The 144179-nt window shown below is 36.7% G+C and overlaps 7 protein-coding genes and 2 long non-coding RNA genes across 11 annotated transcripts; 4 read left to right on the forward strand and 5 right to left on the reverse strand.

Moving 5' to 3' along the window:
• Positions 1–29054: 29054 nt before the first annotated feature.
• On the forward strand, positions 29055–34345 carry LOC103431059 (pyruvate kinase 1, cytosolic). Its single transcript, XM_029092558.2, has 16 exons — positions 29055–29335; positions 29446–29542; positions 29627–29724; positions 30276–30431; positions 31037–31114; positions 31313–31444; positions 31577–31657; positions 31782–31853; positions 31949–32038; positions 32123–32267; positions 32472–32560; positions 32759–32854; positions 32970–33037; positions 33187–33286; positions 33807–33866; positions 33965–34345. Exons 1-16 carry the CDS (start codon positions 29267–29269, stop codon positions 34115–34117), a joined length of 1584 nt encoding a protein of 527 aa, XP_028948391.1. The 5' UTR covers positions 29055–29266; the 3' UTR covers positions 34118–34345.
• A 313-nt stretch (positions 34346–34658) lies between these two features.
• Positions 34659–36956, reverse strand: LOC103431060 (trihelix transcription factor DF1-like). The gene has a single exon (XM_070812426.1). It carries the CDS (start codon positions 36257–36259, stop codon positions 34832–34834), a length of 1428 nt encoding a protein of 475 aa, XP_070668527.1. The 5' UTR covers positions 36260–36956; the 3' UTR covers positions 34659–34831.
• Positions 36957–43835: 6879 nt separating this feature from the next.
• On the forward strand, positions 43836–45685 carry LOC139191495 (uncharacterized). The gene is made up of 3 exons (XR_011575574.1): positions 43836–44051; positions 44160–44276; positions 45458–45685. It is a non-coding gene; the product is annotated as an uncharacterized lncRNA (long non-coding RNA).
• An 8075-nt stretch (positions 45686–53760) lies between these two features.
• On the reverse strand, positions 53761–67787 carry LOC139191543 (uncharacterized). Of its 3 annotated transcripts, XR_011575594.1 has the most exons (4): positions 67296–67773; positions 66574–66631; positions 59703–60078; positions 53761–54579 (listed from the first exon to the last, which is right to left on the reverse strand). It is a non-coding gene; the product is annotated as an uncharacterized lncRNA (long non-coding RNA). The 3 variants fall into 3 exon arrangements; XR_011575595.1 differs by lacking the exons at positions 53761–54579; positions 59703–60078 and adding an exon at positions 61133–62293 and having other exon boundaries at positions 67296–67755; XR_011575593.1 differs by lacking the exons at positions 53761–54579; positions 59703–60078 and having other exon boundaries at positions 64913–66631; positions 67296–67787.
• Positions 67788–77714: 9927 nt separating this feature from the next.
• Positions 77715–81775, forward strand: LOC103427554 (F-box protein PP2-A15-like). Its single transcript, XM_029092600.2, has 3 exons — positions 77715–78429; positions 78558–78676; positions 81000–81775. Exons 1-3 carry the CDS (start codon positions 78118–78120, stop codon positions 81460–81462), a joined length of 894 nt encoding a protein of 297 aa, XP_028948433.1. The 5' UTR covers positions 77715–78117; the 3' UTR covers positions 81463–81775.
• A 1913-nt stretch (positions 81776–83688) lies between these two features.
• LOC103454718 (protein MIZU-KUSSEI 1) lies at positions 83689–84760 on the reverse strand. The gene has a single exon (XM_008394318.4). It carries the CDS (start codon positions 84598–84600, stop codon positions 83845–83847), a length of 756 nt encoding a protein of 251 aa, XP_008392540.3. The 5' UTR covers positions 84601–84760; the 3' UTR covers positions 83689–83844.
• Positions 84761–105313: 20553 nt separating this feature from the next.
• LOC139191171 (uncharacterized) lies at positions 105314–105706 on the reverse strand. Its single transcript, XM_070811737.1, has 2 exons — positions 105511–105706; positions 105314–105447 (listed from the first exon to the last, which is right to left on the reverse strand). The coding sequence occupies exons 1-2, from the start codon at positions 105704–105706 to the stop codon at positions 105314–105316; spliced, it is 330 nt and encodes a 109-aa protein (XP_070667838.1).
• A 29599-nt stretch (positions 105707–135305) lies between these two features.
• Positions 135306–137066, forward strand: LOC103415088 (homeobox-leucine zipper protein ATHB-22-like). Its single transcript, XM_008353443.4, has 3 exons — positions 135306–135723; positions 136074–136435; positions 136636–137066. Exons 1-3 carry the CDS (start codon positions 135627–135629, stop codon positions 136873–136875), a joined length of 699 nt encoding a protein of 232 aa, XP_008351665.2. The 5' UTR covers positions 135306–135626; the 3' UTR covers positions 136876–137066.
• Positions 137067–140685: 3619 nt separating this feature from the next.
• LOC139191172 (secreted RxLR effector protein 161-like) lies at positions 140686–141381 on the reverse strand. Its single transcript, XM_070811738.1, has one exon. The coding sequence runs from the start codon at positions 141379–141381 to the stop codon at positions 140686–140688; it is 696 nt and encodes a 231-aa protein (XP_070667839.1).
• Positions 141382–144179: the final 2798 nt, after the last annotated feature.

Raw genomic sequence — 144179 nt, forward strand, 5'->3', positions numbered from 1 at the left:
TTCCCCCCACTGCCAAGGCTGCAAGGTCTTGTTTATTCTTTTCTCTCCCGAGGCTAATGCCTCACCCACCACACTAATGCTGCAAGTGCAGTTTTTTTATTCCTTCTGTGCCTTTCACCTACCACACTCTGCAAAGCTTTTTATTATTTTTCTCTTTTCTGATCCCCAAGTGCTCATTTTCTTCCTCACACCTCCAGCTCGAAAAGCACCTGCATGCATATTTACTATATCAAAAGTAGAGAACAACGTGTGTGTGTCTATTTATATGTGTGTGTATGCATAACAAAATATAAAACTTGGATCAATTACTTATTTTAAACTAAAGGTGGAAGGGATAAGAATTAATACTTAAACTAAAACAAATCTTACTTTTTGACAAATTTATTATTTAAAACTCATTTGTGCCATTTTTATTTTCTTTGCATAACAAATCCTATAAACACAAAAATAACGTAAATAGTTCAAAAATATAAGGAATTAACTAAGAAAAGACGAGTGAATTTGAAGTAAAAATATATATAAATATGATCCGATCACCTTTGTACTTTGAGACGGGTGTGATGCTTGTAAAACTGACAAAAAATGCAATTTTATTTCTATTTGAAAATTGAATGCAATTTGAATTTATAGTATACTTCCGTATGAAAATAAGAGAAGACTTACGATATTTATAAAAGTTGTTTTGGTCACTATTAATCTTTTTCCTGCACCCATAATTTTTTTTTTTTATAATTTGTAATTTTTTTTAATTTTATAATATGAGATAATTAATCTGTAGAATGATATAGAGAATGCTATTAAAAATAAATAAGTAATAAATGGTGTTGTACCTAATTTGTTGGACTTTATTTCAAATACGTATGATGTGAGTAGTTGTTGAAGATTTTAATTCTTCTGCAACATTTTTCATGCGCTATATCTATATATTGAAGGTATATATAATATTATAATTTATTGTAACAAATTTAATGAAGAATTTAGAATACATAATGCTCATGCTTCTTCTTTTTCCACTCTTTGAGAATCAGTTGGCTTAGATCAGTAGTTTTTATTATGACAGATATCTCCTAACCAGGTGTAAAAATAGAGACACGTTTATTTGGGATCTTATCAATAGGTAGTTCATTCTTCATTTTTTGTGGGTATTCTTGTAAATATCCTGAGAATGAAAACAATTATTTTTTTTTAAATTAACATAGCACACGCATAGCACATTAAGATAATCAAAATTGAAACTCATAATCTGACCAAAATTTAAAAAACGCACAACAAAGATTTCAAAGGAAGAAGTAAAAAAAAACTAAAATTGAGAAGCACTAAAAATTGGTTTCAATTTGATGTCCTTCCTTTAGCTTTTGGTTTGTAAAAACACAGGGTATTTCTAAAAAATTAGGCCAAAGTAGGTTCTTGAAGCCAAGTACAAATGCTAAATTTGTGCCAATTTAAGTGGCGTGCAAATTTTGGCTTTTAATTTAATACAAATTCATTTTAGGTCAAGCCATGAAAACAACATGATTTTTTTCAATTAATGGTTGTTTACAAATTGTCACTTTAGGTGGAAAGAAAAAAAAGTTGTGTGTTTTTGTACACCTAACGCTAGAGTGCAATGAAACACAAAATAGGCGAGGAAATCATTCATCATATAAGAAAGAACTTCGTACAGAAGTAGGACCATCCAAATAAGATTTCAGGCAAAGAGAATGGTGATACATGAAATACATAGTTATTTTGATTGTATGTAGGAATGATGGATATGTATTCATCCATAAAAAAAATGAAAAAAATGAGAAAAGTACCAACTAACAGAACCGAAGGGAGCTAATGTATTTACCCTCTATTCTTTATTTGTCTCTCTTCTTTCTGTTGCATTTATGTTGGCGTCTTCAATCACATCATACAATCTCAGTTTCCTATTGAGAAAAAACGGAGGCATATATATCATCTTATCCTTAAAATACTACAAAATACAGTTCACTACATATTTGATTCTCTTTGAAAACTTTATTTTGCCAAAATCTGCTAAAGATGAGTTGATTAAAGGGAGTTTTAACGAAAAACTCGGTACTGTTCACTTTAACGAAAAACCACATTTTTACACTAAAAAGTCAAACCTGGTATTATTCACTTTACTCTTTATATTGTCCTTATCATTAAAACTCAAAGTTTTCAAGCCCTTTTCATTAGTTTTCCTTTGATTAAAACTATAATTTGTTCTATTTTTGTAGACATGTATGTTGAGTTGGTTTGATTGGGGATTCTAGTTATTGGCTGGAATTTGATTGTAGAATTGTTGGATAAGATCTAAGTCTTAATGATAAATGTATCACACATCTGTTTTTAACGATAATAAGGATCATGAGGCTCTCTTAATGTAGTGTTATGAGGAAAACGGTAAAGATAACTAAGTTTATGAGGATAGATATAGAATAAATATTCATAGAAAAGATACCTTAATGATGTTCACGTTCTTATGTCAAAAAACAAAATCCATTGAAATAAAAATTAAAAAAAAAAAATTTACAAAAGGGATGGCAAAAAAATTATTGATGAGGGACTGAATGTAGATGAGACCTCACCTTTAACTCTTGAAGATCAATGTTATCAACGTGGGTGTCAAGAAGAGGAAGATAGTAGTTTCATTTACTATAAAAACGAAGAAACAGAGCATTAACAAACAAACGCATGAATCTCAAAGGAAATTGGTAAGAAATAATCCCAATTGAGAAATTAATCATAAACCATAGATGAAAGTTCAAAAACTCAACAATGATTTTGAACAGAACCTTGAGTACCTACATTGTTTTATAACGAATTCAACCGAATCTTGAAACAAAAGAAAGAAAGTAGAGAACCCAGTTGAGGAAAAACCTTAGAGAATCATGTGGTAACCTTGAGCCTCTTACTGTAATATTAAGATGATAAACATGCTATAATTTGTCTGAACCAAAATTCCTTTTCAATCCTTCTTTTATTGAGAGGATTTAAAAATCCCCATGTTCTAAAATTTCATAATCTCTAATCACTGAAGAATTACACTATTAGTGAATAAATTTGAAGTTAAGCTTTAAATTTGTATATATAAAACTTTAAGAAGAACAATCGCAACTCACATGGCCGTGGGGATTTCCAGATTGCTCCCAATAGATTGTGTGGATATTTGAAACCTTAAGAAATTGGGAACTGTACCGCTCAATATTCGGGTACGGGCTCAAGTTCAACTGTGGAAATTCCTTATTCGATCTAATTTGTCTGAATCAAAATTCCATTTGAAATCAATGCAACAAACAAAATTAATACATAATTCAAAAAGTGGTGTACCTGATTTTGAAAAGCCCCTTGCATGCAAAGCACAAAACCTAGAACGGCAAAAACAAAGAAGGAGATCTGTGACCCTTTTTTTCAATCCTTGTTGTTTGGAACAAATGGAAACCACACACTAATCAACTGAAAACGAAAATTGATTTCCTTCCGATTATTCATCTCTAAATATTAATGGGGTGTGGGTAGTTATTGTTGAACCTCCCACTAAACTCAGTCCAGATCGTGGGGATCTTGTAGAGAAAAGAAAACTGTCAATTGGTTCGTGTGTATTCTTCATACATCTTTTTCAGCATGTATTTACCTTTTATTTTGATTTTTTTTTCTTGAAATACAGTTTTTTTTATTCAATTATTTTTTTTACCATTTTTTCGTTTTTTTATATTTCAATTGTGAAGAAAACAAAGGGGCTTTCTTGGCATTTCCGAATGCTTCACCAATTTAGTCCATGAATTATCATCTCAGTGAAAATTTGATCCCTGAATTATTTTTTGGGTAAAATATGTCCCTAAATTCATTAAAAATTGCTAATTTCACTCATACTATTATATTTAAAGTTATTTTTCCAATTTTTTGTCAACTTAAGTCACTTGAAACACTTTAGAGTGTAATGTCGTTATTTTCTCGCCTATAAGCCCTTAACATTTCATATAGGTTGCGAATTTAACATCAAATTTACCCTCCACAGTTAACTCCATACACTATTTCTTTATGAAAAATTACCAATTTACCATCTAATGTGTATCACATACAACGTGAGTTAAATTGACGGAAAAAGTAGCTTCGAATCTAATATTAAAGATGTAATTGGCAAATTTTTATAATTTAATGACTGATTTTTCTAAAAAAAAAAAAACAGTTTAGAGACTTAATTTTTAATCAATGACTAAATTGGCAGTTCATCCTAATGTAAATAACAAAATAAATATTATTTTGTATCTTGCACTTATATTATGACATGTGAAGTATCGACTTAAAACTTAAATACCAGTCGTGTGTTTACTTGGTTTGGTAGAAATAAGATGATTTTTGATCGGACCAATATTTCAATTAGTTGAAACAATTAAAATGGTGAATTTTGTAAGTTATTATGTCATCGAGTGATCAAAGGTTCAATAATTGCAAGGGTATCAAATTAGGTGTGGCACAATTTGGTCTGACCCATTCATTCGTAAAATCGTGAGCCGAACTCAGTAAGTTCGATTTGATTCTAAAACAGAAACTTTTAAGAGAAAATCAATACAAACTAGACCTACTCGATATTGAGCTGGTTCGATCGATTCACATTCATTTATAAAGAAAATTTCCCATAAAAAATCATGATCAAATCTAGAGATGCGCCAAGGGGTTGGCGATGCTGAAGGATAAAATTGGCTAAACTAAGATCAATTGAGCAACATACATTGAGCAATTAACAGTTAAAAGATGGAATATGCATCTCCAAGTTCTCAAAATAGGGAACCTGATTGACCAAAGGAGAGGAAGATGTTAGAATCCTTTCTTGGTGACTGGTTTCTTAGAGAGATCAGAAAGAGTTCTATTTCTTTCATTTGCCCTCACAAAATCCCATAAGAGCCTAAGCTATAACTTCCCTTTATATTCCCTTGTATTGAACTAACAAAAAGGAAAATCCTAAAGCTCTCTCTCTCTCTCTCTCTCTTTTTATAGCAGGCCATGTAGAGTTATTGGGCCTTTGGGCCTTTAAGTTTTAAGTTATCATACAACCTCAACTTAATGAGCTTAACATATCAAAGCATATTGAGCCTTGAAGCCCAAAACTAACTCAATGTCTTATATGAACTTATTTGTTTGGTTAATTAACTTATTAGTTAATCCTAACCATAAAGAATTAAACTATTTGCTTGTACACACTCAACTATGTTGTATTCTTCAATCTCTACCTTACATGGTGTACGATTTATTAGGTTTTAATTAGTAAACCGGTGGTCGATTAGAACTCTTACTAATTGATTGTGAATTGAAACTTTCTTTCAATTGTCTCTTTAATGAAGCTTAGTGATTACTAACCTTCGACGCTTTCACAGGTCACAAGTGACCCCTAGCAGTATGTCATCCACAAGTCATGAGTGGTACCAAGCAATATGTCATCGCTACCCAATAAGGTATAGTACCTGTTGGAAACAAATGGGTCTTTAAGAGGAAGATAGGCGTTGATGGGAACATGGAAGACTAGATTAATAGCCAAGGGTTACAAACAATGAAAAGGGATTGACCATGAAGAAACCTTCTATCCTGGAGCCATGATTAGGTTCATTCAAATTTTGCTTGCAATAGTTGTATGCCATGATTATGAGATATGGCAGATAGACGTGAAGATAACCTTTATGAATTGCTACTTAGAGGAGGAACACTAAGCATCTATCAAGATTGTCCTTAAGTACTTAAGAAAAGCTAAGGACATGTTCCTCGTTTATGGAGGATTATCATAGTTGAGAGTGGAAAGCTATATAAACACATATTTCCAATCTAATGTCGACGATAGAAGTTCCAACTCTAGATATGTGTTCACTTTGAATGATGGGGCTGTTAGTTAGAAGAGTAAGAAACAAGATGTAATTGATGATTCCACGACAAAGGAATAATAAGTCGCTGGTGCTGAAGCAGGCAAAAAGATGTTTTAGATGAAAAAACTCATTACTGAACTTGGAATGGTACCAACTATTACATCACCAATAACTTTGTACTACAATAACAGTGAAGTGATAACTCAAGCCAGAGAACTCATAGCTCGTTAAAAGAACAAGCATTTCGACAGACACTTCACTATCATTAGAATATATGCTATCAAGGGAAAGTAACATCCCCAAGGTTGCCTCAATAGATAATGTAACAGATCCATTGACAAATCCAATGTCTTAAGTCTAGCCTAACCTCTATATGGAAAATATGGGTATTAGATACATGGGAAGGTGACTTTGAGTGCAAGTGAGAGATTGTTGGAACTATGCACTTAAAGCCACTCTAGTAGCTTTTGGAATACTTATTATGTTAAACTCTTATTTGTTTAATGGAAAGGTAAATCTTATTGTTAATCACTATTTATTGTATCATGTGTTTAAGCAATAACACTTAGATTGTACTTAACACTAAGAGAGGGGTGATCTAAGTAAGTTAGATCAACGAGACCTTTCTCTTATGTTCATTCTAAAACATTCCCGGCTAGAGGATTATCGATTGGGCATTGACAATCCTCTAAGGTTAGTATGTGTTATGTTAACTCAAACGAGAGTATGACTAGTCTCAAGTCATTAAGTGTTAGACACTAAGACACACACACATAGGTGCTCTAAAGGGTATTGAGTACACCGAACAATGATCAACAGAGAATTCTAACATACATGTCAAGTAAGAACTGATAAGTTGTAATCATGCAAAGTAGTCTTTTGACTTGAGACACCACATTTGTCTAGTGGTTAGATCATTGATCTTTGACTATGTTAAAAGCATTCCGTTAAGGATGTCAATGATATTGTTAGGGTTAATCTACCTAATCATGTAGGCATATGAATGTATAATAAGTGATCTCTACCCTTCCATGGTGGAATGAGAACATGAGTATTTGGCCAAAGCATATGAATAAGATTTAGGAAGTATGTTTTTCCTACTATTATGCCAAATTATGAATTTAAATATAAAGTGGTTCATATTCTTCCTATTTTTCATGGTTTGGAGAATGGAGATCCTTATATGCATGTTTAGGAATATGAAGATGCCGTTAGCACTTTTTATAATATTGAACCTGATCGATTAGTTCGCATGAGATTAAAAAAATTTCCATTCTCTTAGAAAGACAAAGTAGAAAGTTGGTTTTATGCATTCAAGACTAGGTTTATTCATTCATGGTTTGAAATGACTGATGAATTTTTTCAAAACTTTTTTCTAGATAATAAGAGCATCTCTAAAGGAGATGTCAATTTTAAACATCAAAATGATAGTTGATAGCTTATGTGGCAATTTGACATTTTGTACAATATTTTGCTCCACCCGATATGTTAAATAATAATGTCATTTAATAAATTTTTAATCTTTTTGTAGAGTCCAATGATTAAGGCAACCAATCAAATATTTCAAAAACATAACAACATTTCTTATATATTATATTAATCTATTAAAAAATCATTTAATGAATTTGACATTTGCTGTCAAATTTGACAGCAAAAGGCTTTGCCTTCAAATGACTCAGCACCACGTAAGAAATTGAAGGCTCGGTTGGAGAGAGTTTGCTACCATTTTTTACTGTTGTATGCCTATATAACAATTTTGACATCTCCTTTGGAGATGCTCTAAGACTATAGTCTTAAAGCAACAAATTTCTCTTTTTTCTCAAAAAAAGAGAATCATTGTATCAAACATGGCAAAGATTTAAAAACCTCTTAAATTTGTACCCACATCACGATTTTGAATCCACGCGCCGTGCTAGCTTCATTTACGACGGTCTTCTCTCTTGAGATTGTTAATTTTTTGAATCTATGTGTATTGGGGATTTTACGTCAAAGGAACATGTTGATGCTTTAGAACCCTAGATCAGATTGCTAAGAAAACCCATCAATGGAAAGTTCCTAACCCACTTGAGAACATTGATCATTCTACGCCTCCCACATCTTCTAATAGTAAAGATCAATTAAGGGAAGATGAATTGAAAGTAAAATATGATAATCTTGCCAAAGAGGTAGCTACATTAAAAAATGAAAAATCTAATACAACTCAACAAGTTTATCAATCTAATGCTCATCAAGTTTGTGGTGTTTGTTGTGAGATTGGTCACTCCACTAAGAATTGTTAAATGTTGCAGGAAATGAAGAGATTTACAATGTGGTCAAGAGAAGTATCACATTGGATAATAAACATGAAAAAACTACTAGGTAAACAATGTGGTCAAGAGTATTGAGTTAGACAATGACCATATTGCATTGTAGTTGTAATTGGATAGAATCTCCAACCACTTCTACTTAGCTTGAGTAGCCACGACATACTACTAGGTGTCATTCATGGTTTGTGGAAGTCCTAAAGATTAGCAAATATTAACCTTCAACAAAGGGAGAATTGAAAGTTAATCTCAATTTACAATCGATTGCTTAGGGTTACAGTAGCCCACAGCCTCGCTAATTAGAACCTAATGGATTGTACACCAAGGAATGATGAATGTGACAAATATCAATGAGATGGATAATCAATTAAATAGTTTATCTGAGTATGGTCAAAGATTAATTACTTGATTAATTAATCATATGAAATGTTCATAAATGGCTTTAAGTTAGTTTAAGGTTTTAGGCCCAAAAACATTTTAGTCTATAAGGCCCATTGAGTTTAAGTTGTATAACAACTAAAATCAAATGGGGAATTAGTTCTAAACTAAAGGGAGGCTTAGAGGCACCAAACCTTTGTTAAGGAGCAAAGGAGAAGTAAAGGAGTAAAAAGCCATGGAGAAAGGAAAGATCCAAGGAGCAAGGGGAGGACTTGAAGACCCTCCACTTTATCCTTTGTGTAATTGAGAATGAGTATCAAGAGATTGAAAGTTCTAACTTTTCTGTTTCTCTTTTTGCAAAGAGTCTTGGTTCACCATTCACTATATTTTTAAAGTCACAGGTTATAGAATTATTTTTAGTGCATGTCTACTTTAAGTGATTATGTGATATCCCGTCCTAAATTTGTCGTATTTTGTACTATCAAAAGCATGAAATTACCAAAGCCCTTAAGGTGTGAATGTTGACTTTCAATGACCGTCTCGTCAAAATGCATATTACTACTTTTCTTAGTTTATTCTTATCGTACTCATAGCCACAAATGCGTGGACGCGAACGGATTCGAAGTTGGAGTTATAACGAAGATTTTACGTTACGAAACATCGAACATTTTTTAGATATTTTATGTTTCGTCTTTAGTGACCTTAATGTGTGAGCCACTAGGGCTTACATTGCATTTTTGTCCCCCAATCCTCTCCCTTTCCCCCGTGACCCTCTCTTCCCTCTATTATTTTATGAAGATATGTCTCTTTCTCTAAGCTTTCTTGGCCTTCTCATTTCTCTCTCAAACCAGCCCTCCTCGAGGGTACCACACACAACAACAATAATAACAAACAACAATGACAGCACCCCCACCACCCAACAACCCTAGTTGTGTACCAAAAAACAAACGAGAACCACCCCAAAACCCCTCCCCTTTCGCTGCACAGTGAACTTACTGTTCACCAAAGCTCTTCAACGAGTTTCCACGTTCTTCGGTGAAAGTAAGCCTCGAACCTCATCCAAAAGTTGTAGATCATGTCTTGGTAAATGTTCTGAAGTACTTTTGACAAGTTTTGGTGATGTTTGGACGTAGGAAACTCACGGGGAAAACTTCCCTAGTTTTCGAGCGATAACTGCCACTTTTGAGGCATTTTCCTGTCAAACCACGATGAGTTAGCCATCGAGAAAGGTATCATTCTCTTCATCTCGTTAAGAAGTATGATTTTTGTTTTTAAATCACTTGATTTTGTTGAGTATTGAAGAAGTTATGAATGTTTAAAATTTGCCCAATTTTTGGTAAGTTCCCCAGATTCTCACGGACCAGCCAACTTTAAGGCCATTTTCCAGCCAACTCTGGCCATCATTTGGTCCTAACTTGGTATAAATCTCTTCTCCATATTCCTAACTACATTTTGGCTTTTGAATCACTTGATTTGGACTTGTATCGAGCTCGAAATGGGCTTTTGAAGTTGGGGAAAAAATCTAGAATTTTTCTAGAAATTCGAAGGTTAGTATATGGGCCATGCATGGGTGGTCTTGGGTCGGCACGTGGAGTGCACGCGCCTCTGTTGGAGGTATTGTGCCCTACCGCCGTCCATGGCGACGCTGACGAACTTTTTGACGCCCATCTCAACATGTGGAGGGCGAGCTGTGGCGCGTGGCCTCCTGGGCCGTTGCCCTGTGGTGGCACGTGGAGCGGCGCATGGGGGAACCCGAGGTCCCCCCTTAGGTTTTTCGACGTCCTAATTTGATTACGATGTCTGTTTTTCCAAATTCAATCATTTTAGTAGAGTTTTATTAATTTGTCTCTTTATGTGCTTAGGTGCATTTGTTAGTGGCATTTTCATCCTCCCTTATTCGAGCAGCTCTTCGCCCTTCCAAAATGCATGATTTAATTACTAGAAATGAATACATGAAAAACATGATTTTATGACTATGTTTTATGAAACGTTTAATGAGTTATCGGATTTATGCTTTATGAAATATCATGCTTTATCGAATTTTCGTTATTGAGATTCTTATGAATATGATTTATGATATGATGTTTGAGCTATTGAGCTCCAATGAGATTTATTTTGGAGAGATTATGTTTATGATTTTCTGTGCTTACTTAGTGGATATTCATTTCCATATGCCTTTGGAAGGGCGATGTAGGGCCTTTAGGCGAATGCTATTTATATATGCCTTCACCCGGGTGATGTAGGGTTTGCGGGTTGAAGATTTATATATGCCTTCATGCGGGTAATGTAGGGCCTTTGGGCGAATGATATCTATATATGCCTTTGAGTGGGCGATATAGGGCATTCGGACGATTGTGATACCATTACTAAGCACACTATATATGATATATGTTTTATGAAAGTTTTATGGCATTCTAGGGTTTTTGGAAAACCTATTACTTATTATGCTATATGAATTTTCTAAACTGGGGGTTAGTATGTTGAAGAATAACTGCTTCAGTATTATATATATATAAACTTGGTCCACTCATGTTTTGTTTTGCACCCCTTCAGAACCTAAGAACGAGGCATACGACCTAAGCTACGAGGCATTCCCATATCAGTGAATTTGTGCCCTCCTTTCTGCATAGGACATCTCTTGTAATCGCACTTTCTAATATTCATTCCGCTTGTATTTCGAATTAGTAGTCTGCTCTGAACATGTCATGCATTATCACTTTTAAATTGTTGGCAGTTTAATATTATATTTTTATTAAGGTTTGTACTTGATCACTATATTGCGTTGTTATGTGTGAAATTTATATGCATGTTTTAAATGTTCTCAGGCATATGCATTTATGAAATAGCTTGCATCACCCTCAGGTGTCTACTAGCACGTGGACATCCTGTTGTCCTTCGAACATCGGGATCGAGGCGTGTCAGATTATGTATGCTTGTATGCTCAAATGTTCTCACGTGTTCATATTAATTTTTTTTTAAAGGTGCTCCACACAAATTTTGAAGGCTTAGTCTATCAACTTCAGACGAAAAATTCCAATAATATTCATGTCATTGTCCAACTGAAGGTTAATTACATAAGTGCTGCTAACATGTATGCTGGAGATGTTGCCCTTCCAGTTCCTATAGTCGACGAGGATATCTTTGTGTCAATCTTTATCCTGCCTTGGAAGACCAGTAATGTACTCTGGCCATGTGAGGCTGGGCTTTAGTTAGAATAACTAATGACCATCTGAACTTCTTTGCATAATGTAGAGCATGCAGAATTCTTGAAGTCCAAGGTCTAGTCTATACCATTCATTCAACAACTAAAAACCAGTCATGACTCGATAAGATGTAAAAGCCAAATCACAAAAAGCCACATCATAGCAGATCAAAATTTCTTTCAAAAGTGTCTGCAATGGGAATTCTGATAACTCATATATTTCATGCATTTATACCATCCATTTTTAGTCTCTTTGTGATGTTCTTTAGTTAAACTGGTTGCATTTTACCTTATTTTGTGTTAGTGTGCAATTACATGTACTTTAGGATCAATTTGAAGGCAAAAAAAAACAAAATTAAAACATGCCATTTTTGGGGTTGACCCTTTTTCAAATGTGGAAAGAAGTTCAGTGGCTTGTTTTGAAGCCCCAATAAAGAATTCAAGACGAATTTGGCTTGTTAGAAGACCAGGAACATAATGGGAAAGGAATTGGGATATCTAGCCTGATTTAGAGGTGCCAAATAAGGCAAAAACATGCAAAATAAAGGCTAAGTTGCTATGATCACTTTGCAATCAGCTGCAGGCCCATTTAGCATATAAATACTAGGGTTTCAGATCACTTTTTCACAAGCCCCCTTTGGGGTCTTCCAGAGCTTTCTTTCTTATCTTTCTTTGGCTTTTCTTCCAGAATCAAAACCCTACCCGCTGCCACCGAAGAAACCATGCAATCACGCTGTGTTGGTTTCTTCTACATCAGAATTGCTTTAAAGGGGTTTCTTCGTTGGAAAAGATGTCTCAAATCCAGCTTGACCGTCATATGGAAAAGATGGGTATTAGATACATGGGAAGGTGGCTTTGAGTGCAAGTGGGAGATTGTTGAAAGTATGCCCACAAAGCCACTCATTTGATGTAACAGCTTTTGGAATACTTATTGTATTAAACTTTTATAAGTTTAATAAAGGGCGAATCTTATTGTTAATCACTATTTATTGTATTATGTGTTTAAGCAATAAGGGAATCCAAGGAATGTATTTGATCTAAGAGATAAGTGATTTAAGTAAGTTAGATTATCGAGACCTTTCTCTTATGTTCATTCCTAAAACGTTCATAGCCATAGGATTGCCAATTGGGCATTGACAATCCGCTAAGGTTAGTATGTGTTATGTCGACTCAAGCGTGAGTATGACTAGTCTCAAGTCATTTAGTGTTGGACACTAAGACAAACACATAGGTGCTCGAAAGAGTAATCGAGTACACTGAACAACGATCAAAAGAGAGTTCGAACATACATGTCATGTAAGAACTCGATAGTTGCAATATGCAAAGTAGTCCTTTGACCTGAGGCATCATAGATGTCTAATGGTTAGGTCCTTGATCTTTGATCATGTCAAAGGCATTCCATTGGAGTGTCCACGACATTGTTGGGGTCAAGCTATCTAGTCATGTAGGCATATGAATGCACAACAAGGGATCTCTAACCTTCCATGGTGGTAGGAGAATACTCTAAGATATGATTCGAGAGTCTTTGGCCAAAGCATATGAATATGACTTAGGAAGTTTGTTCCAAATCTTATTCAATTGAATCATATAGAGAAGTATCACATTGGATAGTAGTCATGAAACAAACTATCACTCAAACAATGTGATTAAGAGTATTGTATTAGAGAATGACCGTATTGCATTGTAGTTGTAACTGGATAGGTTCTCCAACCACTTCTACTTAGCTTGGGTAACCATGACATGCTGCTAGGTGTCACTCATGGTTTGTGGAAGCCCTAAAGATTAGCAAACACTAATTTTGAGGGAGAATTGAAATGTGGTTTCAATTCACAATCGATCGTTAAGAGTAACAATCGCCCACTACCTCGCTAAATGGAACTTAATGGATCGTACACCGAGTAAGGATGAAAGTGAAGAAATCAAATGAAATGGATATGCAATTAAATGGTTTAATTGAAAAATGGTCAAGGTTAATTAAATAGTTAATTAATTATACGAAATGTTCGTATTGGGCTTTTAAGTTGGTTTTGGGCTTCGGGGCCCAAAAGCGTTTTGGTCCACAAGGCCCATTATGTTTAAGTTGTATGACAACCAAAACAAAATGGGCAATTAGCCCAATAAGAAAGGGAAGGCCGGCCATTAGGGTGAATGATGCAAACTTGGATTAATTACAAGTTTGCCACTCACTTGTAATGAAGTATAAAAGCAACTTTATAGCTTTATGTTCATTAGGGTTTTCTTGATGGAAAAGAGGTGAAACATTTTCTCTCTTTTTATCTATAGAGGCCGGCCACTTAGAGGAGTTTTAGCTAGCAATCTATTCTTCTCTAAGTCATCCATTTCATCTTCACACTACATCCTTGGTGTGGAGACTTAGAGACATCAAGCTTTTGGTGTTTTGGAGATTCTATCCTCAAATCCTCAAAGGAAGATCCAAGGAGCAAGGAGGTGACTTGAAGGCCCTCCACTTGGGCGAATCCCTTGTGTAATCAAGGATGAGCTTCAAGGGTAAAAAATCTCTAAATCCTTTCTTCTCTTTAAGTTTGTTAAAGAGTTTATTGGTTCACCATATACTAGGCTTTGAAAGTCATGGGTTTTATGAATTGTTTTTGAATGCATGCCTACTTTAATGTGTTAATAGTTTGCATATGTATTCAAATGTTCTTACTTGTTCTTAGCTAGGACAAATTTTTTCCTTCAAGTGGTATCAAAGCCTAGGCCTAGTTTATGGTGAATCCTTTTGGGTTTTGTGTTTTTCATAGTTTGTGATTTAAATGTTGTAAATGTTACAAGTTTGTTCTTGCTTTTGAATATAAATTTTGCTAGAAAATTTAGCATCTCAAATGTTGTAGATGTAGTTCATTTAAGCATGAATATTGGAACTAAAATTTGGTGCCATGTATGTTGGGAAATTCGGCCAAATCCAAAGGGTGATTTTTTGGGTTCATGTTTGTCTTGTTAAAATGGTTTTAAAGTGACTTTTGGAACCCCTAAGTACCCTAGGATGTTAGCCCTCTTTTGAGTAGTGAAAATTTGTGTTTTGGTAAGTGAAAACTTTCATGGAGCTATTATGAGTTTTCATGTGTGTTCTTCATTTTTTCTTGAAGTTCTTGCCAAAAACAAAAAGGTTTGGAGTTTTTATTCAAAAATTTAATGTTTTTCATAATGTTTTGGTGTATATTTGATGGGTGATGGTTATTGGTGATAGATAATAAATATCTTTAATGTTAGACAAAACTTTTTTTAATGTTTGACAAAAATATCTTACAAACCATCTTAATCACCTTTTGTGCAATTACATAAAGTTTTGATACTTTTTAAAATCAACTTGCAAAAACTTTTTAAATTTTTTTGACTTTTCTCCAAAAACCGGCCACCCTATGTAAAAGGGTATTTTAGGGCCTTTTGTGCAATTACATAAAGTTTTGATACTTTTGTGTATTTGCATTTTGGTCCAAAAGTTTACGTATTTTTGCGTAAAGGTCCAAAATCACTAAAGGACAAATTGTTTTGTTCCTTTAATGAAGTTTTAGAAATTGTTGAAATTTTTGGGTTCTAGTTGTAATTATATGAAGTTGTGGACTTTTGTGTTTTTACAAAGTGACCCCAAAAGTTTTTGTTTTTGCAAAATGGCCCAAAAGTTGTGGTCATTGATTTGGCCCAAATTAAATGAGAACAAAATGGTTTTGTCTCTTTAAATGAGAATTGGATTTTCATTTTATTTAGTTCTATTTAAATCAATTCTATGGATCCGAAAACCAATTGTTTAAAGTTGCTTTCTTAGTTAATTTGATTGATTAAGAAAAGGATGATTATGAACTAAAGGCCTCGATAATTGAGCTATGTGATTGGCCGCTTTACATTATGAATATTTGGGTTTAGTAGTGTAGAAATGAATGTGATTTGATTAGTTCAAATTTGTTGTAAATGGACATAAGTCCATCATTTGTGTTGTAAAAGGGCATAAACCCTTATTATTATTTCATGTATTCCTTTTTGTTTATATGTATGCAAATTGGAATAGTTGGGTCCAACGCCCAATAGGAAATAACGGTTTAATTAGATTAAACGCGTAACTAAAATCAACATCTATCTACCTTAAACCCAAGGTCCAACACAAGGCTCGTGTTGGATCAAATCAAACAGTTCATAATCATCCTAAAACCTAATATGACTATATAGTCCATATGAGGATGCAATGCATTCGTTAGTAGTTCCATATAGTCTCGCTTGTTTCATCGAAATAGTGGGAGTATTATAAACTACTAATTCATATTAACTTGGACCAATGGTTGTGATAGGCCCAAGTTCTTTTAATAAGATTAAAATGTTTTTGATGTAGCCCAACACAACTCCCTAGGGGTGGGTTCAAAAAACCGAAAACCGAAAAAAACCGAGAACCAAACCGAACCGAGACCGAAAAAAACCGAACCGAAAAAAAACCGAACCGAAAACTGTCAAACCGAACCGAACCGAATATGGCTGGTTCGGTTTCGGTTTTTGAGGTTCGGAAACCGAACCGAACCGAACCGAACCGAATATATATTTAATTAATTTTTTATAATATTTTAATTATAAAAATTAAAAAAAATCTCCAAAGTTCTGGAGGCATGTGGGTTTGAACCCGTGCACTCCAGTTGAGAGGTTTCAACGAAACCAACATGGCAACTGGTCTTGTATTGTTATAGTTGTATAACTAAACTATTTATAAAGATATAAATCTATAGCCTTTTGTGCAATTAGAAATCAACAAAACCCTAGCCACTAGTAGTAGCAGCCAACCTTTTCTTTTTTCATTCCCCTTTTCTCTCTCTCTTGTCCCTGCGCCTCCAGACTCCCTCCTTGTCCATGCCTCCAATTTCTTCATTCTTCTCCATTCTTCTCCCTCCGTTTCTTGATCTTCTCACTCCAAGGTAAGATCTCCAATCTCTCTTATTTATTTTGTCGATTTATGGGTTTTTTTAGATTAAATTCCATGGAGGGAATCTGAAATTTTGGTGTAAATTTATGGGTTGTTGTTTTGTTTTGTATTGTAGATTTGTTTGATTTTTGTGTTGTGAGAGTCTCACCCATTTCTTTCCCTTTCTTTTTTTTCTACCTTGAAATCATTATTTGCTTATCCCCTTTTTTCGCAATTCTTTTCTTCATTTTTGCATACTCCTTTCTCAATTGACCTTTTTTGTTTGTTTTTGATTATTTTTTTTATGTCAATGTTGATTTTTAAATTCCGTTTGAAGTTCAATTTTTTTCTGGGTAATGTTTCCAATTATTTTTGTAATCTTTATATTTTTCGGTGGATTTTTTGTGACTAAAGTTTTAATCTTTTCGTTTTGCAGTGGGCACTGAAGTTGGGTGGATGAAATCCTTTTCCTCCTCAGATCACAGGAACAAGAAACAGTTGTTGCATGCCTCAAATCATTACTGTTTCGACGAGGGTTAATGGAGAGAAAGGCTAAATTTGCAGCCAAATGCCGAAAAAAAAATGTGCTTCAAGCTCCGGATATTAAAAAAAAAATCATGAAAAAACCGAAAAAAAAACCGAAACCGAACCGAAAAAAATCAAAACCGAAAAAAACCGAACCGAAAAAAACCGAAAAAAAATCGGACCGAACCGAACCGAACCGAAATTTCGGTTTGGTTTCGGTTTTAGCAAAAAACCGAACCGTTTCAAACCGAACCCAGCCCTACAACTCCCTCAACAAAACGAATATTAAGTTGATAAGCGAGAGATGTTTTGAATATCTCTTCGTAGGTCTTCCACCGTGGTGGACTCCAATCGTTTGTGACTCATGCACCGGCTTCACCCTATAATGGGGAAGTTCAAAGTATGTGCTTACATCCAGGAGGAGTCCATAAACATATGATGAGGTGAGTGTAGACAACGAGTATGACCAACATGATATAATTCTGAGGTTGTGCTTGAACCCTTACATAAACTAAGCATGGTGGGAATGACTTAACTAAGTGCAATGGTGCCAACATGATATAATTCTGAGGCAATCATTCTCTAGAGGTCAAACAAGATGGGTAATTACAAGAGTTGTAAATGACTAAAGCGTTATTCTCTCATCATTATTTTTGCTAACCAACATGATATAATTATGAGGTGGGCTTGGTAATGGTGAGCCTCCCATACCCCGCTAAGAGTTCAATATAACTCTCGAATTCCATTGAGGGATGTGGAATTTGCCAAAAATAGTGGGTGGTACTATTTGATTTAAGACCCAATCAAGTAGTTTTAAAACAAACAATCTAATACGATTTCTGTTATGTTATGTAGTTAACGACATGCCTAAAATAATACCCACCATTATACTTGACAAAAGGGGCCTTAGGGGCCAACGTTTCCTTGCTTGGTATCACCACATTGAGAATGTCTCAAAGGTGAAAGACATATTGTATGTGCTTAAGCAATCCCCTCCTCATGTACCTCTTACGAAACTAGCTTCAAATGAGGAGTGTCAAAATTATGTTAGACACTATGAGGATGACTTACAAGCCAAATGCTTAATCCTCACTTCACTTAGTGAGGAGCTTATGAAGCTACATAAGCACATGGACACTTCTTGTGCCATGGTTGAAAGTTTGCATAAGATGCATGACATAGAGACTAGTAATGTACGATTCTCAAATGTTTGTAGTCTAATGAATGCCAAAATGGCAAAGGGGACATCGGTCCATAATCATGGACAAAAGATGGAAAGGATCTTTCAAGATCTTGAAAGTTTAGGAACTTCCATCGATGGGAAAATGGCCCAAGACTTTTTCCTTGCATCTCTCTCGGATGATTTCACTAAGTTTATTGTAAACTATAAAGTGAATAGATTCAATCATACTTTAACCGAGATGATTGACATATGCTGTAAATTTGAAAAAGGTTTCAAAAAGGATAGTGGGAGTGAGAATGTAATCACAAGGAAAAGGTTGCATAAGAAGAAGGCAAAGAAATCCAAAGGAACATGCTTTCATTGTGGAAAAGATGAACGTTGGAAGAAGAAATACAGGGTGCGCATTGCGAGCCTTATGACACGAACTTTTGAAGAGACTATTTCCGTCATAGAGAGTGCTTTTATAGTGAGCTCCAATTCCTGGATATTTGATTCAGGCGCTAGTCAACATATCTACAATACGTTGCAGGGACTAGCTGGGAGCAGGTCACTGCGCAATGGGGAGATGGTTGTGCGAGTTGGGAACGGCACTAAAATCTCTGCAAAAGCAATAGGCACCTACATGCTTAAACTACCCTCTGGGGAAGTCCTGGAACTTAAAAATTGTTTATATTTTCCTTCATGTATAAAGAATTTGATTTCTATCTCTAAGCTTTTACGAGATGGGCACTCAGTATTGTTTGATAAAATGAGTTGCACTTTATACTTGAACGGTCGTATTATCTCTCATGGTAATATGATAGAGGAACTTTTTCACCTAGAGACGAATAGTGGGATGCACTGTATTGAAAGCGGGAATACCTCAAAACCTAAAAGGGCTAGAGAAGAAGTTAACCAAGTTAGACTTTGGCATCTTAAACTTGGACATGTAAACCAGGATAAGATTCGCAAGATGTCGAAAGACGGATATCTTAGCCCATTAGGTAATGACCTCATGGGAACTTGTGAACCTTGTCTACTGGGGAAGATGACCAAATCTCCATTCACTGGGAAAGGAGAGCGTGCCACTGAAATTCTAGGGTTAATCCACACTGACGTATGTTTACTACGTCGAGAGGAGGCTTCTCCTACTATATCACATTCACCGACGATCACTCTCGGTTTGGCTATGTGTATCTTGTGAAGTACAAGTCAGAATCCTTTGAAAGGTTCAAAGAATTCAAGAATGAAGTTGAGAAGCAAACTGGGAAACAGATAAAGACCCTAAGATCGGATCGAGGGGGTGAATATCTGAGTAACGAGTTCCTAAATTATCTTAAAGAGTGTGGAATTGTATCACAGTGGACTCCACCAGGAACTCCTCAACATAATGGAGTTTCTGAGAGGAGAAACCGAACCTTGATGAACATGGTTCGTTCTATGATGAGTTCCGCTGATCTACCAATATCATTCTAGGGATATGCACTACACACAGCAGCTTATTTGTTGAATGCAGTGCCTTCTAAATCTGTTCCACAAACACCATATGAGATATGGTATGGGAAGAAGCCAAGTCTTAAACATCTTAAGATTTGGGTTGTCCAGCATACGTTAAGAAACAAGATGCTGGAAAGCTTGAAGCGAGATCCGTTAAATGCTATTTTGTGGGGTATCCTAAACAAACCTATGGATACGAATTCTATCACCCTGACAACCAGAAAGTCTTTGTCGCCAGAACTGCCATATTCATGGAGGATGAATTCGTTCTCAATGGAACTAGCAAGATAGAATTGAAAGAAATTAATGAGATTAATGATGAACCACAAACAAGCACTCGACAAGTTGACAACCCTGTTCCTAAACCCCTAGCTCCACGTAGATCTGAACGAGTTAGTAAGCCACCTAAGAGGTATGGCTTAGACAATGACTTTGAGGAATTGTACCTTCTAGGTGACAATGACACAAAGGAGGACCCTAGGGACTACACTGAAGCAATGTCCGACATTGATTCGAAGAGATAGCAAGAGGCCATGAAATCTGAGATGGATTCCATGTATCAAAATCAGGTCTGGACTATTGTAGACCCTCCAGAAGGTATAGTACCTGTTGGAAACAAATGGGTCTTCAAGAGGAAGATAGGCGTTGATGGGAACGTGGAGACTTATAAGGCTAGACTAGTAGCCAAGGGTTACAGGCAAAGAGAAGGGATTGACTATGAAGAAACTTTCTCTTCTGTAGCCATGATTAAGTCTATTCGGATTTTGCTTGCTATAGCTGCGTACCATGATTATGAAATCTGGCAAATGAACGTGAAGACGGCATTTCTGAACGGCTACCTAGAAGAAGAGCTTTATATGGCTCAACCCGAAGGTTTCGTGTCCAAGTCTGAAAAGACTAAGGTATGCAAGCTTCAGAGGTTCATTTATGGACTTAAGCAAGCCTCTAGGAGTTGGAACATTCGTTTTGATACTGAAATCAAATCGTTTGGTTTTACTCAAAACGAAGACGACAATTGTGTTTATCAAAAGGTCGTTGGGGATGCAGTTGTATTCCTAGTGTTATATGTAGATGACATATTACTATTCGGGAATGACACTGCAGTGCTTTCTTTTGTAAAAGTGTGGTTGTCCAAAACCTTCCACATGAAAGATTTAGGAGATGCATCTTATGTACTTGGGATAAAGCTCTATCGTGATAGATCCAGAAAATTAATTGGATTATCCCAATCTATGTACATTGATAAGGTGCTAAGTAGGTTCCAGATGGAACAATCTAAGAAAGGTTTTCTTCCTGTTAGACATGGAATTCACCTTTCTAAGTCCATGGAACCTAAGACTCCTGAAGAGATACGGCAAATGAATGTTATTCCTTATGCTTCCGCCATAGGGAGTCTCATGTATGCCATGATATGCACAAGGCCTGATATTGCGTATGCTGTGAGCATTACTAGTTGATATCAATCTAACCCAGGATCAGAACACTGGGCAGCTGTCAAGATAGTCCTTAAGTACTTAAGAAGAACTAAGGACATGTTCCTTGTTTATGGAGAAGCAACAGAGTTGCGAGTGGAAGCCTATACAGACGCAGATTTCCAATCTGACGTCGATGATAGGAGTTCCAACTCCGGATATGTATTCACTCTGAATGGTGGGGCTGTTAGTTGGAAAAGCAAGAAACAAAGTGTAATTGCTGATTCCACGACAGAGGCTGAATATGTCGCTGCAGCTGAAGCCGGCAAAGAAGCGTTCCGGATGAAGAAGTTCATCACTGAACTAGGAGTGGTTCCAACCATTACATCACCAGTAACTTTGTACTGTGATAATAGTGGGGCGATAGCTCAAGCCAAGGAACCCAGGGCACATCAAAAGAACAAGCATTTTGACAGGCGCTTTAATATCATTAGAAGATATGCTGCCGAGGGGAAAGTCAACATCCTCAAAGTTGCCTCAGCCGATAACGTAGCAGATCCATTGACAAAGCCAATGTCTCAAATCCAGCTTGACCGTCATATGGAAAAGATGGGTATTAGATACATGGGAAGGTGGCTTTGAGTGCAAGTGGGAGATTGTTGAAAGCATGCCCACAAAGCCACTCATTTGATGTAACAGCTTTTGGAATACTTATTGTATTAAACTTTTATAAGTTTAATAAAGGGCGAATCTTATTGTTAATCACTATTTATTGTATTATGTGTTTAAGCAATAAGGGAATCCAAGGAATGTATTTGATCTAAGAGATAAGTGATTTAAGTAAGTTAGATTATCGAGACCTTTCTCTTATGTTCATTCCTAAAACGTTCATAGCCATAGGATTGCCAATTGGGCATTGACAATCCGCTAAGGTTAGTATGTGTTATGTCGACTCAAGCGTGAGTATGACTAGTCTCAAGTCATTTAGTGTTGGACACTAAGACAAACACATAGGTGCTCGAAAGAGTAATCGAGTACACTGAACAACGATCAAAAGAGAGTTCGAACATACATGTCATGTAAGAACTCGATAGTTGCAATATGCAAAGTAGTCCTTTGACCTGAGGCATCATAGATGTCTAATGGTTAGGTCCTTGATCTTTGATCATGTCAAAGGCATTCCATTGGAGTGTCCACGACATTGTTGGGGTCAAGCTATCTAGTCATGTAGGCATATGAATGCACAACAAGGGATCTCTAACCTTCCATGGTGGTAGGAGAATACTCTAAGATATGATTCGAGAGTCTTTGGCCAAAGCATATGAATATGACTTAGGAAGTTTGTTCCAAATCTTATTCAATTGAATCATATAGAGAAGTATCACATTGGATAGTAGTCATGAAACAAACTATCACTCAAACAATGTGATTAAGAGTATTGTATTAGAGAATGACCGTATTGCATTGTAGTTGTAACTGGATAGGTTCTCCAACCACTTCTACTTAGCTTGGGTAACCATGACATGCTGCTAGGTGTCACTCATGGTTTGTGGAAGCCCTAAAGATTAGCAAACACTAATTTTGAGGGAGAATTGAAATGTGGTTTCAATTCACAATCGATCGTTAAAAGTAACAATCGCCCACTACCTCGCTAAATGGAACTTAATGGATCGTACACCGAGTAAGGATGAAAGTGAAGAAATCAAATTAAATGGATATGCAATTAAATGGTTTAATTGAAAAATGGTCAAGGTTAATTAAATAGTTAATTAATTATACGAAATGTTCGTATTGGGCTTTTAAGTTGGTTTTGGGCTTCGGGGCCCAAAAGCGTTTTGGTCCACAAGGCCCATTATGTTTAAGTTGTATGACAACCAAAACAAAATGGGCAATTAGCCCAATAAGAAAGGGAAGGCCGGCCATTAGGGTGAATGATGCAAACTTGGATTAATTACAAGTTTGCCACTCACTTGTAATGAAGTATAAAAGCAACTTTATAGCTTTATGTTCATTAGGGTTTTCTTGATGGAAAAGAGGTGAAACATTTTCTCTCTTTTTATCTATAGAGGCCAGCCACTTAGAGGAGTTTTAGATAGCAATCTATTCTTCTCTAAGTCATCCATTTCATCTTCACACTACATCTTTGGTGTGGAGACTTAGAGACATCAAGCTTTTGGTGTTTTGGAGATTCTATCCTCAAATCCTCAAAGGAAGATCCAAGGAGCAAGGAGGTGACTTGAAGGCCCTCCACTTGGGTGAATCCCTTGTGTAATCAAGGATGAGCTTCAAGGGTAAAAAATCTCTAAATCCTTTCTTCTCTTTAAGTTTGTTAAAGAGTTTATTGGTTCACCATAAACTAGGCTTTGAAAGTCATGGGTTTTATAAATTGTTTTTGAATGCATGCCTACTTTAATGTGTTAATAGTTTGCATATGTATTCAAATGTTCTTACTTGTTCTTAGCTAGGACAAAATTTTTCCTTCATCCTCGCCTTCTGATGATGCGTAGCTAATCGTGGGATTTTTTTAAATCGTTCCCCAGGATAAGGACTTCGAGATATTTTCCTCTCGGAGCAAATAATCATATTGCTCGACGTGCTAGGCCAGTTTGTACATATCTTGGAAGTTTTCCCCCAAGAATTTCTTTTTATATTCAACAACCAAGCCATTCAGAGCGATTCTGATGAATTCAACTTCAGGGAGAGGTACTCGGCACCAGTTTCTGGCCGATTTGAACCTCGTTAAGTATTCCATTGGTGATTTGTCAGATGCCTGAACCATCATAGCCAGCAATGAAATTGACATTTCTATCCCCGGGCGATAAAATTGTTCATGGAACTGTTCGACCAGTTTCTCCCAACTCTGGATGGAATTAAGCAAGAGGTTGATGCACCACACGAATGCCGAGCCTGTCAATGAGAAATTGAATAGTGGCAGTTTATGGAAGTCACTATTCACATCTCTGCATTGCGCAGTGAACAGGGCCACGTGTTTTAACGAAGACAGGGACGATTCTCTAGCAAAAAGGCTGAAGTCAAGGATCTTAAAGCCTTTGGGATATTAGAACTTTTCCACATAAGCTGGATATGGATGGATAAATTTTGGGAGCTTCGGCCCCTTTTTCAAGGCCGAGTCGATCATCCTTTGAACCTCGATCATATCGACGGATGTTGTTTCCACTTTCTTGTTGGATCCGTTTGTCCTGTTGCTTAATCCTCTTATTTTTTCCAAGTCAATTGCTTTAAATCGAGTAGATCCTGTTTTGGCCTGTAGCAGACTACTTTTAAATGGAAGTTGTAGGGACTGATCAATAGGCCCACCTTCGAAGGCTCTACTAACGAGTAGTTCGAGCAATCAGGTGTGTGTATCACCATTATTTCGTATCACCTCAAGCAAACTGTTCATTTTTTTGTTAACTATCTGTTCAACCTGTCGAGATTACTCATCAAGGCGTATTTGAAGAAACGACCTAATTGGGGGATTAGAGCCTTTATCACAATCTTCATCACAGTCCTCCACTATCCCTTCAAATAGAACACCTGCGATTTTGTTGGCAATTTCTGTGTTGCGAGGTTGGGTACTGAGACAAACTTCCTTTTCTCGGTGTGTTACACTTGCAGCCTCAGGTGTCATAGTAACAAGAGGATTTTGTGCAGGTGACAAATTTTGTCCAGGGCTCTGACCTGGTACGTCGGTCGTTGACTTTCCCACGATTGATTCTTTTTTTTACCGACCGTGTTTCGACGGGCATGAACTTCATAGTTTTAGCACTGGGTCCTGCTGGACGTGCCAAAATGTTGACCCTAAAAACTATCAAACTTACGTGGCGTGCAGGCTGAGTAATTAATAAGCTAACTACGTCATTCGGTTGTGTGCGGGGAGTGCCAACTCGCCAACTGAGCTCGATGGGGAGTAGAATGTATTGCGTGGTGTTGGGTGCGTTGCTGACTTCTTAATCTTTCGACTGTGGTCGAGGAAGAAACATGTCTCGACCTTCGGGTTCTAGAGCCTGAAGATAAGGCTGCTAGTCTTGCGAAGTTCACGGATAGTCGACGCCGGGTTCAGTCACGGTGATTATATTCGTAAGAGTATAAGCATGCTGAACTGGCACCAAACTATACAGACATAAGTACTCAAAAGAGATGTATGTCTTGATGGTGAATGTGGTTCAGTTGTCAGAATGCCGAACTATAAAACTTACTTGTGAATATCCTATCATAAAACAACTTGTCGTTCAATGTGCCGAGCCTAGTAACTTGTAATACCTTATTTCACCGAGAAGGCTAATGAGATGACCTCTGCTAATAAGGATTCGAAAATCCTTCTCGACCGATACTTGGATAGGTAACCAGTCGATCTCGACGCAGTGCTGTTTATCCAAACTGAAGATGCTTTGCGGTCGGTTGATTCTACAACAGCAATGCTGTTTATCCAAATTGAAGATGTTTGCCGGTTACCTTCACAGTGCTATTTATCTAAACTAAAGGTGTGTTGGCGAAAAAGAAAATAAAAATCTCAAGGTTGTTGAGAGGTTTCGCGTAGAGCGAGAGTTTGCGCAGGGCAGTTTGTGTGTTAAATTGGAGGGGACTTAGAATAATGCACCCCCTTCTTATTTATAGCAGCTAATCTCATCATGGCCAAAGCAAAACCATACTCGGATTAGGATTCTTTATCCTAATCTAACCAAGTCCCGGCCAATCCCATCTCCATTAGAACCTTGAACCAAACTCTTTATCCGGTCATATTCACTTCTCAAATCTCAGCATCCTTACTCCATTAAGACTCCTTATCATCCTAGGACTTGGCCCATTGGCTCTTATCCAAATAAATCCTTCTTGCAATAGGACTCGGCCAACCTGACTGACCGGCTCATGACCACTGGACAACCCGTAGTATTTTTGGAAGAGCTGTGGACCGAACATAAACCTACGCTCGGCCCACTAATATTATTTTGGGCCCAAAAACATTGACTCATATTTCAATTAACCGAACTGTTCATTTTTCTGTATCTGCCAAATTATAATGTTTTCAAAAAAGAAAATTTGAAAAATGAAATTTGGTGAGAAGAATAGAGCATAAACGACAATCGATGGTTAAATATAAATCTAAGGTGTATGGATTATGGTTGTTGGATTTTCGTGTTGAGCTATTTATGAAAGTTGTAAAGTTTGTCATTATGAGTGATTGTATTCTTTTTACATTTTTAACACTTCTACATTAATTATTATGAATTTGTATTAATTTTGCAATCAAACAAAAAACTATTCATGAGAGTTTGAAGGGTTTTAAAAATGTAAACAACGATGTAACCATGTCTAAGCGTAGAAGATGAATTACAAGCGTTTATATATTCTTTCACATTTTTGAACTTGTACATTAATTATTATGAATTTTTATATTTTCTGAACTCCCCTAAAAACACTATTTGTGACGGTTAGTATGGTTTTAAAAATTCAAATGACGGTACGCATTATCAACATAGAGGATGCGACCACGAGCGTTTACATATTTTTTTCATATTTTTTACACTTATAAATGATTTTTTTAATATGCTTTGAATTTTTAATGTGCTTTGGAAATATTTAATACAATGGCTATCACGAGCGTTTACATGTTTTTCCACATTTTTTACACTTACAAATGAATTATTATGAAATTTAAAATACTCTTTGGTGTTTTTTAAATTGCTATGTAGTTTTAATGTACTTTGGAAATTTTTAATAGTATGGCTATTGTAGTAATCAGTAAGTGTTTTTAGTAGTTTAAATTGATCAAATTAATTTTTTTTAATAGGTTGAAACGGATTATTTTTGTGTAAATTCTTTAAAATCTTGTTGACAAGTGATTCGATAAATATTTCATCGTATAAAGTACAAAAAATTAGTAGGTCTAGTTTCCTCCAAATGCTACGCATGAAGTCAAAAAGCCTGATGCAATATAAAAAACTTTTCGCACAACCATAGGGTAAGTCGGCCTTCGACTACCGCACGCAACAGCACATAAGAAGACAGCCCCTAGAATTTGACCCATTGACCCCATAAAATATTTAAAAAAAGCACAAGCAGATAAAACATGGCGTGGGGCCCATGGCTTTTAAGTTAAGCCGGTTTCCTGTTTGCTGTATTTCGTGGGGCAGCAGAAGCTGTAAGCTGAAAGCTGAAAGCTGTTTCAGTAGGCAGCTACCAGTTCTAAACCAAGTCTACCAAACCACTTTATCTAGCACGTGCTTTATTTCTTACCTAGAAAAATACACGAGGTAACTCCCACCACGCGTTAAGGATTGGCGTGAGGGGTACGCTCCCCCACCCAAAACAAGCTCCTCGACGTACCTGCTTCAGCTGCTTAGTCCGGTGTTTAAATATGATAAAAATATTAATATGCAAATTTATAAAAGTATTAAAGGATATAACGAATATCGATATTGATATTTATTGCTTTTGATTAAAATGACGAAAATTTAAAATTAAATTTTAGAAATTGTAAAATATTAGTTTGGACTAAATATAAGAAATTTTTTGATATTTAATTGATGTGTCAGAAATATCGATTATATTTGTCGATTTTAGTCTAAACTTAAGAGTTTTTCCAATATGAAGTGAAGTTTAGACTTCATCCTCTATTACTGTATCGAAGAAATGTCAAACACTGGTCCAATCACACCCCGACACGCGTGTTTAAAAGTTTGAACAGTGAAAAGGAAATTTTATTTAAACTCATGCAACTTCTTTTTATATCCAACTTACTGTATACATCCATATTATTTGTAATTAAACTATCAAAATCCCTTTAAACCTAAAATTATTACCTAAACTACGCTCACAAACCTAATTTATATGTTAATTTATTTTTGAACGCATTTAAAAAATCAAACTCCAAATATGAGTTATTCTGGATAATAATTGTCGTTGAGTGGCATTTTCATGAATATGTCCAATATAATTGCCCGCACAATTCATGTTCCCTCTTACCAGACGAGAGAAGACTCTTTAACTAGTTGGTGAATCCATACATTTAAATCTAGGGAACTTTAATGAAAAGTTCTTGGTACTGTTTATTTAACGAAAAATCACATTTTTATACTAAAATGTTAGTCCTGGTACTATTCACTTTACCTTTTATTTTGTTTTTATCGTTAAAATTCAAAATTTTACAATCATTTTCATTAATTTTTCTTAAAATCTAATAAGATGATTAGCTCACCATCAAGTTAATCTATAGAGGTTCTAGAAGAAAACGATGGCAATCTTTCAGAACCAAAAAAAAAAAAAAAAAAAAGGTCACGAACAAGAACAAAAAACTGGTCGAGAGATATGGCGTGTTTAATCGACCTTTGTCAGTTCTATTGAGGTGCTTTAGTTCTAATCATCCTTCTTTGTCGACCACGGGGATTGCTTAGGCAACGGAGGAACAATCCGATGGTCAGCAAATCGCGGTTGGTGTGTGTGTTCGCAGTAGACATCACGAGGAACAGTACTATTTAGTACCTCAATCGGAGGAGCCTCATGCCCTCAATTTTCCTTCAGTTCTACTTAATGGTAATTATACAATAGGATAAAAGGAGTTTTAACGAAACATTTTTTTATGTTTGTTCACTTTTAACGTTAAGAATATTTTTACTCTAAAAAATTAGTTTTGATACTATTCACTCACAACACTTTTTTGTCTTTTGGTTAAAACTCAAAATTTCAAGTCATTTTAATTAGTTTTCCTTAGAATAAAAAAGATAAATCACATTTAAAATTTAACTTAAGAGTAAAAATATGATATATGGGTTTAAATAAAATTTATTAAATAAAAATATATAGTTGTATTTGTTTTGTATTTAATAGGGCAACATACCAAAGCGAAGTGCGAAAGCAAGGATTCCATATTTCATTGTCGTCGCTGAGAATTAAAAACAAGCACTCAGAAAAAGGCATATTCTTCCAGAGAGTCAAGTTTCGACGCCTCCCGTTTCGTTTCGTTCGTTTCGCTTCTTCTTCTTCGTCTTCTCCACACAAAAAAGCAGAGAGCAATCAGCAGAGGCAGCACCAAGAAGCAGTGAAGATGCATTCGAATCACCTTCTTCTGGAAGAGCCAATACGGATGGCTTCGATTCTCGAGCCGTCCAAGGCTGTATGCAAACTCAAATCCCTAATCTCTATTTTTTCTTTTTGGTTCGGATTTCAGTTCTGAATCGCTTTTTGTTTGTTTGTTAATGTAATAGTTTGGGTAATTTTTTGCAGACTTTTTTCCCCGCAATGACGAAGATTGTGGGTACGCTCGGCCCGAAATCGCGATCCGTGGAGGTTATCGCTTCCTGCCTCAATGCTGGAATGTCTGGTATGCAATTCTAAACTTTTGAATAGATTTTTATTTATTTTTGTTGCGTTTTGTTTGATGGATTTGAATGGGTTGGGTTGGCAGTGGCCCGATTCGACTTCTCGTGGGGCAACCGGGAATATCACCAGGAGACTCTGGAGAATCTCAAGGCCGCTGTTAAGAGTACTAAGAAGCTTTGCGCTGTATGTTTGTCTAATTTTTAAAGGAATTTTGATTTGTTGAATTCTTTTGCTTGTCCGTTTGTATGCTAATTGACATGCATGCATGCCTTTGATTTTCAGTTGTAAACAGTTTAATAAATGAAATCTGAGATTCAAGGCATTCATTTTTTTGTCTATATATCTTTGTTTTCCACCGAAACCCGATTTCGGGTAATCTTTTGCTTGTTTAGTTATTGATTTTTGGACTATTTGAGTGTTCCTCAAGTGTATTTTGGACATCATTTTTTGAAACAAATGGAAAAATTGCGTATGAAATGCTAGCGGGACAAATCTTTGTTGTTTAACGTCTGAGTTTGCCATTAAAATGTTTTTTTGGACAGCCATTTTTTGAAACAAATGGAAAAATTGCGTATGAAATGCTAGCGGGACAAATCTTTGTTGTTTAACGTCTGAGATTGCCATCAAAATGTTTACTAACTGTATTTTTAACAACTATGATTTTCTCCTTTTTGTGGGATGAGTAAAAGAAGAATAAGGAACTGACTGCATGCTAATGTTTGTCTATTTTTCAGGTTATGTTGGACACTGTGGGTCCTGAGTTGCAAGTCGCCAACAAAACTGGGAATCCTATTGCACTCCTCGGAGATGGACTCGTTGTTCTGACGCCAGATCGCGGACAAGAACCATCCTCAGAGCTGTTGCCCATCAACTTCGATGGATTGGCAAAGGTTTGCCAGCACCTATCATTTTATCAGGGCATGCATGACTTGGTTGAATATATAGACAAAATTTGATGGATAGGTTGAAAACCTAGTCAATGATAGGTTTAGGTCGTTTACTACTTATAATGCTGAAATCCTGTGGAGACATCCATAGCTTTAGACATTGCGTTTCACCAATAATGTGAGCTTGTAGTAACAATGACTAAAATTGATGAACTTAAACCTTGATTATGGGCTCATTGATGGCCCATGGTTTGGAGAACATTTCCCACTACCGTTTTCTCTTTCTTGTACAATCCCAGTAGATTTCTATTCAGCTGGTAATGCTTGAAATTATGGATCTCCTACGACAATAAGTAATTTGAGTGGCACCATCACAGTTTGAATTACGTGTTCATCATATGTGGAAAAAAGTACCAGTGACCTACTTGTTCTCATGGTGACAGCAGAGATATGCAGCTGCAACTTGTCCAATTATGTTTATGAGTTGAATACTGCAAGTTTCTGTTATTATATTGTTTTAGCTTATGTTATTTATTCATTTTTTTGTAGTCCAGACTGAGATAAAATCTCCATAATATCACAAGTAAATCTTTAAATTGTTTTTGCAGGCGGTGAAGACGGGAGATACCATTTTTGTTGGTCAGTACCTGTTCACGGGAAGTGAAACGACTTCTGTATGGTTGGAGGTAAAACAAATATAATTGGAGAACTTCCCTGAAGTTCCTACCCCTTAAACTGAAAGTTTCCACTGAAGAAAATCTTCACTATGGTCCAATTTTTCTGAGTCAATTAGTATATGGAGAAAACGAAAAGAACTTTACATAATCATGACGGGAAGTTCAGAGGTCATGCATGGCTGATAAGTTTTATTTTCAATTGATCAGGTTTCTGAAATAAAAGGAGAAGATGTCGTTTGTTCCGTAAAGAATTCTGCAACATTGGCAGGTTCATTGTTCACTTTGCATGCATCTCAAATTCACATTGACCTGCCTACTCTCTCCGATCAAGATAATGAGGTAAGTTATCTGAACTTGCTGCACTGACTACTTTTAATAGGTTTATACAGAACGAATCAAGTCTCTATTAGTTCATTTTGGATTGATGCCTTTACCGATTTATTGAGTGCTTGAATTCAATGCTTAATTCAGGTTATAAGTAGTTGGGGACTTCAAAACAAAATCGACTTCCTATCATTGTCATATACGAGGCATGCAGAAGATGTCCGCCACGTAAGTGTTATTCTATGTTCCATGTCCTTGTATCAAGTCTCAACATCCGAATACTTTATATCATTTCGTCATTTTTGAAGTTGGTTGTGTGAATAACTGGAGTATTGTTAATGGTGTAATGTAGGCTCGTAAGTTCCTTAATAAGCTGGGTGACCTCGGTCAGACACAAATTTTTGCTAAGATTGAGAATATGGAGGTGAGATTCATCTGTTTTCAGTTCAGAATCTCAACTTTCTATGACAGTGCTGAGTAATGAATATTTATGTTTTTTTGTTTGTTTATATGCATTAGGGTTTAACCCATTTTGATGAGATTCTGCAAGAAGCTGATGGCATCATCCTATCCCGTGGGAACCTGGGCATTGATCTCCCACCAGAGAAGGTCATTTTTCTGAACTTTGAAGTTAGAAAATGTCACATTATTTATTTGTTTTAGAAGTGAATAAACTTTTTTTTTCTTCTACAGGTCTTTTTATTTCAAAAGGCTGCCCTTTACAAGTGTAACATGGCTGGAAAGCCTGCTGTGGTTACTCGTGTTGTCGATAGTATGACTGACAACTTGAGGCCAACCCGTGCTGAAGCAACGGATGTTGCAAATGCTGTATTGGATGGTGCGTCCCTTTTTGACTCAACCTGTGCTTTAGAGACTACTTGTTAAGGCCCATTGAATGGGTTACCTTATTATCTGGTTGCATCTTCTATTTTCTTAGATATTCTCTTGTATTGTTTGTTACTGTTTGCCATTGTTTGCAAGTGTTCTGTTGACTGGAAAAATTTGTTCTTTGTTTCCCAACTTAATTGTCTTGTGGGTGCAGGAAGTGATGCAATTCTTCTGGGTGCTGAGACTCTTCGTGGTTTGTACCCTGTTGATACAATCTCCACTGTTGGTAGAATTTGTGCTGAGGTAATCTTTCACTTGTAATTTTATTCATTCTTTGTTTAGTAACTTTTTATATCAATGCTTATCATTTTAGTATTGAGGGCGATTACCTGCTGGACATGTCATTAAATTGGCTTATCGCAAATGCTCTAAGTATCAAAACCACATTTTACATTTCGTTTGCTGTACAAGGATAGTCTTTCCTAATTTTAATCCGTGCAGGCAGAGAAGGTTTTCAACCAAGACTTGTATTTTAAGAGGACTGTCAAATATGTTGGAGAGCCAATGACACACTTGGAATCTATTGCGTCCTCCGCGGTATGATGTTAATACGTTGCTATTTTACGTTGCTTCCTGTTGTAGTTAGCATTCTGGTTGAAATTATTGCACGATTTTGTTTGGTACTTGAATTGCCAATGTCATCACTGTCCAGGTACGAGCAGCGATTAAGGTGAAGGCATCTGTTATTATTTGCTTCACTTCTTCAGGAAGGGCTGCGAGGTGTGTATTTGGTATCCTTGGAAATGCAAAGTTATCTGTTTGTAATTAATTTATTCTGATGGGCCAATTTGGCATCAATAAGACGATCAATTTATGCTTCTTTTTATGGGCGAATGTCCTCAATTTTTACAAGTCATTATATTCTGCAGATTGATTGCAAAGTATCGACCCACAATGCCAGTTCTTTCAGTTGTCGTTCCCCGGCTCAAGACAAATCAGCTTAAGTGGAGCTTTACTGGAGCCTTTGAGGTGTGCCCTTGACTCCGAGTCGTTGATTAACTTCTAGCTCAACTACTGTAGTGAAGTTTATAACAATTCATGCTAATTTCTGGTTCTTTTTCCTAAACTTATTTGGAAGTGCATTTACATATGCAAAGTTTGATGGATAGAAGATTGTTATACGTTTTTGTGAGATTGAAATGTCTTGATGCTATGCAAAAGTTCAAGAAAAATAAGGATGTGTACCAGTTTAATCACGACGTTGCTAAACTTGAGTCATAAAAAGCTTTTAAATCTAATACAGAATTTAAACTTCATGTCAAAATCCAGGTGTATACTTCAGTTATCTCGTTGTGAATTAACTCTATTATGCTTATGGGAACGCCATTGTTAAGAATTCAATAAATTGTAGCTGTAATATGGCTAATTAATATCGCGCATGATCAGATTTAGTCCTAATACTTGGTTCTTGTATTGTTTGTTCTCTTGTCGTTTTAATCTGTAACGTATTTTTCTAACTTCGTTTTATCAACAACATACCAATTTGCAGGCAAGGCAATCGCTTTTAGTCAGGGGTCTGTACCCTATGCTTGCTGATCCTCGACATCCTGTAAGTGTCCTGTGGAGGTCGAATGTAAATTTGAGGTGCACGTAAGCTTCGATCGATCATCTTTCACTCAATTTGTTGTCCCGTCTATGATTTTGCAGGCCGAATCTACCAGTGCAACAAACGAGTCAGTTCTGAAGGTTGCCCTTGATCATGGAAAGGCATCCGGAGTGGTGAAGTCACATGATCGAGTAGTCGTTTGCCAGAAAGTTGGTGATACCTCCGTGGTCAAGATTATAGAGCTTGAAGATTAGAATTCCTGTTTACCCTCGTTTTGAAGCACAATTTCCTCTCTTTTTCTTTTCTCGTCGGGAAATGGACGAATCCCATATCGGCGGCGAGGTTTATATCCCGCCGGTTTTGGTTTTGGAGGCTTGGTAGTTGTTTAGACTTTGTACAAAAGGATTATACACCGATGCACACCCCATCCCATTTTGTCAAAGTCGATCAAGTCTACAATAAAGACTGTTTTTTGTTTGTGATATTTGTTTCGTTAATTTCAACTGAGAGATTGCTTAAATTGAATGTTTCAACCGTGACACAAGGGCTGATGTATTGGTTCTAAAAGACGTTAGGTTTTAGTTGGGCAGCAGGTTGGAGCTTAGCACCCAAGGAGGGGCCTATGGACTAATCAAGGAAGGCAGTAGTCAGCGCTTAGACGAAATTTGGCTGCATCCTTTCCTTTGGCTGCTTATCGAAAATGTCTGAGGCGTCGCCTATATAATAAATGTATCATCGCCACACATTCCCTTTGGTACAAACAAGTAAATCGCCCTGTATCCAAAATTTGGCTGCTTATCGAAAATGTCTGAGGCGTCGCCTATATAATAAATGTATCATCGCCACACATTCCCTTTGGTACAAACAAGTAAATCGCCCTGTATCCAAAATGCACGAGAAACACTTTAAAACACAAGTGGGAATGTCATCTTTCTCATGTCAACCTATATATAACTTACAACTTACAACTACCCCGTCAGCGAAGATGGAGGATCGCTTCTCTTGTTTGAAGAATTCTGCTGCTGCTGCTGCTGCTGCTGCTGATGAAGCTCCAGCTCCTTGCGGCGCACGAGCAACAGCATCCTCTCGTTCTCCAGCCGCCTTCTCTCGTTCTCAAGCTTGGCTCTCTCCATATCCCTTTCCTTCTTCCCACTGTACTTGATCCACTTTAGCCTCTGCTTCTCCAGCTCGAAAGCTTGGTATTGGTAGCTCACTTGCTGTTCCTCCAATTGTATCAGCCTTGTTTTCAACCACTGCTGCTTCTCCCACGGGGTCTTTGTCACATCTTGCATCACAACCCTCATCTCGCAGCTCAATTGCTGCATTAATTGGCTCGATGAGGAGGACCCCGCACTGCACCCTTCCTTTCTTGCCATTTTCCGCGGCGCTCTTTCATCATTGTTGTCATCCTCATCTTCGTGATTTCCATGCCCAATTTGACCTCTACACCCACCTCCAACCACCTCGTCTTCCTCTTCATCATCTTCGTCCTCAGATTCATCCTCCTCCTCGTCTTCATCTTCGTCCTCGCCGCCACTTTCTCCGACAACCATTTTGGATCCCTCAGTCTCTGACCTTCCTGAATTGGCAACCGCTTGGGCATTTTCTGATGAATGAAAGCACCTCTGCTGCTGCTGCGCTGGAATCTCAGACGGCTCTGTGGCCGCCTCCGGCGGGGAGTTATGCGCACCATTCGACGCGCCACCAACAGTTCCATGACCACAACTGTTATGATAAGCACACATTTCTCTGAAAAACAGGTGCTTCGAATTCAACAATTTACGAACTTCTTCCTTCATCTTTGGTGCCAAATCCATCTTTTCCAACAAGCCCTGATTCTCCACAACCCGGCAGGCCGTCCCCTTTCCAAGAATATCATTGACCCTCTTATACCTCTTGTTCAAGTCATTGAACTTATCCTCACACTGTTGAGGAGACACATAGAAACCCTTCTCCATCATAGCCCGGGACACCGATTTCCACTTCCCTTTCTTCTGCAGCAATCCACCAGCAGGCTTCTTCTTGCCCGTAGGATCAGGGCCATCGGACGCCTCGTCACCAATGTAAAACACAGCCATGATCAGAAGCCTCACCATGGTGTCGGTCCACTTCATTCTCTGCCATGGCGATATCTTCCTCTTGTCATCGGCACCGAAACCGGGTTCGTCATCGTCACTCAGGGCAATCTGCTTGGATTTGGGGGCAAATGGGTAGCCCTGTTTCACAGATTGGTGAGGGTTTTGGTGGGGGTCAGGGTCATGGTGGGGGGCATAGGGAACCATTTGGGGTTGGTGCATAGGGTTGTGAGGGTTTTGGGGATTTGGGGGGTTTTGGGGATTTTGGTGCAAAGGCATTTCCAGGCCAAGCATTCCAGAAAACAGCCCATTTGCTTCCATTCCAAAATCTAATAAACTGCTCTTATTCTACCAATTTCCCAAAAGATTAAAACTTTGTGACGAAAACCAAGAACCCAGTTGAAACAAATGTTCTAATCTAATTTCCCCACTAAATATATCTTTCAATCCAATCGATTTTATAAGGAGAAAACTCATGCGCTGAACAAAACCCAGAGCAAAAAAAATAAAATAAAAATACCCAATAATTGAAACCAAATAACTGCCAAAAAGTACCAGAATCTGAGAGATTGGAACCGACTTGTTACATCAACATGTCCAGGGGCACATCCACGGATGGAAAGGAATGAGAGCAATGGTCAGCTTTTGCAGAAATGTGTGGCAGAAGCAGAAGATAACGTAGAGAGAGAAGTGAGAGGAGAGAGAGAGAGGTTTGGTGGTGGTGGTGGTGGTGGTGGTGGAGGAATAGATTGTGTGACATATTCAATGGAGAAGCGGTATGAGCTATATACAGAGAGCGGAGCAGCCGGTTTTAGGTTGGCAGGTTTTGTATGTGCAGAAGACAGCGGAAAACTGCCCATGGTTTTGCCTGCCTCTGCTTTGGAATGGAAAACCCACAGGTTTCTTTTCTTTTATCAATCTTATTAAGATGAGAGAGAGAGAGAGAGAGAGTAAGTGAATTACGTTTGTGCTGTGTATGGGTTAATTTGATATGGGCATGCCACGTACATTAGGTTGGTATTTTACTTTATTTTGATGTTGCAATAAATTAGTAGCCTAGTTAGTGAATATGCTTGTCTTGTGCAACTTTTAAAAGGTGCCAGGCGGTAGTAGATACGGAAGGATTCTAGCGTCTAAGCGGCATTTAGGTAAAGTTTAGGAGGAGTTTATGTGGTTTTTTAATTTTAATTAAATTTATTATATAACATATAAATAAGTGTTTATTTATCTTTATAAAATACATAATTGTGTTGAGATATATAAATTGTAAAATAAAATGACATATAAATTATAAAGTATTATAACATATTGAAAACATGAGTACCAAACATATCAAACATATAATGAGTGTTCATTCAAGTATTCAACAAGTTTCTTACAGTGTATTGTAAAAATAAAATGAAAAATAAATTTTTTTTTTTGTTTAAGTGGGAGTTGCAACCTAGACGAGTACTTAATTAGATTAGCCGGGTCTAGGCGTCCTTCCGTAATTTTCAAATGCCTAAGGATTAATCGGGGTGGTGGCCAGCCGTCTAGCCCTATGCGAGGATTTTCGGGATAGTGGCAATGTGGCAATCTAAATAAATAGTACCAAAACATAATACAACTGCCAAATTTCCAATATTATCTTTTAATTTTCAAATAATACAGTCTAACGGTGGTTTATTAGAAAGAAGTTTATCTTGTAACTGAATGTATATTCTTTTGACATTTTTTTTCTTACACGTATTTTCACGTAATAAGAAAGTCGCAAAAAATATTCAATCAAAATTGGTAAAAGTCTCTCTTTATAAAGGACCGAATAAATCTTGTTTTGGCCAATACAACCAACATTGGTTCTCGCTCTATCTGTCACTTTTGATTCGGTGTTTGAAGCTCCAAGGGCATGGAAGCTATTAGATAGTGTCCGCCACTACAAAGCTATGCGTCTCTTTGAGATGCCAAGAGGATGTCGAGTCGTGGCACAATTTTGTCGTTTCAATTTGATAGTATATTTTAATTTCTAAAAATTTACTAGGAGTTTGCTTGTTTGGTTTCTTTTTTTTTTATAGGAAATTTTGTTCAAGTACCATTTGAACTTAAAAACATGTGCGTTAATACTACTTGAACTTTTAATTGTAGTTTTTTACCACCTGAACTCTCTTGGTTGTTGGAATCTACCACCTACCTTTACTTTCCATCCATCTTGCCGTTAAAACTTGTCACTTGAGAGGGTATTTTCGTCAATTAACTTCATAGGGCTGGTTAGAATAAAATAGCTCCTAAATAAAACTGTCTATGTCAATATGACACCAAAATTGGACGCATAAATACATATTGCAATTACAAATTGCAAAGCTACAAAAAGGAACTGAAATAAATTGCAAATACATATTGCAATCGCCTTCATTCTAACGTCTAATAAATTTAATAGAAAAGGAACTCAAATAACAACGAAATTCATGCCTTCACTTTAACCCCAAATGAAAAAATCACAATAAACCCAACAAATTTGTTAATTTGACAAACCAAGTTATTAAACTAAACCCTAACTATAAATAAAAAAAAGATTTCATAATTACCATAATTTGGGGGCTTCTCTAGCAAATATGAACTGATTATCCTCCATCCCTCTTTACTTGATGCCAACATAGATGCCACCAATTAATTTTTTCTTCAATTCTTCAACAATCCTAGAAAAAATCAAACATAGTTGTTTTCCTTTCTCTCCATGAAACCCTTCGTATCCTGCCACAACAAAGACCCTCCCTCCGGATGTTGGTTTATCAGTTTCTTTCATATAAAGTGATTTGAGGAAATTTAGAAAGTTCATTGATAAAAATGCCCCCACAAGTGATATGTTTTAATAGCAAAATGGATGGAAAGTAACGGTAGGTGGTAAATTCAAACAATTGATAAAGTTCAGGTGGTAAAAATACAAAATTGAAAGTTTAGGTGGTATTTGCTCACATGTTTTCAAGTTTAGGTGGTACTTGTGCAAAATTCCCTTTTCTTTAATAGAGTTCTTTCTTTTATTTTTCATATTGGTGTTGTAACGTCCCTCCCCGAATATTTGCTTTATTTCGGGAAATAATAATATTAGTGATAGGCCCAAACTAAAACTCTTGTTTAGTTTGTTACCATTTTTCCAATTCACTTCTAAATCTCCAAACACCTCACACTAATTTAAAAAAAACAATATTTAATTCCCAAAAGCATAAGATTAAATCTCTATTTATGCATCAAATTCCTTTACTTAATTCCATTCTTGACCTTACTTAGCTCAATTTCTCAAACAAAGATTTTATCTCAATTATTTAAACTACCAATTTATAGTGATTCTCTAATCACTGACCTTGAATCCAGCCATACTAAATACGTATAATTTCTTCTCATACCAAAAGTATGATTTCATTCCCAATATATCACCTTTCTCTTTCATAGGTCAATTTCCATCAGAATCATGGTTAAACTTATTTTCGTGAATCAAATTTCATCACTCCAAATGATTTAATTCTTACTAAATTATCCATGTTGTTAATTACCAAAACACTCAATTAAATTATCAATTTATTTCCCCAAATTCTTCTATCAAACAACCTCTAAACAAAAGATTAATTCTCGAATATTTAAAGCTGCATCTAACGTTGTTAGATTGCCTACGTACCCTTTAGTGGGATCAAGCATTTCGTAGTTCACAAATTCAAATTTAACCTAATTACAAAATTCAAACAAGTAACCATAAATCAACATCTATCTCCAAACAAGCGAATCACATCCAATGCTTATCAAACTTGATTTCAGAACATCAAAATTAACTTTAAAATATGGCGTCGGCTCACTGGCCATGCGCCGTCGCCAGTAGCGGTTGACAGCCCCGAATCGCCGGAAAATATCAACTAATTTTAAAAATTACCAATTATACAGAAATATAGATTTCAATGAGTGGTGAAACTTTCATACCTGTGACCAAGACCAATTTGGCTTGAAAAAGCCTCAATTCACCTCCAACCTGCCGAAACCCTATAATTTGGGTGTCCTCGATTCGACTCCATAGCAACTCTGACACCCCCAAACTTGTTTGGGCCTTGTTCCTGGCTTCCAAAGGATTGTTTTGGTAGTGGAAATTTGAGGATTTTGTTTCAGGATTTGAAGGATTTACGCCGTGAACCCGAAGTGCCGCCTTCGGGTTTTCACCATTTTCTCACCTAATTTCTTCTAATTTTAGCTGAAAATGGAAGAGGGAGGGTCACTAATTCAAGTTTAGGTGGTGGCAACATTCAATTCACCAGAGTTGGAGAACCCCTCAATCTCGTTGGGTTGGGTTGCGGTCAAGAAGGGGGTCTGATCCCCTCCTTCTCTACTCCCTCTTTTCCCCTCATTTTCTCCTTTCCTCATTGGCCATCCCCCTCTAGATTCCTTCTCCCTTGTCTCCTTTCTATTCTTTTCTTTTAATCACAGCCATCCATCATTTATTTTTCCTTTCATCACAGCCACACATGTGGCACAACTCATTGCTCCAGATTTTCTGGAGCCTTCTAAATGAAAATAAAATTACCATAATATCCTTGACTTTAAACGTTAATAACTTCTTTGTTATAACTCTGTTTCACGAACAGTTTGCGCCTACGCGTTTGTGAAATTGAGCTTTATTCAAAAATATAAATTGTGACCTTGAAAGGTCTACAAATTTTAAATAGTTAATTTCCAAACTTTAAACCTCGTAACTAGTTTAATTTAAAACTAAACTCACATAAATTATTATAATTCTCGAGAAATCATATAAAAGCTCAATAATACAAATATGTAGATTATTATAATTTCCAGAAACAAAAGTTTAGAAGTTCTCGATTAAATTCTTCATAATCATAAATCGATTTATTTTCAATTTTTCCCACATATCCCTAATTATGAATATATAATTCATATATTTAATTTTTTAGGGTATTACAGGTGTGCCAAATCTCTTCTAGTTTGATGATAAAATTTCAGGGACCAAATTTTCTTAAAAGGGTGGATTGTTACGACGCGTTGATAGGGATTTTACTACTCATGTGAATGCGATAAAAACTCCTATAATACTTGCAAGAATCACAAGGTTGTTGTAGTATAAACGAATCTCGCAAGGTCGTTCTCTACAGGGATTATTAAATAATTCGAACAAACCAAATTCCAATTAATTATTGTAAAGTAGAAATTGAGATGATTGATTTTATAATCTACTTAAATTAAAAACAAATTTAACTATTAAAGATAAGACAATCTGCAATATTAAAACTACAGGGAAAAGAAAACAGTTTTGGGAGAAATCAAATTAAGAAAGCACTAGGGTTCCACCATCACCTAGCAATCCTATGAACTTTTACCAATTACTTATGATCTACACATGCCACTTTGAAGGTTAGATTTTCCTAATTTATATTCTACTTGGAACCTCCAACATAGAACATATATCTAACATGTAACTCGTCCGGACGTTCAGATCAAATCTGAACATGAAAGACTCATTATGCTTTATGACAACCCTTTGAAAAACCATGCGACCCTTAAGACGTGGTGTTCATCCTAAGTGAAATTACAATTATTAATCACAAGAAGCCAGCGTCAATTTCAGGGAACCTTCCGACCAAAATTGCATCAAATTACTTTTCTAAAGATCCTAATGGTGATCAGGCATTAAAACAATTAGATAGTTTTTATCCCGGTGATTAACAATTCAAAGTATGCATGCAATCAATCATAAGCACTTAAATAAAAATCACATATTCATGCTAAGGCTCAAGGCTTCGCCCTAGCAAAAGAATTTAGTTACGCATATTCATAATTGAAATCATAGAAAATCTTACTAAGAAAAGGATTGAAAACACCTTAGAGTAGAAAATCTCCAAAACCCTAGCAATTCTCTCTGTCTCCAAAGTTGTATAAAATAAAGCGTAGCGAAATATGGTAGACGGCCAAGCCATAAATCTGCCAAGCCCCCTCACAAACCCTAAAAACAGGTCCTTTATTCTCACTAGGAAACTAATAATAATAATAAAATAAAATAAGAAACATGGCTAAATTAAATGGTAAAATTTACCTAAAATCTGAACAGCCACATTTTGGACCCATAAACTGCTCCAAAACTGGCCCAATATAGCTGGATTTAATGTTTGGAATATTCTAAACACTTCTCCAAAAGGCCACGAACCCATCCGAGGTCATCTTGGGCTCCAAAAACGTAATTTAAGCAAAAAAAAAGGTCATTTTCCAGCACCACACATCGCTCCTTTATTTTATTGCCAGAAAATAACTGCTTGGTGGAAAAATCTCAATTTTTAATACGATCAAACTAAGTGACTCACGAACGTCCTCCAACTGGAATTACTCCAAAATTCGTCCATTTGGTCTTATTTTGCTCCAGAGGAAGTCGAAAGTCCTATATTGAAAATATAATTTAAAGCATCAAAATTCTTCCAAAATATTAACCAAAATATACTAAGAATATGGTAAAATATATAATATAAAATCTACTCATCAAAATACCCCAAACTTAGCTTTTTGCTTGTCCTCAAGCAAAACAAGACTCAAACAAAAATAAAAACTTAACAAACTAGACAACTAGCTAAAACTCAACCAAGACAAAACTTCCACCTTCAAGTTACAATCCATAGCAAATTTTAAAAACTAGAACATCTTTTCAAAAGTTCCAACCAATCCCACGACAAAGTCTAAGCCATTTAGAATCAATTAGAAAAGAATTCATGAACTTCCTTTGGTGTAAAGTGAACCAACATAGTTAAGGAGACTCGACTAAAATCCTTACCTCTCGTCATTTTTTATTTCACATATACTAACTTTGAATATAGCTTTTTTTTCTTTTTTTTTTTAATTTATATTTTTTTCATATATAACAATTTTTTTTCCAGTAATAGTAGTGGTCGTGCAATGTCGATTCACTTAAGCTTTCGATCTAACCCATGTAGCGAGCTTTAGGTCAATGACTCCCAAACCACTAGGGCTTTAGGGCACTAGGTGTAGAACACCCCTAAGGACTTATTAACCCGAGCTGAAAAGGCTACGAAACCAACTAACCACCCTGCCCTATGCCAAAACTCTACCGTTTGACACGAGAATCACTGCAGATTAGGCAGGACTGGCCCGGTTACTAGGGAAAACCTTGGGTGAGACAATTATTATTTTATAACACAACAATAACCGACTTTACTTAAATAAAAAATTAAAAATAAACTTAGACTAAAAGTAAGTGTTTCAATCTCACTCCCCACAAACCATGTTGGTGTGATGTGCAAAGTTCAAAGTATAATTCATGAATTGGTGTCTAAGCAACGATAAATAGAAAGGACTCTACGTGGGATTAATCTTTACTATGTCCATTTGTTCTAACGTTTAAAATAATCTAGATATTAACTTAAAAAGAATGAAAATTCTTAACTGACATAAAAAAAATAAAAGCCTAAAATTTACTTTCCCACCCCCAAACTTAAATCACACGTTGTCCTCAAGGTGTGGAAAATAAACAAAAGAAAACAAAAATATTAAAACCTTGAAAACGTAAAATACCAAACATAGACAGAGAAAATAAACTAGGAAAACAGAAATAGAAAATAAAAGAAAGAAACAATAAAAGAAAGTATAAAATAACAAAGAAAATAGAAAATAAAAGAAAAGACAAGGAAATGGAGACACCTGGGATTTGAAGTGGTGACCTAGTGCAAAGAGAATATGCGTTGGAAAAATAATAAAAAAGAAAGCACTAATTCACTGATTTGGAGACTCGAACTCGAACCTGTGGTCTGAACAAAACTAGGAGCGTTGATGCCAATGCGAAGCTCTACCCGTGTAGTGTTCACGTGGGAAAACCTTAACAATTCCCCATATAAATTAAGGTTTAGCATTCATTTTCGCCCTTTCTTTCTAGCATTTCACCTCGAGCCCAAAGCCGTGGGGGTTCTCTCCATCTTATTCTCAAACCTTAGCCTATCTCAGCGCTTCATTTCTATACCATTTCACAAAATTAAAACTACGGCGGACCTCTCGAATCAAAGATGACCCTAGCCGTCAGATTGTACTGCCCCATGGAAATGTCGACTGTTCCGAGGCTCAGAAACTCAAAATCCCAGCAATCATAAAGGTAATTGTTCTTCCCGGTATATCTGATTTTCATGAGCGTGCTTCAAAATGCAGGTCAGAAAGAAAACAAGGAAAAATTATCTCATGCATATGTGTGCTATCTGTGCAGGAGTCCTGGAAGCGACTGTGATAGCAAAGACGAAGAACATGAAGGACAGCAAACCTGAGATCCGGTGGATAAGAAACCGGTAGATTTCACGAGATCCTCAGATTCGGAATTAAATAGGTATAAAACATGCTTCATTCACTGTATTGGCTGGGATTTCTTCATAGCATTAGGATGATGGCCCACCTGGAACTCTGATAATTGTAGTTCGCCTCTGTAAATTTTTGTCTGCGCATGCATCCATAGATCTACTATACTTATGCCATGTATTTGTTGTGCTTGCATGCCTCCATTAGATGAATGTTTAGCAAAAACATAGCATAAATCTGGATCTAAATGCTGGAGTTGACAAATGCCTTCCTCTATGTTGCTTGGTCCACCCCCAAACTTGTATGTAATGGAATTTGTAAGTGAGAGATAGTGAGTATTTCAGAACTGATTTTCATCCGTTGAGGTCTGATAAATGTGGATAAATGAATGCTGCTGAAAGCATGATTCAGTTGAATTTTGCGCACTTAATGGATATTTAGGGCCCTTCGAGCCCAAATGCAACCTGCAAAAAACACAGATTAAAAATCTAATTAGAGTAAATCCCAAAATAAAATACTGATTAACAAAAAACAATTGTTGTTTTTGTGTTTTTCAATTTTCTGATTTTTTTTTTTTTTTTTGTGATAAAGACTAGAAGGAAGAAAATAAAATGAATGAAAATAAAAAGAAAAGAGTTAGAAAAATTGTGTTGCCTCCCAATAAGTGCTGTAGTTAATGTCTATAGCTAGACGTAGAGGAATGAATTGATGATCACGTCACTTGTTCTCTTATAATCACCACTCCTTGATAGCATCATACAACAACAGTAAGTACAGAATGAGATGATGTTTGTCAATTATGTGTTTCAGGGAAGTGGTTGAATCCTTCATATTAACCCTTCTATGTGAATGAAATATTATAATAAAATAGGATCCCTTCCAGCAACGTTTACGTCTTCATCAAACTGACTTAAACCTTGTATTTAACACCCATAATTTCTGCATTGGCCAAATTTCTTGAAAAAGAATTAGGTTGCCATTAAGCTTTTTCTTTGTTTCCTTGTGGATCATAGTTTGCTTGTATGACTTGCCTAGATTTTCTTTAAATTTGAATGCTTGTACTGCTGGACCGTCCAATTCAGCAACATAAATTGTATCAGTAGTCATCTGCCCTGTCTCCAACAGTGTGTTAGAGAGCTGATCATGCGACATCTTAGATGTTGAATTTGTGTGAACCCCCCCTAACATATTAACACTCATGTCTTCCTGCAGGCTTTGTGGGAAAGGTTTTGGTGACACATGAACATGGGTAGCACTCGGTTCTGGTGGGATTATATGATCAGCATGTGCTACTTTCTCCCCTGGACGTGAATGGATGGCAGATTGCTCTTCAATTCATGCACCAATCTCCTCTTGATCACTAAAGCTCTTCCCATAGTTTAATGCTTGAATCAGAGATCCTTCATTGGTTATTTCAATGTATAAGTCAGTTAATTCCAACAATTTAGAGAGCTTGTCCTCCACTGAAAGCTCTTGTGGCACATTAAGCTACTCAAAATACTGCCCAAGATGCTCTTTCAAACTTTGAGTGTAGAACTCTGAATGGGGATTATTCCAGTTCCATTTTGAATCGTTTCTCATATATATATATATATATATATATATATATATATATATATATATATACACACACACTCTTGGTACACTCTTGGACACAATCTGAAAAATGTTTCCTCTCAGGACATTGCAAAATATCATGGGTCCTTGAATTGCAAAGAGCACAAACTGTAGGCTTAAATCCATAATAACCCTTTTATGCTAATGACACCCAAAGAGGTGGTCCACCGGGTGTTAGATTGAATTCAGGGGGAACTGCAAATTCCATTGTTGCACTGCTAAAAAAAAAACAAATTGTAACCTACCAAACAAAATCAGCAATTAAATAAAAAGATATATACAAAAATAATTAACTAAGAGTTGATATGCACAAATTATCTTTGTAATCTGCCCTGTACTGCTGTAATCTGAGAAAAATAAAATTAAAACGAAAATTAATTTTTTTTATATGTATAAACAACAATAACTAATTGATAATCTGATTAGTAGGAATTATTTTAAATAATCCCCGGCAACAGCCCCATTTTCTTGATAGGGATTTTACTACTCATGTGAATGCGATAAAAACTCCTATAATACTTGCAAGAATCACAAGGTTGTTGTAGTATAAACGAATCTCGCAAGGTCATTCTCCACAGGGATTATTAAATAACACGAACAAACCAAATTCCAATTAATTATTGTAAAGTAGAAATTGAAATGATTGATTTTATAATCTACTTAAATTAAAAACAAATTTAACTAATAAAGATAAGACAATCTGCAATATTAAAACTAGAGGGAAAAGAAAACAGTTTTGGGAGAAATCAAATTAAGAAAGCACTAGGGTTCCACCATCACCTAGCAATCCTATGAACTTTTACCAATTACTTATGATCTACACATGCCACTTTGAAGGTTAGATATTCCTAATTTATATTCTACTTGGAACCTCCAACATAGAACGTATATCTAACATGCAACCCGTCCGGACGTTCGGATCAAATATGAACATGAAAGACTCATTATGCTTTATGAAAACCCTTTGAAAAACCATGCAACCCTTAAGACGTGGTGTTCATCCTAAGTGAAATTACAATTATTAATCATAAGAAGCCAGCGTCAATTTTAGGGAACCTTCCGACCAAAATTGCATCAAATTACTTTTCTAAAGATCCTAATGGTGATCAGGCATTAAGACAATTAGATAGTTTTTATCCCGGTGATTAACAATTCAAAGTATGCATCCAATCAATCATAAGCAATTAAATAAAAATCACATATTCATGTTATGGCTCAAGGCTTCGCCCTAGCAAAAGAATTTAGTTACGCATATTCATAATTGAAATCATAGAAAATATTACTAAGAAAAGGATTGAAAACACCTTAGAGTAGAAAATCTTCAAAACCCTAGCAATTCTCTTTGTCTCCAAAGTTGCATAAAATGAAGCGTAGCGAAATATGGTAGATGGCCAAGCAATAAATCTACCAAGCCCCCTCACAAACCCTAAAAACAGGTCCTTTATTCTCACTAGGAAACTAATAATAATAATAAAATAAAATAGGAAACATAACCCTAAATTAAATGGTAAAATTTGCCTAAAATCTGAACAGCCACGTTTTGGACTCATAAGCTACTCCAAAATTGGCCCAATATAGCTGGATTTAATGTTTGGAATATTATGAACACTTCTCCAAAAGACCATGAACCCATCCGATGTCATCTTGGGCTCCAAAAATGCAATTTAAGCCAAAAAATGTCATTTTCCAACACCGCGCATCGCTCCTTTATTTTATCGCTAGAAAATAACCGCTTGGTGGAAAAATCTCAAAATTTGATACGATCAATCTAAGTGACTCACGAATGTCCTCCCATTGAAATTACTCCAAAATTCATCCATTTGGTCTTGTTTTGATCCAAAGGAAGTCGGAAGTCCTATATTGAAAATATAATTCAAAGCATCAAAATTCTTCCAAAATATTAATCAAAATATACTAAGAATAGGGTAAAATATATAATATAAAATCATCACGCGTCCCAAAAATTATCCTATTTTAATTCCTGGAAGCATGAAATGACCAAAATGCCCATAGAAAAGGAAAGTGTTGACTTCAGTTAGCCTTTTGGTCGTGATACCTATGACCTATCAAATTAGCATTTTCTCATAATACTCGATGATATGAACGTGTAGGCTCAAGCGAAACAAAATTTGGAGTTCTAACGAAGGTTCTGCAAAATTTAGATTTCACTATTTTCTGAGCACTTCTAGTATTCTATTATTTTAATGTCTTGTTTTAGGGGCCGTGGAACCCATTGTCTCTCTCATTGTCGCCCACTCACATTCTCTCTTCTTGTCTCCTTGTGCCCTGACTTTTTATTTCCTATCATTTTCTCTCATCTCTTCTTCCTCATCTTTCCCCTTTCATTTTCATTTCCTGAGAACCAAGCACCCATGGCGACGACTCTCCGATGAAGTAGGCCACCCAACTGCCATAACTACGATCCACTCCTCACCATGAACTCGACGTTGGTCCCCGTTTCCTGAAATTCAAACCCCAAACAACGATTCAAATAACTTCAATGATGAGCTATCTTCCTGGTGACTTTCCCCCGTTCTCGGCGAAGGTAAGTCTTCCAATCATAACCATTACATTCATCGATGGGTAGTTGCTATTTCGTGTGCTACATGTGTGATTTGGTGAACAAAGGGGGGGAATTCCTCTCCAGATTTTAGCCAAACGCCAAAACCAAGGGCTGACAAGGAGATTTCGGCCAAACACCGTTGAATTGAGCCACGAGACCACAACCATTGTGTTTGTGGTAAGATGTGAAGAAAAATGAAGGAAAATATTTGAAAAACTAATTTCACTCAGCAACATAATGCATGCATTTAACGATTAATGGCAGAAGCATGCTCATATGCATTTTAGAACAAAACTTAAGCCATGAACTTCAAAGCCTAGTAATGGTGGTGAACTAAGACTCAACTTTAAACACAAAGACAATTGAGAATCTTTTATATCTTTGAAGCACCTCTTTTCTTAGTAAAGGATATTCACCTATGTGTGGGCCTTCTTTCCTTTGCCACTTTCCTCCTTAACTCCATGGATATGGGTGGAAGAAACCTTCTTCCTAGTTTAATGTAGTTTTGGATTTGGATGGAGGAATGGATTTTCCAAAAAAGTTCTCCCAATTGGAGACTTTTAAGTTTCGACACCAAGGATGATGAAGTAAGAAGATGAGTGATGTGGGAGGAAGAAAATGCTAGTATCTTCCTCCCATATGGCCGGCCTCCTAGAGAGAAAGTATTCTCTCATCTTTCCTCAAAGAAATCCTAATGAAGGATGGAACTATAAAGTTGCCATTATACCTCATTCTAAGTGAGTGGAAAACTTGTAATAAGTGAGACATCACTCCTTCCCTCTTAGGCCGATTTTTCTAAGTGTGTTTGGGTTGATTTCTATTTTGTTTTAGTTGTCTTACAACTTAAGCTCAATGGGCCTTGTGTACCAAAACTCATTTTGGGCCCTAAAACTCAAAACTAACTTAAAGCTTAATACAAACCTTTCGTATGATTAATTAACATATTTATTAATCTTTGCCTTATACAGTTAAACCATTTAATTGTCCTTACTTATCTTCGTTAGTTCCTTCAATCTTTACCTTGCATGGTGTGCGATCCATTAGTAGGTTCCTTTTAGCGAGGCAGTGAGCGATTAGAACTCTTACTAGTCGATTATGAATTGAAACTTACTTTCAATTCTCCCTTTAGTGATTATACATATTTAGTGCTTTCACAAGCCATGAGTAACACCTAACAGTATGTCATGGCTACTCAAGCTAATCAAAAGAGGTTGCAAAACCTATTCAGTTTGGGATTACAAATGCAATACAGTATTTCTCTAATACAATAATCTTGATTGTATCGTTTGGTTTGATAGTTTATTCATGTGTACTATCTAATGTGATTCTCTTGTCTACATGATTTCCTTGAATGTGATTAGAAACGCTTTCCTAAATCTCATTCATACTTTGGCCATAGATTCTTAATCATGTCATCGAGTATTCTCTCTTAACGGATTGAAGGTTAGAGATCCCTTGTTGCGTTCACCTCACCTGCCTCCATGGTTAATGGCTTAACTCCATCTATGTTGTGGACACCCTCTGATGGAGTGTCGTTGACATAGTCAAAGATCAAGGACTTAACCACAAGACAACTATGATGCTTCAGGTCAAATGCCTACTTTTCATGTAACGACCAGTCCTCAGTTATCATGGTTTTTATAATTTTAAAACATGAATTTATGAAAATGTCCTTGGAGGCAAAACGTTGACTTTTGTTGACTGCCTTGTTGTGTCACGTAAGATCCATTTTCTTAGCATATCCTTATAGTAATCGTCACTACGAGAGTGTGGGCATAAGCAGAATTGGATTTGGAGTTACGATGAACGTTTTACGAAACTACGAAGTCGAGGGGCAAAATAGTCATTCCACTATTCTAGACATTAAGGTTTAGATATTTTATTATTTAATTAAGTATTGACGAGATTTATGGATTTGCCTTCGGGCAACGATATCACCATTATTGAGCATGGTTTTACACATACATGTTTTACAAAGGTTTCTGTGGCATGCTAGAATTTTTAGAAAAACCTATTATGTAGTATTATATGTGTTTTCAAAATAGGGGGTTAGTATGTTCATAAAGAAAATGGTTTTCTTATTATTAGTATTATTATTATCAACTTTGGTCCACTCACCTTTTCTATTTTGCGCCCCCTCATGACTTAGATTCTAGGCACACGATCCCGGCGTCAGGGCCCTCTCGCTTAGGCACCTTTGAGTCTTCTTAGGGTAAAACCCATTCCTCGGTTTGTAACTTTTTATAATAATTCTTTTACATTATTCTTGATTAGTTTTATGCTTTGAACACGATTCTACTTTGGTTTAATTCATTCTAATTACGTATTCTTCATTGTATGCATGTTTAAAATGGCTTTGTCACCCTCGAGTGTCGACCAACACGTGCCTATCTTAGTATTTGGGGATATCAGGATCGGGGCATGTTAGTTCGGTATCAGAGCATGGTTTGTTCAGAGCATACTTAGGATCTTATCTTACTCTAGTAGTGTGTTGGCCTTGATATCATTTGGATGTCATGGCTTCTGTTTATTGATGTCCTTCTGCATGGTTGTATAACCCTCATTCTGCCTGAATAGTCACATCCTATTTGAAGTATGAGAAATTCATGTTGGGATTGTGCCTCAAGTTTGATGTAATAGGTTATGAATGACTTCAACATCAGACCAGTACTCTACGACATGTGTTCTTCTAGAAAGGTAGGCAGAGGCATACTTGTGGAGATTGCATAAAACATCTAAAGTTTGTGTTGGAGAAAATTAAAGGAGCACCAATTGTGAGTGAAGTTTGCAGGTATCCGTGGTGTAGACCAAATCAGTTTCTTCAGGCTTACTATTTCCCCTAAGGGAATTCGTGTGGACCCTCAAGAAATTTCTCAATGATTGTTGTACCAATAATAACCTTGTCTACTCCAACCATGATGTTAGTTTATTAAACATCAACAGCTAGCGTTATACCAATTTCCTCAAATGTTGACCCCACTTAGAGTTTGTACTTTCTTTGGGAGATGTAAGCGTAGCAGAAGATATCCTTACCAAATCCAAGGTTGTGACAATTGGAAATTGAAATCCTCTCAAGAGTCGTGAATTATGAGATACCATTGGTCGTGTTAGTTCTATCGACAATTATCAACAATTGTTTGACCATAGTCCTATTTCCATTTCTTTTGGCTAGGAACAAGTCGGTTATGTTCGAGATGTTGTTTCACCCTACCATTGTTCTTACACCCTTCAATGACACCAATAAAATTTGAATTTGACGATGATGTTTACAAAATGATTTACCGTGCGCTGATGCAGCACGATTAAGAACGCGTATGTCTTTCGACATTGGTACTGCATGAAGTGAACTGTCCTATCTACGACCTTCAGTCAACGGCTACCACCTTTACTTGGAAACCTAATGACACCCTTCCGTGGAGACTTTGGTAATGATTCGATGTTTGTTAACCATCTCACTTGGTGTACTATCCATCATTTCGTGAGGCCTATACCTTAAACCATTTGGCTGAATTCTTCATTTTTGAATCTTTTAGACTCTCTAATATTTTGGTCCTCATCAGCTTTGTACATAATCTCAATTTCATCTCCTGGTACTAAATGATATCTTAGTTAATCTCGAGTTACCCTACTACTCTTCATATCATTTCTGAAGTAGACAGACTGTCTAGGAGAACCACTTAGGCGTCAAAGTTTTTAGTTGAAATCGTCAGTTCTTCAATTACCCAATCAGCATTCTATCGAGCGAATCTACACTATTGGTGATTTAATATCTTAGAGCTACCATTGTAACGAATTGTGTGTATTTTTGAAAACCTACATTTTCATTCGTCAATTTTCATTAGACTATCGTTTAACCTCGCAAAACTTCTTGGTTATATTTGCAGTCGAAATGAGCTAAGTTCTCTGGTGGCAGTGATTAATAGAGTATATCAATGTTTACGACTGCACTATCGCATACCACCCCGATGGTGCAAACATGGTTGCTAATTTCCTCATTAAAAGGACACATTGATACCTGAACATTCTTCAAGCAATTATATTTCCACCTTATGCGGAACTTTCGATTCTTTTGCGACTTGACTCTTGATCATCAGGAAATTAAGTTAGCCATATTTTAAAATTCGATCATTTCAAGTTATTGCTATCCAATCAAGCTAAGTATTTACATGCATTCAAGTAGTAGAGTTGCATATTTAATCCATATATCTTGTATTCTAGATTTAATGGACTTGTTTTGACTCTCAAATTCTTAAGTGTTCTTTTAACCTTCTCGACATGATTTCTCGCTTAATCTGTAAAGAATTCATGATGGATCGGCTTAGCTAAAATGTGTGCTCAGTTTCATATCGATTCTAACTGGGACATTTGGAGCATCTTATCAGACTTACCAGGAAGAATTCTAAGTAGTTTTGAGGATTGAGCCATTTTTTAGTAAAGAATTGGTGAAGGTAGAACTGCAAGTTCCGAGCTTGGTAATTGATGTGAAATATTCTAACACTCAAATTAAAACCCTATGATTGTAGTATATGAAAGTAGGGATCGTTTTAGGCTGGGGATTAGAAGGGCTGCTAATCTACACAAATGAAACTCTCAAACACTAAACTAGACTCAAAAATAGAAAACTAGATTCTTATGACTCAAAATTGACCAAATTGACTAAAAACAGCAAAACTAAGTTAAAAAGACTCAAAACAACTACCAAAGAGTGATTTGGATGAATTCTAAACTAACTTGACTCAAAATACTAAATGGGGACAGATTTGAACGAAATTAACTAAACTAAGACACCAAATAAGAACTGAGGGGGTTTTTGGACGAATTTGACAAAAATAAGTAAATTGCAGCAAACCAAGTAAGTTAAAACGAAATTAAGGTGAATTCAAAGGTGAAAAACTAGTTAGAGGGTCCTTCTCCACACATGAAATATATGCACATAAATTGAATTCCAGTATTGTTTCTTCAAACCATGAATGACAATGCCTAAATTAATTGTGAATGTACTAATTAACCTTCATATTTTCCTAAGTTCATTGAATTGAATGGACAACGCATCGCAACCAAATTATTCTTATCAAGTTCCCTATATGAACAACATGATAGAAATACATATCAAAGATCATTACGTTCTATGAAAATTATAAGCATTGACATGGCATTCGTAACTATGAACTGCATGATACTCCTGCCAAGAATCTACTTAACACGATTGTGACTAGCAACCTTCACTACTTGTAAATATAAGTTTGTAACTATTAGGTGAAACTCCCTCATATTTTAGCATCAAATTCATGTATGCAAACTAAGTATGCATCATTAATCAACACACAAGAACAAGTTCTCAATCAAACAGATAAGCAAATCACATTCATGTTTTACGAAATAATAACTAAAAGTAATCGATTCATATAAAACATATGTCCATGGCTTCAAATTCACCTCTAACTAAAAAGGAATTAGTTCCACATGTTCATAACAATTGAAAAGCAACAGAAAATTAAAATGGAAACAAAACGAGGGAAGAAAGAACTCTTATAACTCCAATGGTTGCAGGTGGCTTGCGGCACAAGTCCTCCTCCAATGGAAGCCACGACAAAGCTCTTCTTCTCTAAGGGTTGCGGCTGATTGTGTTTTAGAATTATATGGGGTGGTGGTCATTTGAAATTTGGCTTAAAACATATATTTATAGGCTAGGGTTTGGCCGAATTTCTGGAGGAAAAGGCTTAGGGTTTGCGGCACAAGGCTTGGCCCAATCCAAGGGGGAAGATAACTAGGGTTTCAGGCAGATTTTTAGGGTTTCTAGAAGTAAGGGGTGCGGCACTCTTTTAGGCTTCTAGAAAGAAAATGTTTTGTGGCAGAAATTGGAATTTCTAGAAAGGTTTGGGGCACCACCTTTCTAGGGCTTCTAGAAAGGTGGGTGCGGCGCATGTATAAGAGAAGGGATAGGTCTTCTAGAAGAGATTTAGGTCCCCTTGCAGCTTATTACTAATCTTCCAAGACTTGAATTGATTTCTCCATCTCTTTAGCACATTCCTAGCTTCACTTGATCTTTGAAAACATCCATTCCTTGTGCTCCACATGCATGCAATCCAATCCAGCCCAAAAGTGCTCTAAAATAGTGCAAAATGCACTTTCTTGCCAACTTTGCCAATTAGATCTACAAACACATGAAAATAGCTTAAATCACTACAATAAACACAAACTAACTATGAAAATGCAAGAAAACAAGCTAACTAAGTCGCATAAATATGCTCCTATCAATAATCATATGACTGGTTTCTGTGAATGGTTAAAACGGCAACTGTTATTCAAATGATATGGTCCTAGTGATAGTTCATATATTATAGATTTCAAAATTTGTACCCCTCGATTAGGAGAGCGACGATAGTGCTGAGTCACGAAAGAAATGCTTTATGACATGTGTTCGCCTCTACGCATCTTTGGACTATTTTACTCCGGTAATTATGGTTTGTGTGTACGTGGATGCCGAAGCACTTCTAGTAGCTCTGATTAGTATGCTTAGGAGTAGTGCGGGAGCGCGATCGAGGCGTAAATCGGACGATTCATGCACCTTCTCGCTGAGGAGCAAAATAGTAATTGTGGATCCTTCGGGAACTTCTCATTTGCTTACTGAGACAATGATGAGTTATCAGCATTACAGGCTGCAGACTATAGTATTGATTGCTTAATTGTTGGGTTCGCTAAGCAAGTGGGCAAGTTGACCTATCCACGGCAAGAATTATTAATGAGCTATGGTTTAGACTCGACTCAAGACACCCCAATTCTCAGAGTACGTGACATGACTGATGTTTGGGCAAGGTTCATTTTCATTTTAGGTTCTAATTTTTAGTGCAAATATTTTTTAAACTACATTATTTTATTTATATATGTATTTTTGCTATTTCAAAATTTAGGTGAGTTATTTTCAATTTTGATTTAAAACTCAATACAAGTATTTGAATTGTACATTTATATATATATATATATATATATATATATATATATATATATATATTATTTTTTGACGTTATCATATTAGACACATATATTTTTGACCTTATGTTATTACATAATTATATGTATTTTCAACTTTATAGTTTTATACGAGTATTATACAATACTATATTATTGAGGAAGGAAGAAGGTATGAGCTTGGAGGCATGAAAGAGAAATCATTGCATTCCGATCGTGATGGAATGGCATTTTCTTTTATGCAGCCGCTCTAACTTGATTTCTTCCTTGTATATATATGCATATTTTCTCCCTATTTTCGAGTATTTTACTTATAACAAGTTATTTCAAATTTCAGGGACTAAATTTTCTTAAGGGGGGTAGATTGTAACGACCCGTCCCCAATTATCATGGTTTTTATAATTTTAAAACATGAATTTACGAAAATGCCCTTCGAGGAAAAAATGTTGACTTTTGTTGACCGCCTTGTTGTGTCACGTAAGGTCCATTTTCTTAGCATATCATTGTAGTACTCATCGCTATAAGCGTGTGGGCGCAAGCGGAATTGGATTTGGAGTTACGATGAATGTTTTACGGAACTACGAAGTTGAAGGGCAAAATAATCATTCCACTATTCTAGATATTTTATTATTTTATTAATTTCTATCACTTGGGCGCCCACACCCCACTTCTCCTTTTGCCACGTGTCCCATCTCCCTAATCTTCTGGAACTTTCTCCCTTTCCTTTCTCTCCCGTGACACTCCCTCCCTCTCACTATTCTCTCTTTCTATTGAAGCACCCCACCACCCACCCTCGCCATCCTCTTCGGTGAGCACCACAAACCACCAACCTTTTCTCTTTCTGTTCTCCCCCATCCTTCTTGGACTCTCTCGCCTTTCTCATTCTCCTTTTCCCTTTGCAAATGCAGAGAGCGAGACCACCACCACCATTACAGTTTGTTAATGAATAGGTAAGCCTAGGAGTCAGTCTTCTTTGTCTTAATGCGATGTGCGAGTTCGATTTTTCAATGGTTGATTCGTTGTTGTGAATGATTATAACGAAATTGGCTCGGGAAGAATTTCTCAGGTTTCAGTGAGCCATCCATGAGCTATAGATGCGTTTCTGATCGTTTTCGGCCACTATTTGATCCATTATTGGTATGGCTCGAATCCTTACTTCCTCGACTTTGTTGGCGAGTTTTAGTGTAAATTTGACCCCAAATCGGAGCCAGGGAAGTTTCTCGGCCAAAATCCCTAAATTTTGGTTTTCTCCTTCGTTGGGTCTGGTGACCCGTGAGCCTAATTAGGTTGACCCAACCCGTGGCCTAATCCAAATCTAGACCAAGCCCAGTTTAGTAACCCAGCCTAAAACTATTGGCCCAATAACCCTAACCCGGTCTAACCCAACTGAACCAGGCCCAAGCCCAGATCCTAATCGGATCCAACCCAACCCAAGCCTAAAACCTATATCCCATGGTCGGTGCATAGGTCTGCGCATGGAAGCGCGTGGAGGGCTGTTGGCCCACACGCGTAGGTTAGCACGTGAACAGCCCTATGTGTGTGTCCATGCGCGGCTCATATGCTGACCATAGGATTTGGGTTTTAGTCTTGGGTCGGGTTGGATCTGATTTGGATTTGGGCTTGGGCCTGGCTCAGTTGGGTTGGATCGAGTTAGGGTTATTGGGCTAATGGTTTTGGGTTAGGTTACTACACTGGGTTTAGGCCTGATTTAGATTGGGCTTGGTTTTTCAATTGGGCCACAAGTCGGGTCAACCCAATTGGGCTAGCAGGTCACCGAACTTAATGAAAGAGAAAATCGAAATTTAGAGATTTTGGCCGGGAAATTCCCCAGCACCGATTTGGGGTCAAATCTACACTAAAACTCACTAAGTAAAAACCAAATTAAAGGTAAGGAAGTAAGGATTCGACCCATACCAATAATGGATCAAGTAGTGCCTAGAAACGGTCGAAAACACATTTATAGATCACGGATGGCTAGCTGGAAATTGGAAAATTCTTCCCAAGCTGATTTCGTGTTATTCCTTCTTAACAACGAATCAACCACTAAGCAATCGAACTCGCAATCACATTAAGACAAAGAAAAGTGACTCCTAGGCTTACCTAATTGGAGAAGGTGGAACTCGCCAGATTCGTCGACAAACTATACTGATGGTTGTGGTTTCGGCCTCTACATTTTCAAAGGGAGAAAGAGAACGAGAAATGCGAGAGAGTCCAAGAGAGATAAGGGAGAATGAGAGAATGAGAGAATGAGTGTCACGGGAGAGAAAGAAGAGGGAGAGAGTAAGATTATCGAGAGGGGACACGTAGTAGAATGAGAAGTGGGGTGTCGGGCCCACATGACAGAAATTAAATAAATAATAAAATATCTAAACCCTAATATCTAGAATAATGGAATGACTATTTTGCCCCTCGACTTCGTAGCTCCGTAAAACGTTCATCGTAACTCAAAATCAAATTCCACTTGCTAAGAAAATGGATCTTACATGACATGACAATGTGGTTAACAAAAGTCAATGTTTTTGCCTCGAAGGGAATTTTCGTAAATTTATGTTTTAAAATTATAAAAATCATGATAACTGGGGACAGGTCGTCACATTGCATTATCCCAACTATGAGTTATCATGTGACATGAGTATGAAAACTTCTCGTTGATTGCATTTAGTGGATTCATTCTCTATTGAGCAGCTACATATTTGTCTTGGTGTCAGTCACACTGATGACTGCGACCAGTCACTTTCCTAGAGAGAAGACAAAGCATGTGTTGATCTTAATAGACAGTCAATGCCCAATTGGCAATCCTATGATCAGGAACATTTATCATATCTATATGTTATCCAAAGAAGCAACCTTGAGATTAATGACATCACCATTATATAGGATTCTTAATCATGTGGTTAAGTCTCTAAATGTGTTTGGATCTTGATGAGACCTTGATTCCTTGGGTTGAACTATCACCCTTTTAGTGTCATAGTGGGGTGCACTAGTGACACTTTTTGGTTGGAACCAAATGAAGAGTTCATAAATGAACTTTTCCATTCGAACAACATTGTTGTAAGCTTCTATAGGGCGATATATTTTTCATTCATGATAGAACACACTACAGTTATTACTTTTAGTGTTTCCATCCAGTTATCTTTTTAGTCTTAATAAAAAGATATCCAATTATGGATGTGATATTAGATTTGTTTGTACCATACTTGACCAATTCTGAAACTACTAAGTATCGGTCAACGTTATACCATCAAGCATCCAAAAGAGTTTCCCTCCAACCAGGAGGCCAATCACAGCGCGATACATGTTGACATCAGAAGCCAATTATAGCGCGACACGTGTCAACATCAGAAGCCAATCACAACACAACACGTGTCAATGTCAAAACAAAGCTAGAAACTCTCTTCTATAGAAGGAGATCATTCTCCCACAATATTTCCTAATGTCATTTATACTAAATCATTCACTAGTACTCATTAAATGAGAGCTTGAACCTATGTACTTGTGTAAACCTTTCATAATTAATGAAAACTTTTCTACTCCGTGGACGTAGCCAATCTGGGTGAACCACGTACATCTTGTATTTGCTTCCCTGTCTCTATCCATTTACATACTTATCCACACTAGTGACCAGAGCAATCTAGCGAAGGTCACAAACTTGACACTTTCTGTTGTACCAAAGTCCTCACTGATTTTGTGCATCAACATTTGGTGAAATGGGGTCAAGATGAATTGAATTTAGGCTTACCTTGGTTGTAGTGGATGGCATAGAGGGCATATGGGGCTGCGGCAAGGGTGGTTCTTCCCTTACCGTGGCCTTGTTATTCTCATCTTCTTCGAGCATCAGCTGTTCATCCATGTTTTGGCTTGGTTTGGATGTCTTGGGTTCACCTCCAACCTCCATAGCACTTCCCAAAATGATAGCATCATGGATTTCAAAATCTTCCTTCAAATTTTCAATATTTGAGTTTGAGAGTTCACTTTGCTCTTGAATTTGTGCCGTGAACTCCATAATCTCTTCAAGTTGATTTTTCAATTCGCTCATCTCTTTAGCTTGATTGAGCATTGTTTCATTTTGATTTTGCTGCCCCTGCACCAAAGAGGTTAGTAATTGAAAAATTTGATCACTATCTGTGGACATACTTGAATTTGATTGGAATTGTTGTAGGGGAAGCTGTGGTGGCTACATAGGTGTTAAGTAAAACTTATCAGATTGCTGCCAATATCCATCTTGTTGAGCCTCCTTGGTTTGATTTTGTGAGCCATGCACCAAAGAATTTATTTCATCAAAAATTCGATCATAATCTATTGACGAACCTGAGTTTGATTGAGCATATTGTATATGAGGTTGTGATGGCTGCATAGGTCTTGAATGGAACTTCTCTTCTTGCTGCCAATATCCATCTTGTTGGAATTGTTGAGGTTCTATGTAATATGAATAATCTCTCCAATCCGAATTGTAAGCGTTGGAAAACATGTTGTCCCATGATTGACTATGGCCTTGATAACCCAAGGCATCTTCATTCGCAGCGAATTGAGAATATTGCTGAGTTGGATATCCTTGCCCATAGGACACACCACATGTAGGGACACTTTGCATTGTGGTCCTTTCGGCATATTGTGACAATTGAGAAGTAAGTTTCGCCAATTGAGCTTGAATGGTAGCAAAATCCATGTCTTACTTCCCTAGTACCTGAAATCAAGGAAACAAAACTAAATCAAATATCAAAAGTAAAAAAAAAAAAAAAAACATAAACAGAAACAAAGTCAGTAACTAAAAACAAAAGACACGAAAATAAACAAAAAGAAATAACAAGGGATTAGCAAAGTTGCTAATCCCCGGCAACGGCGCCAAAAACTTGATGCGAAAATTATCTTAACACACAAATTTAACCATCTTTTGACAATTGTAGTACAAGTATAAGTAGGGATCGTTCTTGACCGGGGATTAGGAGGGCTTGCTAATAACCTCTAAACTGACTTAAAAACATAAAACTAAACTTAAAAACACTTAACAAGGCTCACAAGACTCAAAGCAAACTTAAAATAATCAAAACAGCTTAAAACAACCAAATAAACTTAAACTAGACACTATGAATGACTTTGGATGAAAATTGATTTTTACTTGAATCAAAACACTTAAAAACACAAACTAAAACAGATTTGAAACACTTTGAAACAAGAAACTAAAAGGGGGGTTTTGATTTGGATGAAGTTGAAACAAACAAACAAGTATGAAAAACTAGACAGATTGTAAAACGAATGTGAGAAATAAGATGATGGATGGGATAGCTAGAGGCTTTTTCTCCACACATGACATGTATGTAAATAACTTGATTTCCAGTTACTACTTCATTGAATTATGAATGACAATGCTCCAAATTAACCGTGACATCACTAGTTAACTCTCAGATTTTCCTTGTTTTATTGGCTTGGATGACATCATTCGACAACCCAAAACATTCTTCAAACGTTCCCTACATGACATCATAATAGAGATACAATCAAAGATCATTATGTTTAATGAAAATCATAAGCATTGACAAAGCACTTGCAACTATGACATCATGTCACTTATGCTAGGAATTGAACTTAACGCGATCGTTTATAAGTGACCTCCACTACTTATGAATATAAGTTTGTAACGATTATGTGAAACTTTCTTATATTCTAGCAACGGATTTATGCATGCCAATTAAGTGCCGACCCTTAATTAATAAATACAAATAAGTTATCAATCAAATAGTTAAGCCAATTTCATTCACGATTCAAGAGTTCATAACTGGAATTTATCAAATTATATTGCACACATAATCATGGCTTTGAAATCACCCCTAGCCAAGAGGGGTTTAGCCGCTCATATTTACAACAAAATGAAAGGAAATGAATTTAAACATTAGAAACAAAAGAAAGAAAACACCTAAAGGCTCCAACGATCCAAGTTGGACAACAAGCACGTCCAAGCACTTTCCTTCCCTTCCTTTGCTATGGCACAAGGTGTTGGTGAGTGTTTGAAGGTTTGTTTTTATGGAGGAATTGATGTGAAGATGAATGGATGTTTTTGGATGAAGGTTGTGTTGAAATGGGAGTGAATGATCTAACAAAATATGAACTAAATTTATGTTACACACACTTCCTTTTATAGAGGAAATGCATGGCAATGGAGGGGAACATGGAGTGGTGTAGCAATTGAGTGCAATGATGCATGAAATATGAAATGATGGAGGGAACAAGGAATGATGTAGCAATTGAGTGCAATGTTTCAATGTAATGATGCATAAAATCTGAAATGATAGAGGGAATAAGGAATGGTGTAGCAATTGAGTGCAATGATTCAATGTAATGATGCCTGAATCTGAAATGATGGAGGGAACAAGGAATGGTGTATCAATTGAGTGCAATGATTCAATGTAATGATGCATGAAATCTGAAATGATAGAGGGAACAAGGAATGGTGTAGCAATTGAGTGCAATGAGTGGTGTTTGAAATGATTCAAAGGTGAAAGTGAATTGATGATGCAAAGCATGGGGGTAAAATGGAGTGGTGTTGCAGCTAGGGAACATGAATGATTGTGCACATGGTAGAGAAAGGAAATGGTGGTGGAATGATGCAACAAATGAGTCAATGGAGGGAACATGGATGATGATGCACGACATAGGAATCCAAAGGGAGTGCAATGGTGGTGCACGACAATGATGGAAAGGTGAATGGTGGAGTGACGCCCCTTTGTGGCTGAGCTCTTTGTCCTTTTTACATTAATTCTTCTTTCTCTTTAACACATTCCTAGCCTCTTTAGTCTTCAATTTCGTCCATCCACCTTGTTCCATGCATATGCTATTCATTCCAAGCCAAAAACTGCTCCAAAATGCACCAAAATGCATCTTATTGCTTCATAAGGCCTATAGACCTACAAACACACGAAAATAGCTTAAAATACATAATTAACTAAGAAATAACAACATAAATGCATGAGAACAAGCTAATTTAGTCGTATAAATATGCTCCTATCAGATACCTGATTGGAAACAAACTAGGCCTGACCCTTTTACAAGGAGGATCTTCGACACCTCCCTCCACGCAAAGACAATGCAGAAGCTTGGCTTGCAACTCTATATTGGAAAGGATGACCCAATTAAGCATCTTAACCTCTTTGAGTCCACCATGGCATACCGGATGCACACCGACGAAGAACGATGTCTTCTTTTCCCTTCCACCCTCTCTGGCGGAGCTCTAAACTGGTATTTTCATCTTCCACCTGAGACGGTCGACTCATTTGAGGAATTGAGGAAACTGTTTGTTTCTCAACACATTTTCCAAACCGATCTCTTGCACTATGCGGATGACTTGTACACTATTCACCAGAAGCTAAACGAGTTATTACGTATGTATGCTGGTCGTTTCAGCTATGAGCATTCTCATTGTGCTGAGGTAGACGAAAAAACTGCTCTCAAAGCCTTCACGGCAGGCCTACGTGACTGTTTCTTTAAGTACATGATTAATGCCAATACTTGGACGACTTACTCTGAGGTGATGGCGTAAGCTTATAACCATGCCTCTACCGAGGCATGGACATACCAAGAGAAACCCCCAACAACCATCCCCTATCAGCAAGTGGGGAGTGAAAGCCAGACCCACCCAAATGAGAAGACCTCAACCTTCCAAACGGCAACAGTGCCTCCTCCTACCTTACTTAATACTTCGCCAAGTCAACAGACATATCAATCTCAAGGTAAAAAGAAAAATTTCCATCCTCACCAGTCTCATTTTAGTAAAAGGAGTAAGGGACACTATCGCGATAACCAAGGGTATCACCACGATAATGCCTGCCCCCAGGTAGTCAACACAGTGGGCCAAACACGTGTCAAGATAGGCCCTACCCCGAGGTATGAGACATACACGCCTTTGAACGCCACATGCGTGGCCATTTACCCCAGCATATTACATATGATACCGAAGCTAATGCCGAGGTAGTCGGGTTATAAGCCCACAAAGAACAAGGGCACGTTTTGCTGCTACCACGAGCTTAACGACCATGACGGCGAGAAGTGTATCACCCTTCGTGATCATATTGAAGCTTTGGCACGTGAAGGAAAAATTGATCGATTCCTCCTTCACCCTTCAAAGGATAACCGTAACCAACACCAAGTGAATGTGATATATTCCATAAGCTGCGGCACACCTATATCTGAATCTTCCAATAGGGCCATGAAAAACAACAAACGAGCTTTATGGCCTAGTTACCAAGTGTTTCACATGGAAGACATCAGGGGAGGCAAGTATCAAAAGCCTAACTAGGATCCAATATGTTTCTACCCTGAGGAATAAAGAGGTATCATCTACCCTCACAATGACCCACTGATCGTTGAGGCTCACATAGCCAACTTTGAAGTACGACGAATCCTAGTAGACACGGGGGCTTCGGTCAATATCATGTTTGCTGAAGCTTTCAGGGCACTTAATGTAGCTAAACACTTGCTCGATCGCTCGATTTCTCCTCTGATAAGCTTCTCCGGTGATATCGTGCAACCTTTAGGGAGCATACACCTATCTTTCACCATTGGTACTAGCCCTTACACAGCTACCATTACCACTAAATTCCTGGTGGTTGATTGCCCAACGGCATACAATGTCATCTTTGGACGCACAGGCATCAATGTTCTCAAGGCCATGGTATCCACACATATGTTGTTGATGAAATTTCCAACCCCCTATGGCAATGGTTACATCAGAGGAGATCAACTTAGTGCACGATCATGTTACAACACTTCGGTCAAGCAACAGCACCTGCTTGCGCTTAAGGAAACCCTTTCTATACATGACCAAGTCATAAAGACCAGCCCGAACGAAGCCAACTTGGATCTTCACGGTGGCAACAATCAACCCAACGATCCTTGAGACGACTCTTTCACCCAGCAAGCACAACCCGCTGAAGAGTTAGATAAGGTTTCTATCTCAAAAGACTATCCAGATCGCATGGTGAAGATTGGCACCACCTTGTCGCCATCTATTCGGTTGGCATTGATAACTTTTTTGCAAGAGAACACTGAGGTCTTCGCCTGGTCATACGAGGACATGCCAAGCATATCTCCCGATATCATATGTCATCGCTTGAGTATTGACCCCAAGACCAAGCTGGTGAGACAGAAGCGAAGATCTTATGACGCTGAACGATACAAAACAATGAAGGCAGAAGTTGAAAAACTCAAAGGCATAGGTTTTGTCCGCGAAGTCAATTACCCAACATGGGTAGTAAATGTGGTCCTTGTTAAGAAAAATCTGACCAAAGAAAGTATCATGCTCCAAAAGGTCTTGTGGAAAATGTGTGTCGATTACACTGACCTAAACAAAGGATGCCCGAATGATAGCTTTCATCTTCCTTTCATAGACAGACTTTGTTGATGCACAAAATTAGTGAGGACTTTGGTACAACATAAAATGTTAAGTTTATGACCTTCGCTAGATTGCTCCGGTCACTAGTATGGATAAGTATGTAAATTGATAGGGACAGGGAAGCAAACACAAGATGTACGTGGTTCACCCATATTGGCTACGTCCATGGAGTAGAGGAGTTCTCATTAATTGTGAAGAGTTTACACAAGTACATAGGTTCAAGCTCTCCTTTAGTGAGTACTAGTGAATAATTTAGTACAAATGATATTAGGAAATATTGTGAGAAAATGATCTCTATTTATAGAAGAGGGTTTCTAGTTTCATTATGACATTGACACGTGTCGTGTTGTGATTGGCTTCTGATGTTGACACGTGTCGCGCTATGATTGGCTTCTGATGTCGACATATGTCGCGTTGTGATTGGCCTCCTGGTTGGAGGGAAACTCTTCTAGGTCCTTGACGATATAACGTTGACCGGTGCTCAGTAGTTTCGAGATTGGTCAAGTATGGTACAAACAATAGAGGAGTTCTCATTAATTGTGAAGGGTTTACACAAGTACATATTTTTAATCAATACATAAGAGAAAATAGGACAAACAACAATATAAACGTACCAATAAATAATGTGTATGAAATCGAACGTACCAAAATAAAAAGAAATTAATGTACATAACAATATGTACCAAATCAAACGTACTAAAATCGCAAATAAACATACCAATCAATGTTTTTTACAAATTAAAACATACCTAACGTCAATATACACATATTATGTTGTACCTAATAATAGTTTGTCAACAACTATAAGTACAACAAAATAAAATAAAATAAATAAAAGCAAAGAAAAATAGTTTGACAAAAAAAATATGAAAAATTACAGTGTTTTTATGTGGATCACCAACCATTTGGAAAAAAAATCAATAAAACGAACTATTTGAAAAAAGAGATAATATTTAATGTTTGTAAATTGTAGAACAAAAAAATTATTTTGATCGAAAAATTATAATTGGAAAAAGAGATAATAGAGTTAATAACTAATAAGTAATATCCCACTAATAAGGGGAAAAAACGCATAAAAAACCTAAGACAAAACATTTAGAAATTAATAATTAACATTTTATTTTAAGAAAATACAATAATGAAATGTAATTTAATTTAACAGAAAATGGTGAGGTGTCTATTGGTCAAAACACTTTAATCAAATCTTGAAAAGGCATAAATGACACGCCATAACCCAGAATGTCCACATGGACACCGAATCGGGTTGTGTTGGCCGACACCTGGAAGGCGACGAAGCCATAAAGTGTAGTTTGGTGGAATATGTGAATAAATTTAAACCTAGAAGTGCCTAAATATAAGAGTGCGTGGTGACTGGGAATGAACTCATTTCACACGTGATGTCAGAGCATAAGTAAAGTACAGTAAGATAGGATTCTTGGCAAGCACTAACACCGAGGTGCAGCAATGATGAGCAAACTACATAAATACAATCAAGCCATAGTGATTCAATAGTTCTAATCAACATACTAACATTCATAGCCATAGATATAATTATGGCATCAAAGATTATAAGCATACCTTTGCATCCCATAGGATGTAGCATATTCCATAATTTCTAGTCAATATTAAATTCATCAAAGCCGTAACTTGGATTAAGGCATCCGTAGGATCCGGAATAATTTCATAAATTTCGTCATTTCGCTAATGCATATGTATTTTACTCTAATCCAGGCGTACGTAAGAAATTCTTTTTCAAATGCATAAATGGAAACTATAAAAAGGAAAATACCGACTCACCTGAAATCCGCGCTACAACTCCCTAGCACAATATCGAGGCATCATGAACGATCGTTGCCTAGAACAAATATCAAATCATGTCTCAGAATTCTTATCGATAGAACACATAACTTACCTAAAACACATCCCCAAGGACGTTCTAGAATGATTTGAAACCCATTGACCAAAAGTCAACCTTCAGTCAAAGGTCGATGATAGTGTCCACAACCCTACATAACTCAATCTAGAAGATCCACAACTTGGATCTCCGATCTGTAACTTCCAAAGATCCACATTATGCTTCTAAAACAACATACTAAAATCTTACCACAATCCTACAGTCAAGTCTCCGCCAACCACAATTCAAATGGAGGTTAACGTTTTATTTTACGAACTTACAAATCCAATTCAGGAAGATTCATATGTTGGATTACCAATCCTTAAGTTTCTATGGTCCTCAAATATTACGTACTATAATGTATTAAAGTTTGGTGTCGATCCAACGGTCGGATCGTCGATTGCTATAATGTTCAAGTGGCAGACCTTAGCGAAATTATACCCAAACAATGGAATTTTGTTAATCAAATGTCAAATATGGAATTGGGGCATCCGAATTAGCCTAGGAAGGTCTGGTGAGGTCTCGGCCCACGCGCAGCCCCGACTCGCAGAAAAATTTAACTATTTCCAAAAATTCTCAAATTTTACAAGAATAAAGATCTCAATGAGTAGAGAAAGTTTTATACCTGTGGCCAAGTCCAATTTGGCCGGGAAAAGCTCCAATTTCCCTTGAACTCGTTGGAAACCCTAGAAATGGGTGGCTTCGATCCGTCACCTCTGGTGCTCCGCCGCCCCTACAATTGTTTGGGCTTTGTTGTAGGCCTCAAGAGGAGTATTTTGGTGGTGGTAATTGAATGAAATTGTTTCACAAATGGTGGATCTCGGGCAAGGTTTCCCGCGGCACCTACGGTGGGGTTTTCACCAAACTTCAACTAAATTTCTTCTGATTTTAGGTGGAAATGGTAGAAGGGAGGTTGTGGAAGAGGTTGAAGGTGGTGGAGTGACATGGTTCGCTGGAAAAACCAACGAAAATCGTCGGAGAAAATGAGCAAAATCGGGTCGAGTAAAAAAAGAGAAACAGTCCACTAATCCCGTGCCCTCTTTCTCCTTCCTTTACCCTCATTTCCTCTGTTTCTGATTCGCCAGCCTTCTTTCTCTCCTCTCCCAATTCGGTCAACATCCTCTTCTCTCTCCTCCGATTAGGTAACAGCCCCCTCATTCCTCTCATTTCTCATTTCTTTCCTCCGTCTATTCTTCTTTTTTCCCTCATTTTTCTATCAACTAATATTAAAATAATAATATAATAATTATGAGAAATATATAAAATAATAAATAGTAATCCATACAAAAGTACTTTTCGGATTTGTAGTTTCGTAAAGTTTTAACCGTAACTCCAATTTTGATTCCACTTGCGCCTACGGGTTCGTATCATTAAGTACTTCAAAAATACGCTAAATGAATATTTCGTACGTCTCACCATACATTGGTCAACAAAAGTCAATACCCTCGCCTCTAGGGCATTTTTATAAATTCACATTTTGAAAGTTTATAAAATCGTAGAATTAGGGACGGGTTGTCATAATCTACCCACCTTAAAAAAATTTCGTCCCCGAAATTTAAAATCATTTGCTGAAATAATATACTCCAAAAGATAGGAACAAAGTATATATATAAGGAAGAAATCAAGGTGGAGTGGTTGCATAAAAGAGAATGCCATTTCATCACAATTGGATTGCATTGACCCATTTTTCATGCCTCCAAACTCAAACTTTTCTTCTCCTTCAATACAATACTACAATATGAACTCCTTTACAAAGACATCAAGTCAAAAATAGATATATGGTAACATATTGTCAAAATACATATATAATATAACCTACAATTTAAAATAGCTGCATCGAAATGAAAGCTGAATATAGAAAAATTTCACTTACGCACTCGTGGCATCAAGTACTCCGAGAATATGTATGTAGTAACTTTGAGTCAAGCCTAAACCATAAATAAATAAACTAACGTAAACAGCCTAATTGCCCACTTGCTTATCGAGTTCAACAAATAAGTTATTGATATTACGGTCTGGAGCCTACAATACCTACAACTCATAGTTGTCTCGATAAGTAAGTAACAAATTCTCGAGGGTGCAATATTGTCATCATGCCCCTCATTGGGAAATACACATAAATCATCCAATTAGCGCCTCAATCGTGCTCACATACTACCCTCTCAGGCGACAATGCAAATAACACACAATTTGCTACATTGTAATCTCGATCATTCAACCACCTATACACAATACTCTTCTGTCAATCATGTGCTATGCATAAAATTTCCTTACTACGTCTCAACAATGCCGTACCCAAAACCAAAAATTGTAACCGTAGTTACAAGCAACTAAAATAAAGCTAACTATGTGTTATAACCAGGCTAATTGTAGAACGGATGAAATGCAACATGTCCACTAAGGTTTGAGTAGCTCGTTTCAAACTAATCGTTAGTTTGAGGGTGAAATGCGGGATGTGATAAAGCTTAATACACATGGCCTTCAAGAAGGCTTCCCAAGACTTAGAAATGAAACATGTGTCACGGTGAAATATAGTAGTGACACACACACACGCACACATCATATAACTAAACAATGCAGTTCATAACGCCATAGTGAGCATGTTCATATTGAATTTCCCTCGAGTTTAGCAAAACTATGCCAAGAAGAACAATTAAGAATTTGAGGGTCCAATAAGTCCATCAAATCTAGAATACAAGGTAATTGAAAATTAATGCATGACATCTCGCTACAACAGTAACTTCAATCACCAACGGTAAGGATTCACTTATCAGAGTATTTGTTGGGTGATTGAGGAATTAATAGTCACAACTAAAATCTAAATGTTCGTGCGATTCACCTAAACGGTCTATTTGCTTCAAAATTAGTATAAAGTGCAATAGGGTAGACACATACCCAAGGGTGACTGGAATGCCTTCGGGCACAAAAGATGAATATGAAATCACAGTCAAAGTAGATGTTGATCTAAACGCTAGAAAAATCTTATAATTTCAAGAATGAGTAATTTTCTCAAGTGATCCAAAACGTAGTCCCTTTGGACCAACGAAAAGTAAGCTAACTTGTCAAGTCAGTCGATAATCACCGAAACAACATCATAATATCCACATGTACAAGATACCTTGTACCAAGAGCTTGTGGTGATAGTTCCCCATTTCCGATCGGATAAAGGAAGTGATTATAATCATTCGAACGATTTCTTGGTGGTTTGCAGGTAATGCCATATCAATACACGTGAATTCCACTTGAAATGAGATAAGACAAGTTGAAGGTGTACAACGGTACACACGTCTTTTGATGTGGTAAATAATAATTACATTTGCACAACCAGAGGAATGCACGGTAGTGCAATTGTAGACGTTGATTTGGTTCCTCTAACGCCATTGTCAGAAATCTAATTCTTTTCAAATGAATATGTACTTGAGAGGTATAAGATTGATAAATATTTTGGACACGTCTCTCTATAGAGAAGTGTCATCCAGTTTTCAAGTAACGGTGGTAATTGTTGACTCTAAGTCATGAATAAGATGGTTCATGTCAAACGGTTATACATGTTAGCAAATATAAGCGATACTCCACCATGCTGCCTTTACATGGCCGAAACATCCAAGAAAAACATAATCATGGATTTCCAAAATGATCATTATTATTGAAAGGTGTAAAACGAAGGTAAAATGAGACAACAATTCAGTTATCAGAAACTTTATTCATAATCAACATCACAACTAAACTAACTTTCCTCAGTTGTAAATGAGGAGAAAAACTATAGCAAAAAAATGACTAACAAATTGTTGATAAAATTGACAAGACCAAGACTATCCCGTATTTCACATCACTTTGTGAGAATTTCAATTTTCTTCCGCTACAACCTTCTTGGAAATTGACAAGGATGTCACCTGCTGAGATCACACCACCCAAGAAAAGTGCCAACTAAACAAAGGTAATATTTGAGGAATTTGGTAATAAGCTAACTATTGATATTTAGAAAATTTGGTCTCACTGTCGAGGTAGATGAGAAGGTCGTCGATAAGACCACTATGACTGCGTCAAGCTATGGGAGAAAACTCAGGTTACAAAGGTGGTCGAGTAGACCATCAATTCGAAATATGGGGTAACGGTTTTAATCGTCACCCGATTAAGTTGCTAAAATCTAGGTACGATTCTAAGATTCAGTCTTTCGCCTTCGTGGATAAATTTGAGGTTCTTAAGATAAAGTGTTTAATCCCTGGTTGGGTAAATTCCTAATTGGTAAACTTGGTAACTAAGTTTCTCAATGACGTCAGTAACGTTCAATATGAAGCAACGAAAATTGGTGTAGTACTAGAAAGTGCATCGATGGTGTACTTCACTTCACCATTTGGTGATATCCCAGGGAAAATTTTGAGAAATGATGTCGAAGGTATACGTCCTTAAAACGTACCATACTACCTCTTTTCCTTACGACACCTACTAATAGGTCTTCGTAATTTTCTCAATTCTCATTCTGCTCTTACAGCGGGAATCAACTCATGCTTCAATTCTAATGTTTGTCAGTGAAAGTGACCACAATGATGGATGGTCTAGAATGTTTTGGTTACCTAGATGGGCAAAATAATTAACACAATTGTGAGTTTACTGTCCTTCTACAAAACTGGCTCCTAAGTTTCCATGATTTAGTTTCTTCAGCTCAGGTAGTCATTGTTAATCAGTTTATCAGTCGCGCCACTAATTAACGCATATATGATACTTTTGATATTGTTCATTACCCTGAAACTGTAAACTGGAATTTTGGCATAAAGGTATCACTCCCAGATACTAGTTCTTATGTCTGGTATCAAAAATCATACTGCCTGATATTGGTTGACAGTTCCTGGATATCGGACAATATTGTCAATTAGTAACGCCACTGTAGGCTGATTACAAGTTAGAACTTGCTCGGGTAGATGGTCTCAGATGATTGGTAAGGAACTAATCCTATAAAGTTGTTTTAGTAAGTCTAAGGAAGATGCTTACTACTTCGAGGATTCCTACTGACTGTAGGTATATAACAATTCGTACTCCTGTGCCTATACTCATCAAAATGACGAGTATAGCACCAAAGAAATTTGGGAAACTAGTATTTGTTGGTACGTCCTAAGGCCGGAAAAGGAATTTGCTAATAATTTACTTTAGGACGGGCTTAAACGTAAGACGATCTTCCTCCTGAAGATCCGAAATGATCCTTAATGTGTTTGAAAAGATTAGTACTATTGGGGACCAAAAGTGATTGTCCCCCAAATGTTCTTCCGTTGTGTGCTACCACTTTAGCACTAGGTTATCGCTCAAGACATTTTTGGCTTCTTGAAGAAGTAAACTTCGTAGGGATTCTAATAGGTAATATACTAACGGTTACTACCAAGGAATCAAAGCTATTTCTGGTTCTTAACTTGGAATGGTTGGTAGAAATGATTAGATGGTAGTGGAATTGGTGACCAAATTTCCGGTGATGCACAACTATTGATATAGTAGCCCTGCTTTAGGGCCTACAACTTGTCTCAAATCTACATAGTTCCTTGGCAAGGAAATTCTTCACTTAAAGTTTAGAGGCGGTAGCCAAAGCGATTTTCTCAAATATCAATAAGTCGCCTAATCCGCCCAAAACTTAAGAAAACCTAACACGTTTTTCGTAGTCGACGAGGTGACTAAATTCAACATTTAGGCTCAAGAATCGAGAATGCTTACATCATGCATGTGATGAATGCAATATTGCCCAAACTTATGCTTTGATACCAAACACACCCCGATCCGGAATGTCCACTTGGCTCCGAATCGAGCTGTGATGGCGGACACCTAGAAGGTGATGAAGCCATAAAGTGTAGTGTGGTGGAATATGTGAATAAATTTAAACCTAAAAGTGCCTAAATATAAAAGTGCCCGATGAAAGGGAATGCACCCATTTCACACATGATGTCAGAGCATAAGTAAATTACAATAAGATAGGATAAGGATTATACCCTCAAAGGTAGCCACCTATACTGAGATTTGCCAAGAATCTTTGTCAATACAAAAGTTCAGCACCTAAAACCTACATGGGCGAAAAATAAGGGTAAGTGGGCCTGAAAATAAAGTTTTAATAAAAACCTTTCAAAATGTTATAACCCGTCGCCATAAAACATGTATAATTTCTAGAAAATCATACTACGTATGAGTATGAAATCAAATGCAAATCAACAATAAATCCAAAAACATGCCAAATCACAATATTTCAACAGTAGTATAATAAAATTAGGTGCTCATAGATCTATGCTAGCACACAAGTCGGAGTCGCCTAATGCAACCTGTACAACTGGACTGATGCTTATCAATCTATGCTAGCACATGATTCGGAGTTGCCTAATGCAACCTGTACGATAGGATTGGCACCTACTTGGATCCAAGGTGAGCATGTGGTGCGGAGGTGAACATACACGTGAAAGATTGATCCTGGCCCTAGCCCTGGGCGACACAATGATGAGCAGACTACATAATTACAATCATGCCACAGTGATTCGATAGTTCTAATCAACATACTAACATTCAAAGCTATAGATATAATTATGGCATCAAATATTATAAGCATACATGTGCATCCTGTAAGATGTAGCATATTCCATAATTTCTAGTCAATATAACATTCATCAAAGACGTAACTTGGATTTAGGCATCCCGCAGGATCCGAAATAATTTCATAAATTCCGTCATTTCGCTAATGCTTATAAATTTTAGTCTAATCCAGGCATATGTAAGAATTTGTTTTTCAAATGTGTAAATGGAAACTATCAATCATATATATATATTAAAAAAAGGAAAAGACTCATTCACCTGAAGTCTACGCTACAACTCTCTAACATGAATATTGAGGCGTCACAAACGATCGTCGCCTAGAACAAATATCAAATCATGTCTCAGAATTCTTATCAATAGAACACGTAACTTACATAAAATACATATCCAAGGACGTTCTAGAATGATTTGAAACCCATTGACCAAAAGTCAACCGTCGATCAAAGGTCAACCTTAGGATCCACAACCCTACGTAACTCGATCCGGAAGATCCGCACCTCAGATTTCCAATTTGTAACTATCAAAGATCCACATTATACTTCTAAAATAACATACTACAATCTTACCATGATTCTACGATCGGATCTCCGCCAATCACAATTTAAGTGGCGGTCAACGTTTTATTTTACGAACTTACAAATCCAATTCGGGAAGATCTATAAGTTGGATTCCGGATCCGTAAGTTTCTATGGTCCTCACATATTACGTACTATAACGTATTAAAGTTCAGTGCCGATCCAACGGTCGGATCGTTGATTGCTATAATGTTCAAGTGGCGGACCTTAGCGAAATTATACCTAAACAATGGAATTTCTTTAATCAGATGTCAAATATGGAATCGGGGCATCCAAATTAGCCTAGGAAGGTCAGGTGGGATCTTGGCCCATGCACCATCGCCCCGACTTGCTGGAAAATTCAACTATTTCCAAAAATTCTCAAATTTGATAGGAATGAAGATGTGAACAAGTAGAGCAAGTTTTATACCTGTGACCAAGTCCAATTTGGCCGGGAAAAGTTCCAATTTCCCGCGAATTCACCGGAAACCCTAGAAATTGGTGGCTTCGATCTGTCACCTTCGGTGCTCTGTTGCCCTTACAATTGTTTGGTCTTTGTTCTAGGCCTCAAGAGGAGTGTTTTTGTGGTGGTAATTGAATGAAATCGTTTCACAAATGGTGGATCTCGGGCAAGGTTTCTCGCGTCACCTACGGTGGGTTTTTCACCAAACTTCAACTAAATTTCTTCTGATTTTGGGTGGAAATGGTAGAGGATAGGTTGTGGAAGAGGTTGCAAGTGGTGTAGTGACATGGTTCATTGTAAAAATAGACGAAAATCATAGGAGAAGACGAGCAAATCAAGTTGGGTTGGCAAAGAGAAACAGCCCGCTAATCCCATGCCTTCTCTCTCCCTCTTTTCCCCTCCTTTCTTCTGTTTCTGATTCGCCAGCCTTCTGTCTCTCCTCTCCCGATTCAGCCAACATCCTCATCTCTCTCCTTTGATTGGGCAATAACCCCCTCATTCCTCTCATTTCTCATTTCTTTCCTTCGTCCATTCTTCTTCTTTCCCTCATTTTTCTATCAACTAATATTAAAAAAATAATATAACAATTATGGGAAATATATAAAATAATAAATAGTAATCCATACAAAAGTACTTTTCAGATTTGTAGTTTCGTAAAATTTTAACCGGAGCTCCGATTTTGATTCTGCTTGGGCCAATGCTTTTGTATCATTGAGTACTTCAAAAATACGCTAAAAGAATATTTTGTACGTCTCACTACACATTGGTCAAGGAAATTCAATACCCTTACCTCTAGGGCATTTTTGTAAATTCACATTTTAAAAATTTATAAAATCGTAGAACTAGGGACGGGTTGTCTTACAAATGTTTAGTCTAAAAGATATAAAGAAGTATAGGGGATTATAATTTCCTCTTATATTTTCGGGTTAATTACATAAACACCCCCTGAGGCTTACTGGGTTTTCACAAAACCTCCTCACGTTTGAAACATTACACTAACACCCCATGATATTTTAATTCTCTTTCACATAACCCCTTTTGATCAAAAAGTCATATTAATAGGATAAATCTACACTTATAACTAATTACTTAAATACTAAAAAAGATTTCTTCAAAAAAATAAAAACTAAAAAAGATATTTTATAAATACATAGAAAAGTCAAATCAAATTAAATATTACATTAAAAGATATTTAACTTTATAAATAAACCTAAATAAACTTACAAACGAAATGGTCCCTAAGATTTGTATAATCAATAAAAATGGTTCATGAGATTGAAAATCAATAGAAATGGTCTCTGAGATTGTCCACCATCCATGATTTTGGTCATTCCGTTAAAAACTCTTTAGGCAATTTTCAAATCTTCGTAATTCAATCGTTTCTTAACCAAATTCGACCCATAATATATCAAAATGAAGATAGGAAAGTGTAGAACAAGATTATAACTATTTTGAAGCCCAATGGTGGCTGGAGATGACCGAAAAATAACCTGAAAGGTGATTGGTTCGAGGAAAACTAGAAAACTCGTCGAAAACTGGATAAAATTTAAACGTTCATAACTTCTTCAATACTCAACAAAATTGAGTGATTCAAAAACAAAAATCATACTTCTCAGCGAGACGAAAATAATGATACCTTTCTTGATGGCTAACCGTTCTTGTCGAAGCCAAATCTTCAATCAAAAGGTATTCAATTTTAGGGATTTAGGAAGAATAACTTAGGGTTTTCTAGATTTAGGGATTTTGGGCTATTAATTTGCTGGTAGTGTATGAGTTTGAATATTTAAATTTTTTGCTATTCGTGAAGATGTGATAGAGTTTTCATTTCAGTTATGTAGAAAAAAATGGGTGGAGATGCATAGAGGTGTGTGCTGCAGATTATGTATTGGTTTTAGATTCAATAGACGGACATAGAGCAAACAAAGTATGGGTTGCAGATTATGGACTTGTGCACAAGTTTCCTCCTGTTCCTCTACAGAAAGCTTTTCTAAAGAATGCTAAGAAACTTCTTACTAATTATTACATGTGAACATGATCGCATTTCATTCACACAGTTCTTACTAATTTATTTCATCAGTTTTGCTCTCGTAGTGTTTATCCATGTCGGTTTCATCTTATTATTGGAACATGTTTGTAGTTTGACAAGTTTTGAGACAATACACTCTTCTTTATGGGTGTAATATGATTTCCAGTTTATGGATCAGTACCAATATTCAGATTTAAAAAAAAAAAATCATGGTAAAAAACCGAATCAAGCCGAAACCAAATCGAAAAAAATAAAAATAAAATTGAACCGAACCAGTTTCGGTTTTGGCAAAAAACCGAATTGTTTTGAACCAAACCCACCCTTATCTGTAACTATGGAAAAGGCTATGCCTAAATTCTTTTTTGTAATTGTAAATAAAGCGACTTTCCCTCTTCTACCTTCTGTCGCCTTAAGACTCATAGCGGTGATCCAAGAAGTTCCCTTAATGATAATGAACTAAGGTTTTGAAAATACTCGTCCAAAGCATCAAGTAGGAATGAACGGTGAAATCAGTCTTCCTTGCCTTACTGACTTAAAGCAGTTAATAATATATGTCTGTTTGCCTCAATGGTCATTGACTTTTGACTTACTGGCCACGTTACTGAGTTCCTAGGAACGAGCATGGAAGAATGCCACTGCTGATAGATCCTATCCCGATCAAGAGCGGGATCTTTTAGAAACAAAATTTTAGTGGTTGCTATTGCGGTCCTTGCTCTCAAGACTGTCGAAGATAGTATTGAGACTTTTTAATGAATACCTCGACTGATCTAGAAAAACAAGTTAATAAGGTTAGATTTGTCCTATTAATATGACTTTTTGACCAAAAGAGGTTATGTGAAAGTAAATTAAAACCTAAGGGGATGTGAGTGTAATGTTTCAAACGTGAAGGGGTTTTATGAAAACACAATAAACTTCAGGGGTGTTACTGTAATTAACCCTTATATTTCCAGAACGATGAATACTTAAAGAGGAAATTGAAGTAACGGTCCCTCAACTTTAACCCAAATGGAGTAATGCTCATTAACTAAAAATTTGTAACCATAGGTCCCTTAACTCATAAAAAAAAAAAAGGTGCAACTATATTCATTTTCATCAACTCTATTAGAATTTCCGTTCAAATGAGTCACGTACCACACACGTGAGGTTGAGTCAAAAGGCAAATATGGAAAACCAAATAAAAAAAATTGTAGCAATGATGCTTCAACTTCAACTCAATTGGAGAAATTGTCATTTAACTTTAATCCAATTTGAGCAATGGTCCCTTAACTTTAACCAAATTATTGCAATGGTTATTCCAACATAATTAACGGAGTTGACAAAAATGACCATAACCGCATATTTTAATGAGTTAAAAGATTAATAATGGTCATAAATTTTTAATTAAGAGATTATTTTATTATTTTAATTGAGTTAAAATCGAGGAATCATTTCATCAATTTTCTCATATTTAAAACTTAGTTGGAAATTGAAATACTACACTACGTGGTAAGTAACTAACGGTGGGGAGCGAAAGTGGATCCTCCCTCCCACCCCTCAGCTCCTCCGTCCCTCCCAACTTTCCCCGACTTTCCCACCCCTGCAAAATTTTCCTGGAAAATTTGACAGACTAAAATACCCATCACAAACCCAAAAACCCATGCTAGAATTTCCCACTACACTTCACTTTCTCACTAACCAAACACTCCAAATACCCACACAATCCCCACCATCTTCCTCAAAACCCTAAAAAAACCCACCCTTCCATTTCTTATGTTCTGCACCCTATAATTGTATCTACAGCGAACGCCATGGCCTGATTGAGGCACAACAGTGTCTGTAAATACAGTGAAATCTAGGAGAAGAAGATATGGGGGCTTCGCTCTCGAACCTGACGGAGGGGACGAATGGGTCGGGTCATGGACCGGGTCTTGGCGACATACCCGAGAGCTGTGTGGCCTGCGTGTTCATGTACCTGACTCCTCCTGAGATTTGCAATCTTGCGAGGCTCAACAGGGCGTTTCGCGGTGCGGCGTCGTCTGATTCGGTTTGGGAATCCAAGTTGCCCCCAAATTACCATGATCTACTCGATTTGGTGCCTCCTCAGAGGTACCAAAACCGCTCGAAAAAGGACATCTTTGCTATGCTCTCCCGCCCTGTACCCTTCGACGATGGCAATAAGGTGTGTTTTTAATTGGGAACTAGGGTTTTGGGTGATTTCCTAGGGTAATTTTGCAATTAAGGGTTTTGGGTTTGGTGAAATATGACTGAATTTGCTCATTTTTTGGATGTGTTTGGTGGGTTTTACAGGTGGTATGGATAGACACTGTCACAGGAAGGGTTTGTATGTCGGTTTCTGCCAAAGGGATGGCGATAACTGGGATTGAAGATAGGCGATACTGGAACTGGGTTCCTACTGAAGAATCTAGGTTAGCTAATTATCTGTCATCTACTAGTTTGTGCTTTTGATATGCATGGTTTGTTCACTTTCTTTGTTTTGGAGTACATGTTTTAGGTTTTGAAAATTTAATTAAGCGTACGCTCATTCAGTAAGTTTTCTTTGTTTGTTTATTCATGAAGTTTTATGGCATTGAGTAGTTATATTGACCAAATGAGGGGAGAAATCACAAATTCTAAAGGAAATGATGTTCGTGCTTGAATGATGATTATATCTTTTGTTTCATCAGGACACTATTTCTTGCCATTTGGTTTCTTTGGCCTTCTCTAATAACTTGTTAGAACATTTGGTAACGAGGGATTTGAACTTGAGGCATCTATTTCTAAATGGTTGTCATCTAGGTTATGCCTGTCACAAAATTAGTCTCAAAAGGGAACCATTGCATCCATCTTAAAGGATCGTGCACTCACATGGTGTGAGCACCAGTTGAGTGCTAAGCCAAAGTTTGGCTCACATGAGTGGTGGTCTTGTAGGTTTTCCTACTAAGATTGTATTTTATTGTAGTTGAATGCAAATTTGTCTCCCACATGTAATGGAAATGCTATATTTATCAGGGAGGTGAAAGAAAATATTGTGAATATGGGAAGGAAAGATGTGGAAGTATTTCATGGTACTGTGGACGTCTTTCTTATGTGGGAGCAGATTGCCCACGGGTTAAGATTAGGTTTCTATAGGTGCACTTCCATTTTATAATTAGTGCATGTGCTAATTTTGTGGATTGGAGTCTGGTGAACTATGTCATTATTGGGTTTGACATGTATTTGATGTAAATGTTTAGAGGATGCATAAAAGAATAAAAATTTGAATCTTTATAGAAGTCCGTAGAAATAGCTGAATTTACAATTTGCAAACCTGAGTTTCTAATTTGTAATCATTGTTGGTAGATTCTCTGTTGTTGTAGCAAATTATGTCCTTGCTTGGTTGTTTTATATTTGAGAACGCTTCTCCATATGATCTTTTTTGTGACTGGCTTGATGTTGTCAGTTAATTGGTCATCTGATATAATTACACAGTGCATGGCATGTCAGATGGAAAACTATGGTCCAACTATTCTATATCATTGTATTTCTGTACATTGGGAGGATCAGCTGAGATCACGTTATTCTAGTGACCACTGGGGATTTAAGATGTCTTTCTAGCTTAGAATATTCTAAGTTGGATGCATTAAGCCTAAAACCCGCAAGTTTTTATCCTTTAGGAAAATATGTATAAAAAGTCAGATAAGCAAGTGATGCTACTTATTTCATGTTGTTCTATATTCAACATGTTCTGTAACTGGTTTTATTGGTTTTTGTAGGGAATTTCTCATTTGCATACCACTCATACATCAGTTAACCCAAAATAGATTCCTATCTTAATTTTCTGCTGGTTTGGGAATCTAATCCAAAACCTGTATGTTATAATCTTTATTTTCCCAAAGTGAAACTGGTCAGCTTTATTAAAATGGCTGGCTATGGTTTCATTCGAGGAGAGAACAAATGCAATTAGTAAGTTGTAGTTGGAATACAAGGTTTGTTGTTAGCTAAATGTACAATATTTCCTATATTATGGAGTTTTCCTTTACTAGAAACACACCCGTGATACCTTAATATTAGATATATTGTGAATGTACAGATATATAGTTCACTGGATAGTGCACTGCCAAACTAGGAATGCAGCCTAGGTGAAACTGGAGGTATAAAAGATCAGAGCCTAAAAGTCTAAAGTTCAAAACACCAATTGAATTTTAGTTGCTCTTGACACAGTTGAGTTAAGTCAAGGGTCTTCTAGAAATCAAGGTTAATCATGGAAGTAGAAAATGTTCTACTTGCTCGTTCAAATTCCGTCCTATCTTTCAATTCTCTCCATCCAAGTGTATCCTGTAAAAAAAATTTCTAAATTTTTTATTTTTTATTTATTTTACAAGGGGTCTGTGTAGTCCATATGGCCAACTAGAAACTTTTCAAGGTCAGTGGAGATTCGGGTTGGTCTATGTCAAACTGAAAAGGGTTTCTTTCTGCAGGGTTTCTTATGTACTGGTTTCTTGTGCGGAATCAGAAATGTCAATGTAGTTGTCACAAGACCAGATAGATTGCTTATGCTTTTCTGGGACTGGGGCTGCCACTATTGATGTTTTGCGTTTTTAATTCTTTTATATCAATGTATGGTTAATAATATTCTCTTTTGGGTCAGTTATCATAATTAAACCATTAATTGTAAGTTACACCAGCTTGCTGTTAATTCATTACTTCTTCATTTTTGCTCTGTTTTTTTACAGTTGTTGATGGTCCGCGTGCTCTGTTCTTTATTTGCAGGTTTCAGGTTGTGGCTTATTTACAGCAAATATGGTGGTTTGAAGTAGATGGGGTGGTGAAGTTTCCTTTTCCTGCTGATATCTACACTTTATCTTTCAGGCTTCACATTGGAAGATTCTCAAAAAGATTGGGACGACGTGTCTGCAACTTTGAGCACACCCACGGTTGGGATATAAAGCCCGTGCGATTTGAGTTGTCGACTTCAGATGGACAGCAAGCATCGTATGAATGCTGCTTGGATGAAATCGAACATGGGGATGCATATGGAAACCATAAGCGCGGATGCTGGGTTGAGTACAAAGTTGGTGAATTTACTGTCACTGATACCGATCCAGTAACAGAAGTCAAATTTTCCATGAAACAGATTGATTGCACACATTCAAAAGGTGGGCTATGCGTGGATTCTGTGTCTATCGTCCCCAGTGATTTGAAAGAGCGTAAAAGAAGAGGGGTCTGGAAGTAAGCCGAGTGCTGAACATGGAAGTTGTTCATTCACATCAGCGATCACACAAGATTGAAGCCGGGAAGTTGTTCATTCACATCAGCGACCCGTAAGGTGTTCTGGAGGATGTCATCTTATTTGGTTTTTGCAGTAGGTTTGTGTCCTCTATGGTTTATGTAACCTCAGTTCATGTATGTGATCCAAGTTTTGTTCCATACACACCTTTGCAGATTAGGTTGAGTGAATACACTTTGGTATTTCCTTGTGTTTGTCAGTTGCTCACTGTAAAGCATTTTGTAACCTAGATATATGTGATGCCTCTTAACACTGTGTTTCCATTGATTTCATAGATATTAGATTATTGGAAAATCATGGAAATAATTTCCTGTTAATTCGTAATTGTATGTCATCTAGAGAGTACAACAACAATTAGGTTTTATCCTATTAAGTGGAGTCGTTATATAAAATGCTAGAATGTCACTGTACTCATGTCTTCCGTTAACTCTAAGTCTTCTATTTTTTTTCTTGAAGCTGCTTTTCGAGTCTTTTCAGGTCTTTCTCTATTCTTTTTGCCCTGAGCTTTCATCTCATAGTTGCATCTTCTAACCAGAGCATCTGTAGGTTTTTGGTTTACATGTCCAAACCATCTTAACCAATTTTCTCTCATCTTATATTTAATTGCACAAAATTAGAAAGGTACAAAGTGTCATTCGTCCCTAACAATAACGTATTTTCACTGTATAAACTTCATTATCAGAACCATGCAATTTTTTAAATCCTTGTTCGAAAATCTAAAAAAAAAAAAGCATTTAAATGGGATATTGTTTAGTAATTCAAATGTATCAAATTAAATAAATGGTTCATCAAGTTGTCGGTTTGTTTCATACATTTGAATAATTAAATGAACTCTAATTTAAATAAATTTTTGTAGCAATGAACTTCAAATAATGAAGATTAAAAAAACGAAAATATGAGAATTGGGTTGGTGCTATATGAATCATATTTCTCATATAATATGATACGACCTTGATGTAGTTACTCTGTTCAGTTAATGGAAGAGGAGACACCTGACCCCAAAAACCATTATTTGTACTAACCCAAACCAAATGAGAAATTTTGACCAAAAAAAAAACCAAATGAGAAATGTCATTAACCAAACATAGAGAATTATTATTAGAAATACATACAGCTACTGTGGAAGAAAGAGATTTTTTGTTGGTGAAGAAAAAAGGTACATGATAAAATCAAAAGGAAAAGGATTATTCAAACATTCCTGCAATTAATTTAATTAGTCTTTAATCCACCATTCAAATGATCATTCTTTCAATTAAGTTTTACGTGATTAATCGAATCGAATAGATTGGCATTGATTCAATCCCTCTTTGATGGAGGCAGATTTTTTACCCTCCCACTTCTCGTGCCCTCCTGTTTGTGTGGTCACGTTTAAGTCACGTTAACATTTTATATTACTATTTTTTTTATCTTATTATCTATATAAAAAAAATAATATAAAATGTTGACGTGGCTTAACCGTAATTACTCAAAACAGGAAAGCAAGGAAAGTGGCAGGGCAAAGAATTTGCCTCCCTCTTTGATACCATTGCTTCCGTACATGCATGTCTATGCTACCGCTGAGTACGTGCACTTGCACTTGAAACTCTAATTTTAAATTTAATTTGCTGTAGTCCAACAGAAGACAAAATTATCTTTATTAATTAATGAAATTATCTTTGTCAACAAAAAAATGGTGAAAAAATAACTTAGTCTTCTATCACACAAAAAAAAATGATAGGCAATAATATAATTTCACAAGTCCAAATTTTACTGTTGTAATGTTAAAATATCTCTAATATTTAAAATTAAAAATTAAAAAATTAAAAGTAAAAAACCAAAAACAAAAATTTTTCACTCCCCACACGTTCTCTCTCCCTCTCTCCCTCTCTCCCTCTCTCCTTCTCATTTTCTAAAAAAATGTGTTCATACACACAAAGTGTGTAGGCAAATGTTAGTGTTAATTAATTGAACCTATCGCCTTATGTCAATTAATAATTCATTGTTTCTACCCTAATTCACAAAAAGGTATTGCTACGGAGTGTTGATGATTTAATTAATTATTACTTAAGTGTTGGTTAACGTGTTTATTTTTCATCACATAATTTGTAAATTTAGTCTAAAAAATGTGTGCACTTTTGCTCCCTACCCTCAAGTGGTGGTAATGTTCACCATGCTATTTATCACCGGACCTCGTAATTTAAAGTCATATAACAATTGATAAATAAAATGACGAGTATCAACATCACTTAAGGGAAATATTCCCCTGAAGTATTGGTATACCTATCAAAGAATTCTAACTTTCTCTTCCTTGGTGTACTAGTATGGTGTAAAATGCGTGCAGGTAAATCATCATATCCTTACAAAGAAAATACTGAGCTCAGGCCCATTATTCCCTTCTGGGCTCAGCATGTACAAAGTTTCCGAGTCTTTCGAGCCAACGGCACGCTCGAAAAGGGCCCGCATGTATGCCATTTCGCCATCCGGGCCCTCCACCTCGAACTTCCCGGGCAACACACCTGCGCCCATAGTCACTGCCTTGAGAAGTTCCATAACATTCAAGTCCTCCTCCGTGGCCTCCCTCTTCATCCCATACCCAGTCTTCTTCCCATTGCAGTACATGGTCCACCCTGGCTCGTCGATAAGCCTCGTCTTGTCCTTGTCCGCCCTCTTCTCGCATTCCAACGCGATTCTGACCATCCCTGTCCCCATCTCCTTCTGTAGCACATTTGTCTGCATGGCCAGCTCCACCACCAGGCTCGGAAGACACTTAGGGGTTTCTTGTACCGAAAGGGACACGCGTCCCTTGCGGTACCCAAACAGTGTGCCGCTCACCCGGTTGCCGGAGGAGATGGCCCTGCTAGAGTCAAGCCTGCCCATGGGGAGCGATGGCATCTTGCAGGCGTGGGTGATGATGGGGAAGGATCGGAATACAGAGCCAAAGACGCGGAAGACTTTGGTTCTGCTTTTCTTTTTATAGGATGGTTCGAGAAGGGAAGATTGCTGGCGGGGTAGTGGTGGTGGTGGCGGGACAGTAGATGACGAGGATGTTGTGGCTGTTGCCGTCGTCTGATGATCTTGTGATATTGGAGATTTCGGCTCCCCCATTAATGGCTTTGCTGACGAACCAGAAATGGGAGAATGCCATGAGAGAGAGAGAGAGAGAGAGAGAGAGAGAGAGAGAGAGAGAGAGAGTACTGATCAGACGGGAAGGAGAGAGAAAAGGCGGGGGTGGGGAGTAGAGAGAGAGAGAGAGAGAGAGAGAGAGAGAGAGGGGCTGAATCTAGTCGTTATGGTTGTTATGGGATTTGCGGTTTAGGTCGTGTTTGCTAAGCTAAAATTCCGGTCGTTGACCATATCTCTATTTTTTATGGTAGCATTTTTTATCGCCATCATAAATTATAGTGTAAGCTTATCATACATCTAATCAATTGATACGTGTTATTTCACTTAATCTTGGTTAATTTTTTTTCAAAATTGAAAAACTAACATTTAATGTAAAAGTTAGCTAGAGTTAAGTGAAATGACACGTGTCAATTGATTAGGTGTATGGTCAGCATACACCATAGTTCATGGTTGTGAGCAAAAATGCTCCCATTTATTATTATTATTTTTGTTTTTTTAGAACAAACGATATTATTATCATATCTCTATTTAGTCTTTACTTTTACTTAGTATTTTCAGAGCAGTTTTGCTGACCATCATAATTATGGTATGTGCTTACTATGTACCTAATATCTAACATCCTTTCATCTAATTGTAGTTAACTTTCACATTAAATGTTATCATTTCAATTTTGAAAAAAAATTAACCAAAACCAAATGAAAGGACATGTGGTAAATAATTAGGCATATGATGAGCATACACCATAATTTATGATCGTGAGAAAAAATAATACCTATTTTTAACCTTGTAATATTACTTCAAGGAGGACCTTATTAATGCAATGGTTTGACCAATTATCTTTTTTTTTTATTATTGGAGTGTGACCAATTAATCCGTGTTCTAAAAATCGGCCTAGGTGGTGGTTCATCGCCGCGATTAAACCAAAATTGTAACATTCCACATCACCCAGGGGAGTGGATCATGTAAGTCTTATATGTATATTCTCATCTTTACCTAGCACGAGGTTTTTTGGGGGCTCACTAGCTTTGAGTTCCATTGGAATTCTGAAGTTAAGCGAGAAAATGGCGAGAGCATTCCCATGATGGGTGACCCACTAATAAGTTCTCGTGTGAGTTCCTAGAAACAAAATCGTGAGGGCATGGTCGGGGCCCAAACCGGACAATATCATTTTACGGTGGAGTCGAGCCCGGAATGTGGTGGGGGTAGGGGCTGGGATGTGACAATTTGGTATCAGAGCCAATTCATGGCTGGAAGTGAGTCGACGAGGACGTCGGGCCCTTAAGGGGGTGGATTGTGACATCCCACATCGCCTAAGGGAGTGGATCCTGTAAGCCTTATATATATATTCTCATATTTACCTAGCACGAGGCCTCTTGGGACAAACTGGCTTCGAGTTCCATTGGAACTCCGAAGTTAAGCGAGAAAATGGCGAGAACATTCCTAGAATGGGTGACCTATTGAGAAGTTATCGTGTGAGTTCACAGAAACAAAACCGTGAGGGCATGGTTGGGGCTCAAAGCGGACAATATAGTGTTACGGTAAAATCGAGCCCGGGATGTGGTGGGGGCTCGGGCTGGGATGTGACAAAAATCGATGAAGAAATTGGAAAGGGTATTAGAAGGCGTCTAGATGGGCGCTTTGATAAGAAGTTGATTACAGCATCTTTCTTCCATTGCAGTTTGGACGGCTCGGCAATTGTCTCGACAATTTCGATATGCAATTGCAGGGTAAAAAAAAAAAGGGTGATTTGCTGGGATGACAGAGATAACCTCGATCTGCAATTGCAGAGTAAAAGAAGTATGAATGATTAGTGGATCTGCAATTGCAAAGTTGAAGAAGAAGGATGGCTTGGCTGTGGGGAGAGAGAGAGGGGGGTAACTATGATTGCAGAGAACTAATGGGTCAGTGGTAGGGTAACTAATGAGTTAGGGTTTTTTTAGTTAGGAACTTAGGCGGCAGTTATTTAAAATTTAGGGACTATTTTTTCTTTAATAAGAAAACAAGCCCAATTCTTCTTTTAGTGAAAAACAACGCCCAATAATGATTAAAACAAATGGGTTGATTAAATGTTACAAAATCAACATAAAATGTCCTAAAATTTTACACATATACTTAAATCTGCCTAGGTCCCAGTTAACTGTTCGACTAGCGCCTAGCGTCTTTTAAAACTTGGCAATTAATTACTTGATTGTTGAAGTCCTAATAGTTAGAAATGTGATCGTGTAAACTATTAAATCATAGGATATCCTTGTAGGGTTCCACTATATCATATTTTTAGATATTATCCTATTAGTGTTGTAATTCTATTTGGGATAAGAAATTAACATTCCATATTACTATAAATAAAGTCACAATGGGGATGAGAACACACCTCATAGTTTACTTAATTCTCCCTAAGCTTGCCGCACACTCTCTTGCAATCTCTCTATAATTCTTCAGTCAAATAGGCCTATAACACGTTATCAACACGTTCTACGTTACGCTAAAGAGAGTTCGTTCATATTCAATCAGTGGAGTATTACGTTTTAATTATTCTTTTGTGGTTAACATTATTTTATTAAATTGATCTACATGTTATTAATTCAATTTAATTTTTTTGTGTTGAACATGATACAACGTATTGGAGATGCAATTCCGGCTTTTCGAGAAGGATCTTCTACAAATTCAAAGACTCAATTTTGTTTTCTGCCAATCAAGTTCTCCTAAAATCCAAGTTTGATATTTCTAATGACCATGATGCATGAAAACATTTTACATGATACATGAACCCCTACATTTATATTTACCTTCCTATATATGTGTGTGTGTATATATATTGTATTTTGCATATATTTGTGTGTGTATGTATGTATGTTTGTATGTATATAGTGTGTGTGGGCGCGCGTGCGCAAATACATACAATTTATATATTCATGTGAAATTTGTGAGTCAAAGAAAAATAAGAAAATAGAAATAACTGAAAGAAAATAAAAACTGAAAAAAAGAAAAAAAAAAGAGAGGAAAAATCGAGCCGAGCCGCTGAGCTCACTGAGCCGCGACTTATAGCTGTTGAGCGGAGCCACTGCGCTGGTTGATCAACAATTAACCTAGCTGCCGATCCGAGCCGCCTTTGCGCTGAGCCGAGCCGTTGCTGGGGCTTTAGCTTGGAACGACGCTGTTTCGGCGTCTGGACTCCTGCAGCCCGCGTTTGGGCTTGCCGCGTGCACCAGACCAGGCCCATTGCATGGATCTTCTTTTTGTTAGGCCTGACGCCCTCTAGCTCGCCTTCAGCGGGTTTTCTGCGTGGCTGTTTTCCTCTACCTCGGGCCGCAAGCTTGCAACTTGCATGTATAAGCGAGTTGGGCTGACTAGAAATTTTACCTTAGGTCCGTGTAACAAGGCGGCCACATTCCAATGCTGAGCTGCGACCCTTTTTTCAACCCGGTCCCACGTTGTGGCACCTGTTGCTTAGCTAGCCTACACCTAAATATTTTAGGGTGTCCCTGGCTAAAGCACCTATTAAGCTATATTTTCTTAATCGTTTGGTCCGAAGCCATCTAAAGTGAATATTACCTGAATGTCATTATTTTGCTTTCATGAAAGAATCTGAGTGGTCTTGATCTATTAAATTAATTTAAAGTGACCAACAACTTAATTCGACAAAATCCAAAATTAATGGCCCGAAGCCCTTTTTTTTTAATTTTTTTTAACAAATTAACAAATCAATATTTTACTATATTTCTTTGATCGGTTGACATCCTTTTGTAGTCCCGAAGCTACTCACACTTGAGCTCCTGAAGCAATCCAAATTCACTACACTTAAGTTGTATATTGTATACTGTGTTCTTACATGTACCTCCTTTTATGAACTGAAAGTTTATATTAAACTCAACCTTGTAGGTTCATATTTAGTGCCTTTGAAACCCGAAGTTTTCATAAAAAAATACACCCATGCAAACTCGAAGTTTTTCATGCAAACGATGTCTTAGAACCCGAGTGTTCTAACTTTGACGCTTATGGATGTTATATTTCCCATAGCACCAATCACAATCTTGTCCCCACATTCAATGGATTGATGAACTGTCACCAGTTCGATTTTTTGATAGAAACTACTTTATGTTGGCACAAGACGTGTAACTCCACTTGACTATCAAGAAATTGAGAAACCATTGAAACCAACAATGGCATGGAAAAGCTGAATAAGCCTCTAGCATGATCTTCATTCAAAGATTTATGCCCAAAGCATTACAAATGTAAGTACCTCCCTAACGAGGATTCCATGGTACTTTGGCTCACTCTACGGACCGTTTAATCATGCAGGATGTTATTGCTTGAAGCAAACCATGATTACATCCATGAATGAGTCCGATTTTGAAGTTTATAAATCTGATCGAATTTTGACTAGAGAAATACTTTTCTCATCCTTCCATGTTTCTAAATTGATCTATATTCATTATAAAACAATCAAAATCTCCACGTCCAAATGGATTTATAGGTTGTTTTTATAAAAAATATTAGGATGTGGTAGGGAAGAAGGTGATAGACCTAGTAAAGGATTTCTTCTCATCTGGGAGAATCTTACAAAAGATGAACTGGACCCATGTAGGTCATATTCCAAAAGTGAGAATTAAGGCTGACTTTGGTGCGTCCAAAAAGAAAGTTTGTAAAATATATCTTAGAGTATTCTCCTTCTCTTACTCAAAGTTAAAGGGCCATTGTTGGATACTCATATTCCTCTATGAATATGTAAATGACCCTAATGATACATATAACAAACTCAAGATAAGGCATGATCATGTTGCATCATCAATTGGAGTAATCTCACTCTCTTACTGAACGTTAGAGATCTCAGGTAAGAGGATTACTAGCATTATTGCTACTCTTAGAGTTACTTGCTTGACATGTATGTACAACTCCATGCAAGTACTCTTGCTTGATCACGTTCAATGCACTCACTATTTATTAAGCCCTATACACTTGTCTTAGTGTCTTTACACGAATAACTTGAGATTAGTCAGCCTCCCAATTAAGCGGACATAATGTGTACCAGTCTTTTCGGATCATCAGTGTCCATTTGATATTCCTATTACCATTTGATATTCTTATTACTAGGAACAATTTTAGGAAAAGATAGGTGGATAGATGCAGATCTTTCCAATCCAACTTTATTTTTTTGTCGGAAAAAAAAAAGGAACAATCTTAACCAGTGAACTTTCCATGATGATATCAGTTTGCCTAATCTCTTCAGTTATCCTAAAAGATTTCATTTTAAGGTTGACTTTTAGGGCACACTTCCAATAATCCTCTAGTCCTACTTGGTTAACATATTTATTCTACATATAATGGATTCTTTTATGTTAAACACATTGACATGGTAATGTAAAAGGTACTCGATTTATTGACTTTGACGCGGTTAAGTCATACTTAAGAGATTAAGAGAGAACAACCTTTTAATATTGGCATGGAAATTGAATAGTAGTTGGCTATAAGAAAATGAAATATGATTGTTATTGGTGGATTCATAACCTTAGGCCTCCATTATTTCTCAAACCCTTTCTTCTCATGTGTTTACACACACACACACACACACACACACATTTATAGAGACACAAATATATATCATATTTCACACAACTCCACACCTTTTAAAACATTTCAAGGAGGGACAAAAAACCTAAACAACACAAAACCAAGCCCAACCCAAAATGAAATGGACCGAGTAAATTACAGCCAATGCCCCTCGCCTATAACTGTTAATAAATGCCCATGTTAACTAGGGGTAGTTTGGTATGGGATACCAAACCAAAACCTTAGTCCCGATTCCCAAACCAAAATTATCGTTATTCCCAATTTCAAGGTTGATCCCAAACCAAAATTTATGGAATCCCAATTTTCGGGAATCCAGAAATATTTTTGGGCATTTGGTGATTCTGTATTCCCAATTCCCATAGTTGTTATATTTTCACTGAAATAATTAGGTACATACTTCAAACATTACTGTGCTTCTTGTTTTCCTTCGTTTCGTGATTGTTCTTCCATTACTAGTTTCAACTTCATTCTCCTGATGAGTTACCTGGCATGAAGTTGAGGAGGTAGAAGGAATAATGCATGAATTGATCAAACGATATCGGTAGGCAACATTAAACTCTTAAACAACCACCAGTGCAACCACAGATAAGTTTTATATGATATCTTCTTTTTTAGTACTAAGATGCATTTATAAATTTATAACCTACAGAACAGAGTTGTTTTACCATTTAAGAATACACTAGAAAGCAAACCTATTACAGAAGTTATATACCTTTTTGTGATTCTGTGGAATACTCATTACACTTCCGGTGTTTATGTTCTCTACTTTCTTCAACAACTTTGACACTAGTGTTTGTGTTACTTCCAGTAAAGGTGACTCCAATCAATGAAATAGAATGACACATAACACATATCATAATCCTTCATATCTTTATGTTGCAGGGATGAAAAATAAAGCAACATGATTTTTTCATTATTGTGCCAACATGATTTATATATATTATTATCTGTGTGTGTGTGTATAATAATTAAAAATATAGATTTCGGTTTGGTATGGGAATACCGAAATATTGGGAAGACAATCCCGATTCCCATACCGAAATTTCGGTACTTTTTCGGGATAGAATACCGAAAATTTTGGGAAAATCGGTTTGGGATCAGTATTTTTTCGGTTTGGTTCGGGATTTTTGTGAATTTTTCCATCCCTAATGTTAATGACTACACGACAAAAAATCTTAAAAACAAACCGTATGGCCTATTCAATACTGCAGACTGACGGTTTGTTCTTTCTTTCATCTTCTCCCAAAACAGTCATTTCAAAAACTCTCTCACGCAAAAACACTTCCCCAGATAAAACCTTAAAATCTCCATAGATTTTGATACTTTTAAGCCAGATTTTTAGTATGTGATATACAGGTTTAACAGGATTTCCAAAAGATCAGTGTTTCAAAGGTATTTTCTACTACTCCAAATCATTCTTTTACATGATTATCTTTGGAATTTTGACAAAAACGAATGCATTATCAAGTGTTTTTGCACTTGATTTTACAAAAATTTCAATGTTCCAGTTCGAGAAAAAAAAATTTCAATGTTTTAGATGTTCAGTTTTGCTTTTTTTAGTTTATACTAGTATATGCCCACACACAAAGTGTGTAATCTTTTTACTCTAGTTGTTAAAATTGAAGGAGAGAGGAAGAGAGTGAGAGAGAATGTGGGAGTGAGGAGAGAGGCAAAGAGGTTGTTTATTTCTTTATTTAAAAAAAAATTAGAGATGATAAACTTACATGTAGGTGAGGTTTAAAAAAAAAGCAAAATTTTGTTTTGTGAAATTACGTTACTATCCTTAAATTTTTTTGTTGAGATAGAAGACAAATATGTCTTTTCACCCTCTTTTGGTTGACAAAGAGGGTTTCATTAATGTAGTTTTAGATGTATACTGATTCTTCAACAACATTTGAAAAAAAATGATTATGTGTCTAAATTTTGTGAGTAAAAACATTAACTGTCTAGCTTGATGATGCACTTCGTATGTGAACTGATGCTCCACTTGCCTGTTGTTTGTAAATTAATTATGGTACTATTTTTTGTTTGTAAATTAATTCTGCACATAAATATGTTGTGTTAAAAAAAAAGGAATTTGTATCTACCTTGTGTGTTAAAAACAATTATGCATCTACCTTGTGTCTTAATAACCAATTCTACATCTACCTTGTTTGCTAAGTGATATTGCATATGGTTTGTGTGCTAAGCGATGCTGCATCTACCTTCCGTGCAAAGTGATGATGCATCTGCCTTTTGCATTTAGTTTGTCATTTATATGACTTCATATTATTGGATTAAAAATTATACTCATTATCGTTTCTTTTTTTTTTTATGAAGATGCCGCTAAAAGAAAAACATTCATCAAAATGAAATCAGCTCAAAAGCCTCATGCTGTAAAGCGTCGGGCAATAGATGAGAACTATGCTAAAATAAGACTGATCTCATGGCCTTTATAGAACTAATATAAGAGCTCAAGCCAAAATTTGATGAAAAACCAGTAGTCTTGGCATTCATATATGTCATATTTTGGAAACTTGTGAAAGCATACCTTAAAGGTGAATTAGAAATAAAGAAATCAGATTGTGATGTCTTGCATATAGTGGACTGGTATGACATTGTAAAGGGAATGTTTAAATTAAAAAATGAATATAGCCAAGTAAATGCTGATGATGTCCCACATATTTGGGATCCCAAACCAAGGCAGAGAAGCCCCTCAGTCAACAAGAGACATAAGAATCCCGAAGCCGAAAGAAAACAAATTTGTTGATAAATACTTGTAAAAAATGGCAAGAATTGGTAGAAAAGAAATTACACACGTAATTCAAGTTGCATTTGATACTGGGAGAAAAGAAGGAAATGAAGAAGCAGCTTGCCTTATAATTCTATTTTTGCTCAACACAAATCTGCTTGGGAGCTTAGTAGGCAAACTCCAAGGGAGTTTGCCCAAGAATTGTACCTCCATTGATAACATAAAACAGTACAACTGGGTCAAAGAAACTAGATACTAGATGGAACCAATTGATAGATCACAAAAGAGGAAAAAAGACAAACAACCAATCGTCAGTGGTGCTGTTGTACTTCTAATGGTAAGCAAACAAAAACTAATTAAAAAAAAAACGTTTTTATGTTATTTTACTAAAGATACAAAATCTCTAATAAAAAAAAATCTTTTATTTTGTCTACAATATTAGATTTGTGATCACAACCAAATGATCAAACCAATAGAAGGAAAGGAGAAATGCTTGTTAACAATAGTTAAGTGAGATTTGTCAGTTCTTAATGAAAAACTCTATAAAGAAGCAAATGAAAATTCAGAGGTAAAACTGATATTGCATGTACTTTTGTGTAAAACGTGATTATGCATTTTTTGCGGAAAAACAAAAAGCATCAACAAAAATCATAAAAAGGAAAAAATATAGTTTATATTTGTGTAAAATTGGTTATGCATGTGTGATTCTACATGTACCTGTTGTGTGTTGTTTTCAAACAAAGTATAGCCAAGAAGGAGCCAAAAGCCAAGAAAGCTAAAGCAGTAAAAAAATTGGTGCTTGAACATGCATAACTTGAAGAAGATCAAATTGTAGTGGGGCCTAAGTGATGCAGGGTGTAACGGCTAGAAACAAAATAAAACGAAAAGGGAAACTGATAAATAGGGACCACTATCTCCTAGTGCGAAGAGAGACCCGAAAACCCCATCTCTAGTACCAGCTTACAACGTAGACAACTAGAAGAACAAAGCAGAACAATCTCACAAAGAGAAAGGTACAAAACCAAAACAGAGAAACACTAGGAGAATTTTCATTAATAAAAAATGTCTAACTCCCCAAACTTCCAGCAAGAAGTGGGTTTTATCACTAATTTGTAACTTACATTCAGAATTCAAAAGGCCTTAAACTTAATAACATTGAAAATTGAAAATTACACGAAGAAAGGCTATTATCAACCATAAAAACGTCCTGGCTGTTTTAAGCAACCAAAAAAAACACCCCAAGCTATTATTTAGTTTATTAAGTCCTACTTAATATTGTTAAGCATTCAATTTATCCCAACGATCCATAAATCAACTAGCCATCATATCTGCATCATCCTCTCCAGGTTGGAGAAAGTTCGCCCCCGAATTTGCAGTTCCAATATCCTTATTGTCCCCTTTGAATGGAATGAGATGATTCACATTGAACACATTAGAAGTACGAATATGGCTAGGTAACTTCAGGCAATAAGCATTGGGGTTAATCTTTTCAAGAATTTCATTGGCCCAATCTTCCTTGCTGACAACTTATTGTATTCTCCAGCTAAAAAATGATCCTTTGTCAAAACTGTCCAAACAAAATCTCCCACATCAAACTCCACCATTCACCTTTTGGAATCTACACGAGCTTTATATTTCTGACTTATTTCTTGAAGGTGCTTGTGTGTCATGCTATGGACTTGCTAGACATTATCAATGAAACTTTCAGCTTTGCCACTAATTTTTTACGCACAAGCAACTTTACCAAGCTTTCGAGTTGGCAAAGTTGATTTCCTTTAAAGAGAAACCCTTCATCCAATACATAATTTGTTATAGTTCCATCCTCAACATCTTCTACAATTGTAGAGAAGAAATGATCAGTTTTCAATAAATCCTTCAAAGAGTCAAACCCCAATACCTGAATTCTCATCAAGCCAAGTAAATATTTTCTCCGACTAAAGGCATTTGAAACTTGATTTTGGACACCAGCCTTGTGCTTTAAGATGAATGTAAATTCTTGCAAGTATGCTGCCTACTTAGCATGCCTCGCTGACAATTTTTCCTGACTATTTATATGCTTCAAAGAGTCATGATCGGAGAACATAATAAACTCTTTGTAAATCAAATAGTGCCTCCAATATTTCAATGCTTGGACAATGGCATAGAATTCCAAGTCGTATGTGGAATAATTCAATCTTGAACTACTCAGTTTTTCACTGAAATAAGTAATAGGCTTCCCTTCTTGACTTAGAACAACTCCAATCCCAATCATGGATGCATCGCAAGATAGCTCAAAAACTTTTGAGAAGTCAGGTAGCACGAGCAATGTAGCTGAACTTAACTTTTTCTTGATTTGATTGAAGGCAGCTTATGCTTCTCCATTCTAAGAGAACTTTCCACCTTTCATACAATCGGTGATTGGAGCCATAATGGTGCTAAAACACGGAATAAACCTTCTATAAAATGAGGCAAATCCATGAAAACTTCATCCATCATGTATGGATTGTGGCGTAGACCATGTGGTGACTGCTTCAACCTTTCTATTATCCATAGAAATTCTATCTTTAGATACAACATATCCAAGTGTTGACGTTCCTTTCGAGTGCAAATATAAGGATAATATAGTGGCACAAGTAAGGGTGTTGAACCACAGGGACTGATAAAAAACTTAGTAAAACCTTTGACTTGTACATAATGCATTAGTTAATGACTCCTATGACTTAGAATGGGGTTTTGAGTAAGTTTTGGCAAATAAACAAGGATAGAAAGAAAAGGGAAAAATTAACTATCTAGAAACAAACCTAAGACATGAAATATGTTAGAAACGTTTTTAGGACATAAATTTGACTTAAAATGAGCTAAGGCCTTTCCCTAAACATTCATGAATCAATGAGATGATCTTTTAACTTATCCATTTCAAATGCACAACTAATATGTTCACATATATAGCATGACATATAACTAGATTGTATGAATCCTCACTTTCTTTTCATGTGCGATGCATGGCATATACATCAAACTTATATTTGTAGGTGCAACCTAGCATGGCATATACTCAGATTTAGCATCTAGAAACTCATTAAGAACGAAGGGGATTATGAACATCACATGAACCCTAGAACATGGCATTTATCCTATATTTTCATGGAATCAGTTTACATGATTAGTTCTGAACTTAACCACATGTTGCTAATGAATGAAAGAAGATATGGCAGTCATCCTTATCATTCTTAATAGAAAGAAAGCATAAACAAGGTAGCTAAGCTTGAAAATATGTGCTTGAAACAATTGAGACAGAAAACTGATTCTAGCTTGCAAATGAAATTGATAAACTAAAATTGCATCATAACATTAATTCAATCATGTCTAGGGCGTCAAACCAGCCTTAAGTATCATAACATTAATTCAATCATGTCTAGGGCGTCAAACCAGCCCTAAGTATCCATAAACTAAATTAAAAACATAACAAAATACATAAAAACTTAGGAAAGCTAGAACCTAGAAATGGCTCAAGGCGGAGGACTACTTCTCTTATTTGATGTTGTGTATCTCCTCATTTTCCTCCCCCAGATTCCGTGTATTTTTGTCCTATTAAAAGGCTTAGGAGTTTTCTAACATCTGACACATTTACATCCTTAGATTGACTCTCATTTGTAGCTTATTACAATCAGCTTTTAGTATAGGAGTAACTAAAAACTAGCTGTTATCAGAATTTGTAACTGAACAACTCTTTTTTATTCTGTCATAATTTCTTGTCTAAACCTCCGAATCACAAGCTATAAAGACCATGAGAAAAAGACTTCCAGGGCTTTCCAACCATAAATGGCCCATTTTCTAATTCGTTCTGAGCACTTCGGGGCAAAGCTTGCAAGTTGGCTGTTCTGCAAGGGCCTTTTTTGGTGGATCTTGGGCCACTTGTGGGCTATGGTTTGGTCTTGGGCAAGTTGGGCTTCAAACTATCCATTCTAGACTCTTAAAATATTCAAAATAAAATGATTTCTTCAAGCCTTTATTTTCATCCTGAAATACAATACAAACAACAAAATACTTTGTGATGCATAGAGATTTTAGGTCAAAAACCTAAGTGATGGCATAAAAGTATAACTTTATGCACCTCAACACCAAGGAACAACACGTGATCAGTCATAAATGTATACTTCTTTAAATTTGTATAAAATTTCTCCTTTTGCAATGTAAACAACACCTCCCGCAAGTGCTAAACATGTAAGGCGTGACATATGTTATAGACAAGAATGTCATCAAAATATACCACCTCACAAGTTCCAATAAAAGGCCAAAGTACCTGATTCATAACTCGTATGAAAGTACTTGGAAAATTAGTCAACCCGAGTGGCATGACCAACCATTTGTATAAGCCTTGGGTCTTAAAAGCTATTTTCCATTCATCACCTTCTCTAATGCGAATATGATGATACCCACTTTTCAAATCTATTTTACTGAATATAGTGGCACCACACAGTTGGTCAAGAAGATCATCAAATCTTGGCATCAGAAATCGATACTTAATTGTGTTTTTGTTGATCGCTTGACTATCAGTGCACATCCTCTACGTCTTATCAGTCTTTGGCACCAACAAGGTAGGAACCGTACAAGGGCTTAAGCTTTCCTGAATAAAACCCTTTATGAGCAACTCATCCACTTGTTGTCTCAACTCCTCATGTTCAGTTGGGCTCATTCGGTAGTGTGTTTTGTTTGGAAGGCTTGATCCAGGTACCAAGTCAATTTGGTGCTGAATGGTTCGCAATAAAGGCTAACCATCTGGAATATCTCCTAGAAACACATTTGCGAATTCTTCTAACAATGGCTTATCTAATTTTGGAATTGGACCATCAATCTGCCCTTTCTTTTTGCCAACCAGCACATAAACCACATCACTTTGCTTCATTTCAATTATGAACTTATGATAAGTAAGGAAATTAGAACCCTCCCCATTAGATAGTTTAGGCCCAAAATCCTTAGAAGGAGCAAGCACAATACGCTTATTATCCCACGAAAAACTGTAGGTATTTTTCCGCCCATCATGGAAAATATTTCGATCATATTGCCATGGTCTCCCCAAAAGAAGATGGCAAGCATCCATGTTAATCACATCAAATCAAACCTTGTCTCTGTACTTGTTAGCAATAGAGAAATGGATCAGACAATGTTTGGAAACTTTTACCTTATTGCCACGTTTTAACCAAGAGAGCTGATAAGGATTTAGATGTGGTTTTGTTTCAAGCTTAAGCTTTTGCAACCGCATCCTCTGCCACTAAGTTCTCACTGCTCCCACCATCAATAATAAGCTTGCAAACCTTCCCTCCAATTATGCAGGTTGAATGAAAAATGTTGCTACATAACTAATGACCATCCTCATTGTGTGGAGTGAAACAAACTCTCAAGAGCTTCCCCTTGGTCCCCATGTAATATGTTTTCCAGGTTTTCATTTTCATCACCGTCATATATTGCTTCTTGTGAGAAATCATGAAAATCATTATTTGTATCTTCGCTTTCAACAAACAAGCTTTTACTTGGACGATTAGATTTTCGACATTCACTGGACCTATGACTAAGTTCCCCACACTTATGACACTTTTCACCAAAAGTAAGAGCACTCTTAGCATTGGAGCTTCCACTAGAAGTGACTTTTGGGGCAGAAGGTGTTGGGACAATAGTCTTGGAAACCACTGGAGGGGCTGCTATTGTGGAACCCCATGAAGAAGCATTGCGTCGACTACTTTGCTTTTCAATCTGGAGAGCCTTTTGAATTGCTTTGGATACACTATAAGGTCATATAGATTAAGTGTCTCTTGAATATTTTGGCGCAGTTCTCTAATGTAACAAGCCACCAATTGGTCCTCGGTCTCATCTAAGTCATTTCGTGCAAGCAGATTGTAAAATTCCTCTGTATAAGAACTCACTGACTTATTGCCTTGCCAAAGATTTTGTAACTGCATATACAAAGATCTTGTGTAATTGTGAGGCAAAAAATTAGCAAGCATGTATTTCTTCATTTTTCCCATGTTTCAATCTTTCTCTTCCCCTTTCAAATTCGAGAACCTTTAACTTGTTACCACCAAGCTGATGCTCTTCCTCGTAAACGAGTGGCTACCAACCTCACATTTTTGTCTTCTGGAACTTCCTTGAAATCAAAGATGTCATCTACTGATGCGAAATATATAAGCACACAAATTAAACCCTCTTTTTATCAATTGTAGCAAAGTATGTAAGTAGGGATCGTTCTAGACCGAGGATTAGGAGGGATTGCTAAATCACTTGAAAACTGACTCAAATACGTAAAAACAAGTTTAAAACACTAAACTAGACTCAAAGAATGCAAAACTAAACTTTAAAACACCAAAACAAACCAAAAGACTCAAAACAGCAAACACACACTCAAAACTGCCTTAAAAACACTTTCTGGGCAGTTTTGACACCTAACACTAAATTGGACGAAATTGGGTTATAACTTGACTCAAGACCCTTAAAAACACAAACTAAATTAATTTCTACTTAATCTAACACTTTAAAATAAATGGGGAATTGGTTTTGACGAAAATTGAAAACAAAAACAAAACTTGTAAATTGAACAGATTCTAAAACAAATTTGAGAAAAGTGAATGGATGGAAGGCTAGCTAAGGGGTTCTTCTCCACACATGTCACACTTGCATACAAAACGATTTCCAATTGCTTTTCGATAAACCATGAATTCCCAACACCCCAGATTAACCGTGAATTGCACTAATTAACCCTCAGATTTTCCTTAAGTTATTGAATTGGATGAATTGCATACGACAACCCAAAGCATTCCCCACAAGTTTCCTACATGAATTGCATAATAGAGATACAAGCAAGAATCATTAAGTTCTATGAAAATCATAAGCATTGGCGAAGCACTCGTTACTATGAATTGCATGAAACTTATGCCAAGAATTTACTTAACATGATTGTGATCAACAACCTTTACTACTTTTGAATATAAGTTCATAACGATTAGGTGAAATTCCCTTATATCCTAGCATCAAACTTATGCATGAAAATTAAGCGTGCACTCTCAACCAACACACACAAATCAGTTTTAATTCATGAAGATAAGTAAATTGAATTCACAACTTATGAAACGCAATTGAAAGTAATCAAATCATATAGCAAGCATAAACATGGTTTCGAATCCCCCCCTAGCGAAGGGGGGTTTAGTTCCTCATACTCACAAAGCAAAGATACATAAATTTAGACATTAAAATCCAAAGAAAGAAAACACCTAGATGATCCAACTTGGACAGCAGGTGCATCCACAAGTCTTCTTTCCTCCTTGCTGCGGCACTTGGTCTAAAGTCAAGTTCTAGGGTGGTATTTGTATGGGAGAATGGGTAGGGAATGGTATGGAAAGGTTTAGGATTGATGGGGGGTACGACTAGGGTAAAAAGAATCAGAAAAATATGGAAGAATGGTGAAGGAAGGCTGTGGCAAAGAGAGGGAATGATTTCTGGAGAAAATTCTGAATATGGAGGGGTGGTTGATGTGTTTTTGATGTAGTGTAATGTGTAGTGTTCTTCCCTTCACTCCCTATTTATAGAAGCTCCAAAGCAAAGAATCACTCAAATGGCTTCAATAAACAATACAAACAAAGACCAAAATGATGCAAAAACAGCTAGTTTACATGCTCTTTTATCATTGTGTCTTGCCTTTAACAAAAGGCAATCATTCCTTTTTTGCTAATTCAACTCCTTTGTAGCTATCCATGTGCCTTCATTCTTCAATTTCTGATGCATTTGCCTTGTATTCCATCCCTTTTCCACATGTACTAGCTGTTAGACAACTTTCACACACATGTTTTGCATCATTTCATCTTGCAAACATCAACTTTTGACCACTTTACACCTCTACACACATGCTATGCATCATTTCAGCTTGCAATTATGTTTGTAGTTGCTGAAAATGTGAATACATCTTGTAAAGCAATCCAACAAATGGCATATTTCACTTCTTTTCCTTTCAAATTGTTCCTTAGGTGTATGTATCTGCACACTTCCACACTTTCACACTTCAATTTCATTATTCAGATTTTTGCATGTGTTGAAACCCTTTTTAAAACACCAAAAACGTCCATCCCACTTGCTCCATATGCATGCAATCCATTTTGGCCCAAAATTGCTCCAAATTGCACCAAAATGCACTTTCTTTCCAACTTTGTTATTAGGACCTACAAACACACGAAAATAGCTTAAAACACTCTTATAAGCAATAACTAACTAAGTAAATGCAAGAAAACATGTTAACTAAGTCGCATAAATATGCTCCTATCAAATTCCCCCACACTTAGCTTTTGCTAGTCCTCGAGCAAAACGAAACAAACAAACAAAACAAAGTAAATAAAACACATTCTAATCCTTCCAACATTTGCCTCAGGGATTTCCAATGCACATGACATGTTAAAAATCATTATTCCCACAGATTTTAGTTATCTTCACACTTGAGCACATACTTAATCACAGTCACCACATACTAGTTCACATTTAACCAATTAAAATGATGTTTTGAATGTAGTAACATGCCTTAGAGAATTTGCTCAATTCCTTACAAGATACTCTCTATTTTCACACATTTTCTGACTACACACCCTACCACTAGTTATATGTGAGAAGATTGATGTAAACATGGAAACGAACACTCACATATATGTGTTACAAAGAAAGCAATTTCTGGAGTTATTAAGCATGTTTAGATATGATCTCATGAATGGAATGCTACTACTTAGATGCGAGAACCAGTGACACCATATACTCATACCAAATTCAAACTCCACAAATTGAAACACATAACACTCAAGATAGAAGTCAAGGGTTGTAACGGGGCTTGGGGTAATGGTTAACAAAGGAAAGATAGGGATAACAAACGTTCTTAAAGCAATAGCAAGCAAAGTAATGAAATCGAAACTTAGAATTCACTTTAAAATGCAGAAATCAACTTTTAACACAAATGGAAGATTTAAGCAACACTTAGGGCCGAATTCAATGTTTTGGACCCTTTCTTCAACAACCAACACTTTAGAACTCTTTTTCATACATTTTCACAACTTTTCCTTTTTTTTTTTTTTTCCGACCCGTGCCTTATTAAGGACTTTGGCACACAATACTTGTTTTCTGCAATACATTAATAAAAAGGAATTCAATTTGAGTCATGCTTTACTATGCTTCAAGAACAAGGGTATGGATGGTCCTAATCTAGGCTAGGTGAGGATAGTGTGGGTTAACAAAGAACGTAGGCTAAACAAGGCTCAAAGGGGTTAAACTTAAACATATAATGAATGGGATAGGCTTTTTGGCTCTCGGCTCACTAAACAACTTCATCTTGAATATGTGTTATGCAAATCAATAACATGCTTTGAATGAAATAGGCATGAGTTCTAGCATTTGGAACTAAATGATGAAACACATTCTAAGTAGCAACCAAGCAAAGAATAATGAGATCATGCAACGACTTTAGAAAACAATGATGCACAATTTATTAACTCTCCAAATAAACGTTTAGGCTCAAGTCTCACAAGGTTGTAGCGTACATTTGAGTTCCTTCTTTCAAGCATGTTACAAAACTGATTTTCCTTTATGATTGCATGTGAATTCATAAATTATAACCACAACCAAGCATACACCAAAGAGTAAATCAAATGTTCATCCATGTTTATAACTCTCTTTAACAGTCATGTAATTAAAAACCAAATCCTCATCATTGTGTTGGAAGGTACCCTAAGACACATACAAAAACAACTCTTTTTGTTTTTTTTCAAAACAATTTTTCAAAATTTTATGAGATTTTCGGATTTTTATGTCAAAACACACTAAAATACTCCAAAATAGCTTAAAAACACTTAAAACAGCAAGGAACAACACTAGAAGTAATGGGTGATAAACTCCTACGAATTTCATGCAAAACAACTTGGTTACCCCCCCCACACTTAAATCAAACATTGTCCTCAATGTTTTAAGCATAAACTCACACAAAAACAAGCAAACAAACAATTAACGAATAAACATGACAAATATGGCAAAGTAAAAACCAGACAGAGTAGAGTTTAAGAACGCAAATCTAGTTTTGGAGATAGATGATCTTGTTGACTTTCCACAGCTTTGATCTCGAACTGGTTTGGAATTCTGAGCGAGAAATATGAGAGTTCCTTGGTTTCAAATCATACTTCTTCTGCTGGGATGATTTGATTGTGCAGTCTGCATTTTTCTCTGCTTGTTTCTTCTGCACGGCGGGCTGGCACGAGGTAAAGGTGTTGGTCTGTTTCTTTCTTCAATCTTTCCAAGTGCCCACCTCTTGCTTTCTTTCTCCTTGTCCCTAGCTGAGGATGAATTGGTAAATTGTCTCCACATGCTTCGAGGTATCATTTTCACTTCCCTTATCTGTTCCCCAGGCAGATGTGGTAGACGAAGAGAAAACATAAGATGATGAAGATGAGTACTCAAGAGCAAGGCTAGGTAAGCAATCAGGAAGGGGTTCCAGGCAGTCGATTCCAGATCGAAAGATTAATACCAAGTGCTGGCTGATTACTCACTTTTTTCTTGTCCTAAAATAACGACAAAGAGAAGGACAGGGAGAAAGCATGATATGAGATACTCTTGCTTTCAACCTTCATGATATGAAATACTTTTGCTTTGGATGGGTTGTTTGCAGAGGTACCCCAAGGAATAAGGAACACTGAGTGACTCGAGAGGGTTTATTGGAAAGGCATTCTCGGAGATGACGGAAGGTTATGTATGTCTGCCTTGCCATGGAGGGTGAAGGTCGACATTTATAGGAAATAATAACTGGTAATGTTCTTTCACTCTTGTCGGCAACTGTTGGATGATTGAACAGTAAACTTCACGTGCTTTCTACTTCACCAGAAATCGTCGACAGATTGCCCGTGATTTCCGTAAAGCTGAGTGTGCATGTGACAGGCGCTGACACGTCTGGAAAAGCAAGTGCCTCTTCGATATCTGGAATCGGCGTTTCGACAAACTGCCCGTGATTTCCGCAAAGCTGACTCTGCATGTGATAGAGGTTGACACGTCTGGAAAAGCAGATGGTTGGAATCGGCGCTTCGACAAACTGCCCGTGATTTCCGCAAAGCTTACTCTGCATGTGACAGATGCTGACACGTCTGGAAAAGCAGATGCCTCTCGATATCTGGAATTGCCTCTTTGATCTCTGAAATCCCGTCGAGTGCAGAGGTTGCATGTGACAATTGCGGACAAATCTGGAAAAGAAGATTGGCCGTGGTTTCAGAGCAAGCCCAGCTTTTGAGAAAGCTAGCGCCTTTTTGATTTTTTTAGTTGGCCTCTTCGATTTCTGAACTCGCCTCTTCAATCTCTGAAATCCCATCACATGTTGATTTTTATAGAGGTACGCAGGACGTTCAAAGCACACTTGAATTTTGCCTATAGAAAACTCCCTTCTTGCACTTCTACGATCTTAACTTGTCCGACCTCTTCTTTCTTTAACACCTCTGAAAATGTCTGGCCTTTCCAACCGTCGTTTTGACTTAAACCTTGGTGAAGAGGCAGTCCCGCCTTCTCCAGACAACATATGGCGCCCATCCTTCATATCCCCTACTGGTCCTCTTACCGTTGGGGATTCGGTGATGAAGAATGACATGACCGCTGCGGTGGTGGCCCGGATCCTTGTCACTCCTAAAGATAACAGACTGCTTTCCAGATGGTCTGATGAGTTGGTTGTTAAGGAGTCTCTGGCTCTTAGTGTGCAGTGTGCAGGTTCTGTGTCCAACATGGCCCAACGCCTATTTGCTCGAACCCGTCAAGTTGAATCGTTGGCGGCTGAAGTGATGAGTCTCAAACAGGAGATTAGAGGACTCAAGCATGAGAATAAACAGTTGCACAAGCTCGCACACAACTATGCCACAAACATGAAGAGGAAAATTGACCAGATGCAAGAATCTGATGGTCAGATTTTACTTGATCATCGGAGGTTTGTGGGTTTGTTCCAACAGCATTTGCCTTCGTCTTCTGGGGCTGTACCGCGTAGTGAAGCTCCAAATGATCAACCTCCGATACCTCCTCCTTCTGTGGCCCCGCCGACTGCTGAGGCTCCGCCGACTACTGAGACTTCTCCTAAGCAGCCTTTGTGAAGGCTCCCTCTTGTATTTATCTACTTAATGTTCCTTTCTTTTTTTATGAATGTAAAAATACCTTGCATAACTGTCAGTGTTTAAAAAATAAACCCACACAAAAAACAATTAAACAAGCAACAAATAAAAATGATAATCAAGGCAAAATAAAACTGTAGAAAAGGGAAGGTTTTTAGAAACGCAAAACTGATTGTAGAGCGATTCAAAAATCTTCCTTATTTGAATACATGGGTTGCCTCCCAAGAAGCGCTTGCTTTAATGTCTTGCAGCCGGACGAAGAACTCATTCACTCCTCATTGGAGCCCACGACATGCAGGGAGATGTCCTCCACGGCATGCTCCTCAAAGTGCTCATAATAGGGCTTCAATCGGTGCCCATTCACCTTGAATTCATGTCCCGTTTTCAAGCTTTGGATTTGGACTGCACCATGAACAAAAAGATTAGTAATAACAAACGGTCCAATCCACTTAGAACGTAACTTACCGGGAAACAACTGTAAACGGGAGTTGAACAATAACACTTTCTGGCCTATGGAGAATGTTTTGCCTTGAATCATCTTATCATGGAAAGCTTTGGTTTTCTCCTTGTAAATGCTAGCATTCTCGTACGCCTCATGCCGTATCTCATCAAGTTCATTGAGTTGAAACTTCCTATGACTTCCTGCGGCATTTAGGTCCATATTGAACTTCTTGATGGCCCAATGAGCTTTGTGCTCCAATTCAACGAGGAGATGTCACGGCTTGCCATAGATGAGCCTAAATGGGGACATTCCAATGGGTGTCTTGTACGCCGTACGATATGCCCAAAGTGCATCATCTAACCGTAAGCTCCAATCCTTCCTTGTAGGCCCAACGGTCTTCTCTAGAATTTGTTTGATCTCACGGTTGGAAACCTCGGCTTGGCCATTCGTTTGAGGATGGTAAGGTGTAGAAACCCTACAGTTGACATTGTATTTCCTCAATAACGCCTCTATGTTCCGGTTGCAAAAGTGCGATCCTTCATCACTTATGATGACACGTGGCATGCCAAACCTTGCAAAAATGTTAGTTCTAATAAAATCTGCAACCACTTTAGAGTCATTAGTCCGGGTGGCTTTAGCTTCCACCCACTTCGACACATAATCAACCGCAAGCAAGATATACATGAAACCATACGAGGAAGGAAAGGGACCCATAAAATCAATTCCCCAAACATCAAAAATTTCAACATTAAGGATAGAAACTTGCGGCATTTGATCCCTAGCACCTATGTTACCCATTCTTTGGCATTTATCACATGTTAAGCAAAAAGTTCTAGCATTCTTAAAGATACTAGGCCAATAGAACCCACATTGTAACACCTTAAGTGCTGTTCTTTGTGTGCCAAAGTGACCACCACATGCATATGTGTGACAAAAACTTAAAATTGAACGAAATTCAGAATCATGCACACATCGACGTACAATCTGATCCGGGCAAAATTTCCACAAATATGGATCATCCCACACATAAAACCGTGCATCATGCCTAAGTTTATCACGTTAGTGCCTAGTGAAAGTGCTTGGAATTTGTTTTGACACCAAAAAGTTCACCAAATCGGCATACCAAGGCTCACTAACCTTTATGGACAGCAATTGTTCATCGGGGAATGTCTCGACAATGGGTAGGGACTCCTCATTATGCACCATGCGGCTTAGGTGGTCAGCCACCACGTTCTCACTTCCCTTCTTGTCACGAATCTCTATGTCGAACTTTTGTAGTAGCAACATCCAACGAATTAGCCGGGGCTTGGCCTCCTTTTTGGTGAGCAAATACTTCAACGCTGCATGGTTAGTGAAAACAATTACTTTAGTACCAATTAGATATGATCTAAACTTATCTAAAGCAAAAACAACGGCAAGAAGTTCTTTTTCCGTAGTGGAATAGTTCAATTGTGCATCATTCAACGTCCGGGAGGCATAGTAGATGACATGCGGCCTCTTGTCCTTCCTTTGTCCCAAAACAGCCCCTGAAGCATAGTTGGACGCATCACACATAAGCTAGAAAGGTAGGCTCCAATCCGGTGGAACAATGATGGGTGCCTTGGTCAACAACTCCTTGAGTTGGTTGAATGATGCCGTGCACATTTAGGCAACAACCCCCAGGTTTCTATCAAAAGCCGTTTGCACCAACTCAACCCCAAGCACAACCCGCCCAAAAATCAGGTTCTTCTATTGATAATGATCAGATTTTTAATTTACTAACTTCAAAGTAAAGGATATGATCAAATGTTGTAAAAGAGCATAAGCTCTTCTTTACTTTAAAGTAATTTGTTTTGATCAAATGTTGTAAAAGAGTATAAGCTCTTCTTTACTTTGAAGTACTCATTTTCTTGTTTTATTTGATATGCATGAAATTGGAGTAGTTGGGTCCAACGCCCAATAGGAAAAACACGCCTTAATATGATTAAATGCGTAACTAAAATCAATCACCATCCCTAGACCGAGATTCAACACTAGGCTCGTGTTGGATCTAATCAAAGGTTCATAGTCATCCTAAGGCCCTAAGGCAACTATATAGTCCATCAATGAATGCAAACCTTATGTTAGTAGTACCATATACTCTTTCTTTAAAAAACCGTTTTACAAGCATAGTGGGAGTATCATGTACAACTAAATCAATCACATGGACCAATAGTTGTAATAGGACCAAATTGTTTTAATAAGATTAAAATGCATGCTTATATGTGATGAGACCTAAAACCCTCAACCAAACCATTATTAAGTTGATAAGCGTGAGAGTGCTTTGAACACTCTTTCGTGGCCTTCCACCGTGGTAGGCTCCAATCGTTTGTGACTCGTACACCGACTTCACCCTATCATGGGGGAGTACAAAGTGCGTGCTTACACTCAGGAGGAGTTCTATATGCATACATGATGTTGTGAAGGTAGGCAACGAGAATAGCCAACATCATATCATTGTGAGGTTGTTCTTGAACCCCTACTCAAACTTGCATGGTGGGAATGACTTAACTAAGTGCAATGGAGCCAACATCATATCATTGTGAGGCTTCATTCTCTAGAGGCCAAATAAGATGGGTACTTGCAAGAGATGCAAATGAGTAAGTGTACTCTCTCATTATTATTGATGCTAGCCAACATCATATCATTGTGAGGTGGGCTTGGTAATGATGAGTCTCCCATACCCTACTAAGAGTTTTCCCCAAAACTCTTGAATTCCAATGAGGGATATGGAATTTGCCAAAAATAGTGGGTGGTGCTATTTGATTTAAAGACCCGAATCAAATGGCTTAAAATCAATCAATTTATATTCGTTATGTATTTGTTTACCAATATATTTGCAAACGCTATCCAAAACTTGACAAAGAAAAGCTGAATGCTTTAGTTTCCGGACTTGGTACCACAATCCCAAAGATTGTCTTAAATGGATTATATATGTACCTAAGTAGTCTAATCCTCACAATCTTCCTATTGATAATGTATCATTGGAAGAACATGTTAGATAAGTCTATCATAAAGAGGACAACACTTTTAATGTCATAGTTCTTCACTTACAAATCGTTGTATGAAGAAATAAGAGTTGCTTTGAACAACCTTTAGCTAATGCAAACACTAGTGCTTGTTTCTTTGTTAAATGAACAAAGAACTTGAGAAGAAAGCACAAGGGCATGGACACTTTATGTGCCATGATTCTTCACTTACAAATTGTTGTATGAAGAAATGAGAGTTGCCTTGAACAACTCTTGAAAGTTTGTAATTATGTTTAGAACATAATGGTTGGTTGACAAAAATAGTCCATCAACATGGACTTATGATGATTTTGAATCATTGAGTGTTGAAGTGTTAAACCACTTCTAGAGACGGAAACTAGGCAAGGACTTCACCTTTGTGTCCCTATCCAAATGGTTCACTAAGTTTATTGTAAACTATATAGTGAACAATAACCACACACTCTCCAAATCGTTTGATGTGTATAACACAATTGAAATAAGTTTCAAGAGAGATAGTGGGAGTTTAGGGACCATGACTATTGTAGTCAAAGGAGAAGTCAAATGAAGAAAGCGAAATAAACTCCAAGGGAACGAACTTTCTTTATGAAAGGATGGACATTGGAAGGGGTATTTGCAAGAAATGTCTTGCAAGTGTCAAGAACACACCTTTCGAAGGTGTTGTAAATTGTTCTTGAAAAGTTCAAAATAGTTGGTTCTTCTACTTGAATGCTTGATTCCGTATTAGTAACTATGTTTTACAATCGTTGTAAAAGTGTGGCTAATAAAAAGTAGAAGATTAATGAGAGAAGAGAAAGTACTTCACATTCGGAACGTGAATCAAATGTAGATCTCTGCGAAAGCAGATGGTACTTACTTCCTCATATGAACTACCAAAGAAATTGGAAAAACCATAGATTGTCTTTACATTCAAATTTTAAAGAACTTAATTCCATCACTATAAGGGATGGATGAATGTTTTGTTTGACAAAACATTGTTCTTTATTAATGAATGATTAGATTATTGTAATCTAATTGATTGTCTCTATAGTAGAGATGATATGGTAGTGTTAACTGTTTAGAAAATAACGATGCTTAAAACCCAAAAGGTTGCAAGGTAATGACTAATCCCAACTGAGTTGTGATACCTTTAAAAACATAAATACATAAACGCTTCGGGTCGGATCTTTGGCGCTCTGCCCCAGTCAATCTCCTAGCTGAAGAGCCTTCGGTTCCTCGCCGTCAGCCGCAACTTCATCTCATTATGTTCCTCATCAGAGGCAGTAGACCCAGCAGACCCTTGGGATTTCTTCTCATGCAACAGCTTTGGAGACTGTTGGACACCATATTTCACGGTAGACCCAGCTAAACCAGTTGGTTGCTTGTTGGGTTCACTCCCAGATTATGGACGTCGGCCATTAAGACAGTAAATACAGTCCCAGCGACAGTCTTCACCATCACCAGGCTCTTCCCTTACTTCATCTTATCCAAGGTGAGGATCACTAGCTTACTTAGATGGTTCTTGAACAAAAAGGTCAAAATCAACAGCATTTCGCTGAAAATCACCATGTATAGCAGCTGCAAAATCTTTACTCCAAATTTCAAGAACAAGATGCAAAAAAAGAGTGCGGGGGAGAGTGAACGGTGTTGTAATTGTGCTACTAGAAGGCAGATGAACATACTGCAGAACCTAGACTAGCTGGAGAAACAAGGGGAACGAGGGCAATTTGGGAAGAGGAAACATTAGGGCCTATTTGGATACAGGAATTGGGAAGGATTGGGGCAGTGGAGATGGGCTTGACGAAGGCCTGAGTGAGGTCGAGGTTACCAGCTCACGGAGAGAGGTATTTTCTCTGCCCACCCATTTCTCTCCTATCGCCGAGAGAGACTTGGGTTGGAGTCTTTCTTACGTCCACATGTTTGTGCTCGATATTTTCCATTACTGAGATAGATAGAGAGAGAGAGTTGGGCGTCTCTTGGTTTTGCAGATCCACGGTGGACAGTGGTAAGGTTTCACGGTGGTGATATGAAAAAATAAAGAGAACCAACATAGCTTTTCGTGTCGTTTCCCACAGACGGCGCCAAATGTTGATGCACAAAACCGGAGGGGTCTTGGAACAACGTAAATCCGACCGTGCATCTGCAAGAAATGTAAATAACACAAGATGTATCGTGGTTCACCCCAATGTTTAGGCTACGTCCACACTGATTGTATTTCTCTAAGAGGTAAGGGGATTGAGAGGGGGAGAGCAGGGGGAGCTTTTTTATCAGAGTGAGAGCTTTGAGAGGGTGAAGGTGTGGCCTAAGAAATGGCCTTTGAAATGGCCTCCCTCATTGTGAGGGTGATGGGTCTTTTTATAGAATAAGGACTCTTCACTTATTACATATTTGTCCATTCCTTTATCACATAATTACATTTAAGTCCTCTGAGTATTTATACGAGGTCTAAATACGAGGCCCTAAATATGGTATAAACATCTCTATTTATAGTAGCAAGTCTCTCCAAAGGTGAATCAGACATAGCCCCCGATAGACGTTTTGCCACAAATTTCGACACTTGGGGCACGGTAAAACTTCTTTGTGAACAATCCTATTAGCAATTGAACTAGCCACTTTTGGAAAGGCAGGCATCATGGGCACAGATCTAGCAACCTTATCTTTCTCACCATTGGAAAAGGTCAAGTCAATCACAAGTTTATGGGTAGCCAGTGAATCCTTACGACCAGCGGAATAAGTCTTCAGTTTTTTCTCAACCGGCATCTCTTGAGCAAGCGGAGAAGACCTCTTCTTTCCATCTTTATTCATAGTAGGCTCAACAACAACGATTAGACAAGCTAATGCATCCACCTTGATCTTTTTTATCTCCTTTCTCGGGAATAGCCAACCTTTCTTTTGGCAAAGATGACTAAGTAGCCAATGTCATTCATGGTACTCAGTAGGGGAGCTCAACCCATGTTGGCTTTTCCCTTATTTTTTCTTTCAGACCAGTAAGCAAAAGGTATGCATGCCCAGCATTCCAGCAGCCAATGATGCTCGTAACGTCCTCATTTCCCTCAATCGCTGGCCTGGTCCACGTCAGGCCCAAGAGCCTGAAGGACATAAGCCATGTGGCTCGTCTAGCACTGCGCCCCAACGCCTTAATTCGCAGCCGCATAGCTGCCCTTGGCTTTAGCCAAGCCGAGCAACCCAAGTAATGGTCTTTGCCATAACACCTCATTGGCCCATGTTGAGCGGACTCCTATCCCCTATTAGCCAACGTGCCACACCACCCCGATGGTTGTCCCGCAACAGCACTATCTAAGAAGAAGACAAGGAAAATTAAATTTTTCTTACCTCGATACCGTGCGGAGAAGACAAAGAAGGCAACAAAAAAAAAGATCATTTGCACGAACAAGTGTAGAAGATTGCTAGGGGAAGGGGAACAAATATCCTCTAGCTTTCTCTCTCTTGTAGGTAGAATAAATCACTCTCTAAAGTTGATTTAATCATCTACTTAAGATAGACTTAAATAGACTTTAGAAGTGAATTATTTCCCTTTCCTAGAAGGATCTAATTTTCAATTAAAAAGGGAATCTATGTCAAGATAGGAAACAATCTTATGTTTCCTAAAGAGAAGATCTCTACACATGCTACATTTTCCTGCAAGCAGCCTAACAGGTGTGGGGGCATTTGTGGAGCCAAAAGCAATCAAGAAAAATATGGAGGCGACACATGGACTTTTGGGTACAAAAGACAAAATTACCCTTAAGGCACACCGGGATTCCCACGCGCATGCAACAGACAATAACGGCTCAATCGGGGTCAAAGGTGATCAAAATGGAATTCTTTTAAAACCCTCTCATCACTCATCATCAAATCCTCACCCACAAGGTAACTCCCAATTATTCTTTTCAATTTGGGATTAATTGATTAATTACCAAATTGATTGCAAGATATTATTTGACATAATATCTTGCAAGTAGAGCAAAAAAACACCATAAGTGGCCAGATCCCCTTTCTCCAAAAGGGGGCTAGTCACACCCCTATAAATACCACCTCATTTCTCCAAAAACTTAATTCCAACTCTCTTGCAAAATTCTCCAAATTTCTCTAAACAATTTTCCCTCAAATTCTAACTTTGGCATCGGAGGTTATTCGGCCAAAGCCCCCCCCACCATTCATCGTGGGTGTGTGAGGCTCTTGGCCTTGACCTAAGGTGTTAATTGTTTTATAGGTACATTTTCGTCCAAGAAGAAGAAGGTAGAAATTTGCATCCACAGTATACACCATCAGAATCCTTTAACACAAACTCCAAAGGATATGAATAACCTTTCAAACCAATTACTATCATTCTCAAGTTCTAGTGCACAAAAGGATCCATCATTGGCACCCACAAACTCATCAAGATACCAAGGCAAATATCCAAAAAAGAGAGCCTCATCACCATTAACCTTGTTATCTGCAATCTCTTTACCATGCCAAGCTGCATGGTATTTAATGTCAAAACCATAACTCTTCTTCATTTCTCTCATAACATAATTTTCCTTGATAGACGGATTCGAACGAACCTTGGCAACCAACAAAGAGGACAAAATAGAAAGGACTGAACCTTTTATTCTCATTTTGACAAATATGTCCACTGCAAGTATGAATATTATTTCATTTTTTAATGATAAAGCAGCCACTAGGCTATTGAACAACAACATGAACACACCATTGACACCCCTCTAACAGTTTCTTTGAGCAAACAGCAGTAAAATGCTTCCAATCATTCCTAGTGTACTTGAAAACAAAACCAACCTCAATAGAGTATTTGGTAAGTTTTCTACGAAACTCAACTGCATAATCTTCATAACTTTGACCCTCATAAGAAATATAACTTTGTCACTGATTTGTTGCATAATGGTGAGGTCCATAAGAGTCATACTTACCCAAATATTGGTTCTCATCTCCATTACCAGTAGTTTCACTTAGAGAAGAAGACAACACACTACTAATAGAAACAATAGACATCTCCTTCTTAGCATGAACATAAACATTAACAACTGGATTTAAAATCAAATTATTCACCGATAAAAGCGTCTGAATATCTTCATTGCACTTTAATAAACAGTTTGGTTCGCCTCCATATAATAAGTATTTCAACAAAAAGCCTCCTACTAACAAACTTGGAAACCTAAAAGTTAATTGCCCACACAAATCCTTGTAACTTAGAGTGCGGATAAAGCGGCACAGCTACTGTACAATTTTCAGATACACACTTCAACACCTTAACAACGGACATGATCTACACCAAAAAAAAACATAAAATTAAACCGATGCTGCACATAAATAATTAGATATATACATGCATTTTGCATTTTAAAATGTAAATCTAATAATCAATAAAAACTGATGCTGTACAAAGGTTTCTAAATGATAAACTTAAGAAGATTCTGTAAAACTGATGCTGCACAAATATTTGTAACATTGATGCTGCACAAAATGCCAAATGATTAATAATCCATTAATTGTTTGCCAATCCATTGTCCTTTTAATAAACTAATGCCAAATTATTCTTTATGATTCTGTAAAACTAATGTTGCACATATTTTAATAAAAATTGAAAATTATTAAATGTTTAGGGGGGGGGAATAGGGACCCCCAAAACTTATGCCAACTAATACTGCATGATTCTAAAAACTGATGATGCACAAGTATGCATCATAACTATACTGCAAAAAACAAATGCAACTCAATGAAAACAAAAGTGGCAAAACAAAAAATCACCTTCGCTAACACTCGATCAATAAAAACTGAATCAAAATCTTCAAAAACTAAAAAGCATGCCTGTAAAAAACAAAATCAATAAAAAAAAAGCTCAAAAGAGACTCGTTTCAAAATCTAAACCGAAATAAATTCAAATAAACACACAACTCGTTGAAAAATCTAAATCGAAACAGATAAACTTGAGAAGAACAACTTACCTTCGAATAAACTTGAGAGATAAACATCAAAGAGGAAGAAAAATAGCAGAGAAACGAAAAAAGAAATTGAATGATTCGAATAGAAGAGAGTAAATCTGAAGCTATATTTCCGTCAATCTTCACCAATCACATTTAACAGAAAAGGGAAGGGTAAATACATAACTCTGTTTCTAATAGAAAAATAGGACATGATGTCATGATGTCATCTTACGCGGGTTTAAAAAATGTCACTCCTTGAAATGTTTAAAAAGTGTAGTCTCAATATATAATTATGTATTGAAAGTATACTCTAAGTGTAATTTTTTCCAACATATATTTGTTTTTTTTTTTTGGGTAGTTTTAGTCTTAATCAATCCTTCAATTCAATTTATCATTTGTTTGTTTAATAAAGTCTAGTGTAATAAATCAGTTAAATTGATGTTAAAGCAAGCCCTGTTAGATCAACCTTGTATTTGCATATTTCTACTATAATTGATTCGCGTGCTTGCAAGTTGAATTTAGTTTAAATACACATTACTGCTCTCGCACACAATACAAAAAACCTCATATTCTTGTTAGTTTTCTTACACTAGATTTTTATTTCCGGCCATGGTCATTTACTTTTCAAGATCTTATACTCAAATAAGTTATTGCTTTTATATTGTATTTAGCACTTTTAATTGTCTAGTTATTTGAATTCCATTATAATTCAAGTTTGGTTATTTTAATCGGAATGTACTTTACATCAATGCTATCTTGTTGTTTATATTATCGCACTTTATATTCTATACTTCAATTCCTTGCAATTTTACATTATTTTGCATCTATAAACCCATAATCAGAAAATATGCTAACTGCTCTAACCATCCTTGACCTTAAGGGAGTGAAAGGAGCCAAGAGAAGGTTTCTTGCTTGGCGGTTCGATCATTTGATAAAGAAGTCATATCCGCAGCAGACATCATTCCCATATTTTACCCAAGCCAAATATGTGGTTTGGCAGTGGCACGCCTATGCAATCCAAACCAGAAGGACAAAAAATCTTCATCAACGGCTCATCAGGCCGAAATAGGGGAAATAAATAGATTCAAATGTAATGCTAAAGTTATCACATATTTGTATCACATTTTAATGCCACCTACTATATAATGTATTCAATCAATATTCATTGAGATAAAATTACTAATTGACATGGCTATTAGACATCACTTGTCACATTAAATCATATGTATCAAAATGTGATAAGACTGGAAATTCCCTAAATTAACCTTACCATTCTAGAAATTTTCTTGTGTTTTCTTCTTCATTTTCTCCTCACCATGGCAATCTCGAAATCGATTAAGTTGAAATTTACGCTTCCTATTTTAACCGAAAGCCTATACGAATGTGTTTAGCTTGTAATAGCAAAAGACGCAAGGTACATGAGATTTTTCATTTTTTATTTTTTTTTATTTTGTAAATCGCATAATAGATGTAGGCACGTTTGATCGAACCATTATAAATTCTTGTGTTCTTGTATGCGATGTGTTTTGTTATTTGGATGACTATGTGTCTTTTTGAGTTCATCGATAACAAGTTTTATTTTGACTTTGTACAACTTGATTTTCTTTTATTCGATCGATTTTAGAACAATTTAAATTACAAGGAGAAAGATTTGAACTCTGATACATAGAAACGAGCACAATGTTCTAATCAATTAAGAGAAATGTGGAGCCTATATAATCCAAAAATTCTAGAGGCGACATGTTGACTTTTGCTCAAGAAAGATAAAATTGTCCTCATTAAATTGGCAGGCTTCTCAGATACTCTTACGTGTAGCTCAACACCCCTGAAGGTCTAAGTAGCTAAATACGACTGTTCACAGTTCACCTGCCTATGACAAAAAAAAGTCAAAGCATTAAAGATAAGGATTAATTACCCAAAGGGGAATTGTATTTAAACCCATAAAATTTATTTTTACACCCAACTTACTCTCTACACCCATATTATTTTTAATTAAAGAATTAATATCTCTTTAAACCCAATTTTACTACCTAAACTACTCTCACAAACCCAATTCAAAATGTAAATTTATCTTTACAACCATTTAGAAAATAAAATCCCAAATTAAATAATTGGGTAAAGTTTCTACTTGTTTATGGAATGAAAGCTTTTTGGACGTCGACTTCTGTGGACAAGTTGAAAAATTTGATGAAGTTTCTATTTATTTATGAATCTTACATATAAACGTTATATATGCATCCAAAAATGTCTAAAAAGTAAAACTTTCTTGTGAGTCTGACAGAAGAAAGAACACGCTTCCAATACTCTCTACTAGCTGCAATGACTATTCCAATCTAAACACTCAAAAGTATGCACTCAGGCACACAAGGCAGTCCACCTTGTCTACTTTTCATGTCCCCGTAGTTTTATTTTCCAGCATAAAGTGTTTGCTTTCATATGCTTTCCTCACCACCGGCCAAAGAGACGGGGTTTCACCACCAGTCAAAGACGATACTTGACATTTGCTTTCCTCACCACGAGATTCAAGGTCATGGCTCTTAGGGGTGGGTTCAAAAAATCGAAAACTGAAAAAAAGAAAAAAAAATCGAACACCGAACCGAAACTGAAAAACCAAAAATTGAAACAAAAAACCGAACCGAAAAAAGAAAAACGGAACCAAACCGAACTGAACCAAACCGAATCCCTTTACACTTTATGGATGTATGCCCATAATGTTTTTTTGTGAAACTTTGTTGTCAAGTTTGAAACTAAGCCTAGGGATTTTTTTAAAGAGCATACTTAGTTCAATTAGGGAGGATATTCCATTGGTTATAGAGGAAAGTTTGGGAAGGCATTGGAACTTGGAAGAGTTTCTCTATTTGTTTGCTTTTTGAATGGATATAGTGATCATTTTTCTTTGCAATTGAGATTGTTAATCGAATATGATTGGTTTATATGATCTTGTATATGTACAGTTACCTTCCACTTTCTTCGTTTTCTTATTATTAGTCTAACAATGCAAGCCTCTTTTCTAAATTCCATATTAAAATAAATAAATAAAACAAGTTTTACAAAATAAAAAAAACCTAAACCGTACCAAAACCAAACAAAAAAAAAACCAAACCGAAAAAAAATCGAAAGAAAATCGAACCGAACCAAACCGAATGGAACCCAACCCACCCCTAATGGCTCCTTTGTTTGCTGTTTATCCAAAGTTTTTGGTGTGGCTTATTGATAAAATTTAGTTTTATTGTTAATTTCATTTTGTACTTGATGGTCATTATGTAATAGGATAAAAATGATAATTAACATTTAAATTTTAAGTTGGGTGTAAAAAGAGGTTATATGGGTTTAAATAAAATTTTCTTTACCTAAATCCTATCTTTAATACATTCCTAATTGAAAATTGACTCCATTCAAATAAGTAATATCTATTTAAATCAATTAGGGATATTCACACCATTATCTCAAGATATTATTTCCTATTTAATATCTTGAGAATATACTCTTCCCCTATATATACCTTCATCTCGACTAAATTTCGGTAAGCGTTTTTTTACCCCTAAAAGCTCTAAACACATACTCTTTTCAAAGAAACTAACTTAGATATCGGAGATCCATTGGCCTAACCTCCCTCGCCCACCTCGTGGTCGCGTGAGGCTTAGGTCTTTGATCAATGGTGTTGATTGTTTTGCAGGTGTATTTTCGTCAAAGCAAATGACGGCAAAAATTTTCATCGACAATTACTATACTTACCACTTTTTATATACCATATTTGTACCATCTCTTATAAGGACAAGATGCACCAATACAAGTAGTTCACGCCTCTATTATAAATGGTACAAATGTATACAAATTGCGATAAGAGTAGCATTTCTACCGTCTTTTTTGGATATCACTCACATGAATTTATCTTCCCTCTCTGGTGGTCCACATTAAATAGTTGTGCACTTTTCTTTTCACCTTGCATTAATAAGAGCTGTTAATACACAAGTAGAGGTAATGTTAAGAAGGAGCTATACACGGTCTACCATATAGAGCCAAATTGAACTTTGGGAGGACTTTATCTCTATCGGTCATATTTCCTTCAATATATAGACATAGACCTAGATTAGCTAGCTAGAGCTCTGTTCCACATGCGCAGCATATAGAGTATTGGTGTCCTTTGAGCAGCCATATCTGATGGACTAATTCTTAAATTGACAGAAGCATCTTAAACTTGTTCAACTAAATATAAGATCTTAAATTTTGACCACTAATACTTTCTAAGTCGTTATTTGTGTTCTTATACAACCTAGCTAGAACAGACTATTTAAGTATACGCAGCCGTTTAGCCACCTTGTTAGGGTTAACTTAAAGTTATATGTCTGCAAACCCAAATTGCTATATTTAGGACCACTAGTAGACCTGACAATTTCTTACACGACATGTTAATACGACACGAAAATAATAGGTTTTGGGTCAACACGATAACTAATCAGGTCACCCAGTAAGAACCATTTATAATGGGTTCTTAATGGGTTTACATGCGGGTAACCTGTTTCAATCCGTGAAGAAAATAGTTAGTTTGATAATTTAAACTACTAAAAAAAACTTACTAGTTACTACAATAGCCATAGTAATTAATTTCACATAAGTGAGATTAAAAATTTTCAAAGCAATTGAAATTACAACGCAATTTAAAAAGGGAACTTTCATGAAAAATGCTTGGGTTAAGTTTATTTTAATAAAAAAATCATGCAATAACTTTATTTAATTAAAAATACTTGAATTTTAATGAAAACCCTTAAATTTTAATAAAAATGACAAAAAAACTTAAATTTTAATGAAAAAGACATAATTTTAATAAAAATGACAAAAAATCTGATGTGCGGACTCACAGTACACTGTTTATGAAACTGACTACACTGTTTATGAAACTTACGACACTGTTTATGAAACTGACTACACTGTTTATGAAAACTTAGTCCCACTCTTCAATCCCACCTTCATTTTCTCAACAACACTGTATCTAGACCTGGCATTCGTGTCGTGTTTTTTGTGTTCGTGTCGTTTTCGTGCCATACCCGATATCTTAACAGGTTGTATAGTGTAACACCTGTTAAAATAAACGGGTAAAATGACCTGACCCGATAATATTAACAGGTAATATGACCCAACCCGTTACCCGTTAAGGAAAATATATTTTAAACCAATAAATAATCAAATGAAAAACATAATACTAAATAAGTATATACATACCATATTGTCACATTCAAAACATAAAAACGCATTTTTCTTTTAAGTATATTTTCACTTACCTAAGGTCTTTAATAGTTTTTTTAATTAATGTAGAAGTGTAAAAAATATAGAAAAAAATACATAAACGCTCGTAATGACAAGCTTTACAACTTTCATGAAGAACTTAACTTCGAAATTCGCCACTATAATCATATAAATCTGTGAACACGGAAAATTCCTGAAACGAAAGAGACAAGAACAACGTGCACAAACAAATATTTGTATTTGTGATGATTTTGGGTTACAATCTCTCTTAAATTTGATCCTCTGATTCGATCTCCATAAGGTATTGATTTGTGGATATTTCGTTGATCCAAGGGCCGTCGAGGCTTGATCTTGGATGAACTGTTGGAAGTTTCTTCAAGGGGGCCGTGGGCTTGATCTTTGAAGGTGGATTTGAGCGGATCTTCAAGGAGCCGCTGGGGCTTGATCTTGAGGATGAATGTTTCTTCAAGGGCCGTTTGAGGCTTGATCTTGAATAATGGTGATGAGCGGATCTTCAAGGGCTTTTGGGCTTGATCTTGAAGAACAGTGATGAACGGATCTTCAAGGGCTTTTGGGCTTAATCTTGAAGAACGGTTGGATGTGTGGATTTGTCTACGTTTGTTGATCCAAAGGGCTGTTGGGGCTTGATCTTGGAAGAACGATGAACGAAGAACGAAGAACACTTTCTTCAAGGGCCGTCGGGGCTTGATCTTGAATTGGTGGATGATTGTTGATCCAAAGGGCCGTTGGGGCTTGATCTTGGAAGAACGATGAACGAAGAACGAAGAACGCTTTCTTGATTCTTCGGGAACCTGGATGCTTGAGAGCTTCGGAGTTTCAGAGCTTCAGAGCTTCAAGGTGTAATATGAATTGGTTCCCTTAAATGAATGAAATAGGCTTGTATTTATAGAATTTTCCAATGCCTAATTTTGAATATAATATCCCAGATGAAATAAGTCGTTTCTGCCAGGTGTTGACACGTGTCCTGTTTGATGACTTTTCCAACTTATTTCAATTTTCGTCGAGTCACACGCTACGTGTAAAATTTATGTAATACATGAGCGTTGACACTTTGATTTATCGGTCAACATTTATTTACCGAAATTTCGATGTCTACAAAATCATAGATCAAAATTTAGCCGTTAATTGTTGTTTATATTTACGCTCCATTGATCTCATCAAATTTTGGTTTTTTTTCAGATTTTCTTTTTTGAAAACTTGATCTATTAGAGGATGCAGGAAGATGAACGGTTTGGATCGTTGATATTATATTCAGAGTTTTACGGTTAGTGAAAATATTGCTTGATGTTTATAAAGTTTCTACAAACTATATGACATCGACTCATATTTCAGTTAACCGTAAATATCGAAACGTGATATCAAAGATCTTAACCGTTCATCTTCTTACATCATCCAGATGATCATGTTTTCAAAAAAGAAAATTTAAAAAATGAAATTCAGTAAGAAGAATAAAGCGTAAATGACAATCGACTATTAAATATAAATTTAAGGTTTATGAATTATAGTGTTGGTTGTCGAAGCTGACCCCTTCATGCAAGTTGTAAAGTTTGTCACTATGAGTGATTGTATATTTTTTTTTTTTACATTTTTTACACTTCTACAATAATTATTATTAATTTTATTAATTTTTCCCTCAAATAAAAAACATTATTCATAAAGGTTTGGAGGATTTTAAAAATCTAAACGATAATGTAAGTATAACCATTATCTACTCATAGAGGAATAATGATGAATCACGAGTGTTTATATATTCTTTCACATTTTTCATACTTGTATATATGTCTTCTTAGTTCTTGCCTATACAAATACTATATTAGTTTATTTTAATTTTGGACAACAACATGTTAAGTAAAATTTATCCTAGTAATAATAATAAGGAACTCTCATAATAAAAATAAATAATGACTAAAACTTTTATTTTTTTAAACTTATATAGAATAATAATACAAAACTATATATTTAATATAGAATATATTGTATATATTAATATGGCTATTGTATTTTATAATAAATCTTTTAGTAATTAAACTTTAAAATTATCAAAATAAATTTTTTCTTAATGGGTCGAAACGGGTTACCCACGTGTTACCCGCGTGTATACCTGTTAAGAACCCGTTATTAACAGGGTGTTAACGGGTCACTTGATAATGACCCGATAAATTATCGTGTTGACCCGAAACCCGTTATTTTTGTGTCGTTTTTGTGTCATGTCACCGTGTCGTGTCAGAAACTGCCAAGTCTAACTGTATGCATCAACAATTGTTTTGAACACAATGTGCTTTCCTTCAAGCCACAAGGGCATTACAGTGCAAATGATGAACTGTGAACCATTAGTATTAGGTCTAGAATTTGCCATGGACTATTTTCCAGGGCCGATATGCTTCAAGTTGAAGCTCTCATCATGCGATGAAACGTGGAGCCCTTCAAGTACAACGGCTTCCCTAGTAATCTAATCATCTTGTCTTCAGTACAAAGAGCACGAAAATTTTAAGCATTTTTCATGTTTTTTTTATCAGCAAATAACACCATTACAACTCGACCCTCATCATCTTCACATGCATGAGGCAATTCTGTAGGCAATTGAAATTTAAAATAAATGCAGTCAATAATATATTTACACAAATCAATAAGATTATATTAATAATTAGGGATTTGTCAAGAGTGAGTGAGTGATTAAAATCAGAGGAGGATTTCGTTAGGAATTGATCAAAATCACATATATGCACGCGCTTCCTTTAGTAGTTTTTTTTTTCTTTTTTTTCTTTTCATTTTGTTGTCCTTACCGTTAAATAAAGTTTGTGGATGGTTTTTGGTTAAAATCCAAACTTTTGAAGCCCTTTTCATTAGTTTTCCTATTTAAAAATATCAAAGTGTTGTAGGCATAATTCATTGAACTATTATAGAGGACACATGGAGGTGGTCGGCAACATAGAAAGAAGAAAGAGATGTGTAATTGTGAGGTGTGTGTTATCTCACCACATTATGCCTTTATTTATAGTAGTAGGGAAGGTAAATTCCTTACCCTAATAGGATTACAACTCTAATAGGTTAATATCTAGCCTAAGAGATAGGTAAATTCCTTACCCCAATAGGATTACTACTCTAATAGGATAATATCTAGCCTAAGAGATATGATAGAATCTAATAAGGATATCCCAAATATGATAGGATTTACACAATCACATTCCTAAACTAATAAGACTGCAACACCCCCCCTTAAGTGTAATTACTCAAGTAAATGGCGCATCAGGTCTTTAGCGATGAAGTAAGTACAGTTGATGAAGTCGTCGGTACAATGAGCGAATGCGAGTCTCAAATCAACCAAAGAATGCATAAAAGGTGGGAGAAAAACCTATACACTAAGAAGAAAAGTGAGAAGTTACATTAAGTCAAAACTATACGTCTTCTGGATGCAAGTAGAAGAGCTCACAAGGGTATGACTAGCCTGAGATGGGTGCCTCGTTAAAGCCTAGTTAGGTAGAAAAAATCCAGTGGGAAAAATGTTTCTAATCATAGGGAAAAAGAGTATATTAAGATTAAGTAAGTATACTTTTCGATACTCCCCTTGACTTTGAAAAACTTCCAAACGATAACTACAAGCATTGCATATGAATACTTAGGCATACCAATTCCTCAAACAAGCTTCTGGAAGGTTGACTTTGGCAGTGGCGTCATGTAGAGATCGGCAAGGTTGCTTGGGATCGACCTTCATGACTTCAATCTCCTTATGCTTTACTGATGTGATGTAGACGTAATATGTCTTGACGTTGACTTCGTTGGTGTATCATGTCTTGGTCGGGTGGATATTTACAGCATAGTCTTCATGGATTGTCGTTGAGACTCAATGATAGATGAAAACAGCATATACTTCGAATATGCTCAACAAGAGTTATCAACCATGTCTCACATGACGTGTGGTGAACTTAGGTGAGTCTTAGAACGATTTGAAGATTTCGCAATTAAGGTCAAATCGTGGACCTCCAAGATATTGTGGTATCTCTAACATTAAAGACATAACCATTCGGGGATGTGTCTTGTGCAAGTTTGATAAGTATCTAGCATCAGCATAACAAACAAGGCAACCAATAGTACATTTAGGGTAACAGAAAAACATCTTTAATACCAATTCAGTGGCTGCATGTAGGCGCATTGCTACACCTTTACCAATAGATCAACATCGAAGGAGATGTCCTGTCTAACGCAATGAGCTATGTACAACAAAGTGCAAATTTGAACTCAGATATAGAACTTCGAATTCCATAACCTCTTCAAGGGTCTCATTTGCATATAGAGTTGAAAGATCATAAGTATACTCAAAGGTAACACCTTTGGGGTGTAGTTTGACTGGTAGACCAACATCTCATCAGAATAGCGCTTGAACTTCATGTCAAGACATAAACGAGTTTTCCCAAGATCCTTCATCTCAAATTCTGTCTTTAGATGCGAGGCAGTTTTCTCAAACTTTTCTAGAGTCTTATTGAGATTCATGTCAATGACATAAATTGTAACTCTATCAATTCGGAACAAGACTTCATAGTTTAACAAGCAAAGGCATAATTTCATATCCCTAACTTATCAAATAATCACTTAAATGGTATACCACATCTTTCGTATTGCTTCAATCCATAAGTGAATGCCTCAAACGAGTTGAGAGGGTGTTCCGTAGTTTGGAACTATTTGAACTAGTCCATGTAATTTTTCGAGAACTTACATGTAAATCTCCTTATCAATATTCCTGTACACTAACCACATTTCATAATGCTGCATTCAATCACAGGGCGTTTGAGAGAAACCTTGCGCCGTATGACATGCATCATATCACACCATTTCATACATCTCATTATGCTTCGTGTCCTACTTGTAGCACATTAGGGTTATCTTGGGCAGTGTAGGAACTACTAGTCCAAAACACTCTTTGGTAAGGAATTTAAACCTGGAGTATGATTTCGATTGTCCAATCAGTTCTACGTTGTCACTAATTAATAGAAAACAGTTCAATATCGTTGCTTTTTATTTATGTTGGTAGCTACCATATAAGTGAAAACATCACCGATGATAATCTCATTCCAATTCCATTATCTCATCCAAACTAGTATACTGGACCAAGAACTTCAAGGCCCGGGAGTAATCCAGATTAATCTCATGAGATGGAAATGATTTGAGATAGCGATCGAGTATATATTCATTTAGTGTCGTGACCTTCCTCTTCTAGGGAAGTGAATCATGTGATTGAGTAATTTGTCGTGCTTCAGGCGGAGACAGATTGATTAACTATCCGCCAGTGTACCAGACTATCCAACAGGGGTGGTCAAACCATCCAATAGGCGAGGCACACCCTTTAGAGATGTTAACTTGACGTCCGTTGAGTACGTCTATCTTTGTATACATGTTTACAGCTGGTATATGATCTCGCCATTTTTAACTAGATCAGAGAAATGGGTCTGGAGTAACATTATGAAAGCTAGAATACATCGTACTTGCTTATCACACTTGTGCGGTTCAGGATTTGATATAAGACATAGTGGGCAACGTCCACGCAAATTCGCGTTGTTCTACAAGAACGTTGACATTCTTATCTCCCTTTAACAGCCGGAAGAATGTCTCATTGAAGTGATCATTTGCAAAATGAGTAGTAAAAAGATCGCTTACAAGGGCTCTAAAGAGCTAGGGTAAAGGAGAATCATGATCGACAAAGATTCACATCCTTATTTGATGACCAATAATGGTACGTTGCGGTGGCGCAACTTGGCACATGGAATGCACACCCAAAATGCTCAAGTATGAGACGTCAGGTTCGTACTCAATAACCAGTTGTAATGCCAAAAATGGTTATATGGCAATGGGCCTCAAGGTGGACTAACACATATGTATAAGATTGCATAACCCTAGGCAGAACACGAAAGCTTGGTACGTTCACAAAGGTTCGAGTGATCAATTAAATTGCGCTTGATGATCACTTTGCGAGGCTGTTTTGGGGGTGAAGATAGGAATTCGATGTCCAATTATAAACCCAAAAGGCAAGTAATACTTTATAAAAAACTTTCGATTTAAACTATGTGACATTATCCAGTCTTTTAAACTTTATGGGATACTTAGGGTGGTGATCCCTTAAAATCGGTCAGAAGGTTTAGCAGCAATGTGTGTGGACAAACATGTGACCAGTTTATCGGTAGTATTTATGTAGTCCACATTTTGATTGGATTAGTCCACATATATTCCCTTGAATCCACTGTGAAAAGAGGGTCATTTCCTATCTTTGCAAGGGATGATATAGAAAATCAAATTCCCTAATGAGCGGGCTTGACAAAGTGTGCTTGTAAGCACAAAATCCTTACTTCAGGTAATGAGATGTGTTGTAGCATCATTATTCGATCTAAGTGTCGCAAAAGGTCGTGCCAAATTTAAGGAAATTGCTCGAATCACTAGGCTCTAAGTTGGCCACATGTGGCACATCTCAGTTGGGAGGCAGCCTATTGGCCCTAAAATATAGCTTTGGGCTTTGAATTTTGGAGGTGGTGCAAGGATATTAGATTTTATTTTCTTCAGTGGTTTCATTCATGATCATTGTTCTCTTGAATATCATTAGAACTCAACGACATTTTTCCAGAATGAGGAGAATGTAAGGTCTCTTAAATGGTAATTTAGTACCTTTCATACAACGAGCAGCATGCCAATGCTCTTAATCAGGTTGGATAGACCTAGAGTCGTTGCTAGAGATGTGATTTAGGTATAAAGTTAGTGTGCATAGTATTGCATTCATCCAAACAACTAACTTTCCCACATTCGTACCTAATCATGTGTTTAATTGAATTCGGTCACATGTATACAAGAAACATAATTCAATTAACTCATATTCAAGGACAATATCGATAAGATTATCCAAAACAAACACCAAACTTGAATCCAAGAACATAGAAAAATGTTCACAAAGTAAACCAAAGTTATTAAGGGGATTCGGCCAACAAGGCCATTCATATCAAAATTTTGCTCTTCCAACGGTGTTCGGTAGAGCAAATTTAGTCTCACATATTGGCTACAAGAATGGTACTCCTCAATGACATTGGTAGGGGCACGAACAAATGCATAACCAATGATCTCTTCCATCAAGATGAAAGTAGATTCTACAAGATTGAGGGTTGAGAACAATATCCTTTATTATTGAAGTTTTAGGTTTTAAGTGTCAATGATCATACTTCGAGCATGCTGCCACACCTTGGCGGGCCCTGATTCTACCATATATTGTAAAAACAAACTCAAAATTAGATTGTGAGAGAGACAGACCCAAACTTGGGATCAAAGGTTCTAATGGAGTTGAAGATGTCTGTTTGTTACGCCTTTGTCGAAGCAGAGCATATATTTCGGTGGTCTTCAGTCGAAATTAGGTATCTTTATTTGGTAAACTCCAGTTGAATCTGAGCCTATATCGTTCTCTCACATTTGTAGTAGTAATCAGATTCGAGAATTTTGTAAACTTTAGCTCTCTGCATTGCTGCTTCAAGAGGGAGTTAGAAACAATGAAGGACGAGAAAAGTATTCTCCAATCTGAATTCGATCAGATTTATAAACTTCAGAATCATACTAATTCATGAACGTAATCATGGCATAATATCTTTCATGATTAGAAAGTCCATAAGAACAAGCCAAAAAGCCATGAAATCCTCGTTAGGGAGGTATTTCCATTTGTAATGCTTCGAGTAGAAATCTTCGAGTGAAGATCATGACAAAGGCTTATTCAACTCTTCCATGTCATTGTTGGCCACACTGGTTTCTCAACTTCTTGATAGTCAAGTGGAGATTCACGTCTAGTACCCACATAAGGTGTTTTTATTATAAACGTCCAAATCAGTGAAATCGAACTTGTGACGGTTCGACAATTTATTGAGTGGAGGGAACAAGATTATGAATAGTGTTGTGGGAAAGAAAACATCCAAAAGCATCAAAGTTAGAACATTCGTGTTGTAAGACATAATTTTACATGAAAAACGTCAGATTTTCATGGGTGTATTGTTTTATGAAAACTTTGGGTTTCAAACGCACTAAATTCAAAACTACAAGTTCGAGTCTAGTTATGAACTTCCGGTTCATAAATAGGGGGTTCTTGCAAAAACACAGAGTACAAGGTACTGATTTAAGTACAGTAGATTTGGGTTGCTTCAAGAACTCTAGTGTGAGCGCTCCAGGACTACGAAAGGATGTCAATAGTTTAAAGAAGAAAAATAAATTATTGAATCGTTAATGGCCAAAAATGGGCTTCATGCCAATAATTTTAGATTTCTTGTTAGATTAATGGACTGCTAGCCACTTTTAATTAATTTAATAGTTCGAGGCCATACAAGGTCGATCAAGGAAGCAAAATAATGACATACGGGTCATATTAGTTTCGATTGGTGCTGGATCAAGCGACAAGTGAATTATAGCTTAATTAGCGTTAACCAAATACATCCCAAAAATTATATTTGCGTATGATTAAGAAGTGGGAATGCCAAAATATGGCATCAGGTCCAAAAAAAAAAAAATACGCAGCCCACCATGTGATTGCTGGTTCCAGTCACTGACGGATCTATTAAGGGGCAAGGGGGGTCAGCTGACCCCTCCCAAACTTCAATAAACGTCCATAGATACTTTAGGTGCTGACCCTCCAAATTTTGGTGAATGTCCATGAATGCCTTGAGTGTTGCCCTTTTGAAGATTAGAGTTAGCTTCATAGTTGCCCTCCAACCGACTTCAGGCCTACCAAACCCGATGAATGTCCATGAATACCTTGGGTGTTGCCCCTTGCATACATTATCATGTTTGTAGTATGCATTTTCAAATGACTTCAGGCCTACCAAGACTCAATGAAATGACGATTTGCATGCTATTTCTGGTATAAAAAAATTTACGCCCTGCGCGCGCTATTCTTACTGACCCCCTAATATTATTTCCTGGATCCGTCACTAGTTGCAGTAGGTCACGGTCCCGCAGCAAGCTGCATGCATTTGGGCTTAGGATATGGGTAGCAGCAGCAGCCTATCAAGCTACAAATCAGCGGGCCAAGTTGGAAGCAAAGTCGAACAACGTAGGGGTTGCTAAATGGTGGGCCGAGGCACAAGGGAATCCCATCGAATTGATGGCTTCAGTTTTGCACGATGCAAGCCTAACAAGCAAAGGCTTGCCGGCTGATTGGGCCTTTTGAGCGGGAGAAGCCCAGCACGAGTTGGCTTGCTTTGGCGTGGGATGAAGTGTGAAAAGGCCTAGCAAAAAGGTTGCTGGATGTGGCTTGGAAGGGTTGCAGGCCCAACAAGTTCAAACAAGGCCGATGGCTTGATCAATGCATGCAGCAAAGCCCAAAGAGTTGCAGGTTCAACTTGGTTTCAGGTCGGCGCGGTAGCGCAGCTCCAGGCCGCACATTTAAATTTCCCCTTTTTTGTTTTCTCAAAATTCTTAGGGTTTGAAATTAAAAACTGTAATTGCTTCTAATTTCTTTCGATTCTTTGACTCACAAATTTCACATAACAAAAATTGCATAATGCATAAAACATATATATATATATATGTTGACAAATATATACAATACATATATCGAAAGGTAAACGTAAATGTAGGGGTTCATGCATCATGAGGAATGTTTTCTTGCTTTATGGTCGTTTCAAATATCTTCCTTTATTTTAAATGTACCTGATTGGCAGAAAACAACAAAAACCTTTGAATTTGTAGAAGATCTTTCTTGGAAAGCCAAAATTGCATCTTCAAAGTGGTGTATAATATATCACGTTCAACACAGAAAAATTAAATTGAATCAATAGCATGTAGATTAATTCAATAAAATAATAAATTAATCATAAAAAGAATGACTATAAAAAACTAATACTCCCCTGATTGGAGATCAAACTCTCTTTAGCTCATCGTCAAGTGCGTGCTGGTACAAATACTACTGAATCTGTGACTCTGCATGCATACAAAATCCAAATATGGTATATTTTTCTAGCTAAGTTTTTGGTGATCTATTTGTTAGAGTTTCCCTAGCTAAATTTTTGAATCTGATTAACAGGTTAATTAGATGCCATATATGGCCTATACTTATCAAATTTTATCACCACCAATCAAAATATTTGCTAGGATCCAATTTGTATAGATAATATAGATTTTTTAGAATACATAAAATATTATCAGATAATATAGATTTTTTAGAATACATAAAATATTATCTACATTAAGGGGTGTGGGAATGTAACATATATACGCACGTGAAAAAAAATGCTTCCTCTTGTAATATGATTCAACATGTTGTATTATTAGATTGTTAATCATATCTGAACTATTAATTGTCTATGTAATCATTATTTGAGCTTGGATTTGTCTAAAATAATAACACAACGTGCCATACGCCAATATCTTTTTATTTTTATATTTTAAGAAAAAATCGTCACTTACCTGTAGTGGTTTCATGGAGCTCATTCTTTTCAATTGTAAAACAACCATCTGAAAGAAGTTGTGAATTTAAGCTTGTAGGAGTTACAACTTCTTATTTGAAGAGGCTGTGACTAGAAAAATAACAGGAAAATAGTGGTGTCTTAGTAAAAGTTAGTCATAAAGTTGGGATGAAAGCTATATCCTCTTTCAGTTACCATCTTTTTTTCAACAACCTAGCTCCCACCAATCAGAAACTTCTCTCAAGATTAAGCTCGGTTTTCTCCACTAGCAACTTTGGCAAACTTTGAAAAGAAAAAGAGCAAAGTATGATTACCATGTGTGTGCATGGAAGAACAGTTGTACCCCGTAGTTTAGATATGCAAATTACACATTCTTTCCCGGGTAATGCTAGGGGGACTAAATTTGTAAACTAAATGACATAGAAGTTGACGATTGAATTATTACTTAAGTGTTGATTAGCGTGCTTATTTCTATTGGTAACACATTAATTAATTTACAAACTTAATTTACCTTACTCTTCTTTCCATGGATCATTCCTGTCCACGTCACTTTCAACTGAATTACCAATGCCATATATCTCTTGTAGTTCATACCTCATCCTATTCACCCAAAGAATCTGCTTGACAACCCTAACTTGCAATTCACCTTTCTCCCTCTCAAATACGACATGAGTTATCTGGGAGTTTGTTACTAAACAATTATTTAAAGGAAAAAAGTTGAGCAAATCCTTGTATTACATGAATGATTTTGTAGTAAACATTACATAGCACAGATAATAAAAAGAAGAAAGAAACCATTGTGAAGAGTGGAATGTATATAGAAAATGTAAGGTGTATGTTGAAAATGTGGCATGCGAGGGTATTATGGGAAAAGTATGTAGATGTGTATTAAGATAAATTTTAATTAAACAAAATGTAAGGTGTATGAAGTATCTAGGGTGTATTCAACAATGTGTGATATGTTAATATAACAAGCCTTCATTTTTTTTTCCTTGCCTAGGCTGCTTTCTTGGCAATGAAGAGTACTGTTGGAAAAAGTTATGGACAAATTGTTATATATTTTATTATAAATTATTAGGGAACACTGCAACAGAGCTATAACTAAAGGGAATGGTCGAGGGTGCAAAGATAATATAAAGAAAATGACAAAGCATTTAAGTGTTTTTCTAAGAGTTGAGTTGAGTGTCCTTTTCTTCGTGTTCTCTTGTAGCTTTTATAGCACCTTCATCCTTCTAGGTTAAACCTCATTGGCCTGATGTGACAAGAAAGTGGTGATTTCACACTTAACCCTCTCCAAATTATGGGGTTTTACCCCTAAAAATGTGTTTTTACCTTGTGCATCACCTTTCGTAATAACCCATATGCCTATCCAGTTGCATTATGGGCCGAGCTTCCATCTTCAGCTTTCCTTGCGTTGAAGGTTTGGTGCCTTCTTGAGGCTTCGCATGCATTTGGGCCGCGCTTTAGGCCCAATGCTCAATTTGGGTCCAAACAGTGATGAAGGTAAAAACTGTCATGCCAGGGTTGGTGGGAATTGTGAGGGTTACTGAAAAGGAGGCAGATTGTCTGCCTTCCTTTTACCATGCCCTTCCCCTCCCCTCATATTTGTGCGGTCACGGTTAAGCCATGTCAACATGTCTTATTATCTCTATAAAAAATCAATATAAAATGTTGATGTGGCTTAACCATGACCGTACAATGTAGAAGGGGATGGGAAGGGCATGGTAATGGGAGGGCAGACAACCTGCCTCCTACTGAAAAGGGGATGGTGTAGAAATCAAGGAAGGCTGGGTAGATGATGGTGGATAGGAAGAAAGCAAGGGGGAGAAGGAAGATGGCCGAGGGGGATTAGGAGAGGCCTAGATTATTTATTTTTTGATTTTTTATAAATTTTTAATTTTTAATTTGTTTTTTAAATTTTTTAATATCCACGTGGGTTCCATATTGACACGTGGTGCTCAGTCATTATCCACGTAAGTGCCACTTTACCAGTCAACGGCTGATTTATCAACAACCTTAATGGATGTTGAAAGTTGTCCCAAAATTACGACTTTAGGTACCACCCTGGGATGAAAAAAACACTTTTATGTATCAAATGTTGAAAACCCAAAAACTAAGATTAACCTTTTTTTTTTATTATTCAACAATACAACAAAGTCTTATCCAATGAGATTTCAACCCGTCAATAAACTACGTATAAAATCAGTAGATCAAATGATCATTTGTGTGAAAAAAAAAAAAACACCTCTAGCTGACAAAACAATCAAATTAACTAGATTGTTTAGTCATTCAGCTCCAACATTATAAAACCTATCGGCCACACTATCATTTATTGTCAAAAAAAGAATCTATGGTCCAAAACTCTATTTTGTAAGTGGTATTTAGTCTCTATTTTGGTGGGAGTAATAGTAGTAGATTAAATTTGCAAACTAAATGATATGTCACCAATAAGAAATAAGTACGTTAATCAACATTTAAGTAATAATTCAATCATCGACTTCCATGTCATTTAATTTACAAAATATAATATACAAATATAACCTCCCTAGCATTACCCTTTTGGTGGAGATGAGTTAAGTTCAATTCTTATACCATTTGGCCCGTCTCTTTAAATTTTAACATGATATCAAAGTGGATTTTGTTTGGCCTGAAAATTAGATTGGTATTCTTTCTAAACCCCATTATTGGGTGTGTTCCAAATGCATAGTATTCACATACTCGTATTTTTTTTCAATTTGGAAGATTCTCCAAGTATGGTTCACTAAAGATGTGGCTCCATGTGAGGGGGTATGTTGGAAACCACATTGGATATTTGACAAAACAAATTACGTTTTACAAATACAAAGGATTATAGTCCTAATTAAATTAGGCCTTTTAGGATATAATATCACATCTTTTGGGTTACAAGTGGTTAAGTTGGGGACAATATTGGTATTATAACATTCAACCATTCTCTGTGAAACTTTAACACATCATGTTGAATGAAGAGATAGATAGGCTATTAGAATGTGAGCATCCATCAGAAAATCAATCTGGCTATAGCAAATGGAAGTCTGAGATTATTTAAACTATTAAGTAAGGCTTTAATTATCGAAGTGGATCCATACTCTCATATTGGGATGTCACCTTATTTAGCTAAACATATAAACAACATTTTAGATGACATAAAAGCATTGGACTCAACACATGAATATCCTACTCTAATACTATGAATATGAACATCTACTCTAAAACGGGTTAATTACACTAACACCCCCTCAGGTTTATGGTATTTTCACAAAATCCCCTCACGTTTGAAACATAACACTAACACCCCCTGAGGTTCTAATTTACTTTCACATAACCTCTTTAGGACTAACATACCTTAAAATATTTTCTTAAAGACAAATTTTCCCTCATTTTTAATTACTTTAAAAATAAAAAAACCTTTTTAAAACATCAATATAATGTTTGGGGACTCCCCTCTGCATTCACCACAACATAATGGAAATTCATTAGAGCAAGTTCACCCCTAACAAATTAGTTGGGCAATAGCCCATTTTCCCCCTAGCCCCCCAAAAATCCACTCCACCCCATCCAATTAGTTGGCCCAAAGTGGAGGCTAGCTTTGAGCCCAGCACAAAATGGACTAAACAAGAAATCGGGCCGCATGACGTCATGCTGACATCAACCACGTGAAACCCTTTTTTATGCGCCAGGCGTGTGAGAAACACGAGAGCATGGGTGCGCGTTGCCAACAACTTGCAGAGGAGGCCCCCATTTGTAGGCGCACTAAGGGATGCTGGGATTTGGGCTTACGTGGCACGTCCTTGTTCGTTGGACTTCAACGGCTAGTTTTTTTGACCGTTGGATTTCCAATAGTAAAAAAAAATTGAAATTCAAACCCAATGCCTAGTGATGTGGCACAATTTAGACCGTTCGATTTCCAGACCAACGTTCTAGGTTTTTCAGACAAAAAACATTAAAAAATGTTAAAAAATTATTAAAAATTAACTAACTTGATAAAAAAATGTTAAAAAATTATTAAAAATTATTTTAAAAAATACCAAGATTATGCTTTTGGATAATGACATGTGGCATAACAATATTGGTCAAAAATCCTATTCAAGATTAAAAATAAAATTATTTTTTATTATTTAAAAATAATAATATTTTAATACAAATTGATTAGGCAATTTAGTTTTAGGGGTGGAGATGCACTTGGTAGTTACTATTCATTGCAATAAATTACTATTCATTTTGGTGGATTGAATTGACTCTTGACGAGGGGTTTTTAGAAGTGGACATGCTTCATCTCCTCCCTAGCCGTCCTCACAAGAAACTACTCCTTCATCTCGGTTTTTCGATCAATCAGCCTCTCCACAAGCTTGACCTCATTCTCTGCCATAAAAAAAAATATGAAAACCACTGAATTCACAAGAATATTCCTCACGAAATGCAAGTTGTCATTGGAAACCTTGAACTTGTTTATGCCGAATTCCAGAGAAGATCCGAGTCCATGGTAGAGGAAGAAAGATAACGATATTTCTTTAATTTTCTTTTTATTTTTTATGTTTAATGTAAGATTTTAATTTGGATTTTTTTCTATTTATTCATAGGATTTTTCAAATTTTAAAAAGTATAATAAGAGGTCGCACTTGGTGTGATGGCAAGTGCCTTCGCCCATGAGCGGTAGGTCTCGGGTTCGAGACTTGGGAGCAGCCTCTCCATAAATGGGGGTAAGGCTAGCCGACATTCACCTCTCCCAGACCCTGCGTAAAGCGGGAGCCTTGTGCACTGGGTACGACTTTTTTTAAAAAGTATAATTAATAATGAGGGCAAATTTGTCCTAAAGGGGTTATGTGAAAGTAAATTAGAACCTCAAAGGAGTGTTTGTGTTATGTTTCAAAAGTGAAAGATTTTGTGAAAACACAAAGAACCTGAGGGGGTGTTAGTGTAATTAACCCATCCTAAAACTAATTAATTGGAATCCTAGTGTCTAACATAGACATGTATGTATGCAATGTATGACAAGCCTGTCGGTTGGAAGATGATGTAAATGGGAGAGAGTGGATGAGTGGACTCAAAGGTCTCAATCTGATATGGTCCCCATTGATCCTGCAACTATGGAACTGACAGATGCCTCCCTTTCTCACGCCTCCCGACTTCTACCCCTCCCGTAGTACTGTTTATTGGCCTTTCCCTCTTTTTCTCTCTCACTCAGAGGGAAATTAAACATAAAGCTTTTGTTGCACCCCAAAGGTGAATTAGCAGTCACACTTCTCTCTCAACTGCTTACTTCATCAGTCTCTTGCACTGGAAAAGATAGAATACAACAGAAGCCTTTCAAGTTTCAACTGATCATCTCTCTCTCTCTCTCTCTCTCTAAGCTTAGTTTCGATCATTATCATCATCTCTCCCTAGCCCTAGCTTACTCTGTCTATCTTTTGTGGTCCACAATACATTCATCACCTTTAAACCCTGCATACCCATATAACGTGTCGATCATTTAAAACAAGAAGACAGCAGGAAAGCATAACCAATTACATCCAATATGGATTGGAAAACCAGTTTGAGACACCTTGTTTCTCGACCAGAACCTTCCTCTGGCTTCCTTTACAACTATAACTGCTATGACCACTATTCTCCTGGTAATTTATTTTTTATTATTCTGACTTTAGTAATATGTTTTCACCATTTCGACCGGTACTTTCTTCTCTATCTTAGCTAGGGTTTTCCTTTCCTTGAATTTTATTGCTATGGTTTCCACTTAAAGCAAAGCAATTATTCAACCCTGATTTCTTGGAGAAGTCACACTTTAATTAGTCATTTAGGTCAAATACAACCTCAAAACACAGAACTATGCAGTCTTACTTAAACATATATCTATATTATATACAATTACATACCCAATGCATTTTTAGCACTCGTTTTAGTTGTCAAACTTCATATATAAGACTACAAATAATTGATTTGTTGGGTAATTTTAATTTATTTTCAGGAATGGAGATGAAGCATCAAGCAATGATATCTGAGACATCATCGAAAGGAGGCTTGGTTCCTGGATTAATGGACAGAAATAATCATCAGAGCGGTTATGGGTGCTCTAGTCAAGACAAAAAGAAGAGACTGACGAGCGATCAGTTGGAGTCACTGGAGAGGAGCTTTGAGGAGGAGATTAAGCTGGATCCTGTTAGGAAGATGAAGCTTTCAAGAGAGCTCGGCTTGCAGCCTAGGCAGATTGCAGTTTGGTTCCAAAACCGAAGAGCTAGGTGGAAGGCTAAGCAGCTTGAGCGCTTGTATGACGCTCTCAAACAAGAGTATGATGTTGTCTCCAAAGAGAAGCAAAAGCTTCAAGAAGAGGTAATTCATCTAATTTAATGCCTTTATAATCAATTATTAACCCTTGATTAATCACATGCATTAGTTTTCCCTTTACAAACTTAGCTAAAAACCCACTTATCTATAATGATTAAAAATTTCAAATAATTTGTACAACATTTACTGGCCACACCCTTGGCCATTGCATTAACTTAGTGAGTTGTATATACATGGCGTTGTAGGTCATGAAGCTGAAGACAATCCTAAGAGATGAAGTTGCTAGGAAGCAAGTTTCCACCCGCTACATTGAAATCTCTGGTGAAGAGACGGTAGAAAGCACGTCGGTTGCTATTCGAAGCGCTAACAAGGCAGGAGGGAAAAACCAACATCAGATTGCAGAATGCAACTATCTCTACATTAATATTGAGGAATATAACCCAGTATCACCACCTTTCTGGGGAAATCTGCCTTCTTATCCCTAAGAGGCTGTTCTTGTGCTTGCTCTTGTTCAAGTTACCTTTAATTTACCAGGGCTCTGCTTTCATTAATTATTAGCTTAGTAAGAGGAACTAGTAGTTTTATCTTCTCCTGTGTCTCTAGGTCACTACTAAATTAGAGAAATTGACATTTCATTTACCCAAAAGGACGTAATGATCAGCATGACATTTATTCATTTTGTCCACTTCCATATTTTTATAGCATATTCCTTTTTGGATAATGCTTGTGTCCCCCTATGGAGTAACCTACTTATCCCCCCCCCCCCCACTTGAGACTAACGAATCTTGTGTCCCCCTATGGAGTACCCTACTTATCCCACCCCCCCCCCCCCGCCCCCCACTTGAGACTAACGAATCTGTATTGTCCTGTTGACTTTAAAAATTACAAAGTTTACTTGGCGTGCAAGCTGAGTAACTTAAATGAGCTACCTACGTCATTCAGAGTTCATTACCAAGCTTGGTAGGGAGAATAGTTGAATGTCATGGTGGTGTGAAGAAACACGCTATTAACTTCTAAAACGAGCGACTTTGACCAAGGAAGGAATACTCTCGGCATCGGGTTTTATAACTTGAATACAATGTTATGCCTTCTACTACGAAATTCAATACGTAATGATCAGCATGACATTTATTCATTTTGTCCACTTCCATATTTTTATAGCATATTCCTTTTTGGATAATGCTTGTGTCCCCCTATGGAGTAACCTACTTATCCCCCCCCCCCCACTTGAGACTAACGAATCTTGTGTCCCCCTATGGAGTACCCTACTTATCCCACCCCCCCCCCCCGCCCCCCACTTGAGACTAACGAATCTGTATTGTCCTGTTGACTTTAAAAATTACAAAGTTTACTTGGCGTGCAAGCTGAGTAACTTAAATGAGCTACCTACGTCATTCAGAGTTCATTACCAAGCTTGGTAGGGAGAATAGTTGAATGTCATGGTGGTGTGAAGAAACACGCTATTAACTTCTAAAACGAGCGACTTTGACCAAGGAAGGAATACTCTCGGCATCGGGTTTTATAACTTGAATACAATGTTATGCCTTCTACTACGAAATTCAATCTTTTGCACTAGGTTCAGTCACTTCAACTATATTTGTAAAAATATAAGTGCACCGAACCGGTGTCAAGCTGTAGGAACAAAGATACTCAAGGGAGATGAGTGTCTTAATGGTGAAAGTGGTTCGGCCATCGATATGTTGAACTCTAAAGGTCACTTGGGAACATCCGATCATAAAACACTCCACTTCACCAAGAAAGCTAATGAAATGACCTCGTTTAGCAAAAAAAACCAAAGACTCTTCCTATTTATTTATAATTTTCATAACTTTGGAAGGCCATTGGGTAATTTCACTTAAATGATTTTAAGTGGGACTTAACCCACATCCGGCCCACTCCTTCTCTCCCTATTTATTTATGGTTCACTACACTCTCTCTCCCTCTCTCTAAACTCTCTCTTTCTCGAACTCACTCTCTCTCTCTAACACGGAGAGAAGAGAGCTCTCACTCTCCCATCTATCTTCACAAATTAAACCCTATTTCCTACATTTTCGAAGTTTGTGGAATGCAAGGATCACAATGGTGGTCTTGCATGTAAGATCGGAGCAGTGAGGACCTCGACACCAATGAAGTCGAGTGCTTTAAGCTCTCAACCCCGAACCTAGGTGAGACCTTTGATCCATTCTTGAATTTCTGGGTTTATTGACGATGTTCTTGTTGGAGAACAATTTAGAAACAAAAATAATAGAAATACAGAACTTGAAATACTTATACTTTATTACTAAAAAATACTTGCAATACAGAATGAAATTGCACAATAAATACAGAAATTAAAATGATACTAACTTGAATGAATCAAAGGTATAGGCTAGGCCAAAAGGTATGTCCTTCGAACAGTTTTTATGTCCCACTCTTGTGCTTGTGGTTCTACAACATTTGCTCAACCAGGATACAACTACCTAATTCTACAACCCGCACTGGATTATAGAATTCTAGCGAATTTGCTTTGTGTGTTTACTCTCTGGAAAGTTTGTACGGAAATGAAGGAGGAAGAAAAGATAATCTATGATGGAATTGAGACTCCAGTTATATAGGCTCTTTCATACCTCTTCAAATACCTTTTGGATATATCTGAAGCTACACAACTCTTTCCAAAGAGTTGTGTCTATTAATCAAAATGTTTTTAATTAATTTTAATTAAAAACTTAATTCGAATTTAAAATTAATGATCTGATTAATTTTAATTCTTAGGCCCAAACCTAATCCACAAGCCTAATCCACACAATTAATGGCCCAAACCTCAATCCTTATTCCTAATCCACACAATTAAAAACACAATATTATGGTATAATCATCAAGCCTAATCCACACAATTAGTGGCCCAAACTTCTTCCAAATGGTCGAACACCTAATCACTAATAAAGGTGACTAACTTAATATAAGGACCTCAAGTTCCCTTGAGTTCCCTGATGTGGAACTAAAGGAGCTTAAAAACTCTAACAATACCCCACATTTTGAGCCGACTATTAGTTCCTAGGGTAAGGTGAAAATGAGAGTAAACAATAGATGTGACATACATCAGGAGATAGGTCTTTTGGACTTGAACCTACCTTAGTATATACTTATCGGATTTACAAGATGAGGCAGTGAATATAAAGTCTTGAACTGTTCATCTCCACAATAAACCAAGACAATAAGCAAAACATATGCCATGTAATTCTTGATTCATGAGAGTCTTAGAGAATGTAGCCATGTAATTCTCATAAATGCGACCCTACATTTACTCTCATATAGGTGATATTGATTAAGAATAAGCTGCTACTATTCCACTTGATTTACAAGTATCAATGTCATTAAAGTAATGTATCCTACACCCATCAGCAGTCACCACACTTCTTCCATCATAGGAATGGGTATGTAAGTGTGTTTCTTCTTTGAATCTAGCCAAACCAGTTTGCCTATTGAACCTAGACCATGGGATCTCCAATCAATTAGGTTAGGTTTCCGTTTGACAGTTTCATTTTACTCTATTAGCTTTAAACCCATTCCCCTCGATGTATGCTTAACTTGCTCTCTAGACAAACCTATAGTAAGCGAATCCGCAATATTATCTTTTGACTTGACATAGTCAATAGAAATTACACTAAGCCATTGCTTTATTGTATTATGCCTTCATCTAATTTTTCTAGACTTCCCATTGTATACATTATTTTTAGCTCGATATTGTGCAGCTAAACTATCACCGTGTATACATATTGCCGTTACAGGTTTAGGCCATGATGCAAGACATGAAACAAGATCATTGGAAGATTCAATACATTTGGCTTTTGAAATTCAGCCGATAAACATGGAATACAAGGGTTCTAAAGTAATGAATTTTATGTGATAATTCTATCTTTATTTAATGTAATAAATATATGTTAGTGGGGTAGATGAAGTGGGGTTAAATATTAATGAGTTCATTAACTTAAGTAATGATGCATGAACTATGATGCATGTATCAGTAATTATTAAGAGGGAGTTTAAGCATCTATAAATTCATGTATTTGTAAAGAAAAAGGGGAGAAGTTGTTTGAATTATCATATTGATATTTGAGTTGTAAACCAGTTTTTATGTGCCTTTCTCTTGTTTAACAGTCTGATGCTTTGTTCTTTCTAGTGTCTACGTTGTAGGTTGGTACTAGAACCAAAGTTCTTAGGGTTTTCAGGCCTCTCCTCGCACTAGGAGATAGTGGACCCTACCTATCCATCCTTTTTATCCTAATTTTTTGTTCTTCTATAATTTTATTTTGTTTCTATCTGATGCGCCCTACATCAGGCAATATGGGAACATCTTCCAAAAAATCTCTTAGCCACTCAGCTTCTTCTCTAGCCTTATCGAGAGCTATAAATTCTGATTCCATCATTGATCGGGCTATGCACGTTTGTTTGGAAGATTTCCAAGGTATTGCTACTCCTCCCAAAGTAAATACATAACCACTTGTGGATTTCATATCAGTACTATCGAATATCCAATTCGCATCAGTAAATCCTTCAAGCACATGAGGATACCTCGTATAATGCAATCCATAATTCATTGTATACTTTAAGTATCTCAATACTCGAATTAAAGCTTCCCAATGATCATGCCCAGGATTGCATGTATATCTACTTAGTCTACTCACTGCATATGCTACATCAGGCCTTGTATAGTTCATAATGTACAAAAGGCTTCCAATAACTTGTGAGCGCTCACGTTGAGATATAGCATCACCACTATTTTTCTTTAGTTTGCTATTTGCGTCAAAAGGAGTAATTGCATCTTTACTTTCCAAATGACCATACTTCCTAAATGTAGCTTCTATATAATGGGATTGTGTCAGAATATAACCTTCTTGGTTTTGTTTGATTTTTATACAAAGAATCACATCAGCTAGACCAAGATCTTTCATATTGAAACTTGATTTCAATATCTTCTTGGTCCAATTTATTATCTCTTTGTTAGTTCCCATTATAAGCATATCATCCACATATAAACACAACATAACGCAAGTATTATTTTGAGTTTTTGTGTAGACACACTTATCACACTCATTTATCCTAAACCCATGAGTGATCATAATATGGTCAAAATTTTCATGTCATTGCTTTGGAGCTTGTATAAGCCCATATAGCGATTTCACAAGTTTACACACTTTTTGTTCTTGACCTTTAACCACAAACCCCTCGGGTTGTTCCATATATATTTCCTCATCTACATCTCCATTTAAGAATGTAGTCTTTACATCCATTTGATGTATTTCCATGTTATGGAGTGCAACTATAGCAATAACAATCTTATTGACGTAATTCCCGTTACAGACAAATATGTATCAAAGAAATCCAAACCATGTTTTTGACGGTATCCTTTAGCTACCAAACAAGCCTTATATTTGTCAATTGTACCATTTGATTTTAATTTCTTCTTAAAGATCCATTTGTACCCAATTGGCTTATTGACAGGGGGCAAATCGACTAATTCCCATGTATGATTTTGGATAATGGAATCTATCTCACTGTTAACTGCATCCTTCCAAAATGGAGCTTCAGGAGTGGACATGGCCTCCTTGAACGATTGAGCTTCAGTTTCAGTTAATAAGGTCACAAAATCAAGCCCAAAGTCCTTTTGAATTTTTGTCCTTTGACTTCTTCTAGGTTCAAGTTCTTCTTCTTCTTGAACTCTTGACGAGGATGAACCATCATCATGTTCTCTAGGTTTGTCATTAACCTCAGATACATCATCATGTAATATTTTTTTCAAGAGATTAGACTTGCCCATTTTATGGAAATATATCCTCAAAAAATGTTGCATTTATAGATTCTATAATAGTATTGACATGTATATCATTTACTTCAAAATGAAAAACTAAGAATCTATTAACTGAACTATTAGATGCAAAACCAATAAAAACACAATTTATAGTTTTAGGCCCTAATTTGGTTCTCTTTGGCAATGGGACTTGTACTTTTGTCAGGCAACCCCACACTTTAAGCAATTTAAACATAGGGGTTCTTCCTTTCCATAATTCATATGGTGACTCCCTTCTCGTTTTAGGTGGAATTCAATTCAAAATTTTATTTGCAGTAAGTAAAGCTTCACCCCACAAATTATGTGGAAGCCCAAAGCTATTCAACATGGAATTGATCATGTCTTTAAAAGTACTATTTTTCCGTTCGGCAACACCGTTTTGTTGTGGTGTATAGGGGGCTGTTGTTTGATGAATTATGCCATGTGTGGCACAAAATTTAGCAAAGGCATGAGACTTATATTCTCCTCCCCTATCGGACCTTAAGACTTTAATCTTCTTGTTAAGTTAATTCTCAACTTCTGCCTTATATGTCTTAAACATATCCAAGGTCTCATCTTTACTATGAAGAAAATAAACATAACAATACTTACTGAAATCATCTATAAATGTTACATAATAGTTCTTTCCACCACGAGTTGGATATGATCTAAAATCACACAAGTCACTATGAATTAAATCAAATAAATCATTGGATTTTTCACACACTAATTTAAAGCTTTGACTTGCAAATTTCGATGTCTCACATTTAACATTTTCTAAATAATCAAGTTTGGGCAGCAAACCTAAATTATGCATTCTAAAAAGACAACAAAAGTTTACATGTCCTAGCCTAGAGTGCCATAACTTAGGCGAATCAACAATATAAGCAGAAGCATTATTTATTTCATTCATAGCATTAGCAAGTACATTTAGTTTGAATAATCCATCAACAAGGTAACCCTTTCCTACAAGCTTTCCCCCTTTAGTTAATACAAACTTATTGGACTAAAAAACTAGTTTGAATCCTTTGACCAGAAACAAGATTCTTCCTTATATCGGGGACATGAAGCATATCAAGGAGGGTTAATTCCTTTCTAGAAGTAAATTTCAGAACACATTTCCCTATTCCAACCACAACAGATGCAGACGCATTTCCCATAAACAGTTGCTCGTTTCCCTCAACTTTCTGGTATGAAGAAAACATATTTCTGTCACCACATACATGGCTAGTCGCACTAGTATCTATCCACCAATCAGCGTGGTCAAATACAAGGTTGATTTCAAAAATCATTACAGCTAGGGCATCCACATTATTTTCAATCAGGTTTGCGCGGTTGTTGTTGCCTTGATTTGTAAGACCTTGATCCCTTCGATGGTGACATTCTTGAGCTCTATGGCCTTGCTTTCCACAAACCCAACAGCTTCCCTTGATTTTTTTGAAGTCTTTGCCTTTCACACAAGGGACAAAGTTCTTTTCCTTCTTCTTAGTTTTTTGGAATTTCGGCCTTTGCTTTGATGAACTTCCTTCAACAACATTCGCCTTGGCTATTATACTCGAAACCAGGCCCTTCTCATTCTTTCTATTATCTTCCTCAATTCTTAGCCTTACAATGAAATCCTCAAGGGTCATCTCCTTACGTTTGTGCTTGAGATCATTTTTGAACTCCTTCCAAGAAGGTGGCAGTTTCTCAATAAAAGACGCCACTTGAAATGATTCATTGATCACCATCCCTTCTACATGAATGTCATGGATGATTTTTTGGAGATCTTTAGTTTGAGAGACAAAGGACATGGAATCCACCATTTTGTAGTCCAAAAATTTGCCCACAACAAATTTCTTTGAACCAACATCCTCTGTTTTATATTTTTTCTCAAGTGATTCCCAATGTTCCTTGGTTGTTTTGCACACCACATAGACATCATACAACGAATCATCTAATGCATTAAGAATATAGTTTCTGTAGAGGAAATCATTATGATTC

Source organism: Malus domestica, chromosome 14, assembly GCF_042453785.1.
Source record: "Malus domestica chromosome 14, GDT2T_hap1".
NCBI lineage: Eukaryota > Viridiplantae > Streptophyta > Magnoliopsida > Rosales > Rosaceae > Malus > Malus domestica.

Excerpts from the sequence above, each read along its gene's own strand:
- LOC103431059 (XM_029092558.2), top strand. The coding sequence starts at position 29,267 with ATGCATTCGAATCACCTTCTTCTGGAAGAGCCAATACGGATGGCTTCG. Across the intron at positions 32,039-32,122 it reads TTGATCTCCCACCAGAGAAG|GTCTTTTTATTTCAAAAGGC; the intron begins GTCATTTTTCTG and ends TTTCTTCTACAG. Across the intron at positions 33,867-33,964 it reads TTGCTGATCCTCGACATCCT|GCCGAATCTACCAGTGCAAC; the intron begins GTAAGTGTCCTG and ends ATGATTTTGCAG.
- LOC103431060 (XM_070812426.1), bottom strand. The coding sequence starts at position 36,259 with ATGGAAGCAAATGGGCTGTTTTCTGGAATGCTTGGCCTGGAAATGCCT.
- LOC103427554 (XM_029092600.2), top strand. The coding sequence starts at position 78,118 with ATGGGGGCTTCGCTCTCGAACCTGACGGAGGGGACGAATGGGTCGGGT. Across the intron at positions 78,430-78,557 it reads CCTTCGACGATGGCAATAAG|GTGGTATGGATAGACACTGT; the intron begins GTGTGTTTTTAA and ends TGGGTTTTACAG. Across the intron at positions 78,677-80,999 it reads GTTCCTACTGAAGAATCTAG|GTTTCAGGTTGTGGCTTATT; the intron begins GTTAGCTAATTA and ends CTTTATTTGCAG.
- LOC103454718 (XM_008394318.4), bottom strand. The coding sequence starts at position 84,600 with ATGGGGGAGCCGAAATCTCCAATATCACAAGATCATCAGACGACGGCA.
- LOC139191171 (XM_070811737.1), bottom strand. The coding sequence starts at position 105,706 with ATGGACCTAAATGCCGCAGGAAGTCATAGGAAGTTTCAACTCAATGAA. Across the intron at positions 105,448-105,510 it reads CCGTTTACAGTTGTTTCCCG|TCCAAATCCAAAGCTTGAAA; the intron begins GTAAGTTACGTT and ends TTCATGGTGCAG.
- LOC103415088 (XM_008353443.4), top strand. The coding sequence starts at position 135,627 with ATGGATTGGAAAACCAGTTTGAGACACCTTGTTTCTCGACCAGAACCT. Across the intron at positions 135,724-136,073 it reads CTATGACCACTATTCTCCTG|GAATGGAGATGAAGCATCAA; the intron begins GTAATTTATTTT and ends ATTTATTTTCAG. Across the intron at positions 136,436-136,635 it reads AGCAAAAGCTTCAAGAAGAG|GTCATGAAGCTGAAGACAAT; the intron begins GTAATTCATCTA and ends ATGGCGTTGTAG.
- LOC139191172 (XM_070811738.1), bottom strand. The coding sequence starts at position 141,381 with ATGGGAACTAACAAAGAGATAATAAATTGGACCAAGAAGATATTGAAA.